The sequence below is a fragment of the Myotis nattereri genome (genome assembly GCF_964212035.1).
Source record: "Myotis nattereri genome assembly, chromosome: X".
Lineage (NCBI taxonomy): Eukaryota > Metazoa > Chordata > Mammalia > Chiroptera > Vespertilionidae > Myotis > Myotis nattereri.
This window is the reverse complement of record NC_138078.1, coordinates 131,500,537-131,644,715: the sequence shown is the minus strand read 5'-3', so window position 1 is coordinate 131,644,715 and position 144,179 is coordinate 131,500,537.

The following is a 144,179-nucleotide window of genomic DNA, read 5'->3' as shown; positions in this document are numbered from 1 at the left end:
ATATAGGACTAGAGAACTGGTGCACTAAATTTGTACACTTGGGGGGGTCCCTCAGCCCAGCCTAAGCCATCAGTCAGACATCCTTAGTGCTGCTGCAGAGGTGGGAGAGGCTCCCGCCACTACCGCTGTGCTCACCAACTGTGAGCCCAGCTCAGGGCTTCTGGCTGAGTGGTGCTCTCCCTGTTGGAGTGCACTGGTGGTCAGTGCGCATCATAGCAATCGGTCATTCTGCTGTTCAGTCGATTTGCACATTAGCCTTTTATTAAATAAGACAATGCAAAACATTTATGTCTTCTGACATATAAGCACAGATTATCTCTACACCCACACAGCACATAGAACAATAACTGGTACATTAAATGAACACAAGGATTACTTATTACTTTAATGAGATAACATAACATTTTCAGCTCTATTTGAAAACATAAAGGTTTTGTTTTTTTTACATGCATTGATACCAAACTCTGTTCAATTGTGTGACTTGCTAGTCTGTCAATCTGAGAATGGAGCTCCTGGCAAATTGTTTTGCAAAATAAAATTATAAAAAAGCTCTTTCTTGATTTCATTGGATTTGAAGCACTTGGGATCATATATAAGAATCTGTATGTTTTCTAAATTAATAATATCCTGACACCCTATGGCAGTGCTAGAGTGGGATCTCTTTTAGACTGATAAGACTATGAATGATTTAGGTAAGCTACTCCTGTGCCAGAAAATAAAAAATAGCAAATCCATTTCTAAGCAGCATGCCCTGATTTCATAGTTTAAGAAACTGAAACAAATAAGAATTTGGAATAAGAACTGAATTGTAATAAAGGAAAATGCAACAACATCTGAGGTATTGAACCATATGATTGAGAGAGATAAAATGTTTAACATCATATCCTTGAAGGCACTTACATAAATTTTAAATTTAAGTCATGCATTTTAATTACAGGTGGGGATGTGTACTAATTCTATAAAAATATCAACAAAACCCAAGCATACATAAAATGATAAAATATTGGGATTTCCTCCTTGTCTATTTATACTGATGTATATAGTTTATGTCAGAATTTCCATATGTTTTATTCCCTCTTTAGAATGCAAACCAGACTTTTGCCTTTAATAGGGAAACACAGTTGTTAACTGATACATTTAAAGAAACTTGACTCATTTTTTTTTAAATATATCAGAGTCCTGAAATCATTTGAATAGATTAACTCAGTGTGTATTTATGGAGCTATGAATCTTTGTTTTAACAATACGTAATATTTTCATAGAGTTCAAGTTGCCAAATCTCTTTCACATTTATAATTCCCTTTGAGCTTCAAAATAACCCTGTGGAAAAAGTATTATTATCCCCATTTGCCAATGAGGTTATTGAAGTTCTTCTAAGCTACTAAATGTGACTGGAAGCATCACATTGCAATTCATAGTCCTATATTATTTGTACTCAGCTCTGTTCTGCTTAGCTTCATATGTAACTTGTTCTGTGGGAGGGAAACAAAGGTTGAGAACAAAGGATACTTGCCCTTAAGTAGCTTGTATTTGTTTAAGTTAATAAAATATATTCAAATTATATAAATGAATAAATGTGGGTAGAAAGGGATGGGTTGGTAGGGTATGGAGTAAATTATACATCTAATTATAACTGACATATGTTAAATTTTCTTGGCCTGAATATGTAAAACCTAGACAATAATTTGGTTACAAAAATTGAAACAGGATGAATCAAGATGGGCTTGGCCAAAAATAAAGACTTTTTAAAAATTATGAAAGGATGTATGCAGGTTTACCCTAACCTTCTTTCTTACCTATCTCTGATCTGCATCTCTTCTTTGGCCCATCCCTATGCCTCACTTTATTCTCAAATTATTGCTGAACTTCACTTCAACTTTAGGCATCAGCCCACCCCTTATCTGATCTGCCTCTAACCATTTAGATAGAACCTGACAATAAGAGAGTTGGAATTTGTGTAGTCTATGTATTATTTGGTTATTTTGTTAGAGTTAAACAAAATAGGCTTGTCAAAATGTACCTACATAAAAATGCCTATGGCAAACTGATTGAAATAAAATATTCTTGACAGCAAGTTGGCTATGTCAAAATGGTTAGCTAAAAGAGTATATTATTTATTGCTATGTAAACAATTATCCCAAAACTTACAACTTAAATACAACAAATATTTAAGATTTACTAGTTTCTATGGGTAAGGAATTTGGGCATTGCTTAGCTGAGTGGTTCTGGCACAATATATCTTATGAGGTTGCAATCAAGCAGTCCTCTGAGATGCAGAATCATCCACAAGCTTGACTGGGGCTAGAGGCTTCATTTCCAAGGTGGGTACCTCATGTGGCTATTGGCAGAAGGCATCTGCTCCTTTCTGGTTACTGGCATGAGGCCTTTCCACGGGGCCACTTGAGTATCCTCATGATATGATAATTGCCTGCCCCCAAAGCAGGTGATCTAAGAAGGAAAGTGAAAGCAAGGTAGGTAGCACAATGTCTTTCCTCACATATCACATGCTTCTGCCACATTCTACTGATCACTCATAGCAATGCTGCTATAATGTGGGAGGGAACAACACAAAGCTATAAATACTAGGAGAAAGAATCATTGGTGCTCTCTTGGAAGCTGACTGTCACAAGGTGCTATGTACTTTCAGAAGCATAGAAACAGTAGGTCTTGTTGGGGTCCAGCCCCAGAGGGTCCAGGGGTTCCCCAAGGTGTGGACAGAATCGGAGGAGAAGGAAAAACACAGAGGCAGTGTTCAGGTGATCATCTTGGTCAGGTTCTTCTCTTTATTGTCATCTAACATCTGTATTTAACTATTTGGTCTTAATCCTATCCATTCTATTCAAAAGGTTAGGGCGTTTCTTATCTCCATTCAAAGGTTACTCTATTGTTCTATTAAGCTACAAGGAAGTAACTGAAGGAGGTTATTCTAAGTAAAGATTATGTAGCTTAAGCGTGATTGCTCGCAGTCAAAGTGATCAACCACCCTTCCCGCACTTAGTTAAAGGGTTCACTGATAAAAATCCTCACCTGGGGAAACAACCCTTCCCGGAGAGGCGACCTTGGTTAAAACACACAGCGCTTAAGAAGGGGAGCAAACATACCAAGACCAGCATGCCATATAGGCCAGGTCCCTTGAAACATCCCTGCAGGGACAGCCTCAAGCAGCCAGGGTGAATCAGCTTCCAGCAAGGTCTGACCTTAGAGACCTTAACACTCTAATATCAGGAAAGCTTGGGTGAGGAGGAATGGAAAGCCTCTTTGAGAACATCTAAACCATGTCATTCAGTTTGATGTTCAATCCTTCAATGAGCTTTGAAACTGTCAGCATAGATCAGGGGGCAACAAACTATGGCCTATGGGTCAAATTTGGTCTGCAGCTTATTTTCATCTAATAACTAAGAGTTTTGTTGTTGTTGTTTTTACAGTTTGAAAGAGCTATATAGAACAAGTATATAGACAGATAGATGATGATAGATAGATAGATAGATAGATAGATAGATAGATAGATGATAGATAGATGCACAAGGCAGAAATATATGTGGCCTATAAAAGGTAAAAATACTTATTAGTGGCTCTTCAAACATAAATTGCCAATATCGTCATAGATCATTAAAATATATATAAAGCAGCTAATAAAAAATAGAAATTTACTGCTACATTGTCTGGTAAGAGATATATACATGAAGTAGCTTTCTCCCTAGCTAGAAGGTTAGAGCATCATGGGATAATAGACCCTTCATTCTTCCACTGAAACTAATTAGAACTAAAATTAAATACCTGGAGATCTCCTTATTCTAGCATATCCCAAACCACTGAACATTAATCTCAGATGCACAAAATAAAGATTCCATGGTGAAATATGTTTCAAAAGCACCACACACTGCATCCTGTTTTTGGAGAGTCCAACTTTATTTGAATAATAAATGCTCCTAAAACTCCTCTAGTAATCATTTTTTACTACTTAACCCAGCATCTCCAAATCCAGTTTTTCATGGACCACTTTTGTTTACACATTAACATCTACTGACATACCACATGTGTAACTGATGAATACTTTCCCCACTGCTCCACTTAAGGGTAGTCTAATAGGCTTAGTTCAAACCTTGATCATCCTGGTATAGTTGTGGAAATCCCTGCCCATCAGCTTTCTAGATAGGTAGGAGTCCCTTAACTAGAGGAATTATCTTGAGATATCTCTACAGGGAAACAATAGGGACTGAGCCAAGACTCGTAACAGGCTCATCCTCCCTCTTAATAGATTGTTGAGGACACAAACTCAATATTAAGTCAAGTTTCCATTCATGTAACTGAGAGTGGATTGCAAGAGTCTTGAAAATGGGACAATAGGTTGATCAAACTTCTCATTCACCTTGGCTCCTGGACACTTGAATAATGTTGCTTTGGCAGTCTCATGTTCCCCATTTTCAGGCCATTTTCCTTTTCTTGTGGATGGAACAGGAATCTATCCTATATAATAAAAACCTAATATGCTAAGTGTCTGACCATTTGTTCCACCATTTGACCCATCGCTATGACACACACTGACCACCAGGGGGCAGACACTCCGACCGGTAGGTTAGCTTGCTGCGGGTAGTTCAGCCAATTGGGACTGGGCAAAACAGGCCAGACACGCCCTGGACAAATCCGTGCATTAGGCCGGTTTTGGCCTGATCCCCACAGGCCAGTCCGAAGGACCCTACTGGTGCATGAATCCGTGCAGTGGGCCTCTAGTATTTTAATAAAGTCTCAGCTGCTTCAGATGTAGTAAGATTAATGACCAGATGTGAAAACACATAGTTTTAAACCAGTGATGCAGACCTTATGAGCTCAGCGTGTCAGCATTTTGAAAAACCCTAACTTAACTCTGGTGCCGTGTCACATATAGAAATTTTTTGATATTTGCAACCATAGTAAAACAAAGATTTATATTTTTGATATTTATTTCATATATTTAAATGCCATTTAACAAAGAAAAATCAGCCAAAAAAATGAGTTCACGTGTCACCTCTGACACGCAGGTCATAAGTTCGTCATCACTGTTTTAAAGAAACTGCTTCATAAGAATGACAGACTTCGCTGACTTATAGCATTAAATTCAGTCCTTGGCCTTTTCTTTTTTATTCTAATACACATAGGAATGACACATGTATGGCACATTCTCTTTATAAAGGAAATAATTTCGATTGCAAGTTCATACTTGTGCTGGTATTTTAGGGTTAATCCAGAATCTATTTTAATGCATATAAAAATGGAAACCACTCTCCAAACTTGAATGCTGCAGCTATGACTAGTGCTTTTAGCAGCATGCTGGAATTGGCCTACACAACTCAGGAAAGTCAGTTGTGAGCATCTCTTCCTAATTGCATATTGAGCAACTTCACATGAGTAGCCCGAAATTAACTGTGGAAGGGGTATCAACTCCACAGAAGTAAACAAATGCTACAAGTCAGAAAACTTTTACACATTTATCAGCACACAACAATTGAGATGCCTATCAAAAGTAATTATGACACACTGGGCTTGAGGATGGTTGCTTCACTCTGTTTTTTTTTGTTTTGTTTTGTTTTGTTTTGCAATCTGAGTGCTGTACCATATCGAGTCACAACAACCTCAATACAAATCCTGCTGCTTTCACTTTCTATCTTTGTGGTGTTTTGGAATTTATTCTGAGATTTAGTTTAACAATATAAAATATGCATAATAACATATATTTCTAGGATAGATGTGTAGATAATGTGGATGGCTTATGTAAATTATATTACATAGTACCTGGCACATAGTAGGCACTTAAATACATAGTAGCTAATATTGTTATTCTCATCTTTACTCTAGGAATGGTGGTCTCAGCTCGAGCCTAAGCTGAGATTCAATACTTAGGTCTCTACTAAAATGTCCTTACAGTTTCCCTCACCTTCTTCGATCAATCCACATGTTTTTTTCTGCCATTCCCTCCTCATTTTGAATACAGGGCCTCTCTAGGACTACTAACTCAAAATACCATGTCCAGCCGTAGCCAGTTTGGCTCAGTGGACCAAAGGGTTCCAGGTTCGATTCCAGTCAAAGACATGTACCTTGGTTGCAGGGTCCTCTCCGGTCTGGGCCCTGGTCAGGGCTCGTGCACGAGGCAACCAATTGATGTGTCTCTCTCACATCGATGTTTCTCTCTGTCTTTCCCTTTCTCTTCTACTCTCCCTAAAAATCAATGGAAAAATATCCTTGGGTGAGAATTAACAATACTACTACTACTATGACTACTACTACTACTACTACTACTACTACTAATAATAATAATAATAATAATAATAAATACCATGTCCACATGTCTTCATATCATCTGGAATACAATCTGTCCCCTTGTCATCTAGAATGAGGGGTAAAGCTAAGAATGCAAGTAATTTAGGGTAATAAACTTCATTGAGTTGGTTAGTACTTCAAAATGTTATCCTGTTCTGCCACACACATACCCAAGTTCTCACAACAGAAATACAATGGCATATTTTCAAATATCTTGAAGTCTCTTTTGGGAATGGTTGGCTTACATATTTACATATTTAATCACTTCTATAAAGAAAAACAATCACAGATCTTTAAGTCATGATCTGACCTTGGACACCTTGACAATCTAGGACAGTTTTCTTTCTCTCCTATTTTCCCCTTCTTTTTAACCAAAAGCTATATCCTTGACCAACCTCTACTAGCTGACCTGCAGGTATTTGCTGTTGATTATACCAGGAATTAATTTTGCTTCATTCAATAGGCATCTACTAAGCGCCTGTGTGCATTTTTAACTTCAATTTCCTTTTCTGAAAATGCAAATAAATTATTTTAGGCTTCAGGAGGATTATTTAAAATGTAATTGTTATTTTCCAGCCTGGCTGTGCTATTTATTTTTATGTAACTATACAAACACAGGTGAGTATTTGCTGATGTTTTGCTTATTTGGATGAGAAAATAGGAATCATTTCCAAAAGCAGACTTTTACAGGCTCTTGGGGTTAGGAACTAGGTCTTAGTCATCTTTTCATTCTCTCATAACTGAGTAGAATTCCTTGTATAAGAATGTACTCAGTAAATGTTTGTTGCATTTAATCGTTCATTATACCTCTGCTATCCTTAATGAAGATTCTCCCTTTACAGTGAAACCCATCATCTAAGGTCCTAAATGCATTGTCATCATTTAAAACACAGCGAAACCTCAGATGAGGTCATTGAAAGTATTTCACAATGTTATCTGATTGCAAAATACAGTTTGATATTTTAGTCCTTTCCTGGATCCTCAAAACTGTATAGCTCTGTTATAGAAAGATAAGTTCACTATCCCCTTCATTGATCCTGACTCCTGCCCTGAGTTGCTTTAATAAAAATTGGCTCAGTGTCCATGGTCATTCTTACTTGCACCTTAAGTTTTCTACATTGACTCTTTACCTGGGTTATAACTTTACTAGAGGTCCGGTGCACAAAATTTCGTGGGGGGTGGGGGTGGGGGCGGGGGGCGGGGAGGTGTCCCTCAGCCCAGCCTGAACCCTCTCCAATCTGGGATCCCTCTCACAATCCAGGACTGCTGGCTCCCAACCGCTTGCCTGCCTGCCTGCCTGATTGCCCCTAACTGCCCTCCCCTACAGGCCTGGTCACCCCGAACTGCCCTCCCCTGCCAGCCCAATTGCCCTCAACTGTACTTCCTTGCAGGCCTAATTGCCCCAACTACCTTCCTTTTCAGGCCTGGTCCCTCCCAACTGCCCTCCCCTGCTGGCCTGATCGCCCACAACTGCCCTCCCCTGCTGGACATCTTGTGGAAGCCATCTTTGACCACATGAGGGCGGCCATCTTTTGTGTTGGAGTGATGGCCAATTTGCATATTACTCTTTTATTAGATACGATTTAGTTACACTCTCTGGATCCCTATTAATAAATTCTTCAGGGCTAGGCTTTCTTCCTTCTTAGCTTGTTTCTTAACTTCCTTCCTTCCTTCCTTCCTTTCTTCCTTCCTTCCTTCCTTCCTTCCTTCCTTCCTTCCTTCCTTCCTTCCACAGACTATTTCAGAAAACTACAGGGTTTTCTGCACCCCTATGTGCTGAGGATTTGTGTGGAATACTAGGGATTCAGTGATTTCAGTGATAAGTAACATCACCATCTTTGAGGAATAATCAGTCTAAAAGGAAAAACTAACAAAAATTAGCTGTAGTTTATCTTTTTTTTTTAACTTATTCAAGTGCTTTCTCAGGAAGGTTAATATGTTGAGCATGTATTGATATTATTACACTTTGGCACATGTATTAGTATTTGCTTTCTAAGGTTGCCAAAAAAAAAAAAGAATACCACAGACCATATTCTTTAGAAAAACTGAAAGTTATTTCCTCATATTTCTGAGAAATAGAAGTTTAAGATCAAGATGTCAGTAGGTTTTGTTTCTTCTAAGGCCTCTTTCCTTAACTTGTAGATTGCTTTCTTTTCTACTATGTTCACATGGTCTTCCCTCTCTGTCTTTCTATGTCCTCATCTCTTTTTTTAAATTGGGGTGACATTGGTCAACATGAACATATAGGTTTCATGTGTGGATTTATAAGTTACAAAGTCTGTATATAGCACCATGTGCTCATCACCCAAAGTCAAATCTTCTCCTATCAGCTCATATTAGGACCTCCTTCTCCCACCTCCCCCCGCACTTCCCTCCCTCTGGAGATTCCTCAAAAAATTAAGAATAGAATTACCATACAACCCAGCAACCCCACTCCTGGCTAACTCAAAATCATTTTTATGCAAATATATATGCACCCCTATGTTCAGTGCAGCATTATTCATGGTGGCCAAAACATGAACACAACCAAAGTGTCCTGAGATAGAGGACTGGATAAAGAAGATGTGGTATATATACACAATGGATTACTCACCTCCTCTTTTCATAAGGACACTGTTCATAATAGAGAGAGCCCACTCTACTCAGTTTCACCTAATTCCTTATTCAGAGACCCTATCTCCAGAGTCACAGTCTGAGGTACTGCAAGTAAGGTCTTCCAATGTATGAAATTTAGGTTGCACATTTCAGCCCATATCAACACACAAGGAAATTTAGCATCAAAGAAGTTATATAACATGTCAAGATATCCTAGTAAGTAGAGTAGATCTAAGATATAACCTAATTTTTATATGATTCTAAAATTCATGTTCATATTATTCCCATACCATTGTGCTGCCTTTTCAAGCTTCTGTTAAAAAACTACTGAAATTGGAACTTGCTCATTATCTCCTGACACATTTTTTTTTTTTTTGGTAGAGTGAGTTTAGGCCCAGTGTTTTCTAAGCCTGCAGCTTGATTTTTAAGCCATCAGAATTTGACTTTACCTATCTGGTTATAGCTTTACTCTTTACCAAATTTGACCTTCTTGTAATACTCTACCTCTGTTTCAATCAGATCCTGGGTCAGAGATACTTACTGTTTATAAATATACATGTACTTCTCTATATTTCCCAGATCTTTTGCAATTGGGGGTTGGGGGTGGGCTATATAGCTGGTTCTAGGCTCTGATCTATCGGTGGAAATGATAATGTGCTCATTCTGTGCGTACTAAGATTCTTTATTTGAAGCTCCTATTCTCCTCTTTTTCCCCCTGTTCTAGAGACCCCAAAGTTATATGCTGATGTGATAACATTATGACGTCTAATCTGTCTGGATCAAAGTACTTGCACTGAGATTTAAGAGAGTATGAAATACAACTCCATTATGTTAAACCAGTGAAATATTTGGATTAATTTGGTACCACAGCATAGACTTATATATCCTCACTAAAACAGGCCAGTCAGATTGGAATTGTGTTCCCTCGAATTACCTACAGACCACAGTTTCTGAGGTTGTTCTTCTTACCTATAGAGAACACTAACATGCTTTTCCTGAAGGAATTGACCTTCTGACCATACATTTTTGCTCTTTACAATTGCAATATCCTACTCATCAGATCCCTCTGATTTAATTGACTGCCAGTGGCAGTCCTGTCTTTGTTGGTTGCCGTCCAAGTTCCAGTTCTGTGGCAGGCACATTTCTAATACCTGGATGCTCTGTTTCTTGAATCATGCACCATGATAAATTTCCAATTTGCCTTTAATATCAGGCAAAAAACCACCTGGAAAGTGACAACTTCAAAAAGAATATTCCCAGTTGTTAATTTAGTGAGAGTGAAGTTATGTTAGCTCATTGAAATTTAATTGCTAATGGGTTATAAGATCTTAGAAACTATAGCCCCAGCATCTGTCTCTTTTTAGTGTCTCAATTATCACCACAATAATTTAATGGCATCCTGTTGAAGAAGCATCACTGACATGCTAATGAATGACACCCTGCTCATTTCCATGAACTTCACTTCCTTAGGTGATAATTTTAAGCTTGACATTTTAGATTTCCATCATTACATTATCAGTCACACAGACTGACTTAAAGTTGACCAAATTATATATTTAAAAAACTTGCTTAACACTAAATTATAAATGTCTTAAATGGTAGTCACTTATAATTTTATAAATATACACCAATATTGAGCCAAATTATGAGAATTCTATGTACTTTATTATCTAATTTAATTATGACATTTTGCATTTAAGTTAATCTATTTTGTTGTTTCATCACTCTTTGATAAATGGCCCCATCTGTAATATTTTCTAATTAATTGTTTATTTTCTTTATGTTTCATTATTATTTTTCAGTTTATACTAAATTATTTGCTTTATATTCATTTCATTTCATTTACTCCATATACTATTACACTATACTATGACTTTTTATTAAAAACTGAGACATAACAGCCTAGATTCCTAGCCACTTTGGAGGAGGGAATATATAAATTAAAAAATATATAAATAAATTTAATTTTTATTTTGTTCATTTAAAAACATAAAAGCAGTTGCATTTTAAGTTGAGATTTGCATTTTAAGTTGGATTAAGATGCTCAGAAGTTTAAATGTCTTTGCAAAATAGAGAATTTTGTCATCAAAGGGAAGAGAACAAAAAAACAAGCCACAACCTGGGGAAGTTAGGTTAGAAATAAAGGAGAATTTTTAAAAATATATGTTTTTATTGATTTTTAGAGAGACAGGAAAGGAGAGCGAGAGATAGAAACATTGGTGAGAGAGAAACATCATTAATCAGCTGCCTTTTGCATACCCTGCACTGGGAATCAAATCTGCAACAAAGGCATATGCCCTGAACAGGAATCAAATGGAATTGAACTGGTAATCTCTTGGTTCCTAAATCCACGCTCAAACACTGAGCCACAGCGGCCAGGCAAAAAGCATTTCTTGATAGTGAAGCTCACTTACTTCTAGCATAAGATGAAGAAGGTTTGGAAAATTCCTGTCCTGCAGACCTTGAAATAAAATATAAATACTAATTTATCTGGTAATATTTTCATCATATCATATCAGAATTTGGTCAATTATCTGATTAGATGTCTCCTTGAATTTGGTCAGTTGGGTACAATTACTGAAATGATAAATGAGAAAAAATGCTATCACTTGGGATATTTATGTCACAATCAGCAAACTGGACATGAACTATGCACGAATCATGTTTCACTGTCACATGGGTATCTTAAAGACTGTATCCTCAAAATATGACTCCTATTATTTGGAACATCCAATCTGGAGAAAATACATTTCTTCTGATTGTCTAGCAGTGGTTGGCCAACTCATTAGTCAACAGAGCCAAATATCAACAGTACGATGATTGAAATTTCTTTTGAGAGCCAAATTTTTTAAACTTAAACTATATAGGTAGGTACATTGTTATTAACTTAATTAGGGTACTCCTAAGGGTTAGGAAGAGCCACACTCAAGGGGCCAAAGAGCCGCATGTGGCTCGCGAGCCGCAGTTGGCAGACCACAGGTCTAGGGCAATATAAAGTAAGAGCTATGATATGATCTTTATTATTTCCTTCCTTCTACTCACTTTGGGTTTTATTTGTTGTTCTTTTTCAAGTTCCTTTAAATGTAAAATTAGATTGTTTATTTGAGATTTTTCTTTTTTCTTGAGATAGGACTGTCATGCTGTGAATTTCCCTCTTAGGACTGCTTTCACTGAGTCCCATAGATTTTGGATTGTTGTATTCTCATTTTCATTTGTTTCAAGGTATCTTTTGATTTCTTACTTGATCTCATTGTTAAGCCATTCACTGTGAACACACAATACAGTGTACAAATGATGTGTTGTGAAATTGTATGCCTGAAAACTGTATGATATTGTTAACCAGTGTCACTTGGGATATTTAGGTCACAATCAGTGAACTGGGTATGAACTACACTAACACCATTGAGGATAAAATTTCTTTTTCTGAAATATTGATGTATGCATATTTTATAGTTTATCCAACAAACACTGATATACTTACTGTGTGCCAGGTATAATAAGAAACCATTTACAACTAATTTGGTATTATACCTTATAACAGTGACCACATGAGGTTAGGCTTATCATCCAGATTGTACATGTGACAAACTGAGACACAGAGGTTCAATAATATGCCAAAGCTAACACAGTTAGTAAATGGTAAAGATAGGTTTCGAACTTAGGCACTTACAGCATCGTGACAAGGCCTCTTAATCATTATAGAATACTGCCTTTCCATTATCCTATATAATAAAAGGCTAATATGCAAATTGACCAAACATTGGAACGATCAGCCCTATCATGCACACTGATGACCAGGGGAAAGACACTCAACTCAGGAGCTGGCCCTGGTGGACAGTGCACTCCCACAAGGGGAGTGCCATTCAGCCAGAAGCCCTGAGTTGGGCTCACAGCTGGCGAGCACAGAGGCTGTGGTGGGAGCCTCTCCCACCTCCATGGCAACACTAAGAATGTCTGACTGATGGCTTAGGCCCCCGAGGGCTCTCAGACTGCAAGAGGGCACAGGCCGGGCTGAGGAATCCCCCACAAGTGCATGAATTTCATGCACTGGGCCTCTAATGGTTAAAATAGGGTACAAGGATAACAGAGAAGAGAGTCTGGCATTGGCAATGGCATGTATAGAGAAAAAAAAGAATTGTCACTTAAAGATCAAAAGAAGCAGGATCCTGTGGGGATAAGAAGAGAACATGGGGTACATATATCTTAATGCCAGAATGACATGTGTGAAAAGGTCATTTGAAGAATGGGATGTACATAAGGCTGGCGTCACATCTGGGAAAGAGGAATTGAGGGAATTTCTAAGAAAAACCACTAAGTAAATCCATAGAATGAAGGTTTGCCTAGCAGGTAAGACAAATGCAAATGATCTTCTAGTGCAGTGACCAAAGATGGAATTTTGGGGGACTGAGAACACCAACAATGGATATAAAAGTACTGATAAATGATTTTGATGAATAGAAGAGAGGAGTTAAATACAATTTCTATTTTAATATGTTTATATACCCCCAAGAGTGAGATCTTGCATCTTTCTAAGAAGGTCTTAGAACACCCAGATTGATAGTGAAAGCAGTGCCTAGTTCTAGGCTATTTGTCCTCAATATATACTCTTGAGATGTACAGCATCAGGATTGCTTAAGAATGTGTTATAAATGTTATTAGTTCTCACTCCACCACAAGACTTACTGAGTCAGAAATTCTTTGAGTTTTAGAGATGGGTGAGAGGCTGCTGAACGACCCATGCCAGGCCTGACTGAATCCAGGTTCTGGAAAAGGAGTATAAAAAGACTAAATGGATATAGCTGATTAGATATGAGAAATTTTTTAGTGCTGCTGACTCAAAAGAATAGCATTAAAATGTTTTTATTTCTTTTATACCAAAGGAATGTGTACTCATCATTTACATTTTATCTCACCCATGATCCTCACAAATGTCATAAATATATAGTACTAGAGGCCTGGTGCACAAAAATTTGTGCACTCGGGAGGGTCCCTCAGCCCGGCCTGTGCCCTCTAGCAGTCTGGGACCCCTTGGGGGATGACCACCTGCTGGCTTAGGACCACTCCCTGGGGAATTGAGCCTAAGCTGGCAGTCAGACATCCCTCTGGCAGCCTGGCAGCCCTTGGGGGATTTCTACTTGCCAGCAGGGATCAGGCCTAAGCTGCAGCCAGACATCCTTAGAGCTGCTGAGGAGGCAGGAGAGGCTCCCACCACCACCGCTGTACTGGCAGCCATCAACCTGGCTTGTGGCTGAGCAGAGATCCTCCTTTGGGAGCTCACTGACCACCAGGGGGCATCCCCTGCATTGAGTGTCTGTCCCCTGGTAGTCAGTGTGTGTCATAGTGACCAGTCATTCCCAGTTGTTCTGCTGTTAGGGTCAATTTGCATATCACCCTTTTATTATATAGGAGTACCTGGCTAGCCTGGGTGAGGGGCTGAGGGCCGTTTGCAGGCTGGCCAAGCCCCCCAGCGGGGACCCTCACCCCATGAGGGTGTGGCCAGCCTGAGTGAGTGGCTGATGGTTCTTTGCAGGCTGGCCACTGCCTCTTCAGGGTGGGGGTCCCCCTGGGGTGCCTGGCCAGCCTGGGTGAGAGGCTGATGGCTGTTTGCAGGCTAGCCAAGCCCCTTCAGTGTTGGAGTCCCTGCTGGGGTACCTAGCCAGCCTGGGTGAGGGACTGATGGCTGTTTGCAGTCTGGCCACAGTCCCTTCAGGGTGGGGGGTCCTGCTGGGGGGCCTGGCCAGTCTGGGTGAGGGGTTGAGGGCCATTTTAAGGCTGGCTAAGCCCCCCAGTGGGGACCCTCATCCAGTGAGGCTGTGGCCAGCCTGGGTGAGGGGCTGAGGGCCATTTGTAGGCTGGCCAAGCCCCCCAACGGGGACCCTCACCCCATGAGGGTGTGGCCAGCCTGAGTGAGTGGCTGATGGTTCTTTGCAGGCTGGCCACTGCCTCTTCAGGGTGGGGGTCCCCCTGGGGTGCCTGGCCAGCCTGGGTGAGAAGCTGATGGCTGTTTGCAGGCTAGCCAAGCCCCTTCAGTGTTGGAGTCCCTGCTGGGGTACCTAGCCAGCCTGGGTGAGGGACTGATGGCTGTTTGCAGTCTGGCCACAGTCCCTTCAGGGTGGGAGGTCCTGCTGGGGGGCCTGGCCAGTCTGGGTGAGGGGTTGAGGGCCATTTTAAGGCTGGCTAAGCCCCCCAGTGGGGACCCTCATCCAGTGAGGCTGTGGCCAGCCTGGGTGAGGGACTGATGGCTGTTTTCAGGCTGGTCAAGCCCCCAGCCACCCAAGCTCCCAGTGGAGGCTGGCTGGAAGCAGGTATCTGGGATTTATTTAGCTTCTATAATTGAAACTTTGTTGCCTTTTGTGGAGGCCACAGCCAGCTCAGAGATGGCGGGAAGCATGGCTTCCTCCCTCGCCCGGGCAACCAAGCCTCCTGCTAGCTCCAGCTTCATGGTTGCTGGCTGCCATCTTGGTTGGGCTAATTTGCATATAGTTGCTCTGATTGGCTGGTGGGCATGGCTTAGGGTGTAGCAAAGGTATGGTCAATTAGCATATTTGTCTTTTATTAGTGTAGATAATTAAAACTCAAGGATGAGATGAGAGCCAAGGACATACATTGTTCATATTACTTGATAATAAAGTGTTCTCTAAACTTTCCATAGCTATTTTGCTTCAGCCACATCAAAATATTCCCAGCATCAAAATGTTCATGTCAAATTGACCATTTCAAATCATCCTGTTTCATAAGCAAGATCTCAGAATCCAACGAATAAATAATATTCATTTCAGAAGGATGAAATTGACTCATTGCAAGAATTAAAGTAAGCATTTTTAACAGAGTTAAACCTAACCCCTTTGGCAATATAACTAAGTTTATGTTTTCTGGCGCTAGATTAAAAATAAAAGAATATCCCTAATTAATTGCTTATCACCATTCTAAACATGCCAGAATACATTATAAAAGAAATATCCAGAGGTTTTGAGATTAGAGTCTTCTCTCAGGGTCAGCAGTATAAATCTAACCCAGGTTGATTGGAGAGGAGTGAAAGTAATTACTACTGGAGGTTCTCTCTGATGGATTAATTAGCTGTGAATGAAGAGACAGCTTGCAGTAAACCATATTTTATAAGCAGTTTCTATTAGATGGATGATCAGTTGCATACAAAATTACTTCTTCAGGTATGACCAATGTCCCTTTAGAACAAGGTGACAGCATCACATGGCAGTTTCTTAAACTTTTCTACTGAAGATTCCTAAAGGCATAGAGGGATCTATGAATAGAAATTAGGGAAGTCTTGGAGTTTCTATGAACACATCAGTCTTCTATGAACAAAAATCACCTGCAAATATTTTTTATTAAAAAAATTAGGTAGAAGTTGCATTTTATTTTATAATATATCTCTATTTATTTTGATCTGAAAATAGTGACTTAATACACTAATATCAAGAAAAATGGATACTTCATGTTATTTTTTTCCTATGGCTCAAGATATACTGTTGTATTTTCCTATGGTCTCAGAAATCTAGGGTTGAATAGTAGAAAAAAAAGGGAATTTTACATGGTTCTGAGCTTTAGCATTTGTTAATGATCTGGCACAATTTACCTGATCTTTTTGTCTCAAAGTCTACATCTGAGACATCAATTATAGCTCTTGCTTAATCATTTCTAGTAACAGGGAGCTCACCACATATCAAGACAGACAGCCCATGTCAACTTTTCACAACTCTAGAAGTTAGAAAAGTTTTGTTGATTTGGGGCCATTCACTGTTATGGGATAGATTGCCCCCCCCCATTCATATGTTAAAGCCATAACCATCAGTATGTCAGAATGGGACTGTATTTGGATATAGGTGATTAAGTTAAAATGAGTTCATTGAATTTTGATGGATAACTAGCAGCCACTGACATGTGTGTTCTCTTTTAATCCATACATAACTTACTATCCAATACTAATATTATTCTCTCATAACACACAAACAGCTAAGGTGTAAAGAAGTTAGGGTACAAGTCTAAAGTTGTGTGGATACTAAATGGTTGACCAAGCAATCCAATCCATTTAACTAACTCCAGAGTCCATATACACCATTATTACCATTACTACTAACACCACTGTTATTACTACTACCTATCATTACTACTACTGCTACTACTACTACTACTACACACACAAATAAGCTCCTTGAGACCAGAGACTATGTCTTATCTGAATTTAAGTGCTTGGTATAATATTAGGCCCTAAATAGTCAATGAATGAATGGACAAATGAATATATAAATGATATTAACTCATCCAGTTAAATATCCACTTGCCTTACTGTCATTTAGTTTACATTTTCTTGGTTAAATATATATAAAACGATATTATCAAATCACTTATTCACATCAAGAAAAAAATGTATGCACACACTTTTCTCAGTGGTCGGCAATCTGCGGCTCATGAGCCACATGCGGCTCTTTGGCCCCTTGAGTGTGGCTCTTCCACAAAATACCGACTTCTGCGCACGGGCCACAAAGTTTCAATTGCACTGTACATGCGCGCCTGCATGTGGTATTTTGTGGAAGAGCCACACTCAAGGGGCCAAAGAGCCGCATGCGGCTCGTGAGCTGCAGTTTGCCGACCACTGTACGAGATTAACCATTATATTAATTTAATATCACTAACATGACTTAGTGTTATTGAACTTATACTGGCTGCTACTAATTTTTACATTGTTACTGCTATAAAGTCACCAGATTGGCAGTCTGTCTGGGATTTTTCTATGCATTGATATTAAAATCATAAATGTGGAGTTTCTGGATTTTAACATTTTTTTTATAAAGAAGAGTTAAAGATAGCCTATCTTTAGTCCTCTGTCAGTGTATGTGGGTTTATCTATTGGGTGGACCAAGGATAGAAGCCACCTAAAGGCAGAGGTAATAAAAAATATCTTAGAAAAAAAATCTACATTTTTAAAGAAAACACAGCATCACAGTGGTTACCAAGGAAAACCTCAGTATTTTGTCTTTTAAAATATATTTTATTGATTTCAGAGTGGAAGAGAGAGAGAGAGAGATAGAAATACCAATGATGAGAGAGAATCATTGATGGGCTGCCTCCTGCACAGATCCAGCCCGCAACCTGGGCATGTGCCCGGACGGGGAATTGAATGGTGACGTCCTGGCTCATAATTGATGCTCAATCACTGAGCCATGCTGGTAGGGTTTCAGTGTTTTGTATTTTCTTAGTAATTACTTTGTCCTCTAGTATTCCTTTTACTTGTATTACAAATGGAAGCAGTAGGCATCATAATCTCATCAGTGCTCAGGGTCCCTAAAAGTTTTATCAAGTCTTCTGGCACTCCTCTTATTCTACACACATTTGTAAGTATCACTGTTAAATATTTCTATTCACATTTGAAGGCTCCTTTAGGGAGTTTGATTTAATTTATTTCAATTAGGATACTTGAATATATTTCAAGTTTTCACAGAAAGCACTTGCATTCCAAGATAAACTATTTATCTCTGGAAGTGTTTTAAATTTGTGTTTGTATGACATGTATTCTAACTCATAACATTACATTGCATTTTTTTTATTGTCATTCATATATTTAATCAAACTATGTAATTCAGTCATGAAAATAATATTGTAGATATTTTTAAAGAAAATATAGAAATCTGTGATCTATTTGCTGAATGTTCTCTTAAATTCCTTCCAATAAATAATGACTTTTTCAAGCCAAGAAGAATAATGTTAAATTTATAGATACAAAGATGTTAACTAGAAAAAATAAATAGGTTTTAAAGTCTTAAAACCTACTTCTAATAAAGTCCATTATAAAGTTTACTGTTAACTTTATTTTTAACATAAATTATCAATATGGAAGAAATAGAAAGCCAACTAGCCAGTGTATATTAAATACAAATTCATCCCAAATAAAATGAAATTAAAGAAATATAAAATACAAAGGGGGCATCTGAAATATCTTCAAAAATAGAGATAAATTAAATGAAATATAAAATAATTTGAAACAATAATATCAATGCATTCTTAGTAAAAAAAAAATGACATTTGGGTTCTGTGAAAATTTGGGCTCCACTTTATTTAAATTGTTAAAATCCATGTTTAATCTTGGTTTACAGATCTATAAATGATTGATGCTGCTTTATAAAACTGTAACCTTCACAACACTGATGCAGCATCAGATATTACTTAGAAATTTTCAGAGACACATCTCGCTATTACAACTGGCATTCAAAAATATCACCTGGATATTCAAGATAAGAGTATGTGCAAAAGTGCACTGAAATTCAAGTAGCAGCATCTCTTCTGCTGACCTCAATTTATAATATTAAATTGTAAAATCCACAAATGTTGTGCTTATAAAATTCTAAGTGTTTAACAGTTTTAAAACTACTAGAATGGGGTCAAGCAAGTATTAGTAAAAATGGGATCATTGTAGCAGACTTTTTAAATGTCAGTCATTTAAAGAAATGTCATTTAAAAGATCAAGAAATATTATATTTATTTACACCACTCATTTACTTTTCTAAAGTGATCACAAAAGTTATAATAGCATTTGAAAAAGGATGAAATATCCATGAGTAAATAACATCTCCATGGAAATTTTGAAAATCACATTAAGCTCAGAAAATTCATTGTTGATAATAATTATTTAATAAAATACATATTAACGTGTACAAAAATCAGTTTGATAATGTATTCAAGTGCTACAATTTGCTAAATAAAGTGTAATAATATTTAGACTACTAATGTTTAACAGACTATAAACATTATAAGCAAGTAGTTTTCCCTTGGTTATTTGGTAGATAATCTATGATGTGGCGTAAATGATTTCACGACAGAAGTGAACTCCTGTTCTATAAGCATTCCACTTCACAGCAGGAGAGCCATCTGAACCAGAGTATCTACAAATTATAGTAATCTTAATCAAGGAAGAAGCCCTTATTTAAAATGAAACAGGATGGGTTCATTTCCTAATTTCCTTTCATTCTGTTATCATTAATCATTCAACTTTTATCTTGTCACAACAATCTCCGTGTTTTTCTTTCTTAAAATCACTGAAATGCTTATAATTTGCATTTGCACAAGAACACAAAGTATTCTACAAAGCATATCAGTGCAGTTTGAGATGACATGACCATGTTCTCAGTGATTAATGATGAATTAAAATGTGAAGGCTATTTTGATTAAGATGCAATTAACCTATAGCAGCATTCCCTCTGCTTTTCAGGTGATAGTTTAATTATTATTCATATTCACAACTGGAAAGGGAATTCCAGTCCAAATGTAACCACTATAATGGACTTTTGATTTTAGATATATGTATTCTATTTTTGCATTTTCATAGCAGGATTCTTTGTAAGAACTCAAAAGTTGAAACTTTCTAAATATGCATCAACAAAGAAAATGCATAAATCCTATCTAATAAAAGACAAAAAGGGTAATTAACTGTACCTCCGCTACGCTTCCCATTGGCTAATCAGTGAGATATGCAAATTAACTGCCAACAAAGATGGCGGCCGGCAGCCACGTAGCTGAAGCGAGCAGGAGATTTGCTTGCTTCAGTGATGAAGGAAGCCAAGGTTCCCTGCCTACCACAGCCTGCTCTAAGCTCCAAAAGCAACGGCTCCAAAAGCAACAAAGTTTCAATTATAGAAGCCAAACAAACCCCAGATACCTGCTTTCAGCCAGCTGCGGCCTCAGAGCTGGAGCGAGCAGGATGGCAACAAAGTTTCAATTACAGAAGCCAAACAAACCCCAGATACCTGCTTTCAGCCAGCCTCGGCCTCAGAGCTTGGAGCTCCAGTGACGGCAACAGAGTTTCAATTATAGAAGGTAAATAAATCCCAGAATAAAAAAAGAAAAAGAAAAAAAAGGAGAGGCTGGAACCTTCAGTCACAGGCCAGCCTGAAAATGGCCCTCAGCCCCTCACCCAGGCTGGCCAGGCACCCAAGTGGGACCCCCACCCTGATCCGGGACACCCTTCAGGGCAAACCAGCCGGCTCCCACCTGTGCACCAGGCCTCTATCCTATATAGTAAAAGGGTAATATGCAAACTGACCCTAACAGCAGAAAGACTGGGAATGAATGACTGGTCACTATGACACACACTGACCACCAGGAGGCAGACGCTCAATGCAGGAGCTGCCCTCTGGTAGTCAGTGCGCTCCCACATGGGGGAGCTCTGCTCAGCCACAAGCCAGGCTGATGGCTGCCAGTACAGCGGTGGTGGTGGGAGCCTCTCCTGCCTCCTCAGCAGCTCTAAGGATGTCTGACTGCAGCTTAGGTCTGCTCCCCGCTGGCAATTGGACATCCCCTGAGGGCTGCCGGGCTGCCAGAGGGATGTCTGATTGCCAGATTAGGCCCAATCCCCCAGGGAGCAGGCCTAAGCCATCAGGTGGTCCTCCCCCAAGGGGTCCCAGACTGCGAGAGGTCACAGGCCGGGCTGAGAGACCCCACCACCCGAGTGCACAAATTTTTGTGCACCGGCCTCTAGTATAGTATAAAGACAAACGCAATCATATACAGTAATGCAAAAACCTGTAAAAACATGTTGAGCAAAAGAATTCAGACACAAAAGTGTACATAATGTACATATTTTTTAATATCATGTCATGGTCACTGATATCCAGAGACCATTACTGGGTTAATTTGAAAATGCCATGTATCATAGGATGTCAAGTAGCTTCACAAAGATGAGGTGAACCTATCCATATTAACTCTTATTTATTAGCTTTCAGGCTGTCTCCACTCAAGCCACACTACTTCTCTTACTTTTTCTCCAAAAAAAAGTGAATCCTTTATCTGTTCCTACTTCTCAGATGCTGTTCTTTCTTCCTATAATACTTTGGCCCACAGTCGCAGAACAAGTACTCCCAGTCTACTTTAAGATAGTGCCACTGAGTTGTTTATACCCTGCTGGATCACGCCAGCATCTATCACCAAATTAATCATTAAGAGATCTAGGGAAGATAAAAGAGAAATCCTGCATGTAATGTGGATTCCACTTTTAAAGGACTAGCTCTATCTCTATAGCAATATTAGAGAGGGCCCATTTTAAACTGTGACTTCATAGACAGACATTCAGGAAGGACCTGATGTAGCTTCCAGAGGGACTAAAAGAATGACAGTTTTTCATTCATTAACAACTGCAAACATTAACTTCATCATACTCAAAGAAAACAGAAACTATGAACTTACTAAAAGCACCAATTTACACGTTTTTGTTATTTACTTGTAAGGTGTAACATAATCATTTTGAAGTTTATAATTCAGTGGTATTTAACACAGTCACAATGTCATACATCCACTACTTTTATCTAGTCCCAAATCATTTTCATCACTCCAAGAGGAAACCCTGTATTCACTAAGCAGTTATTCCCCACACATATTTTAACATAATACAATTAAATGTGATTGGTGCTTATACTATGTATGTATTTAGTAGACAAAACTCAATTGAGATTTTTATTTCACTCATATATGAGATATAAAACTGAAATTCATGAGCCCAAACAGCAGTGTGGTGGTTGCCAGATGGAAAAGTGTTGGGGGTGAAAGGAATCCTAATATATGGTGATGGAAGAAGATTTGACTTTGAGTGGTGGGCACACAGTGCGATATATGGATCTTGTAACAGAAAACCACACCTGAAACCTATATGATTATATTAATCCCAATAAATGTAATTTAAAGAATAATAAAATTAAGTGTATGATTGGTGCCTATACTATGTAGGTATATGTAAACAAAAATAGATTAACATTTTGAAATGGTTGCAACAAAATTCCTTTTACTGTTGCCATTAACCGTTACCTTATTATTAGCCCCTTTGTAGTATTTAGAGCTCAGTTTCATTTGGATAAGATAACAGAACAATGAGTAAATAAGTGAAAAATAATGACACAGTTATGCATTTAGTTTCTCACAGTGAAAACATTATGGAAAATTCAAACATTTTTTTGAGCTTTTTAGTTTGTAATGCTTTAGAAAACACTCAGAACATACAACTACCCCTACACACACACACACACACACACACACACACACACACACACACACATGTCCTGATGTCCTGTCCTCCAAAACTCTAGATGGATAGCTTCATTTCCCTGTGGAGCTAGAGAAAGGAGCCTCTATTAGCTTTAGCTAACTGGAAAAGCTTTTGATCTGGAAGTTCTGAAAATCCCACCACAGTGGGGCCTTGCACTAAACACTTTAGTAATTGGTATGCTGCTTCCCAGTTTTCCAAAGTTTGTAATGTCCTCTGGTGCTGTATGTATAACAAGAGAATGTCTTAGAAGGGATGTTTTCTTTTTGGAAACAAAGAGTGCAAAGTGGAATAAAAAACAGTTATGTTTATTTACATTCACCCCTCTCTACTAATCTCATTAGTTTGTGTAATAACACCACATGGCCAGATTCTACTCTCCTAATAGAGTCTAACGGAAGTTTTGCAGATTGTTAATTCATTATTACTCCCTCACTTATTTCCTAATTTCCCTTTCCACTTTTATTCTTCCAGTCAGTCCCAATCTAAACTGCTTCAGTTTGTAAGCAAATGCATATTTATTGTGGGGAGTATTTGGTATGGCAAATCAGTGCCTTCTGTTTTTGAGCCTTTCAGAAAAATGTCGGTAGTTTTAACCCTCCTCCCCCCAAGAGTAGGGTGCAGGGAGTTGGGACTAAAATCTCTGTTGTGCCTGAGATTTACCTTCACTCTTGGAACTTAGCTGTTCAATGCATATTCTTTATAAATAAAATACATGGTAAATGAGATTTAATGCATGTCTGAGTTTGTCAAAAGGGAGCCATTTCAGAGAATCATGGAATCTTTGGCATGCATCAAATCCAACCTTCACATTTTATTTTAGAGGAAACCAAAATGCCTAGCATGGATGGGAGTTGGTCAAACTTGTATAGCAAGTTAGTGTCAGAGCTGAACAAATACTTTCTCCTTTGGAAAATTAGAATTGCCTAGAGAATCTGAGTGGATTATTTATGGTTAGCCTAACTGACTAAAGGGTGGTATAAAAGGGTGAAGCACTTATGAGGAATCAGGCATTCTTTTAAGTATTTTTACATAAATTAAACTAATTCATCTTCACCTCAACCGACTAAAAGGAAGGTATTTTTATCATCTTCTTTTTACAGATGAGAAAATGGAAGAACATAGAGGTTAAGCATCCTGATGAAAGTGACACCGATGAAAACAACAGACTCAAGATTTCAACCCGGTTATACTAACACTATAGTCACTACAGAGAGAAAAAGAACAAGGCAATATGGAGAGAGAAGCAGAGAATATACACTATGTGACTTCAGAGGAAAAGAAGATAAAGGGGGATGTTGGAGGGAGAGAGAGAGAGAGAGAGAGAGAGAGAGAGAGAGAGAGAGAGTTATTTTCTCTTTTCTGTGAATTCTAACTTTATTTCCTGCAATAATTTCTACGAGATTTCCCTGTATCCTTATAATAACTCTGTTCTTTCTTTGATCTTCTTGGGGTAAATTTTCGTTTCTAGTTCCTTGCATTTAAATAATCCTTATGATGCATAGAAACTGAAGTTTGCTCTTTCACATTAAGGATGATTTCCATATAGGTTTGAGAAAAGTATGAGAGTAAAAACTATGCCACCCACTCTCTTTGACTCCACTCCATCCTTACTTTCCTTTTCCTTTTCCTTTTTTAATTTTATTGCTTAAAGTATTACAAAGGGTATTACATATGTGTCCATTTCCGCCCCCCCTGCCCTAGACAGTCCCCTAGCCTCCCCTATCCCCCAGTGTCTTATGTCCATTGGTTATGCTTATATGCATGCATACAAATCCTTTAGTTGATCTCTTACCCCCCTACCTCCTGCCCCCCAACCCTCCCCGGCCTTCCTGCTGCAGTTTGACAATCTGTTTGAGGCAGCTCTGCATCTGTATCTATTATTGTTCAAAAGTTTATAATGGTCTCTATTATCCATGAATGAGTGAGATCATGTGCTATTTTTCCTTCATTGACTGGCTTATTTCACTTAGCATAATGCTCTCCAGTTCCATCCATGACGTTGCAAATGGTAAGAGTTCCTTCCTTTTTACAGCAGCATAGTATTCCATCGTGTAGATGTACCAGTTTTCTAATCCATTCATCTACTGATGGGCACTTAGGCTATTTCCAGATCTTAGCTATGGTGAATTGTGCTGCTATGAACATAGGGGTGCATATATCCTTTCTGATTGGTGTTTCTGGTTTCTTGGGATATATTCCTAGAAGTGAGATCACAGGGTCAAATGGGAGTTCCATTTTCAGTTTTTTGAGGAAACTCCATACTGTCTTCCATAGTGGCTGCACCAGTCTGCATTCCCACAAGCAGTGCACAAGTGTTCCTTTTTCTCCACATCCTCTCCAGCACTTGTCGTTTGTTGATTTGTTGATGATAGCCATTCTGACAGGTGTGAGATGGTACCTCATTGTTGTTTTGATTTGCATCTCTCGGATGATTAGTGACTTTGAGCATGTTTTCATATGTCTCTTGGCTTTCTGAATGTCCTCTTTTGAAAGGTGTCTATTTAGGTCCTTTGCCCATTTTTTGATTGGATTGTTTATCTTCCTTTTGTTAAGTTGTATGAGTTCCCTATAAATTTTGGAGATTAGGCCCTAATCAGATATGACATTGGCAAATATATTTCCCCACACAGTGGGTTTTCTCATTGTTTTGCTGATGGTTTCTTTTGCTTGCAGAAGCTTTTTATTTTGATGTAGTCCCATTTGTTCATTTTCTCTTTAGTTTCAAATGCCCTAGGAGCTGTATCAGTGAAGAAATTGTTTCGGCATATGTCTGAGATTTTGTTGCCTTTGGATTCTTCTAGAATTTTTATGGTTCCCCGTCGTACATTTAAGTCCTTTATCCATTTTGAGTTTATTTTTGTGTATGGTGTAAGTTGGTGGTCTAGTTTCATTTTCTTGCATATATCTGTCCAATTTTCCCAACACCATTTATTGAAGAGACTATCTTGGCTCCATTGTATGTTCTTGCCTCCTTTGTCAAATATTAATTGAGCATATTGGTTCGGGCCGATTTCTGGGCTCTCTATTCTATTCCATTGATCTATATGCCTATTCTTGTGCCAGTACCAGGCAGTTTTGAGAACAGTGGCTTTGTAATACATCTTGATATCTGGTATTGAGATCCCACCTACTTTGTTCTTTTTCAGGATTGCTGCAGCTATTCGAGGTCTTTTTTTATTCCAGATGAATTTTTGGAGAGTTCATTCTAGATCTCTGAAGTATGCCGTTGGTATTTTAATGGGAAGTGCGTTGAATTTATAGATTGCTTTGGGTAGTATGGACATTTTAATGATGTTGAGTCTACCAATCCATGAACACGGTATGTTCTTCCATCTATTTATGTCTTACTCTATATCTTTTTTCAACGTCCTGTAGTTTTCTGAGTAGACGTCTTTTACCTCTTTATTTAAGTTTATTCCTAGGTAGCTTAATTTTTTTGGTGCGATGGTAAACGGGGTTGTTTTCATAATCTCTCTTTCTGAAAGTTCACTATTGGTGTATAGAAATGCCTCAGATTTCTTGGGGTTAATTTTGTATCCTGCTACATTGCCAAATTCATGTATTAAGTCTAGTAGCTTTTTGATGGAGTCTCTAGGGTTTTGTATGTATAATATCATGTCGTCTGCAAATAAGGACAGTTTTACTTCCTCTTTTCCAATTTGGATGCCTTTTATTTCTTCTTCTTGCCGAATTGCAATGCCTAACACTTCCAGTACTATGTTGAACAGGAGTGGTGAGAGGGGGCATCCCTGTCTTGTTCCTGTTCTTAGGGGAAATGGTGTTAGTTTTTGTCCATTGAGTATGATGCTGGTTGTGGGCCTGCCATATATGGCTTTTATTATGTTGAGGTATGATCCTTCTACTCCCACCTTGCTGAGAGTTTTTGTCAAAAATGGGTGTTGAATTTTGTCAAATGCTTTTTCTGCATCAATTGATATGACCATGTGGTTTTTTTCTTTCAATTTTTTATGTGATGTATCACGCTTACTGATATGCGGATATTGTACCATCCTTGCATCCCTGGGATAAATCCTACTTGGTCATGGTGTATGATCTTTCTGATGTACTGCTGGATCCGATTTGCTAAGATTTTGTTGAGGATTTTGGCATCTATGTTCATGAGGGATATTGGCCTGTAATTCTCTTTCATTGTGTTGTCTTTATCTGATTTTGGTATTAGGGTGATGCTGGCTTCATAGAATGAGCTTGGAAGTGTTACTTCCTCATGAATTTTTTGTAGTAGTCTGAGGAGGATAGGTTTTAGTTCTTCCTTGAATGTGTGGTAAGACTCCCCTGTGAAGCCGTCTGGTCCTGGGCTTTTGTTGGCTGGAAGCTTTTTGATGACTGCTTCAATTTCTTCCATAGTTATTAGCCTGTTGAGATTTTTAGATTCTTCCTGATTGAGTTTTGGAATGTTGTATTTTTCTAGGAATTTGTCCACTTCCTCCAGGTTTTCTAGTTTGTGGGAGTAGAGCTGTCCATAGTATTTTTTAAAATCATTTGTATTTCTGTGGGGTCTGTTGTTATTTCGCCTCTATCATTTCTGATTTTGTTTATTTGGGTCCTCTCTCTTTGCTTCTTGGTGAGTCTGGCTAGAGGTTTGTCAATCTTTTTATCCGTTCAAAGAACCAGATTTTTGGTTTCATTGATTTTCTGTAATGTTTTTTTGGTCTCTATGTCATTTATTTCTGCTATAATCTTTTTTTTTTTAATTAAATCTTTATTGTTCAGATTATTACATTTGTTCCTCTTTTTTCCCCCCATAACTCCCCTCCTCCCAGTTCCCGCCCCACCCTTCACCCTCACTCCCCACCCACTGTCCTCATCCATAGGTGCACGATTTTTGTCCAGTCTCTTCCCGCATCTCCCACACCCCTTTCCCCCCCAAGAATAGTTAGTCCATTCCCTTTCTATGTCCCTGATTCTATTATAATCACCAGTTCATTCTGTTTATCAGATTATTTATTCACTTGATTCTTAGATTCACTTGTTGATAGATGCATATTTGTTGTTCATAATTTGTATCTTTACCTTTTTCTTCCTCTTCCTCTTCTTAAAGGATACCTTTCAGCATTTCATATAATCCTGGTTTGGTGGTGATGAACTCCTTTAGCTTTTCCTTATCTGTGAAGCTCTTTATCTGACCTTCAATTCTGAATGATAGCTTTGCTAGATAAAGTAATCTTGGTTGTAGGTTCTTGGTATTCATCACTTTGAATATTTCTTGCCACTCCCTTCTGGCCTGCAAAGTTTCTGTTGAGAAATCAGCTGACAGTCGTATGGATATTCCCTTGTAGGTAACTGAGTTTCTTTCTCTTGCTGCTTTTAAGATTCTCTCTTTGTCTTTTGCTCTTGGCATTTTAATTATGATGTGTCTTGGTGTGGTCCTCTTTGGATTCCTTTTGTTTGGGGTTCTCTGAGCTTCTTGGACCTGTAAGTCCATTTCTTTCACCAGGTGGGGGAAGTTTTCTGTCATTATTTCTTCAAATAGGTTTTCAATATCTTGGTCTCTCTCATCTTCTGGCACCCCTATAATTCTGATGTTGGTACGCTTGAAGCTGTCCCAGAGGCTCCTTACACTATCCTCGCATTTTTGGATTCTTTTTTCATTTTGCTTTTCCAGTTGGGTGTTTTTTGCTTCCTCGCATTTCAAATCATTGACTTGATTCTTGCGCTCCTCTGGTCTGCTGTCGGGAGTCTGTATAATATTCGTTATTTCAGTCCGTGTATGCTTAATTTCTAGTTGGTTCCCCAATATAAGATCGAGGGTCTCATTAGTTTTCTTGTAGATCTCATTAAGTTTATCGGCGGCTTCTAAACAGTTCTTGAGAGACCTTAAAAGTGTGGTTCTGAACTCTATATCTTCCATTGACAATTTTGTCCTGTTTCTTTGTCTCCGCATTTTGTTATGCTTCCTTGGTGCACCCCCTAGTAGACTTTGTTCACAGTCTTATAGTTAAATCTTGATTGTTGTAGCTAATTCCAGGGAGGGTTTGACCTCCAGGCCAAGTGGCTATGAGAATCAGCTGTGTCAGCAGTGAGAGAACTTCTGTCCTCTAGGGAGGTGCTAATCTAGCCTTTGCCTGAGGCTATCCGGCAAATGCCTCTGTGCAGGGCTTGGGCGGGGCGGGTCCCACAGGATCAACAGGGTTGGCTGGAGAGAGTAGTTATGGTGGCTCTCAGTCCTGTCCCCAGGGGCTCTGCCTCTCTGAGTCCCAGCACCAGCTGCAAACCTCAGAGAGAAAGCTGCACTCGCTCTGACCTAAGCCAGACAGTCCCACTTCTCCCGTTTGAGTCTGGGTCCCTAAAGACTCGCCTGTATGTGGAGCTCAGAGTCTGCGACTCCCTCCCAATTGAAAACAACAACCACACCCTCCGCCGCCAGCCAGCTCCACGCACTCCGCACCTCAGAATTTGACTTCAGCACTGCGCCTCCTCTGAGTGTCCGTATGCGTTTCTCTTTCCTCCTAGTTGTAGGACTTCCACTCAGCCAGCGTTCCTGTGGTTCTGAGTGATGTCCCTTCCGTCTTTTAGTTTCACTTCTGAAGTAGTTGTTCAAAGCAGAAAACTCCGGAGTTAACCTATGCCGCCATCTTGGTTCTCCTATTTCTGCTCTAATCTTTATTATCTCCTTCCTTCTGCTCACTCTGGGCTTTTCTTGTTGCTCTCTTTCTAATTCTTTGAGTTGTAGAGTTAGATGATTTACTACCATTTTTTCTTGTTTTTTGAGATGGGCGTGTAGAGCTATAAACTTCCCTCTCAGGACTGCTTTCATTGTGTCCCATATGTTTCGGATTGTTGTGCTTTCATTGTCATTAGTTTCAAGGATGTTTTTAATTTCTTCTTTGATCTCATTGGTAACCCAATCAATATTTAATAGCATGCTATTCAGCTTCCTGGTGTTTGAGTATTTTGGGTTGTTTTTATTGTAGTTTATTTCTAGTATTATGCCATCGTGGTCTGCGAAGATGCTTTTTATGATTTCAATCTTCTTGAATTTGGGGATACTTTGCTTGTGACCCAATATATGGTCTATTTTTGAATATGTCTTATGAGCATTTGAGTAGAATGTATATTCCCTGGCTTTGGGGTGAAGTGTTCTGAAGATGTCTATTAAGTCCATCTGATCTAGTGAGTCATTTAGGATTGCTGTATCTTTGCTGATTGTTTGTCTAGAGGGCTTATCCAGTGCTGTCAGTGGTGTATTAAAGTCCCCTACTATGATTGTATTGTTGTCGATCTCTCCTTTGATATCTTCCAGGAGTTTTTTTATGAATTTGGGTGCTCCTGCATTGGGTGCATATATGTTTACCAGGGTTATATCTTCTTGTTGCATTGATCCATTTAGTATTATGAAGTGGCCTTCCTTATCTCTTGTTATGGCCTTCACTTTGAGGTCTATTTTGTCCGATATAAGTATTGCTACCCCAGCTTTCTTTTCCTTTCCATTTGCCTGAAAGATATTTTTCCATCCTTTCACTTTCAGTCTGTGTGAGTCCCTTCTAATGAGGTGGGTTTCTTGTAGACAGCAGATGTATGGGTCAAGTTTTTTTATCCATTCAGCCACTCGATATCTTTTGTTTGGAGCATTTAGTCTGTTTACGTTTAAAGTTATTATTGAAAGGTACTTGTTTGTAGCCATTTCTTTTTTTTTTGTGGCTGTTTTCTTTCTGAGCTCTTTATTTCTTCTTTTTATACCAGACCCTTTAGCATTCCTTGCATTGCTGGCTTGGTGGTGATAAACTTCCTTAGCCTTTTTTTGTCTGTGAAGCTTCTTATTACCCCTTCAAGTTTGAATGATACCCTTGCTGGATAGAGTATTCTTGGATTCAGTCCTTTGCTTTGCATCACTTTGTAAATTTCCATCCATTCTTTTCTGGCCTGATGTGTTTCTGTTGAGAAATCATTTGATAAACTAATGGGAGATCCCTTGTATGTAACTTTCCGTCTCTCTCTTGCAGCCTGTAAGATTCTCTCTTTGTCATGAACATTTGCCATGGTAATTATGGTGTGTCTTGGTGTGGGTCTTTTTGGGTTCACCTTGTTTGGGACTCTCTGTGCTTGTGTGACTTTTTTATTCCCCACCTCAGGGAAGTTTTCTGATATTATTTCTTCGAATAGGTTTTCTAATCCTTGTTCATCTTTCTTTTGTTCTGGTACCCCTATTATTCGTATGTTGTTTCGTTTCATGTTGTCCCAAAGCTCCCTTAGGCTCTCCTCCTGTCTTTTAATTTTTTTTCTCCAATTGCAGTACATTTTGTGTGTGTTTTGCTTCCTTGTCTTCTAATTCACTAATTCGGTCCTCCGCTTCTCCTAGTCTACTGTTGATACTTTCAATGGTGTTTTTCATTCAAGCTATATCACTCTTCATTTCTTCTTGGGTCTTACTTAAGTTGTTGATTTTTTTCATCTGTTTCTTCTAGCTTCTTCCATATGTTATTGATTTTTTCATCTGTTTCTTCTTGCTTCTTGCAGAGGTTGTCGATTTTTTCCTCCATCCAGTTTATGCACTCTAGAACCCTTATTCTGAACTCTTTTTCTTTCATGTTGCATGCCTCTGTATTACTTAGCTGCTTTTCTGGAGAGTCCTCCTTCTCTTTCCTTTGGGGGTTTCTTTGTCTACCCATGTTTGATCTCACTGACATTTCTAGACGTTGAGCCATTCAGTGGCTGCTCCCTGGGTGGCAGTGACTCCTTGGTCTGTGGTTGTTCTTTGGGCGGTTGCGGTAGCAGCTGCTCTTCAGTTGGCAGCAGCACCTCTGGTGGGTGCTGTTCACAGCTGTGGTGGCTCTTCTGGCTGGTGGGGCTAGGTTTCACGTACAGCTGCTGTTCCTCATCAGAGGGTGTGTTGCTCAGGAGGCTGCTGTTGCTTGGATCTGCTGCGTTGATTTAAAGGCACAAAATACAACACAACAAGGTACCACGTACCAGGCACTAAACACAAATATATTCACGATATTAATAACCCCAAATAAAGGTTACCGCCCGAATTAAGAGAAGTAGGGGATAAGGAAGAAGGAAGATAAAAGAGAAAAAAGAAAAGAAAAGTAGGGACCAAAAAAAGGAGTGCAAAAATGAAATTGGGAAAAAGGAAGGGGGAAAATAAAAGCGAGAAAAGAAAAGAAAAGAAAAAAAAAGAGCGAAAAGAGAGAATGAAGTGGAAGAGGGGAGGAGACTTATTTTATATGAGGAGAATACTCCTATAGAACCGCCACTAATCCCAACGAATTCCAGCAACAGCTCCCTGGAGATGGATGCAAACTATAAACAACCAATAATATAACGATGAAAATAGAATGGAGAACACTAATCCCAAAATAAAATAAAGAGAAAATAAAATGGCACTTTAAAAAATGGTAAAATGGTAGCAGTAATAATACTGGTTAAAAATAAGAAGGTAGTAATTAAAAGGGTAAAATCAGGTGATGGAAAAAGAAGAAGAAAGAAAGAAAAAAAAGTAAAAAGAAGAAAAAAATGAAAAAAAATTGGTTTCTTAGTTCAAAGGTGAAAAAAGGAAAAAAAAAACGTTGCAGTAGTGAAGGTCCTTCAGTTTTACTATTCTTCAGTCTGGCTCGCCTTTAGTCCTGCCAGGTATTCAGGAGAGTGTTGAGTTTCCCTGCGATACACTGTTCCTCTGTGTTGTAAACCACAGTCCTTATTTTAAAGCAGGCCGTATTTGTTTCCCAAACTGCCTTATTTTGTGTTTAGCAAAGAGTCAGTTTGTGGGTCAGCCTCTGGGTGGCAGTGTTCTGGGGTTGGCCTCTGAGGCTATACGGCATCTCTATCACACTTAAAACTGATTTGGAGAGGTCAACTATCCAGAGCTGGTTCCTTAATAGTTACCCGCTCTGTGTTGTTGCTGGGATTGAAAATCCCTCTATAGGCCAGACCCTGTTAACTCCCAGGGACTGATCAGATTATTTTAATCCTTGATCTCATTCAAGGTGGAATCTGAGTGTGGCTGCGCTCCTTGTCTGGGGGCTGGGGGGAGGAGTCTCACTCTCTGGAGAGAATGGCTGCCCCAGTCCTGGTCTCAGGAGTGTCTCAGCACTCAATTCGCTGCCACCTCTCCCGGCCCCCCTTCTCTCCTCAGTCTCTCCCCAGAATCCACTCCTCCACACACTCTCCCTCTCTTCAGCACAGGTGAGTGTCTATATCCGAAATGTCCCATGAACAGGATTCAGTGAGAACAAACAAACAAACGCCGTCCGTGGAGATGGGGAAGGCTTGGTTCCTGTAAGCTTCTCTTACCGGCACTGCATGGTCTGGTCAGCTCTTCAGGCTGCCCCCTTTAGGCTCAGTCCTCCGTGATCACAGAACCCAGCTCTCAAATCCCCCGGCGATGCCAGGAATCCTGCAGATCTCCTTTCCCCAGTCAGGGGTTGTGCCTGTCCCAAGGGACGCGGCTGTCTGCTACGCGGTCTCCCTCCGACCCTCTGGGCTCAGAAGTCTGGCAAACTTTCCTGCCCAAATCCCTGTTTGTTTGTGTGTTGTTTTTTTTTACCTTTCCAGGGAAGTTCTGCCCTTCCCGGCTGCAAACTGTCTCATCAGCTGAGCAATTTCGCCAATTCGGGGTGGGTGTTATTAGTTTCAGCTGCTCACTCCATTTGCTCCGGGACATGACCTGGGACGCGTCTGCGTATATCGCCGCCATCTTCTCTCCTCCTTTTCCTTTGAGTTCTCTTGAACACTCCTGCTTTGATGTCACCCTCATGAATTCAAAGCCTCATGCTTGTCAGAGCAGCCCTCTTTTAGACCTCAATGTGACTCCCTCTCAAACCCCTTTATTATTCTCTCACCCTCATTCTCCAAGTCTTTATGTCTCCCTTAGCTTTTGCCTATTTCAATATTGCCAAATACTTCAAATGAAACTGTCAAAATGACCATTTATGGAGAAAATATTTCCTATATCAATACATTAGTTTCAATGCCATGCATTTTTTGTAAAGGGTCCCATGCTAACACTTGTATATGTGTGTAGCAATTTAGAATTCATAAAACAGTTTCATATAAGTCGTTTCATTAAAATTTCACAATACGTTGATGAAGTAGGTAGGGAAAGGTCTTTAAGGTTTAGGAAGTTTGGAATTTTATCTACCTAACTGAAAGCACTTTATGGAAAGGGGCTATTTTTTTTTTTCAAAATTTTATGATCCCCCAAAAGATATAGTGAGCATTTCATGTTTTTTCTTAAAAAAAAATGGATGCTAAGTTATTAAATGAATGAGTAAAGAAAGAATAAATGACTGAAAATTAATAGCATTATTGTTTATCCACATTTTCTTGATATTACAAGGCCAAACCAATGCTGTAACCAAGGTTTCTGAGTCCTAGCATAGACCTTTTATCTATTATACCAGCCTGCCAACACTCAGCATTAATTCTGCTTATACACCTCTAACAAGTAGAAATTTTAATACTATCTTAACTCCATTAATATGAAAAGACTGTCTCCAACCTCATATTTCAAAAACATTTTCTCCAATACTACATATATCTTAAGGAGAACATGCAGATAGCCATTACGAAGATATACAAGAGCATAGAGGAGGCATGAATAAAAATAATTCCACATTTTAAAAGCAAACAAGTCAGAATTTATACATCTAAATGAGAGCTGTATTTCTAAGTAGCCCCCCCCCACCCCCCCGGGAGAATACACACACATTCCAGTGATGGTGCCATTGCTCAAAATTCCTTCAGAACTGTTGTATGGGCAGTGACTTCTAAGACATATTGAAAAAAAAAAAACACACAAGCAATTCCGTTTTATTAGTTTATATTCAAACTTTACATAAAACAAATCTTTTTAGACTACCCTACAGTATATTAGGTAAAATTCTAATTATATACACTTACTAACTTCTCTTAACACACTACAAATTTTCTCTTAATAATAAAAATAGGCTGTAAAATGAATATCTTTCATAGGCTGTGACCATTGTCAGGGCTAATAAATATTACCTAAATTAAAAGTATTCATCTTAGAGACAAGTTGAATTTTTCATATTTTAAATATATTTTTATTGATTTCAGAGAGGAAGAAAGCAGGAGAGAGAGAGAAAGATCAATAATGAGAGAGAATCATTGATTGACTGCCTCCTGCATGCCCCTTACTAGGGATTGAACCTGCAATCTGGGCACGTGCCCTGACCAGGAATTGAACCATGACCTCCTGGTTCATGTGTCAATGCTCAATTACTGAACCACGCTGCTGGGCAAGTTAAATTTTTTATGCTCTTCAACTGGTGGGTCCTGTAAATGTATCTTCCTTGTGATGAGAACACAAGAACACTAGTTGGAGAACCCCGTGCCTTTACGAAGGCTTTGTAGAAATTAAGTGAGTCTGATGTGTTCTTTCAATCTGTTAAGAAGAGTTGCTTTTGGATGCTGTGGTTTTAAGATGAGAATAGATGAGATAAATATCAAGAATTTTGATATTGACTGGACATTCTAAAATGGATTTTATTGGCATTTATATTGGAAATACACCTGGTGCTATATTCCTTTATATATTTGGTTCAGTATTTTTTAATCCATTCATTTATTCCAGATTTTTCCTGGCATCTTTCTAAGACTTAGAAAATCCTTACTATTAGGAAGTTCCAACAATTAAAATTTTCCTGTGAGATATGGTAATAGCCAATTGAAATATGTACACTTAGGGGCAGCTGTCATATAGTGAAAATAATATTTAGAACTAGGCAAGCAGACTGTTACATGTTTGCTTGCTATGAGACCTTGGGCCAACAATTTTCTTTTTTGAATATGCTTTTAATTTATGGAATGAGAATATTGACCTGGAAGATTTTGTTTTGTAAAGTGTTTAGCACAATGCCTACACTATTATGTGGTCCACAAACAGTAGCTGCTGCTGTTGTCATTATTACAATTTAAAGGTTCTGTTTTATCTAGGATATGCTGAAATTAAAAAATAGGTCCCTTCCCCAAATATCAGTGACTTAAAACAGATGCATTTCTCACAATACAGTCCAAAGGTTTACTTCCAATAAGTGAGTCAGAGATCTTGGTTAAAACCGTTTAGAGCTACTGATATCACTGAGAATTTTGTTCCCATTAGAGCTACTGATATCACTGAGAATTTTGTTCCCATTTTCACATGAACTCGTGAAAGAGAAAACTTAGAGAAGACACATTTACTCTTATATGCATCACAATAGAAGTATCACTGTCACTTCTGCTTTCATTTCCACTAGCCAGAACTCAGTAGCAGGATCCCCACATAACTATATGAAGACAGGCCAACTGTGTTCTTCCTGCATGTCTAGGAAGAGGAAATGGAGTCTTAAAACATTACTTTTTTATTATAAATAGTTTCTTTATATTTGTAATAAAATAAATATCTATACAACAGCAACAACAATCAGTTGATTTACTCTGTGATTCCAGGTGACAATCTTACCTCATTTCCCTTCTTTATGGGATCATTGGCTAAAATCTCACAAATGTATTTCCCTATGAATATCCCTTAAACCTCTTAAACTGATTTTTGTCTGAAAATGAAATGACTTTGCTCTGTAGGATATCTTTAAGAATACCTTTCCAATCAGCAACCCAACCTGGATGAATGAAGCTTTGTGCACTAAAAGTATTCACTTTGGTGCTACAGCTGCTCAGTGTTACAGCACCTGAGTGTATGATTCTGCCCAATGGACAATCAGACCTGAGTTGCTGGGGTATCTCCAAAGCATTTTCCAGAGCAGATGACAAGTTCATCTGAGCGTGTTTGTTTTCCAACTGGGGCTGCTTCTATCAGGATAAATTTCCAAGAGATGTAGTTAGCATTTCTGAACTGGAGATAATTAGTAACAGGTCAGTTTGTCATAATTAGAAAGAATCAGTGTCACAGCAACAGCTGATACCAGGGAAGAATAATTATCAGAGTAATTTATTAGGACCATTTCCATTCAAAGAAACAATTTATTAAGTACTCCCACCAAAAAAAAAAGTGAATCCTGTCATATTAGCAATTACTATAAAAAGCACTCTGCTCAAATGGAAGCTGAAGCTCACTTTGAATTTGACTGCATATAAATGACCAGGATTGACAGACTACATCTATTCAAATATAACTGCAATGTTCAATAGGAATATTCTAAGTAATATTCTTTTGTTTTATGAATGACTGTTTTAAAATCAGTAGTTACTCACCACTGTGCATAAATAAGTATATTAATCTTACAAACCTACAGTTTATATAGCTCATTCATTCTCTCAGATTTATCCTCTTTAAGTTAGCTAATCAGCAAATGCATCTGCAATTTGGTGTGATACTACCAGTGTATATTGAGGGACATATAAGAGACAGTACTATAAATGTTAAGCTGTGCTGACTCTTAATATCATCTCCTACATGTCCTTTAATTCTGGTCAATTTTTTCAGTCTCTACTGCCACTGACCCAGCTACCATCATCTTGTACCTGGGCAACAGCAACAGCTGTATGATTCAGTTCACCCAGCTCCCCTATAACCTATTTTGACTAGAGCATAAAGGTAATCCAGTGTTTTCCACTCCTCTGCTTAAAAATTGCCAATAGCTTCCCTTATATTTAGAACTAGAGGCCTGGTGCATGAAATTCGTGCGGGGGGCGGGGGAGGTACCTCAGCCCAGTGTGCACTCTCTCCAATCTGGGACCCCTGGGGAATGTCTGACTGCCTCTCACAATTTGGGACCACTGGCTCCTAATTGCTCACCTGGCTGCCTACCTGCCTGCCTGCTTGCCTCTAACCACGTCTGCCTGTCTGATCTCCCCAACCACCTCTGCCTGTCTGCCTGATTGCCCCTAACTGCTCCCCTGCTGGCCTGATCACCCCTAACTTCCTCTGCCTTGCTCTGCACCCAGGACCCGGGCTTCCCTCCTTCTGGCTGGCCTCAGGCAACCAGGACCCAGGCGGGCTTCACCCAGGCCACAGCCACAGGCACCCAGCCAGGACTATGGGGCAGGTGGCTTGTTCCTCTCCTGGGCCACAGCCTGGTTGGTCACCATTCCTTTCTCATGAGCTCATTTGTGCCTGGCTGGTCCCCATTCCTCTCTCCCCAATGTTGAGTGTCTGAGCCATTATGGCGTGACAGCGTGAGGGCAGGTGTGATGACCATTTGCATATTAGCACTTAATTATATAGGATGAGTATAAACTCCCTACCATTTCTCAAAATTCTGTGGGATTTGGCTCCTTCTGATCTTCCCAATATGATCTACTACTTGGACAAAACCACCAAACTCAAGTGTATCTATATATATAAAAGACAAGTGATCGGACCTATGGAACAGAAGGACCAGAATGACCAGAATGACTGGCTGCTATGATGCAAACTGTGGTGGCCAACCAGCCCAATTGGGGCCCCGATTGGCCCCACTCGACTGCCCATGGGCCTTCCCCCTGGCTGACCCAGCCCCCATTCGGCCCCCCACACTCCAATCAGGGTCAGGGCTGTCTGCCAACTGCCTGCGGCCCCTCTCCCTGGTCAGCCCCACTCCTTATCATCCCCCCTGCCCATCCCAATCAGGTCTGGGGCTGGCCGGCCAACCTCCCACACCCCCGCCCCCCCCACTGGCCTGACCAGATGGCCCCCATCAGGGCGGGCCAGCAAGACCCCACCCATACATGAATTCCTGTACCAGGCCTCTAGTTTTGATTATAAAGGAATAAGATTAATTGTTTAACAGACCTATCAGAATGTATCCATACAAATGTGTGTTCTGCCTGTGAAGGTCCCATTAGACCAAAATCCCTGGCCATATACAAAAACACAAGTTTCATTATTTTATTGTCATCATTTTGAGTTCTAAAGTATTGATAATTAGCTTACCTGATTAATTCATCAAAACAGACTCCAAGTATATTTTGGCTACCGCAAACAATCTAAAAACTAGTTAAGAATGATATATGACTGACATGGAGAATGTTCAATAGAACATAAGTCAATTTCCAAAAAAGATTCCAGAAATGACCTGTGCACTGCCAACATTAGTGGTAGAAGTCTAAAATTCCAAAAGATCGGTTTTTTGGAAAGGAAATACCTCACTCTGGCATAAAATTACTTATATTTTTTGACAGACACTCTGTATTATTACCTTACCACCTCGCCTCCTATGTCACTGTCAACTTTGGACTTCCTCAGGAGTTTGGAGACAAAGTCGTAAAGAGCGTTGGAGTCATAGTTATGCCTTTCAAATATTCTGTAGTAATCCCTCAGCATTGGCGAGGTCATGGGTCTTAAACTCCTACTTTGAAAAATGCAAATAGAGGCAGGAAATCTGAGTTTCTATGTTCTCATAAAAACTGGTGCCTATATCCCATCTCTCTAGTGAAGAAATAGTGTGCCATGGAAACCTTGGAGTGCAATGGCTTTCTACTAAACACTTTTCAGATCACAGAGAAAACACAACCCCTGCTCACTCATATCTAGTAGAATGTTTCTTTAGCTTTAATGTTGGCAGCCCTTAGAGAACCCAAGCTGCTTATCAAAGACTCCCCAAGAGTATTATTAACTAGATCATTCACAGCTGTTCTAATATCAAGACAGCAAAATGCTCTGCACACTTACCAATCTGTCTTTGACAGCTCCCAAACAAATCTTCACAGCATCCTCTCTGTGACTTCTGGGCTGTTAACAAGCTCTTCTGCTATGTTCATCTACTTAGCTTCCAGCTCTGCTAGTTTCTCAGTCAGAGTCAGCAGTCATGTGTCTTGCCTATTCATTATGGTATCACATTCCCCAAAGAATAGCATGGGCCTAGAAAAGAAAGACACATTGGACAAGCAGCAGTTTAAGGGTTACTTCCTTGGATAAGAATACATGCTACCATGTCAGAACAAGCAATGAGCATCTCTGAAGTAACATCTGCTGATTTTTGCACACTGGGTTAATAGCTCCCCTCAAAAGCTATGGCAGTAGTATGTAGTCAGAAACCATTAGGATTAATGAAGTGACTCAGCAAGAAAATAAAAACAGTAAGTGTTGCCTTAAAGGGAACTTATGATATCCAAGAAGCAGCTGGGTAATAAGGCTTATGAAAAGTCAAAGATTGACTTGTATATTAAAGTGTCACAGAGAACTCCAGCTCAGCTCCCTTTGAGGAGTATCTGTCTTAATCTTCTTAGTTCCTATAATAAAATACCCTGGACTGCTTGGCTTAAAAAATATAAATTTATTTTCTCACAGTTCTAGAGGATAGAGGTCTGAGATCAGGATGTCAGCATAGTTGGTTTCTGGTGAGAGCTCTCATCCTGGTATATAGATGGCCACCATTTTGCTCTGTGTTCCCCTGGCCATTTCTTGGTGGGTGCACAGGGAAAGAGAATGAGGTCTTTCCTGCCTCGTCTCTTCTTAAAAGTGCTATTGGATCAGGTCCCACCCTTAGGACTTCATTTAACCTTAATTATCTCCATATAGGGCCCATTCCAAATGCAGTCACATTGGGGGTTAGGGCTACAACATATTACCATTAGGGGCACACAATTCAGTTCATAGCAGTGTCTTTAAGTATACTCTGGGTGAATTGGACTAGGTAACTCTTTTTGAACACAAAATTAACTAGGTTTTATTATTACAGTGAAAACAACTTCATTGGCATCACCTATTAAGGTAAGAAATGAGGAAGAAGAATCCAGGTACAAAAAAGGTAAAAAGTAGATAATGCTTATCCTGCAGAAGGAAGCCTACTCTTATTTCTCATACCATCTGAAAAGGGAGATAAAAGTCTGTAAAGTCCCACCACAGCTTTAACCTGGGCCATTCTAATTTTCTTTTATTAGGTATTAGAATTCCAGAAAATATGGATAAACAAAAGTTCTATTACTTAAAAAACAATTTGAAATTGTACTGAGTAGCTCAGTTGGTCAGTGTTGTCCCTATATGCCAAAGTTGACCTTTCCCTGGTCAAGGCATATACAACAATCAACCAATGAATGCGTAAATAAGGGAACAACAAATCCATGCTTCTCTCTCTCCCTCTCCCTCTCTCTCTAAAAAATAATTTGAAATCCATGGGCTCCAGTTAGGAGTTGGCAAAATGTAGCTTATTTTCTTTCTTTGTCTTCAAGGGCTATCAGGCCTGACTAAATAGATCATAAAGTTTTTCTATGTGTCAGAGTAAACAAAGAAGGATATGGCATAGAGGAAGCATAGAATTGTAAGGGAAAAAGGAAAGAATAGAGTTTGAACAAAATTAGTCATCAGGGTCTTGCCCCACATATTCAGTGATACATATGGGATGGAAAGGATGTGATTCAGAAATATCTTGATGATTTGAAAGTAATACCAAAATCAGATGAGTTTAGATACATGTTCTTCTCTGAAAAATGTTGTGGTGTAGTATGGTTAGGAAATACGGTTCCATGTGATGTAGAAGACACATAGAACTTCTCAATTTTTCTGTAGAATATCAAAGATATAAATAAGGGTGCTTCCTAGAGAGTTTTCAAGAGAAGGCCATAAAGGTGGAGGTGAAGTGGTCCTAAAGCTGAGCGCTGCAGGACATATCAACAGGTCCAGAGTGCCAACCCCAACTCAAGGGTCTGAGTCATCTGTATAAACAGAGATGTGTACAAGTTACTAAGGTAGAAATGGTCACTGAGAACCAAAATACTAGGTCACAATACCTAGATTTTAGAATTTGGGGATAGCAAGGTGCTATATGGTCAGGGAAACAAAGAACATGGTTGAGGGTAAATAAAGCTTACCTCTTCTTTGCAATTCCCTAATCATGTAAGATTCCCTTCCCCATATATCTAAAACTCATCTTGAAAAAAAGCATGGAATGGAAGAATAAACTTGAATACCAGTCTAAACCATTTAAATGGTAACTGTTATTTAAAGAGATACTTCCATGCCTTTTACTAGGGAGATAATATGGTGGTGGTGGTGGTGGTGATAGTGTGTTTAGGGGGATGCTCATTAGGAAAGTCAGAAAAGTTATCTATGGAGAAGAGACATTTTTTTTTTCTACCAAGGCATGACAATTTTGTGATTCCCTCTACATATAATTGTCTTTTTGTGGAGATTGGGGAAATGGACTGTAGTCATTCTGAATATCTTTTGAACAGAAGAAACACATGAAGATGCTACTTTCTACATTTATTTATCCAAAGAAAAGGCAAGAAAGAAAGATCATGGGAAATGGAATCATGATAAGAATGCAAAGGCTTACAGGACCCATTGCTTCAGGAAATATAGAAAGATTTCTTTTTTATATGTTGCTTGTATTTATTTCAGAGAGGAAGGTTGAGAAAGAAAGAGTCAGAAACGTCAATGATGAGAGAGAATCATTGATCGGCTGCCTCCTGCATGCCCTACACTGGGGATTGAGCTCACAATGTAGGCATATGCCCTGACCAGAAATCAAACCGTGACCTCCTGGTTCATAGGTCGCTGCTCAACCACTGAGCAACACCAGCTGGGCTAGAAAGATTTCTTATCTCTATAATTTGCTTTGGGGTTTGATAAGTGCTATGCAAGAGGCCTTACAATAAAGACTCTAAGAACATAGCCAAACATTTGTTGACATCACTTAGTCATTTGACATAGGAAGTCAGGGTTCTGACATAAAAGTGCTGCTCCCTGAATCAGCTTATCTTGTTCTCTAGCTTCCTGATTTTATTTTATATTATCCCTCTCCCTTGTTCTTCTATTTCACACCCCCCTCCAACTCAGTGGGTCAGTTTCCCTGACCCAATAAGCCTGGTGAGTGGTGACTACTTATATTATGTGATACATATCATGTTGAGATCTACTAACACAAAGGCACTGGTATCACAATATTAAACAAAGAGAAAAAGAGAATTCTTGCTGAGAAAGAGTAATGGACTGGATAGAGTGCCAAAGTAGCTGAGATCAGAGTGACAGGGTGGGCAGAAGAGAAAAGAAAAAAAGATAGCAAGGCAAAGAGAAATTCCACATCTACTAAGACTGGAAGTGTTCAAGAGAAGATTTAATAACTAGTACCAGAAGGTAGCAAACATTTAAATGCCCATTCACCTCCTTTGATGCTACTCTGCATGTGCTCACATGTCAGTATCACCTGTGCTGTTTCCCCCCCCCCTGATTTTAAAGCCTTTTCATTGTCCCTTGCCAGTACTAAACCAATGCCTCTTCTTTAGTCTGCTGCCCATATCCCTTGCTGCAACCCGTAGATCCCAATAGCCTCAATTACAGCTTTTTTTTCCTTGTCCTCAAATCCTAGCCTCTATCCAAAGGTCAGCTAATTAGTTTTAGCTTTGCTGGGTAGGTATACTCCTGAGAATAAGATGCACACATTGCTTCCAGACTGTTTTTATCGTCAGGCAAGGCAAATCATTCATATGGTCATCAAGAACGTGATATACTCTAATTTTCCTCAGTAATTATGAGAGAGTTCAGAGTCAGATTACATATCAACCCAACCCTAGGAAAAGATCAATAAATATTGACTGTCTATGTGCAAAGGATAAAACCATAGGCTAGTTCCAATGCAGAAACAAAGAGAACAAATGCAAACCCTCTACTTTCAGAGAACTGTCCTTTTAATTAGACTCACAGATATGTAAACAGATACTTTCAGTACAATGTAGAAATTACAATGATGGAGAAAACTACAAAGTGTTGGGAGGGGAGCATTAAAATGTAGAGGGTTTCATTTAACCTAATCTGGTTCAGAAGGTCAGAGAAAACTTCCTGAAGAAAGTGATGCTTTGGCTAAGTTTTAAATAATGCGTAGGGTAGCCCTATCTGGTTTGGCTAGGTGGATAGAGCATTGGCCTGGGGACTGAAGGGTTTTGAGTTCAATTTTGGTCAAGGGCACATGCCTGGGTTGTGGGCTCAATCCTCAGTGGGGGGTATGCAGGAAGCAGCCAATCAATGATTCTCTCTCATCACTGATGTTTCTATCTCTCCCTCTCCTTTCCTCTCTGAAATCAATAAATATATATTTTAAAACTGTGAGGTGGCCCAGAGAAGTAGCGAAGAGAACAGAGAACCCAGTGAATCAGAAAGAAAAAGGAGAAGTTTATTTGCCTTATCAGGCGAGACCCACTGACCCAAAAGGTGGGCCCAGTGAATTTCACGCCTCGAGGGAGGGAGGGGAATCTTTTTATTCAGGTGTTTGGTGAGGGCGGGGGCCTGAACTGAGGAAGTCTCCACACCGCAGGGATCAACTGAGGAAATCTCAGCTGCAGGCGGTGGGCGGGATCTTCAAGAAGTCCTTATCTGTGTGGGGGTATGTGGATTCAGGGAGAAGAAGCTGGTATCTGTGTCTGGCACATTGATCTGTGAGAAATTCCAGGGGAAGTCCATTGTCTCATCACATGTCTGCATGTATCCGAACCTGGGCTCTCTCCTACCTAACAAAAACCACAAGCATGGAAACATGGAACAGACTGATGAATCTCAGAGGGAAAGAGGGAGGGGGCGGGCAGGAAGAGATTAACAGAAGATCTTATATGCCTACTAGAGGCTGGGTGCACAGATTCATGCACCAGTGGGGTCCCTTGGACTGGTATGTGGGCATCAGGCCAAAACCAGCTCTCTGACATCCCCAAGGGGTCATGGATTGCAAGAGGGTGCAGGCCAGGCTGAGGGACCCCACTGGTGCATGAATCTGTGCACAGGGCCTCTAGTATAGTTGTAATTGGTTAAATCATTGGCCATTGGTTATTGATGCAATCTCCAGTCCTCTCCTCCTTGGAGATCAGGGAGTAGGGCTGAAAATTCCATCCCTCTTATCATGCCTCCATCCTTCTGAAGACCAGCCCTTATCCTAAAGCTATCTAGGATTCCCCTAGCCATCAGATGTCTCATTAGCATATGAAAGAAATTCCAAAGGTTTTAGCAGCTCTGTGTCAGAAACTGGAGACAAAGGCCAGATATTTATTTTCATTATATTGTTAGGGGCAAAAATAGAATATTGGGGACCAGCTATAATTGTAAGAAATATTAATCATGCTCTGTTAACTGTGATTGTTTTTTTTCTGATTAAAGAAGGCGTATTCTAACCTGGCTGGGAGTTGCACTTCGGACCTGGGAGATCACCTGGAAATGCAGCCTATCCTCTCCCTCCTGGAGCTGCCTATTACCATGGAAAGATTAACAACCTTGTTGCAGAAGCCAGAGCCTCCAGCCCTTTGCTTATTGCCAGCACTTTTAAGACCCCAAGCCTTTGCATACCTGCAGGCCTTTGCAAATATTCAGCCAGCATTATCTGTAAACTGCTCTTTGGCAAACCCTTTTGCCAACTTCCCCATGTAATCTTTGTCCTTCTACCCAATATAAGCAGCTGGTTTATGGTGGAGGGCAGAGCAGATTTTTGTGGATGACCTGCTACTCTCCCCTACTGACTCATATATGAGTCAACCCTGTCTCTGATTAATTGGCTCAAGTAGTGACAGGGTGCCCAGACCCACTGATTATTCAGTTAGAATATCACAGAATGGATGAAGTAAAACCATCTCTATTTTAGTATGGCACAATATTACATTTAGAAAATACTTGGAATCCACAGAAAGCTACTAGAACTAATGAATATGTTTACCAAAGTTATGGGATATAACTCAATGTACATAAAATTGTCATTTCTATAACTGGCAATGAACAATCCAAAAGTAAAATTACCCATTCTGACAGTTGTGAGATGGTACCTCATTGTTGTTTTGATTTGCATCTCTCAGATTATTAGTGACTTTGAGCATGTTTTCATATGTCTCCTGGCCTTCTGTTTGTCCTCTTTTGAAAAGTGTCTATTTAAGTCCTTTGCCCATTTTTGATTTGATAGTTTATCTTCCTTTTGTTAAGTTGTATGAGTTCCCTATAAATTTTGGAGATCAAACCCTTTTTGGAGATAACATTGGCAAATATGTTCTACCATGCAGTGGGCTTTTGTGTTGCTTTGTTAATGGTTTATTTTGCTGTGCAGAAGATTTTTATTTTGAGGTAGTTCCATTTGTTTATTTTCTCCTTAGTTTCCATTGCCCTAGGAGCTCTATCAGTAAAGATATTGCTATGACAAATGTCTGCTATTTTGCTGCCTATGGCTTCTTCTAAGATTTTTATGGTTTTCTGCCTTACATTTAAGTCCTTTATCCATTTTGCATTTATGTTTGTGTATGGTGTAAGTTGTTGGTCTGGTTTCATTTTTTTGCATGTATCTGTCCAATTTTCCCAACACCATTTATTGAAGAGACTGTCTTGACTCTATTGTGTGCTCTTGCCTCCCTTGTCAAATATTAATTGAGCATAATGGCTTGGGTAGATTACTGGGTTCTCTGTTCCGTTCCATTGGTCCATATGTCTGTTCCTGTGCCAGTACCAGGCAATTCAACAAATGACAAGTGCTGGCTAGGATGTGGAGAAAAAAGGAACCCTCTTGTACTGCTGGTGGGAATGCAGACTGGTGCAGCCATTTTGGAAAACAGTATGAAGTTTCCTCAAAAAATTAAAAACGGAACTTCCATTTGACCCAGTAATCCCACTTCCAGGAATATACCCCAAGAAAACAGAAACACCAATCAGAAAAGATAGATGCACCCCTATGTTCATAGAAGCACAATTTACAATAGCTAATATTTAGAAACAGCCTAAGTGCCCATCAGCAGATGAGTAGATTAGAAAACTGTGGTACATCTACACAATGGAATACTATGCTGCTGTAAAAAAGAAGGAATTCTTACCATTTGCAACAGCATGGATGGAAATGGAGAGAATTATGCTAAGGAAATAAGCCAGTCAGAGAAAGATAAATATCACATCATCTCACTCATTTGTGGAATGTAATGAAAAACACAAACTGATGAACAAAAACATAACCAGAGACATAAAAGCATCAAATAGACTGTCCAACCAATGAGGGAAGGTGGGGGGGGGCAGGGTGAGGGGGTAAGAGATCAATCAAAGGACTTGTATGCATGCATATGAGCATAATCAATGGACACAGACAGAGGGGAGGTTGAGGGCATGTCCTGGGGGTGGGAGTGGACAGGGAGAGGTCAATGGGGGAAAAAGGAGACTGATGTACTACATTAAACAATAACGAACTTAAATTTTAGAAAATTAAAATAAATTAATACAATGAGAAAATAAGTAAAATTAATCCAATTTTTTACAAAAGTACCCAAACAATAATATACTTTGTAATAAAATTTTTAAAAAGAGATCTGAAACTTGTACTCTGAAAATCACAAAATATTGCTAAAAAATTAAAGAATATCTAATTTAATGAAAATTTATCCCATATTCATGGATTATAATACAGTATTATTAATAAAAAAAATGCTTCCAAATGTATCTATAGATTCAATGCAATTTAACCAATTTATTTTGCAGATATTGACAAGCTTGTCTTAAAACTCGTATGCAAATTCATGGGACCCAGAGAAGCCAAAATGACCCTCAAAAAGAAAGCACACTGATACCTCAATGGTCAACTGAATTTAGACAGTAGTGCCAAGGGTATTCAAAATCATAATTTCAACAAATAGTTGAAATGATTAAATAGTTTGAAAATTGGGTATTTACATGCAAATGAAGTTAAAACCTAGAGTATACTTGGCTACACTCTTTGTACAAAGTGTCAGTCTTAGGTAGAACACAATAACTTGACTGAATGTACATCTACTCACAAGCCCAATCTTATATCTTATGTGAAAACTAGAAAAGAAACTAAAAAAGAAAATGTTAACAAGCACAGTACAATCAGATAGCATTATTGCATATGAGCTCTCCAATAACTTCTTTAAAAAGTAGTAAGTTTCCCATAACTGGTGTTCAAGAAGATTCTAGATGGCTTTTGGTAAAGTTAAGGGAATCCCTTCACTAGGTCATACGGAAAGAAAAGTCAGGGAAATGCAGTAGACATAAATTGCCAAGCTAGAAATGTGTCTTTTGATCCAAGGGCAAATCATTAAATTTTTTGTTTGTTTGTATGTTTGTTTATGGGTCATCTCCTAAAATCACCTTGTTCTTATTTAGCATGCTGATTCCTGGGTTTCATCTTATCCTATATAATAAAGAGCTAATATGCAAATGGTCATCACACCCTCACACTGTCATGCTGTCATGCCCTAAAACCATCACAATCCATCACCAGGAGGCTGTGTGGACAGCAGTCATGTGTGGGTGGGTGGGGACTTGACGCTTTGTGTGGAGCGCATAGGCGGGTCCCAGCAGCTCCACACAGTGACAACAGGGGTCCCAGCAGCTCCACGTAGTGAGGCCTGGGGGTCCTGTGGCTCCACGTGGTGCAGAGGTGGGACCCCCGGCTCCAGCCTACCTCTTTGGGGCAATCCAATCAAGGAGTCCCAGATCGGGGGGCTGGGGCTTACCTCTTTGAGGTGATTGATTATGGGGCTCCCGCACTGTGAGAGGGCACAGGCCAGGCTAGCCCCCCCTCCCCGAGTGCACAAATTTTGTTCACTGGGCCTCTAGTCCTATATAATAAAAAGCTAATATGCAAATAGTTGTCATGCCCTCACGCAGTCACGCCATAATAGCTCAAACACTCAACACTAGGGAGAGAGGAATGGGGACCAGCCAGGCACAAATGAGCTTGTGAGAGAGAAATGGGGACCAGTCAGGCTCTGGCCCAGGAGAGCCAATGGCTGTTCCTGCACCTGTAACCCGGAAGAAGGACAAGCCACCCGCCCATGGTCCCTTGTGGCTGCGGCCAGCCTGGGTGAAGCCAGCCTGGGTCCTGGGTGCCTGCAGCTAGCCAGAGGGAGGGAAGCCTGGGTCCTGGGTGTGCGGCGAAGCAAATGTGGTTAGGGGCAATCAGGCCAACAGGGGAGCAGTTAGGGGCAATCAGGCCAGTAGGGGAGAAGTTAGGGGTGATCAGGCAGGCAGGCAGAGGTGGTTAGGGGTGATCAGGCAGGCAGGCAGCGAGCAGTTAGGAGCCAGCAGTCCTGGATTGTGAGAGGCAGTTGGACATACCCCGAGGGGTCCTGGATTGGAGAGGGTGCAGGCCAGGCTGAGGAACCCCCCTTCAGTGCATGGATTTCATGCACCACCGGGCCTCTAGTATCTAATATATCAGAATATCTAGGAGGAGGCCAAAGATTCTGAGTTCCTGTAACCTGTCCCTCAGGTGTTGGTTATAAAGATGAAAAATTTAAAAACCCTGCTTTATAAGAAAGTGAATGGTGCATTTCAGTTATGAGTCAATTTTTCAAGTGTCAAGTCTATTTTAAAGTGCAATTGTGGGAACCATGGGGGTTTTGTGCTTAAGGTGTTAAAGCAGTGCCTTTTTCCAGGACCTCTAGTAAATCATCTCTTGTAGTTCTTCATGCACTAAACTTGTCCTTGACCATGCATTTCAGTTTTGTATGCCCTTGAATCCTCCCACATCAAGTAGCATTACATATTAGGTGTCATCTGTTCAAAATTCTGTTTAAAATTTTTATTTTTCTAGAACTTTTCTAAAGTTCATTTCTAAGATTCTGGGTTCATACTATAGTAAATATAATAGGTACTGTTTGTCTAACAAGCAGGTTTTACCATCCTTCTATGTCTGGTTCCTTTGAGAATCTGATCTCTGTATCTATATGGTACACGTAGGGCTTTTAATATGTATTCTAACTCCAGTCACAGAGGATGTCATCACCCAGGTTGGAACAATGATAGTACTGCTACCGCTGGCTATTGTTCAGTAACAAGTATATATTCCAAACTTGGAAAATTCAAGTCTACACCAGCACTTTTCTTCTAGAAAAAGCTATATATATATATATATATATATATATATATATATATATATATATATATATATATATGTATTCTCTTTCAGCTGAGGACACTAAACTTTGGAAGAATGAGTCTGAGGCTTTAGTGACATTCAAGCTTCTGCTTGAATGGTAGGAGTGCTTGCCCCTCACTTCAAGTCTATGGAAAGGAGTTTCAAGATAACCATATGGATGTCTTAATTTGTATACCTTATAATCTGGACTAATTCTCATCACACCAGAGAAATCTAAAGGGCATAGGACAAGTAAGCGACCTGTTGGCGAGCCAAAATAAAGACATTTTTATAGCGCTGTTTATAGTTCCTGAGTTTGTTGTGAGGCTGCACAAGAGTTTCTTATAGACTTGAAGAGCCATGTCCATGTTATTGTCCGTTCTAACCAAGAGGGACATCTGTAGTAGTAACAGACTTTCACAGAGAGAAATTGTAAATATTAGAAGATTCCTAGGGGCTGAAAACCATTAGAAAGGAATCCAAAGAAAGGTTAATCTGCCATTGTTTTTGGCTCCCATTCACCTGCTCTTCAATATTCTCTCTCTACCCTTCTGCATCTACTCCTTGCCCTGAAAGGCTGACCTTGATACACTATCATAAGGTTCCTTTACCCTTTGGCTTCCAGTAAAGTTTTTCAATGGAGATCCACAGCAGAAGATCTGAGGGAAGGGGAAGATTAGGTCAGATTATTTCTTTCTTGGCTCTTTTCCTCAAATTCCCCTGAGCCTGTCATATCCTGTTCTGTTCCTTCATGACTGTCTCTTTCTGGGTACTAGTAGCTACTCCCTCATCCATTCAGGCCTAGAGGTAGTAATTCTCACTGTCCCCCGGTTACTTCACTTTCCCTTATGGTCTGCCTATGCTGCACCTATAATTTTGTAAATAGTCCCTTTTAAAGTAAACCTTCAAATTTTCCAGGTCTGAGTGTGCCATCTGTATCTTGGAGACTCTGATGGTACAGACCTCATCAGAGAAACTGCTGATGAGAATCTCCAGAAATGACACATGTCTGAGAAAGTCATGGAATCAACCTACCAGAAAGGTAGGCTCAAGTACAAAGAATTGAAGACTTAGATCACCTAGTCAATATTAACCATGCAGACATATTTTTACTCCATTACCTCTCCTCCCTCCCTTTGCTCCAACTCTACTTAGAATATAAACCTTAAATAACAAGTTCAGGGAAGAGAAATAGAAAAACAAGGGGGGGAAGGAATGTATCCCTTTCACTGACTACAGTGGGGGGAGAGAAGAGTTTTAACTTTATATCAAATTTAGGGTTTTAATTATTACATAGGACTGGATATTTTAATTTGTTCTCAGAGGATCACTATTACATAAGAAAGATAAAATAATCTCCATGAGGCCTACATTTTTTTTTGCAATGTTAAAGGGAGTACTAACCAAATTAAATAAATATAAAGGCTCAATGAAAATAAAAATAAGAATAAAAATAAATTGCCCTGATTCCTCATATTTCAAATCATTGACTTGATTCTTGGGATCCATTAGTCTACTGTTGAATCCCTGTATATTATTCTTTATTTCAGTCATTGTATGCTTAATTTCTGACTGGTCCTTTTCCTTTTTTTTTTTTTTTTGCATTCTCACTAAGATCCTTGAAGGTCTCACTAAGTTCCTCAGAGATTTCTACAAGATTCTTTAGTAACCTTATGCCTGTGGTTTTGAACTCTATATCCAGTAGTTTGCTTTCTTCCATTTCTTTCATTTGTGACATATTTCTTTGTCTCCACAATTTGGCTGCTTCCCTGTGTTTGTTTCTATGTGTTGGGGTAGCTGCTAAGTCTCCTTGAGTTGATAGACTGGCCTTGTGTGGTAGGTGTCCTATAGGGCCCAGTGGCTCAGCCTCCCCAACCACCTGTGGTGGACACTCTTGGTGCACCCCTTCGTGGGCTGTGTGCATAGTCTTATTGTAGTTGAGCCTTGATTGCTGTTAGTATCACTGGGAAGAATTGACCTCCAGGCCAATTGACTGTGGGGACCATCTGTGACTACAGTGGGAGAGCTGCTATGCAGGAGACTTGCTTCAGTGGGGCTTTGGTGCTCACTGAGTCTGCCTCTTGAGTGTGTCACTTATGGATGTGAAGAGTTGTAATATGGTATGGTCTCATACTGACCACTGGGTACACTGGCTCTAGGATCTCCAACTAGGTGCAAAGTCAGCCACTGCCTGGGGTCATTCAGCAGGAGCTACAGAGAGATCTGTACATTTCTCTTCTTTGTATCAAGTTTGGAAGTATCCAGACGAGGCTAAGCTGTGAAGCAAGGTAGGCTGGTGCTAGTGCTGGTTTGGGGGCCTTTTATTGATGGGTTTGGGGCTCTCTGACTCAGCTGCAGCTTGTTTAGCAGACATTTAGCCTGAGAAAGGACAAGCTTAAGAATAAACAGATGCTTCATTATATACAGGTATGCACTGCTAAGATCTTTGCTGTGTGGTTATAGTTAATACTAGAGGCCCAGTGCATGACATTGTACACTTGGGTCGGCGGTCTCTCGGCGGTCTCTCAGTCCAGGAGTCCACAAGGATGTCCTGCAGAGAGCGGACCTAAGCCATAAGTCGGACATCCTTAGCGCTGCTGTGGAGGTGGGAGGGGCTCCCACCACCATGGCTGCATTTGCCAGCTGTCAGTCTGGCTTGTGGCTGAGTGGCGCTCCCCCTGTGGGAGCACACTGACCACCAGGGGGCAGCTCCTGCATTGAGCATCTTCCCCCTGGTGGTCAGTGAGTATCATAGCAACCGGTCATTCTGCCATTCATTTGATTTGCACATTAACCTTTTATTATATAGGCTAGTTGGTTAATAAGATGTAGCTAAAGTGAAGCAAAATCATTCTATGCACATGTGTGGGTACATCTTCAAAGGCTTTCAACCTAATTTGTATTTTTCTTCGTTGATATTTGAATATATTTGCTGCATGGTTCTTCTATGGTTTTGAATTATTTTATTTTCTCTGTATCCCTAGCTCTGGCAACCATTGATTGACCATTTTTGGTCAATTGACTATTTGTGTTGCTGCTGCTCATCCTTTGTTGATTTCATATAGAATATGCATTTGAATTTACTGATATTTTAATTATCCATTTTGAAATCATGTAACTTCTTTATATAGCATGACCTTTGGACAACTAGAGCTGCTCTCAAGGTAGTCACTCAAGCATGCATGCAGTAATCAGCCAGTCATTCAACAAACAGGCTTATGCAAACTCCCTTATTCTTTTGTAAATATGTATTTCAAACTGAAAAATGTGATATTATAATTAATAGTACTAATTTCAATGGAATTTGTTTTGCAGTTTAATTATTAGCAGCTATTATATCCACTGGTACATGAAGAAGGGGGCTACACATCTGATATTTATCTTTATTGTATTTATTGAATTTTAAGTATACATACATATATAAAGCACATGTACATAAATATAAAGTTATAAGTGTACATGAAGTACATGCATCTATATAAAGTACATATAAATAGATACATATATAAGTTTTTCATCAAGTATATTTTAATCAGTTTCATTTAGGTATAATTTTCAGAAAATGAATCTACTAATTTTAGCTGTACAATTTTATGAGTTCTGAAAAAAAAAAAACATACAGTAATTTGACCACCACTACAATAAAGATACCTATTTCCATTATTTTCCAAAATTCCCTCCTGACATTTTATAGTCATTCTCCTCTTCCCATTTCAGTACCCGGTAACCATAGATCTTCCATAACTATAATTTTGCCTTTTCTACAATTTCATATAAATTAAATCATACAGTAGTTAGAGTTTTATGTTTGACTTCTTTCACTTATCATAATGCTTTTGAAATTCATTCACATGGCTACATATATCAGTAGTTCATTCTATATCTGAATTGTATTCTATCATATGAAATACACAACTATTTATTAATTGCGATAACATTTGAGTTATCCCCAGTCTGTGATTTACCTATTTATTTTTAACAGTTTCTTTTAAATAAAAAACGTTTTAATTTGTATGAAGTTCAAAGTATCAATTTTGATGTTTGTTTATATATACTTTCTAAAAAATGTTTGCCCTATCTAAAGTCATGAACATTTTATCTTACATTTTCCCTAGAAGGTTTACAGCTACAATTCTTATTTTTTTGGTCAGTGATACAATCAATTTAATTTCTGTATATGGCTTGAGATATACATACATACATATTATATATGTATCTATATATATAGATACATCTATATTTATTTACATAAACACACATATATATGTATAATTATTTGCCTACAGATATCTAATTTTTCCAAGTACATTTTTTAAAAAAAACCTTTCCTAATTAATTATCTTAGCATCTCTATCAAAAATAGGTTGACCATATATGTGTGATCCTATATCTAAAACCTCTCTTCTGTTCCATTGATCTGTACATCTATCTTTATGCCAATACTACACTATTACTGTAAGTTGTAAAATCAAACAACATGAGTTCTCTAATTTTTTCCTTATTTTACAAAACATTTGGTTATTCTAGATCTTTTGTGTTTCAACAATCACTTTCTGATTAGCTTATCAAATTCTAAGCAAAACCAAAAAGAAGAAAAAATACAATAAAAAAAATTCTAAACAAAACCAAAAAAAGCCAACTGGGATTCTTTTTGGTCTGTTTGAATGTATGCATCAATATAGAGACAATTTGATATTAGAAACAAATTCTGAATGATGTAACAGAAACAGTGAATCCCAGGTAGTTGCAAAGGAATATGAGAATAAAGTAGATTTTAGAATGTAGAGAGTTATATGTGGAACCACATCTGGATGATAATGCATGCCCTAGGATAAATGTTCTTATTAAAAGACCTAAATGGTGATGCAGGGCATGGCTAGTTTACTTTTTAAAAATTTTATCTTTATTGTTGAAAGTATTACAGGTGTCCTCCCTTTTTCTCCCATTGACTCCCAGTCCCCTATCCCTCCCAAACCTTCACCATATTTTTGTCTGTGTCCATGGGCTATGCATACATGCATATAAATTCCCCAGTTAATCTCTCCTCACCCACCCCCACCCCTACCTTCCCTCTGAGGTTCCTCAGTCTGTTCCACGCTCCTATGTCTCTGGATCTAGTTTACTCTTGATGCTCTTCTAATCTGAGGTGAATATTCAGTGCTAATAGAAGTCTCCTTCCCTCAGGAAATCAGAAATGGTAAGGTAGGTGAATACATTTTATAGTAATGTTACAAATGTGGGTTAGAGTGTAAGTCATACCTATAGTACAGATAGTTCCATGGGCCTTACTTAAATTCTGCCTTTTTTTTTTTTTTTTAAATAAGAAACCTAACACCATGGTAAGAGGAAAGGAAATGTTGTTCTAAAGCTTGGTTTGCAATCACTGTGAAATAGACTGTGGCAAAAGAAAAAACATCATATTTCTTACTCTGTTGCTCTATCTTGGAATGGTTCATATGATACTGTAAATATTCTTGGGTCTGCAGCTGTTGGAAGTCAGTCATAGACTGCCTTTTCTTAAATACATGTACACAGAAGAGAAGGACATCATGCTGTAACATAGAACACAGCTAAAGCTCTATCCAGCTGAGGTATAGAAGTTGAAATTAGGGGATAATATATACCCATTACACACATTCTTCTAAATTAAAAATAAATAAATAAAGATGAAGCAAATGGTCAAGTCTTTATTGTTGGCTATGTCCTGATGAGCCATGCTTGGAACCAACCAAGACCAACCAAGAATGGGGCTCAAATAATATTTTACACAGGCTTCTTTGGCCTAATTATTACAATTTTCATGGTAGAACTTTGGTTTTATGAAGGATACAGGTTGTGGAATGTAATGGAACTTTAAAACAAATGAACCTCTACCAGCACATTTGGTATTTCTTAAGTGTTTTAGTCCTATAGTGGTTTTTTAGAGTGAAGGGTTTTGCGTACACTTAAACAGGGAATCTAAATCCCTCCAGGTAGAGCTTCTAGATTTTTAACTTGCCCTTGGAGATTAAGAGTACCTTTTTAAAAAAATACATATATGGCCCTTATCATATATATAAGTACATACAAGCTTGTGAAAAAAGGTCTCTGTAAGGAGGGTCTAGGTTGATTCTACAATGGGCTGAATCATATCAGCTTGCACCACAGCAATTTGGTTAATGGATTGCTGGGGAACCAGGTGGAAAGTTGAAACATATTGCTTTTGACTCTCAAAGACATTCTAGGTCATAGATTTTCACCAGAAGGACTTAACTTATCAATATACAGGGAGTCAAAAGCTGCAAATTAAGACCATATGACAAACAACTCCTAACATTATTATGATTTATAACCAACAGGAAGTATGGAATTCTTTGGCATAATCACATACAAATTAGAGTTTGATTTCAATCATACTGCACTATAAGGAGAAATTGTTCCTTGATATGTGCTGGCCATCATTACAGATAGGTAAATGATTGGAGTGCCACATGCTGCACCTCCAGTATATGATTTAGGCCTACTTGGCATTATCGGCAGGGCATTCTGGGACAGAACAGTCAACCAATCTGAACTCTTTTTTATCATTAAAATTTTTAAGAAAAAAAACATTTGGAAATATTCTGCAATCTAATATAAATATCCAGACTTTTGCTAGCTATTGACATTCTAAATGTCTATCAGTGGAGCCCTTTCAGTGCAATGAATCCATGTTGTTCAAAACTTCAAAGTACAAAAGAAACAATGTTGGGTTGTACACATTTTAAAAATAACATTTCTCAAATCTCATGTCTTACTTAGTCTATTCGGACTGCTATAACCAAACAGTGCAGACTTGGTAGCTTATAAACAACAGAAATTTATTTTTTATGGTTCTATATGCTGGGAAGTCTAAGATCAAGGCACTAGCATGGTTATGTTCTAGTGAGGGTCCTTTCCTAGTTCTTAGCAGATGCCTTCTCTCTCTATCCTCCTATGGTAGAAGGAGGCTTTAGACCTCTGTGGGGTCTCCTTTATACGAATACCAATCCCATTCAGGAGAGCTCCATCCTTATGACCTAACCACTTTCCAAAAGTCCTACATTCTCCAAACACTACATTGGACATTAGGATTTCAACATATGAATTTTAGGGGGAAACATTGAGACCATTGACCCCCTCTAGCTCTCCCCTGCACCCACCCAAGGCCTTCACCACCCTATTGTCTGTGCCCATGGGTTATGCATATATGTATACAAGTTCTTTGGTTGATCTCTTCCCACCCTACCCCACTCCCCACCTTCCTTCTGAGATTCATCAGTCTGTTACATGTTTCTTCTCTGGATCTATTTTTTTCATCAGTTTATTTTGTTCATTAGATTCCACATATGAATGAGATCATGTGATATGTGTCTTTCTCTGGTTAGCTTATTTCACTTAGCATACTACCCTCCAGGTCCCACCATGCTGTCTCAAAGGGTAAGAGATCCTTCTTTTTTAAAAAAAAAAAAAATTATTGATTTCAGAGAGGAAGGGAGAGAGATAGAAAGAAACATCAATGATGAGAGAGAATCATTGATTGGCTGCCTCCTGCATGCCCCACACTGGGGATCGAACCCACAACCCGGACATGTGCCCTGACCAAGAATCTAACCATGACTTCTTGGTTCATAGGTCAATGCTCAGCCACACTGGCCTGGCAAGATCCTTCTTTTTTTTTACTGCTGCATTTTATAGCAAACAGTACAATTCTCTATTTCATATTTTTAGAACTTGGTATCAGCTACTACTTGAGAAACTATTTGTTCATTCTTACTCAAGCACCTCCCTTGTCCTTTTAGTGACATTTCATAAGCTTCCTGGTAACTGAGCCTAAGATAGGCAGGAAAATGTGTGAATCCATGATAAATCTGCTTGCAGGAGGATGGTAATAATAAGCCCCATTCCTTTAAATGCCCATCTCCAGTATCAGTGGACAGAAATGCATCAGAGAACACATATCTGTTTTGTTGCTGCTACAACTAAGCTATTATGCTTAGAAAATTCAATCTGGCAGTCCAAACCTGCAGCTGATTTTTGTATGGTGTCCTAAGATATACTTATCTAGAAATTAGCTTTTGTACTACTTCCTGCAGCTTGCCAGGTATGATTTCAGTAGAGGACAAATGGAGGACGTTGGCACCGGCATTCTTCATTAAACTGCCTATTAAGACAAATAGAGACATAATTCCAGTGCACAATGCTTACTGAAATATTTAACAGCAAGGGAATGCCAGATAAAATATAGTGAATGTCAAAGTTGTGAATGCCATGCTAGGAAGATCTCTCATAAAAGGAAACACACACACACACACACACACACACACACACTTCAGATTTTGGACAATACACACTACTAATTTTTACATATGTAATTTTTTTTTTACCATTCATCTCTATGCCTCCACATACCACTCCACTTGGTATTTCCTTAAGTTTAGGTACTTAGCTAACTTTTGTCAAATGAGTAGCTTGTTAATGAAAAAGTTTCAATAAAGCACCTATAGTGTGAGCTGACAGAGTCTAGCATGTAGTAAGTAGGCATTTGATAGACCTTTAACCATCTGAGGAGCAGTGATGCACAGGGTTCTTATCAGGGGAAGCAGCTTCAGAAGCATGCCTCAGTAGTACCCAAAAATGGTGCTCTCTAACTGGAATGCCCACATTAACCTAGATCATAGACAGTGAGGTCTAAACCAGGATGCTGACTTTAATTCCATTGTCCTGTAATATGACATTATTAAGGGACCAAAGCTCTCCTATCTTTTAGTTAAGACATATTTTATTTATTTTTTTAATCCTCACCCAAGGATATTTTTATATTGGATTTTAGAGAGAGTGGAAGAGAGAGGGAAAGAAAGAGAGAAATATCCATATGAGAGAAACACATTGATTGGTTGCCTCCTGCACATGCCCTGAAGAAGGCCTGGACCAGGGTGGAACCTGCAACCTAGGTAAGTGCCCTGGACCAGAATCGAACCTGGGACTTTTCAGTCCTCAGATCAACACTCTATCCACTGAGCTAAACCAGCTAAGGCAAGGCATATTTTAGATCAGGGGTGGGCAAACTTTTTGACTTGAGGGCCACAATGGGTCTTAAACTGGACCGGAGGGCCGGAACAAAAGCATGGATGGAGTGTTTGTGTGAACTAATATAAATTCAAAGTAAACATCATTACATAAAAGGGTACGGTCTTTTTTTTTTTTTTAGTTTTATTCATTTCAAATGGGCTGGATCCGGCCCACAGGCTGTACTTTGCCCATGGCTGTTTTAGATACATCTAAAGTAGAAGAAGAAGTCAAATCAAATTCAGAAGTGTGCATGGTTAGTATGGAATCAGAAGGGGTGTAGCTAAATAGCTACACTGGGTATGAGCTTATCCCTGTAATAAAAACACAGCTAACACTGGTAGCCTTCTTAGACCAGGGTAGTGTCCCTCCTGGACAGTGTTTGAAGGAACACACATAATTTTTCTTTGCTGTTTTGGCTACCCATTGCTGCATAACAAACTGCACAACTTAATAGCTTAAAATAACACATCATTATTATTCCTAGTTTCCATGAGTCAGGAGTCAGGGCATGGCTTCACTAGGTCCTTCTGTACCTACAAACAATGTGTTGGCTGAGCTGGAACTTAGAGTCCTCTTCCAACTCCCATGATTGTAGCAAATCAGTTTCCTGATTTGTAGGCATAAGTTCTTCTTTTCTTAGTGGTTGTCAGCAGACTGTTCTCAGCTCCTAAAAGCCTCCTACAATTTGTTACCACATGGCCCTGACATGATATAACTGTTTGCTTCTTCAAGGTTAACAGAATAATCCTCAAATTTGCTAAAACAGAATCTTATATAAAGTAACAAACACAAGAAAGATTGTCCCATCATCACTGACATGTAATTTAATCTTCATGCTCTACCCTATCATGCTCACAGCCCTCTCTACCACAAAAGGGAAGAGACCATACAGTGAGAATCTTGAGAACCAATTTAGTAGTCTTCTAACCACAGTGACTTTCCTTTTTCTATGCTATATAGCCTAGTGCTGTAGTTCTTTCTTCTGACTGGAGAGGAGACTCTCCTTGAAGACGTTTACATGTATAGGTGCTCAGACTCCATCCTTAGAATTCATATCCAGTACACATGAGGCAGAACAGAGGCCTTTGTATTTTCAAGCTCCATAGGTGATCTGATGAGCAGGCAGATGGCAAACCACTTGAGTTCCGGTTCAAGTTCTGAAATCTGATTCACATGTATCTGAATACTGATTTTGACTTCATAATCTACTACCATTGTGACCTTGGAAAGTCATTTCATTACTCTAAACCTTGGCTGCCTTATCTGTAAAATGGGGGCGATAGCCCTAGACAGTTTCACTCAGTGGAAGAGCATCGGTCTGTGGACTGAAGGGTCCCGGGTTAGATTCTGGTCAGGGCACATGCCTACGTTGCGGGCTTGATCCCCAGTAGGGGACTGCTGATCTTTCCTGTCAGAGTTCTTTTAGATTTCTACAGTTTAACACAGAGAAACCTATATAATAAAAGAGAAACATGGTAATTAGTGTACGACCGCTACCCTTCCCATTGGCTAATCAAGGCAATATGCAAATTAACTGACAGCCAAGATGGCGGCCGGCAGCCAGGCAGCTTAAAGCGAACACGAGGCTTGCTTGCTTCAGTGACGGAGGACTCCAATGTTACCCGCCTGCTGCTGCAGGCCTCTGAGCTGCAACTCTAAGCAACTATGTTACAAGAATAGAAGCTAAACAAAACCCCAGAAACCTGCTTTAGTCGCCGGGCTTCAGCCAGCAGGATCGCAACATTGTTTCAAATACAGAAGGTAAAAAAAGGCCAGAAACCTGCTTTCAGCAGTGGAAGCCTAAGAGCTGGAGCCAAGCCTGAGAGCTAAAGCTGGCCCAGAATAAAAAAAAAAAAGAAAAAAAGGAGCAGTTGGGAGCTTCAGTCACCCGCCAGTCTGAAAACAGCCCTCAGCCCCTCACCCAGACTGGCCAGGCACCCCAGTGGGGACCCCTACCCTGAAGGGTGTGTGACCAGCTGCAAACAGCCATCATCCCCTCACCCAGGCTGGCCAGGCACCCCAGTGGGGACCCCCATCCTGATCCGGGATACCCTTCGGGGCAAACCAGCTGGCCCCTACCCATGCACCAGGCCTCTATGCTATATAGTAAAAGGGTAATATGCCTCCCGGCACCGGGATCAGCATGACAGGGGTGAGCGCCCAAACCCCCTGATTGCCCTGTGACTCTGTGTGTGACAGGGTGCGGCACCTCAACCGCCCCCCCCCCACGGGCCCTGCTCTGTGTGTGATGGGGTAGAGCCATAACCTCCCCATCGGCCCTGCCCTGAGTGTGAGAGTGGCGGCGCCCCAACCCCCTGATCGGCCCTGCTCTGTGTGTGACAGGGGGCGGTGCCCCAACTCCCCTATTGGCCCTACTCTGTGCATGACAGGGAGGAGCTCCCCAGCCCCCTGATGGGCCCTGCTCTGTGCGTGACAGGGGGCAGCGCCTCAACCCCCTGATGGGCCCTGCTCTGTGTGTGACAGGGGGTGGTGCCGCAACCTGCCCATCGGCCCTGCCTTGAGTGTGACAGGGGGCGGTGCCCCAACCCCCCAATCGGCCCTATCCTGAGCGTGACTGAAGGTGGCATCGCAACCTCCCAATCCAATCCGCCCTGCTCTGTGCATGACAGGGGCGGCGCCCCAACTCCCCAATCAGCCCTGCTCTGAGCCCGACCAGGGGCTGCACCTAGGGATTGGGCCTGCCCTCTGCCACCTGGGAGCAGGCCTAAGCCAGCAGGGCGTTATCTCCCGAGGGGTCCCAGACTGCGAGAGGGCACAGGCCGGGCTGAGGGACCCCCTCCTTCCCCCCGAGTGCACAAATTTTTGTGCACCGGGCCTCTTGTGTAATATAAGATCCAAGTCCTGGTCATAAAGGGAAAGAGAAGGCAATTCATTTTTGCCTTCAAGACATGTGCACCTTGTGATCTGCCATCTTAATGGCATTGCCAATACCTGGCAACCCAGGGGTATTATAGTCAGGCAAGGATGACAGCTTCTAGCTGTTTTCACCTATTTGTTCACAACATGACTTTTTAAGTATTGATTTTTATAGAGAGGGGAAAGGAGAGGTAGAGAGAAAGAGAGAAAGAGTGATGTGAGAGGGAAACCTAGATTAGCTGCCTCCTGCATGCACCCTGACCAGGGACTGAACCCGCAACCTGGGTATGTGCCCTGACCAGGAATCAAACTGGTGACCTTTGGGTGCATAGAACAATGCCCAACCTACTGAGCCACACAGGCCAGGGCCACAACGTGACTTCTTATTTTTATCTCAGCCTAGTGTAAGTGTAATGATAATTTGTGTGGACAGTGGAAGAAATTTCCTCCCAGCGTATTAATTGATTTTTTTTTTCTATTGTCACTGTCTTCAGGTCAGGCCAAATGCAAAACTTGCCTGACTTATCAACAAAGTGAAATTTTGCTGTATTGAAATCATTCAAAAAGCTGTTGTACTCAGATCAATATTCTGCTCACATGTATGGCAGAAGTTTTTCACCTCGTGAAAGTGAATTTTCAAACACTTAACAAATTATAAATTCCTTCTGAAGGCATTGCATAGCAGTGTTATTCCTTTTGTGGGTGCTCAATAAATTGAGTGACAAGAGTTTTTGACTGTTTGATGAAGCTCAGACTGAAAAAAAAATCTATTTCAATACCTATATTCTAGAGTTCCTTCTTGTCTATATCTAACGTAGAATTCTATACATATGCTGTTAAATGTGAGAGGTAAATCACCATGATGGGAAGGGCACCATACTAAATTCCCAGTATCTAGGTTCTAATTTGAGTGTGGTTCCCTCCTAGCTGGGTCAAATTAGGCAAGATTTCTTAACCTCTCAGAACTTCAGTTTTTGTTCTTTAAATGAGAGAAATGCTTCCTGCACCATTGTCAGAAAATTATTGTGAAACTTAAATGACATCAAGTCTGTGAAGCTTGTGGATTATAAAATAATATATCTTAGTACATGCACTAAGCTGCTGAAGACGAAGATGATGGAAGAGAACCACAGAAATCATCATTTTAGGAAGCTTACATTAAATGATATAAATGCCCTACAGCTGATTCTTCTCTAGTAAGCCAAAATGATGATAGAGGTAGCCAAGATCACTTCAACCATGCACACGGCACATAAACATATGCTCTTGTTGTTCAAGCATGTTTAACTCTAAAAATGGGAATTTGTCATCATGTGGGAGGGACTGGTAGGGGATATATTTAGGGCATGTAGAACCCTTGATAGGCCTCTTCTGTGGCAGAGAGAATGCTATGTGCTTCACCAAATTTTTATTTTCTTCTTTACAACACAGGAAGACAAAACTATCCAGAATCAGAATGCCCTCCCCTCCTCCCTTGCTCTAATGTGACTGAGCTTTGGTAATAAAATATATGTAGCACCATTTCTATTTCTGGCTCTAAAATCCTCTGTTCAATCTTCCACACTCTTGCTTGCCACCTCCTCTCTCTCCTTGTGACTACAATTGGAGAATGACATGGCAGAGCTATGAGTTATTACATGAAGAAGAACTGCCCACTAAAAACAGCCTTGGACCTGTACTGAGGTAAAGATAAATAATTATGCCAAGACACTTAGGTTTTTAGAATGTTAAGCCTGCTACATTTATTGCTCTGATTAATATAAATCCTTAAACTTCATAGTCTGTGCTACAAGTTTGTTGCCCTATCTTTGACAATAATCAAATAGATACGTTGTTAATAAATTTTCCTCTATAAAAATCCCAAGGTTAATATTGAGCTTCTGAAAAAATATAGTTCATATTATCTATTAATGTGTTCAATCAGGTCATGGCTTCAGAGTGCAGAAAACCATAGAACTACAGGCATGAACATTTATAGTAGCCTAATAATTTATCCCCATCAAAACACACACTAATTTGGGGCTATAGCTGCCACTATGAGGCCAAGGAGAAGAAAAAGACTGCTTAAGAAATAATAGAGTCCTAGCCGGTTTGGCTCAGTGGCTAGAGCAGTGATGGTGAGCCTATGACACGCGTGTCAGAGGTGACACACGAACTCATTTTTTTTTGGTTGATTTTTCTTTGTTAAATGGCATTTAAATATATAAAATAAATATCAAAAATATAAGTCTTTGTTTTACTATGGTTGCAAATATCAAAAAATTTCTATATGTGACACAGCACCAGAGTTAAGTTAGGGTTTTTCAAAATGCTGACACGCCGAGCTCAAAAGGTTCGCCATCACTGGGCTAGAGGGTCGACCTGTGGACTGAAAGGTCTGGGGTTTGATTCCCGTCAAGGGCACATGCCTGTGTTGCAGGCTCGATCCCCACTAGGGGGCATGCAAGAGGCAGCCAATCAATGATTCTCTCTCATCATTGATCTTTCTATCTCTCTCTCCCTCTCCCTTCTTCTCTGAAATCAATAAAAATATTTTTTTAAAAAGAAATAGCAGAAAAAAGTTTTCATTGAGACACTAAGTTTCATAATCAACATCTACTCAATTTGTGGAGAGGCCAATTTCATCTATTGTATGACCTTAAAGAAAAATCTCTCAGATTCTCTGGGCCTCAGGGATGCATTTTTAAAATAAGTGTACTATTCTTTCACATGTGTTTATGAGAAATAAATGAGATAATATACATGAGAAAATTATAAATGCAAATGATTTTAATTATTAACCAATAGTTGCCTTTATGTGATATAATGTAAATTTGTTTCTTTAGTTTCATAGTCAAGAATAGTGTTAATTCTGTATTTGGTGCAGATACAATCATATAATAAATCACCCCATTTTATTCATTGGAATTTGCACAAATCAATCAAGAATAAAATATCCAAAGGCAAAACAAGCAAAATTATATAGTACAGTGGATGCAAACACTTGTTACTTATTGTGTAACATTAGATAAGTTATTTCACCTGTCTGTACCAGAGTTTCCTCACATGCAGCAAAGTGCATATAATAGGCCAATCTCATAGGGCTACTGTGAGGATCAAATTTGTTGAAATATGTCAACTGCTTAGAATATTGTCTAGTGTGTATTATATATAATACTAGTGGCCCAGTGCATGAAATTCAAGCATGGGGGGGGGGTTTCCCTCAGCCCAGCCTTCACCCTCTCCAATCGGGGACCCCTTGGGGGATGCCTAACCACCAGTCAGACATCCCTCTTGCAATCTGGGACTGCTGACTTCTAACTGCTCTCCCCTGCCAGCCTGATCTCTTTCCCAACTGCCCTCCCTTTCCGGCCTGATTGTCCCTAACTGCCTCTGTCTTGGCCCCCACCACCATGGCTTTGTCCAGAAGGAAATCAGATGTCTGGAAGATGGCTGGTTGACCCGATCTAATTATAATATTACCCTTTTATTAGCATGGATAGATTATATAGGATAGGATTGCTTAAATGGGGGAGGGGAAGCCTTTTTCAGCAGGAAGAGATGCTCTTGGCAGACAAAAATACATTACCCCTATATCTGGACTGATAGCCAGCCATATGCACTATACTGCCAAAGCAGTCATTAAAAAATTGAACTGCTTTCTTACACCTTACACCAAACAGCTGTTGCCCTTAAACCCCTCCTCAGCACCCACCTTAGGTTCTGCCTTTGTAATTCACCCAGATTAGGTTTTGATTGGTCAGTTTCTATGCCAGTCAGCGTCAAAAGCTCCTCCTCCTAGGCAGCCATTGGCTACTGGCAGTTCACCTAGATTTGGTTCTGATTGGTCAGTTTGTATGCCAGTCAATGTCTCCAGGCCTATCCCTGGGCCTGAGCAAAGTGGCGGGGCTGATTGGCAGCTCTGCAGAGGCCCAGAGAGAAACAGAGGCACAGCTGCTGGTGAAACCCGGAGAGAAAGAGAGAGGCAACAGCTGATCAATAGCTACTGCTGAGGCTGCAGATAAGTCTCTGCCTCTATCTCTGCAAGCCTCTCTCTGGGCCTGATCCGCAGCCCCCTCGGCAGTCCGTGCTGGGTCGCTGCCCTGGCACCAGCTGCAGTCAGTGCTGGGTCATTATACATATACATAATATATACTATTACAATATATATAGTATAATATTATAATGCATATTATACTATCTAATAAAGGGGGAATATGCTAAATGACCCTCATGTCATTGCAAAGATGGTGGTGCCCAGAGCCAATAAGGAGGGAATATGCTAATTGACTGCCCCACCCTCAAAGAATGTGGTGCCCACAGCCAATAAGGAGGGAATACACTAATTGACAGCTATGCCCTCAAAGATGGCGGTGCCCAGTCCCCTCAGCCCCCCAACCTCCCAGGCCTGGCCCGAGGCACAGGCAAGCCTTAATTGGTGGCTGCCTAGCTGCCCAGGGCCAGCCCAAGGTGCAAGCAAGCCTCAGATGTTGGCTGCCTAGCCACCTAGGGCTGGCCTGAGGGATGACCAAATGACTGAACAAGCAGGCTGTGTGAGGCAACCAAGCCGGCAGGGGGCTTAGTGAGGGATGACCAAATGGCTGAGCAGCAGGCTGTGTGGGGTGACTAGGTTGGCGGGGGGGGGGGGAGTCAGTTGGGAGCAACCAGGCCAGCAGGGGGGGATTGGGGGCAACCAGGCCTGCGGGGGGGCAGTTGGGGGCAGCCAGGCTGGTGGGGGAGTTCAACTGGGGGGCAAGCAGGCTGACAGAGAGAGCAGTTGGGAGCAATTCAGCTGGCAGGGGGGGCAGTGAGGGGTGACTAGGCCAGCGTGGGGGGTCAGTTGGGGGTTACCAAGCTGGCAGAGAGGGGTAGTTGGGGGCAACCAAGCTTATGGGGGGAAGTTAGGGGTAACCAGGTCGGCGGGGGAGGGCAGTTAGGGGTGATCAGGCCCGCATGCAGAGGCAGTGGGGGGGCAATCAGGTCAGCGGGGGGGTGGGGGGGCAGTTAGGCACAACCAGGCAGGCAGGCAGGTGAGCGATTAGGATCCAGCAGTCCAGGATTGTGAGAGGGATGTCTGACTGCCAGTTTAGGCCCGATCATGGGGGTCGGGCCTAAACCAGCAGTCAGACCCTGAGGGGGTCCCAGATTGGAAAATTTGCAGGCTGGGCTGAGGGGACCCCCATGCACGAATTTCATGCGCCGGGCCTCTAGTATAAATATAAATATATAATATATATTATACATGTATAATGTGATAGCACTGCATAGTATATATTATATTTGGGTAGGGTTTACTGTTTTGATCCATCTTCCAAATTTTGGACTAAAAAGTGTCTTCCATATTTCTGGGTACAAAATTTGGTTTTCTTATCATAATGTGAGGAGCTCCTCCTTACCTTACTATTTAATATTTATTGACATTATAGGAAAAGCCACAATTCAATACAGCCCTTCAAATCATGCTATGATATTCATTGACCTCTAGAATGTATCCTAATCAATTGGGATGCCTTCACACTGCAAAGGAATTCTGAAGGATGGCTGCAATACCCTTTAATATTGCAATTATTAACATTGACCTGAGTACATTTCAGGAAAGCACTGCTTTCCCAGTGTTAATACCTGCTGTCACCTGCAGAGCATTCATGTTTGAGTCAAACAAAACATGTGTTCCTGCCGCTTCTGCACCTGGCACACACTGAGCTCCCTCCTCTTTCTTTTCAGACATATGCATTCAGGTATATGAGACTTCATGGAGGCAAAGATGTCATAAATACAGACAGATGTCTCTGAATGTTCTCTTTTAAACAGGCCTATAACAATGAAGATAGTAGAGGTTACTTATATTCCTAGCATGAGGAAAGTCACTGGGGAAAAGGGTAGATATTTAAAAATATTACATTACAACAGAAAAACAATTTCCAAGTATGCATTTTTAATTCTGAATTTAGATGTCTATCTTGAACTTACTAGGTGTGTTTGACTGAATAATGGTGTCTCAAGGCTGTTCATGCCCTAATTCCCCGTCTGTGAATGTCACCTTGTGCAGTAAAAGGTTCTTTACAGATATGATTAGTTAAGAATCTTGGGCCAAGACCGATTTGGCTCAGTGGATAGAGTGTCGGCCTGGGGACTGGAAGGTCCCAGGTTCGATTCCAGTCAAGGGCATGTACCTGGGTTGCGGGCACATCCCCAGTAGGAGATGTGCAGGAGGCAGCTGATCGATGTTTCTCTCTCATCGATGTTTATAGCTCTCTATCTCTCTCCCTTCCTCTCTGTAAAAAATCAATAAAATATGTTAAAAAAAAAAAAGAATCTTGGGATGTGAAGATTATCTGGGTGGGCTCAATTTAATCACAAGTTTCCTTATAAAAGGAACCCAGGAAGAAAGACAGAGAAAGAAATGTGGTGAGGGAAGCAGATATGGAGTGATGTAGCCACAAGCCAAGGAATGCTGGAAGCACCAGGAAGACACAAGGAACATAATTTCTCTCCTGGAGCCCTTAGAAGGAACCAGTTGCTTCTACATCTTGATTTTAGGCCTATAAGTCTAATTTCAGACCTCTGATCTCCAAAAATGTAAGAAAATAAATTGCTCTTGTTTAATACACTAAAGGTGTGGTCATTTGTTACAATAGCAATAGGAAATTCTTACATTGGGTACCATCTGAATGAAAGGAAAACATTATGTAAAAATAAAGGAATACACCAAGATGTGTCTACAAAATTGTCTTAATTCTTCATTCCTAAATTCTCTATTTCTATTCTCTGGGTCCTATTCTTACCTTCAGAGCATTCATGTTTGAATAAAAAGCAACAACAACAACGACAAAAAACACATGCTGCAGCTGCCTCTGCACTTGGCACATACTGAGCTCACTTCTCTCTTTTCAAACGTGTTACATGCAGGCATCTTCAGTCAGACTCACCCAAACTAGCTCTTATCAAAGTAGGCAGTAATGTCTATCTTTCCATTACCAACAATCCCTTTTTCAGCTTCATCTTACTCAATTCCTTAGCAAGATTTTATATATTTTTATATATTTAACTAGTGGCCCAGTGCACGAAATTCGTGCATGGGGGGGGGGGGCGGGAGGGGGTGGTTCCCTCAGCCCAGTCTGAACCCTCTCTGATTAGGGAACTCTTCAGATATCCTTCTCACAATATGGGACCGCTGGCTCCTAATTGCTCACCTGCCTGCCTGCCTGGTGGCCCCTAACTGCCCCTAACCCCCTGCTGTCCTGATCTTACCCTCAACTGCCCTCTCCTGCCAGCCTGATATCGCCCCCAACTGTTCTCCCCTGCTGGCCTGATCTCACCCCCAACTGCCCTCCCCTGCCGGCCTGATCACCCCTAACTGCCTCTACCTCAACCCCCACCACCATGGTTTTGTCCAGAAGGAAGTCAGATGTTCGGAAGATGGCCAGTTGACCAGGTCTAATTAGCATATTACCCTTTTATTAGTATTGATACATTATATAGGATAGGATTGCTTAAATGGGCGGGGGGGGGGGTAAGCTTTTTTCAGCAAGAGGAGATGCTCTTGGCAGACAAAAATACGTAATCACTATATCTGGACTGATAGTCAGCCACATGCACTATACTGCCAAACCAGTCATTAAAAAATTGAACCGCTTTCTTACACCTTTACACCAAATAGCTGTTGCCCTTAAAATCCCCTCCTCAGTCCCCACCTTAGGTTCTGCCTTCACAGCTCACCCAGAATAGGTTCTGATTGGTCAGTTTCTATGCCAGTCAGCATCAAAAGCTCCACCTCCTAGGCAGCCATTGGCTCTTGGCAGTTCACCCAGATTTGGTTCTGATTGGTCAGTTTCTATGCTAGTCAGTGTCAAAAGCTCCTCCTCCTAGGCAGCTATTGGCTCCTTGCAGTTCACCCAGATTTGGTTCTGATTGGTTGGTTTCTATGCCAGTCAGCATCTCCCGGCCTATCTCCAGGCCTGATCAGAGAGGCGGGATGATCAACAGCTGACCCAGGCTGCTGGCGAGCAGGCTGAACTGGTGACCTCTCAGAGAGAGAGAGAGAGGTGCGGCCACTGGTGAGGCTGCAGATCAGACCCTGCTTCTCTCTCCGGACCTCGCCACCAGCCGTGGCAGCTGCTGATCAGCCTCGCCTCTCTCTATCTCCAAGAGGTCAGCAGTTCAGCCCACTCACCAGTCCCCACCCACTTGAGCCTGCTGTGTGTGCAGCCTGGCATTTGGTGATTCCCTTCAGTCGTTTTGGACATAACGGACCCTGGCTCTTATATATATATATATATATATATATATATATATATATATATATATATATATATAGAGAGAGAGAGAGAGAGAGAGAGAGAGAGAGAGAGAGATAACTCAATGACTCTTACTCTAAACATCTCCTTGGCTTGGCTTCCAAGACATTTTTCTTCCTTCCTTCCTTCCTTCCTTCCTTCCTTCCTTCCTTCCTTCCTTCCTTTCTTTCTTTCTTTCTTTCTTTCTTTCTTTCTTTCTTTCTTTCTTCCTTTCTTTTCTCTCTTCCTTTCTTCCTTTCTTTCCTTTTCATTATTTGCTGCTTTCCCTTTATCTCTCTGATCTGTATGTATTGGAGTTCTCAGAACTCAGTATTTAGATGGATTTTTTCTATTCATACTAATTCCCTACTTATTTAAATATATTTTTTGTTAAAGAATTCCTATTGTATATCTCTGGCAACACTATTACCATGAACTCCAAACTCCCACATTGATCTGCCTTTTCAAAAATCTCCACTTGAATGTTGAAACAGATTACACTTTACAAAAAATGGTTACAAGCAGTATTTCAAATCTCACATACTCTTACAGAACCATGCCACTCCCCTATCCAGAGGTCCTGTCTATTTCTTCTCTGCTTGAATCTGAATAGGTCTTTGTCATTGCCTCCATGATAGAATGTGGCCTAATTGAAATTGTGTAACTTCCAAGGCTAGGTCATAAAAGGCAAATCATAACAGCTAGTAAAAATTATCAGACATGTGAGTAAGAAGTTTTAGATCATTCCAGCTCTTAATTTTGATGCACCTTAGTTAACAATGGAACAAAGCTGAGCTGTCTCTATCAAACAATAAGAAATAGCAGACTTTTGAACAAAATAAACATGGTTGTTGTTGTTGTTGTTCTAAGCCACTAAGTGATGGAGTCATTTGTTGCCCAAAAGTAGATAACTGGAACAAACATCTTACTCATGTCAAAGCTAACTTTTTCAAAGTGAATTCCTATTCTGCCTTGTACCCCATACATGTGGTTTTCCAAAACATTCCCATTTTAGTGGTGACTCCATCCTTGTAGCTACTCAGGCCAAAATTATTGGGTCACCTTTAGTTCCACTTTCTTTTACATCAAAACTGTAAGCAAAACTTGTTAGCACTACCTTATTAATATATCCAATATTCAATCTCTTCTCCTTACTTCCACTGATATGAACTTGTCCAAATCATCATTATCTCTCATCTAGTCTCAGGTTCACAACTGCTTTCACTTTGTCCTTCTATAATTTCTTCTCAACACAGCAGAGTAATCATTTAAAAAGTTAAGTGAGATCCTGTCACTGCTCTGTTCAAGACTCTCCAATGGCTCCACACTTCACTGACAGTAACAACCACTGTCCTTCCTGTAATAAGCAAGATACTGCATGGTCTACAATTCCCTTACTCTCATATGCTATTCTGATCTCGTCTCTAACTATGCTTCCCCTTGGTCACTCTACCTTACCATATAGATCGGTCTGATGTTCTTTGAACACTCTGGGAATTCTCTCCCCCCAATCTCAGATCCTTTGTATATACTCTTTCATCTATCTGGAAAACTCTTCATTTATTTAAAGTCTCTGCTCATTTATCATTGTATCAGTGACAACCATATAAAAAAGAACAATTTCCTATTCCCACCAAAGTATCTCTGGCTTTACTGTACTTTGCTTTAGGTTTCTCTGCAGTATTTAAAATAAACATATAATATATCTTATTCATTCATTTTCACACCTCCTTCCTCACTAGAATATAAGGTCCATATAGGAATAATTTTGCATTTTTTGCTGCTATATCCCTAGAGTTTTGGATTATGCTCATCATGGTTGTAGGTACTCAAGAAATATTCGCTAAATGCATAAAAAGAGAAATGCACGATGCATTTTTGCATGTGAAAGTGGTTTTTAAAATTACTAATAATAACGCTATCAACGAGATGATGTTATTGACATTTACAGAAGTAAAAATCCAAGGGGAAAAAATGAGCAGTGGAAAAAAATAGTAGAGTGAAGAGTGCCTAGAAAAAGCATCCAGATGGCATGAGTGATAGTCTTGGCTCCATCAATCACCACCTATGTGATGCTTGCCAAGTGAAATTAACCTTTTAGAACCTGTAACCCCACTTGTCTGACCATAAAACCTTTCCTGACTGCATAGTGTTTTGTGAGGAATAAATTAAATAATAGATGCTATAACATTTTGCCAATTTGAATGACAGTGTGTAAATGCATATATCCATTATTATTCTCAAAACATAAAATATATCTTTATATTTTATGAACCCTTACCATTTGTGCACTTCTCCCACTTCTTTTTTTTTTTTTTTGCTCTTGTCCAGGCTGCTTCTGAAACATGGTGTTCACTATCTGTCACTGCCTACTTGTTCTCTTATAAACCAAAGTGTAAATCCCTCCTTCAAGCACAATTTTTAATGGAGTCCTCCCTGACCATCAATTTCCGTACCCTCTGAATGAAAAGTCTGTGCTCTACAGGACATGGGTAATTAAAATGACACCAGTTGCTGTAACCGGTTTGGCTCAGTGGATAGAGCGCTGGCCTGCGGACTGAAAGGTCCCAGGTTCAATTCTGGTCAAGGGCATGTACCTTGGTTGCGGGCACATCCCCAGTAGGGGTTGTGCAGGAGGCAGCTGATGGATGTTTCTCTCACATCCATGTTTCTAACTCTCTATCCCTTTCCCTTCCTCTCTGTAAAAAATCAATAAAATATATTTAAAAAATAATAAAATAAAATGATGCCAGTTGCCAAATATATCTCCCCAGTGGAAGTCACCCATCATCACCTAATGATTTGTAATGTAATCAGCTTTTCTTACATCAGTGAGATTTTTTTTTCAACTCCTTATTTCAGGAAAGGTCCTAGGACACTTTTTGCAATTTAATAAAAAATAAATAATAATAAGACTCTTCCTGATGTAAATAGGATTAGGTAAAGAGCTCAATATACTTTTTTGAAAAACACGGAAAAATATATAACTGTTAGCAGTGAAATGGCAACAGGTTTTATTGGTGGAGTTAGATTGAAAGGGTGAGGACTACACCCTCCACCTTGCCCCAGGGTAAGGGCTACGCCCTCCACCTTGCCCCAGGGTAAGGGCTATGCCCTCCATCTTACCTTAGCCATGTGCTCAGCAAGGCTTCTTCCCGGAAGCCAAGCCGCTGATGGCCATGCCCAGGATTTCTCTGGACTGGCCAATGATAGTCAAGGGAAGTGCACGCCATCACTATGACCACATCCTGTGTAATGAGACACCGACTCACGCCTGGCCCAAAGGCAGGTCCCACAGTCCTTTCTCCTCCCCTTACCCCAACCCCCTATAAAACCTCTCTCCACACAGAGTTTTCTCTCTCTCTGCCACTTGCTGCTGTGCCAGTAAGGGCGGGCAGGGGAGCCAAACCTAGGTTTGAAATGAAGGACTCTTTGCTTTTGCATCGGACTCACTGGCTCCCTGATGGGCTTTTTGGGAACCTTGAAATCTGGGCACAACAAGATCAGACCTCATTTCAGCAACCTAGGTACTTGAGTTTGGCAAAGAAATAATTTAGAGCCAAGGAACTCAAATTATAAGAGAAAATTTATTTAGAAAGTTAAAGATGTGAAAAAGGTGAACCAGCTTGGCTGCATGGGCTCAGAAAAAGAGTTACAGAGGCAAAAGAAGGGCTTTGGAACTTAGAAGAAAAAAGTCAGAGAGAACACACCCAGAGGAAGGAGAGAAGGAAAGGTGTGAGATGCTAAAGAGAAAGAGAGCAAGCTGGATTCTTTATCTTAAGTGCTTTTATCCGGAGTTCTCAGAGGAGGATCTCAATAGAATAGTCATCAGATTTCCAGGTGTGTCTCCTAAGAGTCCTGGTCTCCACTGATTGGTTGGCTCTAGGGCAGGGGGTAATTAGTCATCACAGCTGGTCCTGATGTCAGCTATGGTAGAGCCCTGCTGATCTTGCTGCTTTTCTGGACCTGCAGTTGAAACACAAGTGAGGACTAGACGTTATCTCTAGTTTGACAAAATGTGTCTTTGTGGTCAACATCCTATGGCTTTGTTACTAAGATTATTTGATTTGGTCAGAATCTCATTGTCCTGAGGGCTTAATGCTTAAGGGCCGGGGTCCTCAAACTATGGCCCGCGGGCCACATGCAAATACAAATATTGTTTTTGTTCCCGTTTTGTTTTTTTACTTCAAAATAGGATATGTGCAGTGTACATAAGAATTTGTTCATAGTTTTTTTTTTAAACTATAGTCCGGCCCTCCAACCGTCTGAGGGACAGTGAACTGGCCCCCTGTTTAAAAAGTTTGAGGACCCCTGCTTAAGGGAGTGGTAATGCAAGGGTTTGTAGGGGAGTCTTTTGAGGTTATTCTTTGGTCCCCTAGTTCCTCCTCTAAGGAGATCTAGCACATTACTATCAATGTGCTATTTGGGGAGAGGTCACCCTGGGGGCAAGGTCCCACCTACAATTGTTCATGGCTAGGCACCTGGGGACTTTCCTCCCAGTGACCTTCTGTACCTGGCCTATTATTCCTGCTCTGCTCATGCCTAACTGCCTACTATGTAACCCCTGATTTGAAAAACTAGTAGGGTTTGTGTGAGGTTTAAGGAGCTAATGCAGATGAAATTATTTTGAAACCTTCATAAGTGACCTAAATGTAAATGAAGGTAATTAATTAAAACAATAGTAATAGTTAAACATGTACATAATCATTACATATTTATGTCTAACCAGGAAAGGATAAGTGACTATCAAAAATGTTAAATAATTTTGTTTTCCTTTCAGGGAAATTGTTCTTTTGATGTGTCTTGAAACACATCTATGTTTCAGCTGCTACCCCTAAACTGATGACTCTGCTAGAAACCACAGTTTATTTCATGATTTTTTAAACTGAGATAGCCTGAGGGATATTACAGGGTGTTAATAGATACACTTTTTTCATTTTTGATGGAATAAAGAATCTGCTTGATATAAAACTTCAATCACAAAACCTTCAGGCTAGAATAGCCCTCTAGAGACAATTCGGTCCATTACCCTACTTGGCAGGAGAATTTTACTTCAGGTTGTGCCTAAATAAAGAACAATTGGATGGTATGGACAATTGGGGGGAAAAAAAACATGTCTTATATAATTATGTGATAAATCAGAATATGTCAATGGCATAGTAGAGAAATGCACTGGAAGTGGTTCACTCAATGCTTAAACATCATTAGAGTTAAGGCCATCTTAACTACCTTTAGAATTCTCTCATAAACTCTTATGTGAATTGTCACTCTCAGGAAGCTATCTTTTAGAATTTGGACTCTAGAGTTAGACTTCCTAGATTAAAATCATGACTATTTTACTTAAACTTCTCTGCACCTCATTTTCTCCACCCTTAAAATGATGATTTAATGTATTTACCTCATAGGATTCTTGCAAGGGTATAATGAGTTAATATATTTGAAGTGCTTAGCAGATATCTAGTAGGTAATCAGTGAATAAATGAATGCAATCTGTGTTGTTTCCATTGTGTTTTTTATTTGCTTTCCTATTGAAAATGATCTGATATGAGCTTTCTTATATTTGTTACCTAGTGCTAGTGTTTATCTAGGGCATATACCTAGAAGTGGAATTATGGGGTTATACGATATGTTTATCTATTTTTTACCAGACATACCAAAATATTTTCCAAAGTTGTTACTGTAACAGGATAGCAAGAAGCTAAGAAAATTCCTAAGCAAGTGGAATAGGGAAACAGACAAGAAAATTAAATAAGGCTAAACATTTTGGGCAGCTTACAGCCAGTTTGCCACAAGATCTTATCTTTTCCAGTCAAGGACACTTGAGAACAAATGGTTAATACCTCTCCTCCCTAACCAAAGAAAGCAGGGAGAAGCTGGTGTTCATTTCACCCACTAAACAAAGAAGTCAGCCATTTTGGGGGGAGAAGGAGGAGTTTTTAATCTCACTCCTTAAACAAAGAAGCCCAGCAGTCTTGGGACTTGTCAAGATAAAATTGCCAGATGCTTCTCATAAATTCTGGGAAAGCCATAAAAAAGTAAAAGGAGACCTTGAGATCTTGTCTGTACCAAGCTATCCGGCAGAGGAATTTTAAAACCTGCAGACAGAAGAGTATAAAATGCTAAACCTCTACCAGGCAGGCTTCTCAGATTAACTGAGAAGCCCACCTGTGATTTAAGCCAGATGTGTTTTCATAGATTTGCTTGCCTTGCTTCTTTGATAAATTCACTTGCTTTACTGCTTTAATAAATTCACTTTACTGCAACACTGCTGTCTACTGTCACTTGTTTGAAACCTATCCTAAGAGACTGACAAGAACTTAGGAGGGGACAGCCCTCTCCCTTCAACTCAGGGGGCTGTCTGATAACACTTTATCTGGTATTTCCGGTGCCTGTAACATACCAGTCTAAACCCCTATCAGTACTGTGTTAGCTGGTTTGTATCACATCTTGACTAATCATTTTTTGTTGTAATTTAAAATAAATTTTCGCTTTGAAAAGGTATCTTGTGGTGGTTTTCAATTTGTGTTTTTTGATAGCAAATGATGTTGAACACTTTATAAAAATAATTACTGACTTTTATGAAATAACTATGTGTGTTTTCTGCACATTAAAAAATATATAAGAAATAATTTTAATTGTATTTGATATTTAATATTCTTTAAATTTCAACAGTGGTCTCTATTTTTTCTTGTTGATACTGTAGTAAGAAAAAAAAACAGACATAATACCTTCCTTCTGGAGCTCACATTCATATGTGGGGGAAAGATAATGATATTAATAAGTAAAAGATAATTACCCTAAAATAGATAAGTATATAGCATATTTATGCAATTAAATATTGTACAGCAGTGAAAATAGCTATATACATCAATAAGAATCTTTAAAATAATATTTAGTGAAAAATTACAATCTAGAGGAGTATATACAACTCTATTTTATTTAAATAACTAAAAATAGGTAAAAATACATATTGGAATAGGTAATACATACATGCTCATACCACAAAGTTAGCAAGGGGGTGCTTAGCACAAACATAGGTCATTGGTTACTTCTGGATTGGATGAAGAGGGTGCAAATGAGTGGGGACATACAAGGTTTTCAAATATGCTGTTAATGTTCTATTTCTTTTTTTTCTTTTAATTTTATTTTATTGCTTAAACTATTGCAAAGAGTAGTACATATGTCTCCTTTTTTTTCCCCATTGACCTTCCCCCCGCCTCCCTTACCCCTAAGGTTCTATTTCTTAACCTGAATAGTGGTTATATAAATCTCCATGTATTCAAATGATTTTAATAGGTATGCTATACATACCTATTATGTCTTTGATATAATTTATAAATAAAAATAAAATTCTTCAACTTATAGTTAAGAATCGATCACTAAAAAGCAGTAAAAATTGCCTTGTTCTAATAAAAAGTGGTGTTGGGATGTTGACTGCATATTAAAACAAAATAATCATATATCTTTAGCTCATACAAAACAGACGGGTTATGATTTGGAAGATAAGATAGAAATAAACACCCAATTAGAGCAGCAAATAGAAAAAAGAATTAAAAAGCAGGACAGCTTAAGGGAGCTCTGGGACAACAGGAAACATAACAGCAAACTTATGTTTGACCCAGAAATCCCATTTCTAGGAATATAACCTAAAAATTGTGAAATACCAATCAGAAAGAATATATGCACCCCTATGTTCATAGCAGCATAATTTACAATAGCTAAGATCTGGAAACAGCCCAAGTGTCCATCAGTGGATGAATGGATAAAAGAGCTATGGGACATTTACACAATGGAATACTATGCAGCTATAAAAAAGAAGGATCTCTTACACACTAGGACAATATAAATGGACATGGAGATTATTATGCTAAGTGAAGTAAGCCAATCTGAGAAAGACAAATATCACATGATCTCACTTATTTGTGGTATCTAAGGAACAAAACTAACTGACTAACAAAATAAGACTTGAAACATGGAGGCATGAAACAGACTGACATGCCTACATGTGGGAATGGGGAAAGGAAGAGAGATAAAATGCATTGCACACTTGAAGAAGGCATATACAGTACAGCTGAACTGCTTTAGGCACTAAGTTTCTTCTTCATGAAGTACGACTTCATTAAGTGTGCACTCTGCTATGGTTCATCTTTTCTTACCACCCAAATAGAATAAATGAAAGATAGCTATTCAAAGTGACTATGGATTTTTGTCTTCACCAGACAAAAAATAATAAATAATACCTCTATTTGGTTGTTTTTTTTAAAACATTTATCCTTAAGGAATTGTGAGCTTTCATGCAACTAGATAGAATAACTTATCAATTTAAGGTAGCAGAAGGAAATTTAGATAAGTGTGGGTGTAATTATCCTAGTTAGAATATGTTAAAATATGGAACTTTAAGGTGTAGCATCCGTTATATGTAACATTACTATGAATTATACACTTACATTGAGAGCAACATATAATTCTTATCCTGGCTCTTTTTAAAATGGGAATGTATTATAGATTTACTAGAGGCCTGGTGCATGAAAATTAATGCACTGGGGGGTATTCCCTCAGCCCAGCCTGCCCCCTCTCACAGTCTGGGAGCCCTCAGGGAATGTCCTACTGATGGCTTAGGCCATGGGGAGCGGGCCTAAGCCACAGTCTGGCCTCCCTTTGAGGGAGGCAACTAGCTGATGAGGGGAAGGTGCCGCCCCCATCACCCCACTGATGCTGCCACTGCTGGCTGCAGCAACTGCAAGCCACCAGGGCTCAAGGCTGCCATGAGCCTCAGGCCTTGCAGACACTGGGGCTCAAGGCTGCCTGAGCCCTGGGCCTCGCAGCCGCTGTGGTTTTGTCTGGGTGGACGTCTGGATGGATGTCCAGAAGACGTCCATCCTAATTAGCATATTACCCTTGTATTAGTATAGATACTTTTGTATGGCTCAGTATAAAGAAAATATTTTCCTAGAGTTGAAGCAAGAGGCAGGACCTGAAGTAATAGGAAAACTGAACTTAAGAAAATACAGGTTAATTATGGATATGACATGTCATATGCTCATAACTGTTATCTTCTATTAAAACAACTATTCTTTAGTAATTCTTTACATTTTCTATAAGTCTTCTTATTAATCTAGAAATTTTAAAATTATTTTTAAAGTCAGTATTGGACTGTATTTATCAAATGCAATCCAAGTTTGAAATGTTCCCTCATGGGCTCATTAAATTGATCTGCAACTGCTTTCTGAATCTTTCTGTTGAACTATATACACCATTTTAAAGTAAAGTAAAGCTAGCAGAAATAGCAAAGTATAGAGTAGTAGTGAAGTCCGGTTTTCTATAATTCAATGAAGGTCAAGAAACCTTGGTTTCTTTCAAGAAAAGTTTGTGAATTTATAAATGTGATGATGTAACACAAGACAAGCAATCACTGCAGAAATATCCAGCTGCAGGGTTTCCAGGTAGGCATTGAGCAGTTTCTTCATTAAAATTTCTGAAAAGAGGAGTTTCAGAATGTCAATATAGAATGTTGTGTATTTTGGGTGGTGATTACTTGAAGTGGTAAAATTATTAACACTGTTGTAAGAATGGAAAATGTTTAATTCTCTAATTTCACACAAGATTATATTCTGTGGAATGATATGAAACATAGTATGAGCTAAATAAAAAGTCAATAAATTTTTTCTGTAAAGATCCAGATAATAAAGATAGTTAGTGTGAGCCATAATGTCTCTGTCACAACTCCTCAATTCTGTCAGTATAGCACAAAAGGAGTCATAGAAAATATGGAAATGATGGATGTGGATGTGGCTAAAAAAACCCACCTGTATTTAGTAAAACTAGTGACAAGCCAGACTTGGCCCATGTTCCCTAGTGTGTCAACCCTTGGACTAAACCATAAGAGTAGAATAAATACAAACTCTGAGTCTCTAGACTCAGAAGGTAGAAGGTAATTAAAATGACAGCAACAAAAATCATTGATTGTGGTCAGGTATCATGAGGGGGAAAGAAGAATTTTTAAAGATCTGCACAATTCCCACTCTTACATATGGAATTCAAGCACCTAACTAAGTACAATATTTAACAATTTATAATCTAGCCGGGCTGGCGTGGCTCAGTGGTTGAGAGTCGACCTATGAACCAGGAGGTCATGGTTCCATTCCTGGTCAGGTCACACGCCCAGGTTGCAGGCTCAATCCCCTGTAGGGGGCATGCAGGAGGCAGCTGAGCAATGATTCTCTCTCACCATTGATGTTTCTATCTCTACCTCTCTCTTCCTCTCTGAAATCAATAAATATATATTTTTGAAAAATTATAATCTATTATTTCTGATGCACACTAAAAGGAAAATATGCTCTAATATACTGAGTCCAGGCTTGGCAGCCATATGAATATGTATTCTCTCTTACTAAGTGTTCATAATAAAAAGCTGCAGAGATTGAGAGGGCACCAGTCAAAACAAAGAATAGAAAAGACTGAGGCTAATTAAATCATAAAGAAAAGTAAAATTATGCACTCATTATGTTGTAGTAAATACATTCCACTAAAATATAGAAAAAAAATTCCAACACATGGATGGCTCATACTTTATAATAAGCTCTACTTAGGGAGATAAACTATGATCCTTATAATATCCTTTGTTATTTGTGAAAAGATCACATTTCAAAGCACAGAAGGGGACCTCAAAGGGTGTATTGTTCAGCCTTTTATCTGCAGGCAGGATTAATTAGGGTAATAGCTAGGATGTATCTAGTGCCTACTGTGTGCCTGACATTTTCCACATAATATCTCTAATCCTCAAAACCTTTGAATCACAACTCGGCTACTTACTACTTTTGTAACCCTAAGCAATGAACTCATTTTGTCTGGACTGCAATTTCTGAAGGGGGTACTTTGGAGTCAGCAAGTCCCCATGTCATAGAAGTTTGGGAAAAAAGAGGCTAAAGAAAAACATATCATTCCTTTTGAAAGGTTTCTTTCAGGGACTTAGAAATCATATGAAATATGTAAGAATAAAATATAAAAGGAAATATGTGGCAGCTAGAAAACCTGTTGAAATGCTGTACAAATGTGGACACTAAAAAATACCTCTCTTGGAATGTTATGTGATCTAGGGCCAGTTTTGGAGACCTTACTTCTCTTGCCTACAATAGCTACCAGAGAATGTGGGGGGAAAGTGGAAAGAAGATACATTGTATTTTCTTCCTCCTCTGCTTGACATAACAGACTGTAGAGTGCAATGGCCATTTTATTTCACTTAACCTTTACAATTTTTCACTTTCCTTAATTCTTAAGTGCTCAGGATGTGTTAATAAGTGTCATTCAATGACTCAGCTCCTTCAATATCTCTTTTTTAACGTCATACAAGTATCACCTTTGCTTTATATTCACCTGTCCTCTCACCCAAGGATGTGTTAATAAGTGTCATTCAAAGACTCAGCTCCTGCAATATCTCTTTTTTAACGTCATACAAGTATCACCTTTGTTTCATATGCACCTGTCCTCTCACCTATAATTAAGAGTGTGTGAACTGAACCACAGCAGCTGGCTTATGATGATTTACTACTTAGATATTTGCTCTAGTTTTATGTCCCTGACATTAAATTGCCACAAGGCAGGGATGATGCCCTCTGCTTTTTCTGGGTTCCTAGTGCTTAACATTCTGCTTGGCAAAAAATTGTCATGCAAGTGAAGCTTTCATTATGTCTTTCATATATTCTATGCCAAACATTGCATTAGGTACTAGGAAAACAGTGTGGTACAAAAAGAGACATAATTCTTGCCATCATGGATAGCCCTTACATTCCAGTATGGATATGGACATTACTTAAATAATCACAGAGATTAATTAATTCTGTGTAATAAGCAATATGAGGTAGGGATGTTGAGGATGAAAAATAATATGTCTATGACCTTCAGGAGCATCTATGGCAAGTCTGCAGACAATTATGAGACACAATAAGTGCAGGGATGAGGAAAGCATGGGGTGCTATAGAATCCCAGAGGGAAGGCACTAAACCCTCTGGTTATCAAAGGAGGTTATCAGAAGAATATGCTTCAACTGACCTTTTCAATTTTAATTTAAATTCTTTATTGTTTAAAGTATTACATATGTCTCCTTTTCCCCCATTGACCTCAACTGACTTTTGAACATATGAGCAGAAATGAACTAGACGGAGTTGGAGAAAGGATTCCAGGCAGAGAGGAGAGCATGGACAAAGTGTGAAGATCAGAAAACACATGACACACCTGGGGAATTACAATAATTTCTAGTGAATTACCCAGGAGGATGGAGCTGAGAGAAAATGATGTTGGGGAAAAGTCAGAGACTAGATCTTGAAGGGCTCCCTCTATGTCATGATGTTTTAGAGAAAGGGGAAATAAAGGCTTTTAAGCAAAGGAATGATGTGGTTGGCCTTGACTTTTTAGATAAATTATGATGACAGCTTTATAAAATTTGAATTAAAAATAAGAGATGCTTAAAGTTGAAATCTCTTTGAAGAAGCAGTTGCAGTGTTCCAAAAAAAAGATGAAGAGGGCTGCTTAAGTGGCACAAGTAGTAGAAATATAGAGGCTGGGCAATATGACAATAAAAACTATTAAAAGAGGTCAAATTTACAGGATTTGTGACTGATTGCTTGGGTAACACATGGGGAGGAGGGAGAGAGAGAGAGAGAGAGAGAGAGAGAGAGAGAGAGAGAGAGAGAAAAGAAGAAGAAGAAGAAGAAGAAGAAGAAGAAGAAGAAGAAGAAGAAGAAGAAGAAGAAGAGAGGGGGAGGAGGAGGAGGAGGAGGAGGAGGAGGAGGAGGAGGAAGAGGAAGAGGAGAGGAGAGGAGAGGAGAGGAGAGGAGAAAAAGGAGGAGGAGGAAAAAGAAGCAAGAAGGAAGAATAAGAAGGGAGAGGAGGAGAGAGAAGGAGAATGAAAGAGAGAGGGTAGGGGTAATGGTAAGTAAGAGGAAGAGTTCAAGAATAAGAGGACAGACAGCAGTGTCTCTGAGAAAGAAAATACTCGATGAAGTTTCAAAAGAGGTATAAGGTAGAAGATATAAACTCAGACTTTGGAAAGAGAACACCTTGACTTGCAGCCAAACTTGGCCAATTATTTTTTTGTGAGAACCTGGAAAAGACATTTAGTGTTTTTGTTTTTTGTTTTGTTTTGTTGTTTGCTTGTTGTTTTTTTTTGTCTCAGTTTCCTCATCTTTAAAAGAGATAAAATAGTATCTGTCTCTGGGGTTTGCTATTGAGATTAAATAAATTCATGAATATAAAATTATCAGAACAGTGTCTCTCAATAACTACTCTATAAATGTTAACTGTTATTATTCCTTTAGGATAGGGGTGGGGAACATGAAATCATTTGGTCTGGCCCTGCCAAGGCATTAGGGGTGAGTTAATTAAATGTTTGACTAAATATACCAGGCTAATTTTTAACTTCATAATTGTGTATGGCCCCCAAATGATGTTATAAATATCCAAATGGCCATTGGCAGAAAAAAAGATTCCCCACCCCTGCTTTAGGAGAAAAAAATGCATTTGTTCAGGTTTGAGTATGCTGAGATTTAGAAGCTTGTGTAATATCTATGTGACAATGATTGCATCTGCTTTTGTTCACCACTATATTAAGATATATAATTTCAGACACATAGATGCATGATTGAATACATAAGGTATATAGCAGACAATTAGATATACATACCACACCCATGAAGAAGCTAGGAAAGGAGATAATAAATGTGGTACTGTGGGCAATGGGACTGGCTAAGACTTCCAAGGAAATTTCTGTAGGTACCACAAAACAGGTGACTTATATAAAACAGAAATTTAGATCTCACAGTTCTGGTGAGGGCCTTCTTCCAGGTTGCAGACTGTCCACCTCACATTATCTTCATATGAGCAAGAGAGCTCTTTTATAAGGGCACCAATCTCATTCATGAGGGCTCCACCCTCATGAACTTACCACCTTCCAAAGACCTCACGTCCTAATTGAGGGTAGTATAATTTCAACATATAAAATTTTGGGAGGACACAAACTTTCAGTCCATTATACTAGAGACAGTAGCATTTAAAGATCAGAGTTAGCAGGAGAAAAGGAGAATAGAGAGGGGACCAATAAAGATCAGCTAAGAACCAGGTCAATATGGTATCCAGAAGCTAAAAGTAAGTTTCTATGATAGAGATCCACAATGTCAAATGCTGCAATACCTTTCAACACATTAGACTAAATTTTCAAGTCCTGGTTTGCCTCCCACTCGGAAGATGTGATCCCAACCTCTTCTATTTTACCTCTACATATCGCATATTTACTTACTTCTTTCCTTTAAATGTGTGTCTAACTTCTTTCACTAGATGTTGAGCCACTTAAAGGATAATTGTTTGTATTCTTGAGAGCTTGTTTGGAGGTTCTAGCAGGGGAGCGCAGCTACCCTTGACCAAAGACTGGTCCTCTCCTCTAGGGGGAAGGTCATACTCTTCGACCGAGCACGCAGCTTCGGGAGGGATGCACATGGATCCGTGAGGGAGGAGGGGGACACCTGCCTAGCCAGCCAGATCAACCCTGGCGATCAATGGGGTGACAGAGGTCGCAGCCAGATCGCCCTCACATCCTGTTTGTGTTCTTTATCTGCATGACCCTGGTATCAAGTACAGAGCTTGGACTGTAATAAAGGGCTAGTTGAATGCATCTTAAATGAACTATGTTTATTTTATATCAATAGACTGTATTATATCAGGGACATGACTTTCTAAAGGAAAAAATAAAGGCATATCCTAATTCCTATAAAACTGAATGGGTGAGAGGAGTCCAATAATAAAGGGACATATGCTAAGTTATATATTGACATTTGTTCTCACATGTACATCCTACTGGGCTTTGAGGGAAACACTGTAATGATATAAATAAATCTCAGAAAGGTTCAGTTAATAAATCATTAACCTGGTGAAAACTATCATGTGAGCTTATTTGAATTTGACTGACACTCAATGAAGAAGCATTTAATAGGTATGTTCACCAGTGCCCTTTGAGAGTAAAGAAGTGACAAAATTATACCCCAAGAATAGCTTTTCCACTGGTAGTTTCTGTTCATATCACTATTTTATGCTCTTTATTAGATTTTTATATCTCTCTGGTCAGGATCTGTAATTTGTTCATCTCTATATTCCCACCACCTAACACAGCAACTGACAGCTAGTAGGTTCATGGTAAATTTTTATTAAATTAATTATTAGCTTTAAACCAGTTATTATGTATGTGAATTCAATGCAAGGTAATAAGTAGTGCAATTTTAAATGTCAGTCTTAGTTTAGAATACCCTTTCCTCAGTAGTGTTGAGGAGAACAAAGCTGTGAAGTTGTTCACTTCAACTTTATAAAAAAAAGTTCACTCAAGAGCTTGTGTGGGCTCATAACAAAATGGAAGAAACAAAAGAACTTGTAAGAATGTGTAATAAAAAACATATATGTTGAAATATCTATGCAAAATTCTTTGAGGGGATCTTATGACTAATCCCCCCTGGTCAATAACTCTTGCTTGAGGCTGCATGGTAGAGGTGTGGGAGATGTTGAAATGATTAAGTTTTTGAAAGAAAGCTTACATAATTGGTTGTTGTTTTTTTTTAATCCATCAAAATGAATGTAAGTAATAATTGCCTGAATGGATCCTACATTAGTTTAGGTAATTTTAGCTGAATTTATAAAAAAATTCAGCCCTGTAATAAGTGGCATTTAAATATAAATGGCACTGGTTGAATGAGGAAGACTAATAACTCACTTTTAACATTTTATTTTTAAATTACTCTAATATAAAATATATTTTACATACAGTTTTTTGGATTTTAACACATCTATAGATTTGTGTAACCACCACCATAATCAAATACAGAACAGTTCCCTCACCTCCAAAACTCCCTTGTGCTCCCCCTTTGCAGTTACATCCTCTTTTTACTCTAACTCCTATTAACCATTGATCTATTCTCCATCACATTAGCTTTATATATCTACACTAATAAAAGAGAAACATGCAAATTGGTGTCACTCTGCTACGCCCACCAGCCAATCAGAGCGACTATGAAAATTAACCCAACAAAGATGACGGTTAATTTGCATACCCAGGCGTGGAGCAAAGACTGAAGGCTCCGGCCAGAGTGAAGACTGAAGACTGAAGACTGAAGACTGAAGATTGAAGAGGCTTGGCTTCTCCGCTGCGGCTGGACCAAAGGCCTGGGTTCCAGGTGCCAGAGGAAAACCGGTGCCAGCAGCCAGGGGAAGGAAGGCCTACTGTGAGAATCTTCGTGCAATGGGCTTCTAGTCTTCAATAATGCTATATAGTTAAAATTATATGTGTTTCCTTTTGAGATTGGCTGCCTTCGCTCAGCATTATTCATTTGATATTTATCCAAATTGTTGTATGTGTTGTGAAGGTGTGTCAATAGTTTCTTTTGTGCTGCTGTGTAGTATTCCAGTGTGTAGATATATTGCAATTTGTTTATCCATCTATCCTTTAAAGATAATTTGGAATATTTTCAGTACTTAGAGATTATAAATACAGTTTCTATAAATATTTGTGAACAATAATTTATATGAACATATTTTTTGTTCCTTTAGGGTAAATACTTTGCAGTGGAATTCCTGGATTATATTATAAATTCATGTTCAACTTTATATAAGCTTCCAGATGTTTTTCTTAATGGGTGTGCCATTTTGCATTCCCACCAGCAATAAATAAAAGATCTAGTTTCCCTGCATTTCCACCAACATTCGGTATTGTCATAATTATTAATTTTATATATTGTAATATGTGTGTAGGACTATATCATCATGATTTTAATTTGCATTTACCTAATTATTAATAATGTAGAACATATTTTTATGTGCTTATGTGTCAGTTATATTTTCTCTTTGGTGAATTGTCCCTTTAAGTGTTTTGCCCATTTGTTAATTTGTTGTTTTGTTTTCTAATTGCTGATGTAGTGAGTTCTTTATATATTCTGGGTACAAGTCCTTTGTTTCATGTGTGGTACATCTTTCTGTGGCTTGCCTTTCCATTTTTTAACAGTGTCATTCTCAGAGACAAAGTTTTTAATTTTAATGAAGTTCATTTTAGCAATTTTTTCTTTTGATTGTGCTTATGGTGTCATGCTTAAAAACTCTTTGCCTAACCTTATGTAACAAATATTTTCTCTAGTGTTTTCTTTTAGAGATTTTATAGTTTTACATTTTATATTTAGATCTATGACTTAATTTTTATGAAAAGTGTAGGGTTCATTGTTTGCATATGAATGTTCAATATTTCCAACACCATTTTTAAACATATTTTCCATTTGAAAAGTTTTGTATCATTATAGAAAATCAATTGTCATATCTCTGTATAGGTAGCTACAGAGTTCTATGCATTCACCAACTGTATTTTCATTTTAAAAGTATTTTGGATTCTTCTACTTCCCTTGTCTTTCATATAATGCTATTGTTAGGAATTCAGCTGAGCTAGAGAAAGAAATTAACAAGTGTTGGAGTCATTGATTAATGCAATAACCAAAACTAAAGTATCAATCCAATTTTTAATCACTTGATGTGATAGGATAAGCCAGAAGCTAAAGCAGAGAAAGCACTGACTTCCCATGTTCTATTTTCCCCTATGGAATGGTGTGCCAGGTTGAGGGTCAGGTGGATTAGCACAGACATGGGGTTCATCTCACTGTTGAGAGAGAGGTAATAAAAATGAATGAATATGAATGAATGGCAACAGAAATAAGATCTTTGAGAAATCAAGAGGGGATGGAATCCAGTGCACAAGCGGTGAGGATGAGGCTTGATGCCAATAAAAACTCTCCATTGTAGCAGAAAAGAGGGAAGGTAGACAAAATGGGCACAGAAAGCAGAGGTAACTTGATAGGTTTGATTATGGACTGGTACAATCTCATCCATGGGCTTCCATTTTCTCAATAAAATATCAAGTCAAGTTATTAGCTCAGTGAAGTGTTATAAGATACTTGAGAAGAGACAGTGTCAGAAGTCAATTTGAAGATTAATAAAATAAACCCATAAGGGAAATGTAGTAGGATGGTCAGCCAGTGTTGGGTTCCCATTTGAGTTATATGCATATACTGCCAAACATATTCTACCCATAAAATGAATATCAATTCTTTACCAATACTAGTACATATAGGCTCATATTAGACATACTCCTTGCAATTTATTTTTTAATTTAATATATTTTAGACATTTCCCCCAAGATATTACATATAAATTTACCACATTGTATTCTCTTGAATGAACATATTATAATTTATTTAGGCAATACCCATTTTGTGGAGGCAGATAAGGTGGGAAATATTTGAGGATGCAAGTATTACTCTGGGAATGTAATTCATTTGGGAATAAAAAATAATTAATTCATTCAATATTTCAAACATTCTTTTATTTTAGTAAACTATTTGATGAGTGTCACTGGGTCATAAGCTGGCTCCTGAATGTGAAATAATTGTTTATTATCTAATTGTGGCCAGGTTTGTTGCCTACTGAATAGACTCTCATCATATTTTTCCCCTTCTTAAATGATGTGCCTTTTTGCTTTTCTTCGTAGTTCCTGGAGATGTTTAAGGAACACTCCAGTGGTGATGGGCAAAGATGCACTCGAGTCAACATTCTGAAAACTTACATCTGTGTCTTTTTTGTATAGCCATCCATTTTATGCTTGTCTGCTGGGTAGTAGCAACTATGGTGTGAAGAGAAGTGTGGCCTGCTGGCCGTCTTGCTTGCCTCCTGGTCTGCATTTTCCTATATAGCTTGAGCTTTTCCTTCTTCCACAAAGCTCCTTGCACCCTTCCCCCCACACAAGGAATATTACAGTTCATTAATTTTGTCTCTTTGTCCACCTCTTTAGTTCTTTTTCTCTTTATTAATCTCTTCTTGTTTCTCTTGTCTCTAAAACACGTCTCCCTTTGAGTGATAGGCAGAATAATAACTCAATATCTTTAGCAGCACCGTCCTTCTTATACCAGAAAATAAAAAGCCAATGTCTAAATAAAGAGTTGAAATGAGGAAGTATGATTACCAATTCTTGAGTCACAATATCATTTGCTTGCTGTGGGACCGCAGGGGACTTCTTGACCTCTCAGTTTCCTTTGGTTCAATGAAGGCAATAATTCTTGCCTTGCCTTCCAGATGTAGATGAGTAATTAATGGTTGTGGAGTCCTTTGAAACTAAAAAAAGAAGCTGCAAAAGCTAATTACTCACAGTATTCACCTAAGTTTTCTTTAAGTAATTTACACAGGAAAATAAATAGTTTGGATGTGGAATAGGAAACCACGAAAGTTAACACAAATTTATCCACAAAATCACAAGAAGATCCTAAAAAAGACAAAGAGGTAATTACTTTTGCTTTTTCCCCCTTTTCCTTTCTAGAATATTTGTTTGTGCACTCCTTACAAGGCTCCCTCATAGGCACGGTACATAAGCTATTGATTAGTGAGATGCACTTGAAGAGGAATAGGGCTTTGGAGCCTGAGAGAACTAGTTACACATCTAATTCCACCACTTTCCAGCCATGAGAACTAGGGCAAATAATTCTTTACAAGTTTCACCTTCCTGTGCCTCAGTTTCCTTATTATGTACAATGGTAATAACTTTTAGTACACAGAAATATCAGTGTGCATATATGTGTTGATACTAGGGCAGGGATGGCGAACCTATGACACGCGTGTCAGAGGTGACACATGAACTCACTTTTTTGGTTGATTTTTCTTTGTTAAATGGCATTTAAATATATAAAATAAATATCAAAACATATAAGTCTTTGTTTTACTATGGTTGCAAATATCAAAAGATTTCTATATGTGGCACGGCACCAGAGTTAAGTTAGGGTTTTTCAAAATACTGACACGCCTAGCTCAAAAGGTTCACCATCACTGTACTAGGGTATCAGGAGTTTCAAGGACTGTTCATTCCCTTCTACTTTTTAGAAAAGGGATAGAAGGAGAGGTCATGTGGCAAAGCTGCATGTCAGCTGCTCTGGTGACAGACAGCCACAACACACTTCAGTGCCAGGGAGAGCAGGTCAGACTTAGTGCAAGCCTTGGATCCGTGTTCCAATATGACTTTCAGACACTCAAGAAGTGTCTTACACCAGGCCAAATCCCCTATTCTGCACCCAGAAACAATATCAATTATGTACTAAACAAAGGAGAGCATTGTGTATCCTCTAAAATGTAGATGTCCTTTGTGGAGCTCCAGAAACTAAAACAATACATGTGAGGATCCCCTGGAGGACAGAATATCAGAGAAGTACATGGTTTCTGAGACTACTTTTCTCAGGATAGAAAAGTAGACAACAGTTTTTAAGATACCAAAGCCACGCAAGATGATGATGTGCACATTTTAAAGACTGTTTAAAGTATAGAATCCTCAAGATGATTAATTATCCCTCAGAATATGATCTGAATCTTCTGAGAGAAGGAAGCGATTAACTGAGCCTCTGTAATGCTGCTCTGTTCTCAGATAAGGGCTGCACCCAGGGGATTAGTTTTGATAATGTGATGTATAGCAGAGAAACATTTCATCATCACCTAAGAAAACAAATACATAATATCAATGAAAAAAAAAAAGAAAGGGTTCCTTCAGTCATTTGTAAGGGAATAAAAATATGGCAACTTTTATGCATAGTTCATTCATAACTTTTAAAAATTATGATAACAATATTCTTTACTACAAACAATATCTAAAAATGTCAAATCCTGGGATCCAATGGTAAGGCTTATTTTAGTGTTATATTGTAGATAGCTGGTATCAACATCACCACCAGAGTGGTATATTTGTTACAACTGATGAACCTACATTGACATTTCATTAGCACCCAAACTACCTAGTTTACATTAGGGTTCTGTGGGTTTAGATAAATGTATAAGGAAATGTATCCACCATTATAATTAGTATCACACGGAATCTTTTCACTATCCTAAATATCCTCGGTGTGTACTCACCTATTGATGCCTCCCCGCTATTCTGACCCCTGCCAACCACTAATTTTGTATTGTGTCCATCATTTTGCCTTTCTCAGAATGTCACATAGTTGAAATCATACAGTATGTAGCCTTTTCAGACTGGCTTCTTTCACTTAGTAATAAGCATTTAAGGTTTGTCTATGCATTTTCATGGTTTGATAGCTCATTTCTTATCAGGGCTGAATAATATTCTATTGTCTGCATGTATTACAGTAGACAATTCCCCTATTTAAGTACATCTTGGTTGCTTCCAAGTTTGGGCAATTATGAATAAAGCTGCTATAAACATCCATGCACATGTTTTTGCATAGATATATGCTCAACTCCTTTGGACAGATACCAGGGAGTATAATTGTTGGATCATATGGCAAGAATATATTTAGTTTATAGAAACAACACCACTAAACTGTTTTCCAAAGTGGCTGTACCATTTTGCCTTCCCTTCAGCAATGAATGAGAGTTCCTGATGGTCTACATTTTTGCCAGCATTTAGTATTGTCAGGGTTCTGGATTTTGGCCATAGGCGTGTAGTGGTATATTTTTTTGTTGTTTATGCTTGTATTTCCCTGATGACATGTGAAATGGACAACTTTTCATATGCTTTTGTATATTTGTCATCTGTATATCTTCTTTGTTGAGGTGTCTGCTAAAGTCTTCAGCCCATTTTTTTTTAAATCAGTTGTTTCCTTATCGCTGAATTTTAAGTATTCTTCATAGATTTTGGAAAACAGTCATTTATCAGATGTGTATTTTGCACGGACACATATTTTCTCCATCTGTGGATTGTCTTTTAATTCTCTTAACATTATTTTTAACAGGGAATATTTTAATTTTAATGAAGTCCAGTTTATTAATTATTTATTTTGTGGATCATGTCTTTTGTGTTATATTTTAAAATTCATTGCTACACTCAAGGTCATTTAGGTATTCTCCTATGTTATCTTCTAGGAGTTCTATAGTTTTGTATTTTAAATTTAGGCCTATGATTTATGTAGAGTAAATTTGTGCTAAGGGTGTAAAATCTGTCTGTATTTAATGTCTGGATTTAACAAATTGTTCTTCAAATTTCTGACTTTTGACCAAATCCCTGCTGCTATAGTTTCAATATTGGCCTTATTGCCCATCTGTAATTATTATTCTACTAGAGGCCCGGTGCACAAAAATTTGTGCACTCGGCGGGGGGGGGGGGGGAGGGGGGCGGGGGGGGGGCGTTCCTCAGCCTGGCCTGTGCCCTCTCACAGTCTGGGACCCCTCGGGAGATAACGACCTGCTGGCTTAGGCCTGCTCCCGGGTGGCAGAGGGCAGGCCTAATCCCTAGGTGCAGCCCCTGGTCGGGCTCAGAGCAGGGCCGATTGGGATTGGGGAATTGGGGCACCACCCCCTGTCATGCACAGAGCAGGGCGGATTGGGTGGTTGCGATGCCACCCTCAGTCACGCTCAGGGTAGGGCCGATTGGGGGGTTGGGGCACCGCCCCCTGTCACACTCAAGGCAGGGTCGATGGGGAGGTTGCGGTGCCACCCCCTGTCACGCACAGAGCAGGGCCCATCAGGGGGTTGGGGAGCTCCCCCCTGTCATGCACCAAGCAGAGTGGATCAGGGGGTTGGGGCGCTGCCACTCTCACACTCAGGGCAGGGCCGATGGGGAGGTTATGGCTCTACCCCCTCACACACAGAGCAGGGCCCGTGGGTTGGGGGTGGGGGGTTTGGGCGCTGCACCCTGTCACACACAGAGCCACAGGGCAATCAGGAGGTTGGGGAGCTCCCCCCTATCAGGCACAGAGCAGGGCCGATCAGGGGGTTGGGGCACCTTCCCCTGTCAGAAACAGAGCAGGACCGATAAGGAGGTTGTGGCCCCGCCCCCTGTCACACACAGAGCCGCAGGGTGATCAGGGGGTTTGGGCGCTGCCCCCTGTCATGCTGATCCCGGTGCTGGGAGGCATATTACCCTTTTACTATATAGAATAGAGGCCTGGTGCATGGGTGGGGGCTGGCTGGTTTGCCCTGAAGGGTGTCCCGGATCAGGGTGGGGGTCCCCACTGGGGTGCCTGGCCAGTCTGGGTGAGGGGCTGAGGGCTGTTTTCAGGCTGGGACTGAAGCTCCAAACTGCTCATTTTTTTCTTTCTTTCTTTTTTTTTTTTTATTCTGAGCCAGCTTTAGCTCTGAGGCTCCAGCTCTTAGGCCTCCGCTCCTGAAAGCAGGTACCTGGTTTGTTTAGGTTCTACAATCAAAACTCTGTATCAACTCCAGCTCTGAGATCCTGGGCTCGCTGAAAGCTGGTTTCTGGGGTTTTGTTTAGCTTCTATTTTTGTAACTATGTTTCAAACTGCCAGCTCAGAGGCCTGCAGTGGCAGGCGGCGAACGTTGGAGTCCTCCATCACTGAAGCAAGCAAGCTTCATGTTAGTTTCAAGCTGCCTGGCTGCCGGCCGCCATCTTGGCTGGCAGTTAATTTGCATATCGCCCTGATTAGCCAATGGGAAGGGTAGCGGTCGTATGCCAATTACCATGTTTCTCTTTTATTAGATAGGATTTGACTTACTTACATGACTTATTCTTACCTGATACTTATCTCTTTACACTCTTATAACCCCTAGCTTGATATGATATTCATGAACAGCTGTAATTTATGTTTGATATTTTCATTATTTCATTAGTGGTTAACAGTGGTGCTGGAGACACCAAGATAAGAAAGACATATTTGCTGTTACTAGAACAGCCGTGGGCAAACTACAGACTGCGGGCCGGATCTGGCCCGTTTGAAATGAATAAAACTAAAAAAAAAAGGCTGTACCCTTTTATGTAATGATGTTTACTTTGAATTTATATTAGTTCACACAAACACTCCATCCACGCTTTTGTTCTGGCCCTCCAGTCCAGTTTAAGAACCCATTGTGGCCCTCGAGTCAAAAAGTTTGCCCACCCCTGTACTAGAACAATCTACTTATATAAAAACCATGGGTGGTGTTCATCACATCCAGAACCTTGGAGACCAAGCGGAAGGAAGTCAATCCTGCAGGGGTTGTCTTGGCAACAGCTGCGCCCTCCCCCCAAGTTGTTTCCCAGAGTTGTTTCCTGTAAGGGCTGGGTTTGAGGCAGGAAACCTCCCTGGGAGCTTGGAGGCAGATCTTTCTAAAGTGTGCTGAGCCAGCAAGGCCAGGGGTGAACCTGAGTGGGGGCGGCTGAAAGGCTTAGAAAAGACAGACAAGAGAATGAAAGCCAGGTCTCGGTGGGATGCTGCTTCTTTGAAAGACAGCGACCATGCCCACAGCCATGCCTTTATTTTATAGCAGATGCTATGAGGCAAAGGGCGTGACCAAGATGTTTACAACATTCTCCTGGGTTTCAATCCTACTCAACTACATGCACCTGAACTCTATCAAGCTTACATCACTCAGGCACGTGGGGACAAATGTTCGGACCATAGGTTCAAGCTTATAACTACAGCTGTTGGCTATAATTGTGCTGGGAGGGCCCTGCCCTCCAAGCTGGGACTTGCATGTGGCATTGAGAGGACTGTGCCCTCTCATCAGTCCAAGGCTTGAACCTGTCCAAAACACTGTAGCAACTCCCCACAATAAAGTTTTAATTCCGTTTCTTTGTTACTGATGTTGTGGCCCCACCCCATAACAAAGAAACAATTTCCGGAGGATGAGGCCCAGGAATCAGGATTTTAAAAAGATTCCCAGGTGATTCTAATGTGCAGCCAGGTTGAGAACCACTGCTATAGATAATATTAAAAATATATCTAAATGTTAAATTCTTTGTCCAAAAAATGAGCATGTTCAAAGATTAAATGAAGAAAATTTGGATATACTCAATGGAGATATTCACACATATTTGAGTGATGATTCCATTGATTCCACAGATGATGCTGAAAAGGAAAATTTTCCCATCGAATTTCTTAAAGTATTACTCCTTCAGGAATGCCGTGTCATAAATTAAAATTGAAGGTGGGTGCAATCATCATGCTATTGAGAAATCTCAATAGTAAATGGGGTCTTTGAAATGGTACCAGATTTATTATCAAAAGATTACGACCTAACATTATCAAAGCTGAAGTATTATCAGGATCTGCAGAGGGAGAGGCTGTTCTGATTCCAAGAATCAATTTGTCCCCATCTGACACTGGCCTCCCATTTAAATTGTTTCAACGACGGTTTCCCGTGATGCCAGCATTTGTGATGACTATTAACAAATCATAAGGACAAACTCTAGACAAAGTAGGCATATTCCTACCTGAACCCGTTTTTGCACATGGTCAGTTACATGTTGCTTTCTCTCGAGTTTGAAGAGCATGTGATGTTACAGTTAAAGTTCTAAGTACTTCCTCACAAGGGAAATTAGTCAAGCACTCTGAAAGTGTTTTCACTCTTAATGTGGTGTACAGGGAGATATTAGAATAAGTTTAATCACTTTATCAGTCATTGTTTGCATCACTGTTGTTTTTATATCATGTTTTTGTTGTTTTCATATCATGTTTTTGTCGTTTTTATATCATGCCTCTGTTGTTATATCCTTTTGTTACTGTTTATTTATTAATAAATTTATATATTATTTTCATATACATTTTATTAATTTCCTTTCATCTCTCACACTTCTATTATAGAGAAAGGGCAAATAGCAATATTAAAATATCTCTGCTAATTAATTCCCTTTTGTGAAAAAAAATATATTTTATTGATTTTTTACAGAGAGGAAGGGAGAGGGATATAGCGTTAGAAACATCGATGAGAGAGAAACATCGATCAGCTGCCTCCTGCACACTCCCCACTGGGGATGTGCCTGCAACCAAGGTACATGCCCTTGACCGGAATCGAAACTGGGACCCTTGAGTCCACAGGCCCATGCTCTATCCATTGAACCAAGCAAGTTAGGGCAATTAATTCCCTTTTAATGTGCACTAATTTTGTGCACCGGGCTACTAGTAAATACATATAATTATAATTTCAGCTATTTATAAGAGCCACTGTAGAGAAGTATGCATCATGTGTTAGAACACAAAATTGTTCACATAACTTTCTAGGGCAATCATGGGGTAAACAGCTGAGTGGGAGTCATTTCAAGCAAAAGGAAGAGCATATGCATATGCATTGGGATATCAGTGGAGAAGAGAGTGAATCTCTGTGTGGATGGACCTTAGAGATTTTGGCAAATATTGAGGTAAGAAAGTAGGTTGGGAGATATGGGACAAAAACTTTTTAGGCCAATACTAATGAGATTTGATTCTATCTTATGGGATATATTTGTGGTAATAATATTGGAACAGGGGGCAGAGGCAAAGGGATTGAGTTACTTAAGCAAGTAGTGGCATAATTAGATATGTGTTTTTGAAAAATGAATGAATGCCCTGGCCAGTGTGGCTTGGCTAGATGGGTGTTTTTCCATGCACCAAAAGGCTGCAGGTTCAATTCCAGGGCAGGGTACATACCCAGGTTGGGGGCTCAATCCCCAGTCAGGGGCATACAGGAAGCAACATATCAAAGTTTTCTTCTCACATCACTGTTTCCCTCTTCCTATCCCTTACTCTCTCTCTCTAAAAATCAATTTTAAACTCTTTAAAAAATGAATGAACGAATAAACTAACAAAAACAATTCCAGCCCTATATCCTTGCAGAATATTATATAGATTAGGGCACGATCATTTTTTTATTACTCTCCATTTTTGCCATACCGTAACCTGTATATTAGGTCAAACTCTTGGAACTGTGTGTCATTTGTGTCATTGACAGTTACCACAGATGTGGAAAAGTGTGTCATGTATTAGGGTTCAACAAAAACTGCCCAGATGTGGCTTTTTTGATGTAAAGAACAGATATTGTATACAGCAACAAGTCTATTGAAAGCAAATGATGGCAATTTTAAGAAATTAAATTTCAAGGAAAGTGTGAGCCTCAGATGGCCTTCATTGTGAAGTTCTGTAGAGGGACCCAGCTGGAATCCCTTTACAAAAAGATGCAACATATTATTACCAACAGCTTCTCAGGCTTTGGCTTGGATGATTGCTGACTACTGATCTTTTTTGAAAACGAAGCTAGACTGAATCTGGGAATTGTAGATTAGGCATCTGACTTTGATATCAATGAGAGTAGATAAGGAAAATCTCTAAAGAGCACATTATTGAGTATAAATTTCAAGATCTGCCACTACCTTTTCTACTAGAGAAAATTATGTCTAACACAAAAGAGCACTTGAAACAAAATAAAGCTACACCCAAAAGAAACAGTCAAGGAGTATTTTGTCTATAAAGCATTATAAAACTTTTGAAAATGCATTTTAAAAAGCTTTCAAAAATGTGGCAATTATATGTCTTTCTATGGTTCCCTTGTTATTTACATGGCAAATCACTGTGAGAGGCAAAGTACTGCACTTTATCTTAGAACAATTAAAATTTAGAAAATGATCCAAAATAGGAATATTAAATTCCTAAAGCAGTATTGCTTATAGGCTTCCAAACCCTCATATTACAGATAATGTTGTGAAGGCCCAAAGTGGAGAAATGATTTTCACACTGCCATATATTGCCAGGGACAATTCTCAATATCATATGCCATATACTAAATCTTGACTCTTTTTCAAGCACGGTACCAAGATACTTTAAGGTATATTATCTCATTGTTAACTCCATTACACATAGGGAACGAAGACCCAAAGAGGCTTACATTGCTCAAGGTAATACAGTTGTGGTTTTGTGGGGTTTTTTTTGGAGATGTAGGCTTACGACACAAACTTAGGTTTGTCTAATTCCAGGGCCTCTGCTTTTATCTATAATGATATATCTATTGTCTAGACCAGATTATTATTATTCCCTCTGTTATACTCTTTCCCATGTTACCATTAACTGATTTTAGTTATTGAATTATGACAGAGTAACTAAATGAGTTTATATATTTAATCCCCAAAAAAATCATATATAGAGTATGTAAAGGGAGTAACAAAAACCTACAGGCTGTACTGGAATAAAAGTATGCACACGTGTTTTGAGTGTTTCAGGAGGGCTTGATAAGCTAGGAATTTCAAGACTCCTACAGAGTTTATCTGTTAATACTAGGTACCTTGCATAGAATCACTCCACTAATATACACATGGAAGTCAGAAACCTGCTGAGCGCTTATCCACTATCTCTTGGTAGCTGTCTTCCTGAGAGAACACAGTTTAAATTGTGTATGCCATTATAGGTATTGATTAAGGTACAGGTTTGCTTCCTCCTTTGCTTAACTTCATTCCATTTCAGGATTGGAGTGTCATTCCCCAGTTTGCTTGTTGGATTTGTTCTGTCATGAAAGATCAGAAAGATAGTTTCAAATATCAATAGTTTAAAATATTTTATTTCAGCAAGATTTCTGCCCCCGTCCCCCTTCTTAACAATCAAAATATGAGCTTTGCAAAATCTAACTATTTGGCTGTGTGTTGAAAGCATATGAACTTCAGTGGGCTCTTACACTCTTATTGACCAGAGTTTGGTAGATCAGGCTATAGAAGAATTAATGAAAGAAATGAGAGAGCTGCTAGGAAAACAACTGCACATTGTGCACTTATGACTGGTGATATTGTGGGTGTGAAAAGATAGTTAGGGTTTATTGTAATTTAAGGCATACCTTTGCCAACTACTGGGATAATTAATACATCTGAGACCCTTTTTCCAAGATTCAGAGCCTTCATCTTTAATATTCACACCCATCCTAATGCTTGATAGATAAGGAAATGCATGTTTGTACCTATTCCCTGCTAAGACCTGTTTTATTTATTTCCCCTTGACATATATACTATTGCAAGGAGATACTTATTAACTGGCAACTCTATTTTTGCCATTGCCAACTTAAAAACCACATATTTTCCTATAAAATGGGTTTGAAGATAAAGTTGTAAAGCATGATTTCCTGTCATTTCCTGTCACTCCTCTGCAATATACTAAAAAAATAAAATCCTTTCCTCATTTTCATTTTAGTTAAGACAGTTGATATTCTTTAATTATTAGTATTCTGGCCAGATGATTTATTTTAGCTGTCATTTAAAAATGCATAAGGCTAAATTAAATATTGTGAGATGCTATTAAAAACTTAATCATGCCAAAACCGGTTTGGCTCAGTGTATAGAGCATTGGTCTGCGGACTGAAAGGTCCCAGGTTCGATTCCGGTCAAGGGCATGTACCTTGGTTGCAGGCATATCCCCAGTAGGAGATGTGCAGGAGGTAGCTGATCGATGTTTCTCTCTCATCGATGTTTCTAACTCTCTATCTCTCTCCCTTCTTCTCTGTAAAAAAATCAATAAAATATATTTTTTAAAAAAACAACAAAAAAACAAAACTTAATTATGCCCTGGCCAGTGTGTCTAACTGGTTAGAGTGCCGTGGGTTCGATTCTGGGCAAGGGCATGTACCTGGGTTACAGGTTCGCTCCTTGCCCCTGGTTGGGGCTCATGTAGGAGGCGACCAGATGGAATGTCTCTCTCACATTGATGTTTCTCTTTCTCTTTCCCCTTCTCCCTCCCTCCTTTCACTCTATCTCTGAAAAAGCAATGGGAAAAATATCATCAGGTAAGGATTAACAAAACAAAACAAACAACAACAAAAAAATTAATCAATATGCAAGCATATAGACCTAACCAATGGACACAGACAACAGGGGGATGAGGGCATGAGTGGGGAGGATGTGGGGGGGGGGTAATGTGGGGATAAGAACACATATGTAATAACTTAATCAATAAAGAAATTTAAAAAACTTAATTATAATTGATATATTTTTATCAATATATTTTTAAATATTTTTATTGATTTCAGAAAGGAAGGGAGAGGGAGAAAGAGATAGAAACATCAGTGATGAGAGAGAATCATTCATTGGCTGACTCCCCTACTGGGGACTGAGCCTGCAACCCTAGCACTTGACCAGAATCAAACCTGGGACCCTTCAGTCGACAGGCCAATGCTCCGTCCACTGAGCCAAGTAGAAAAGTGGTATCTACACCAATAGTTATGGTCTTCTTTTTAAAAAACTAACACTGATTTTGTTATTTTTGGCAGATACAATCTATATCTTGAAATACTTAACTAAACATATTACATTAATTCATTAATTATGTCTTGATCAGGAGAAAAAAAAGAAAAACAAATAGATCAAACTCCTAGTTAATTGTCAATAAACACTTCTGATTAGCACAAAGTAGCTTGTTAAGCATCTTTCATGATAGAAGAGTAACAGTAGTTGTGCAGTGGAAAGAGCCCAGGTTTCAGGATCAGAGAGCCCTGGATTCATTTCTTTGTTCTTACACACACAAACACAAATGTGTGATCTTAGGCAGAGCGCTTCAGTTTTGAGCCTCAGTTCCTTTATCTGTAAGCTGACAATAGCAATTTATTTGTTTCAGGTGTCTTATGATAATTACATTTAGCTTGAGACCTGGCACAGAGCACTAAATGACTGAAAACCATTATCTTTATTATTGATCTAAGGAAGTATTTAGTTTCTCTGAATATCATTTTATTCTCTTATAATATTTAATTAATAACATCCCCTTGCTGGGTAGTTAGGAAAATTAGTAATGCTTATGAAAATAATCTACTTTAGCCTAGCCAGTGTGGCTCAGTGGTTGAGTGTCAACCTATGAACCAGTAGGTCATGGTTCGATTCCTGGTCAGGGCACATGCCTGGGTTACAGGCTTGATCGCCAGTGGGGAGCATGCAGGAGGCAGCCAACCAATGATTCTCTCTCATCATTGTTGTTTCTCTCTCTCCCTCTCTCTTCCTCTCTGAAATCAATAAAAATATATATTTAAAAAGGTAATAATCTACTTTACACTTGGCACACATTAGGTAAATATGTGCCATAAATAATAACACCTGTATTGTTTACTACCAGTATTTTAGTTGAAATTCATTTATTTAATATCTGCTCCATGTTGTGATTTAGGTGCTGATGGTAACATGGTGAAAAAGCCACACCAAATCTCCTCCTTAAGGAGATTAGAACCAAATCAGGAACATACATTGAACAACTGAGCGTAAATGGGATAAAGGTTGTTGCTGTGAAATCTAATTTATTTGGAAGAGGATCCAGGAAAGCTTTCCTGAGATGACATTTCCTGAGATGACATTTGTGTTGAGTCTCAAAAGATAAGTGGAATTAGCTAGGAAAATAAGTAGTATAAAAAGCTTTATTGCGGAAACCGGTTTGGCTCAGTGGATAGAGCGTCGGCCTGCGGACTGAAAGGTCCCAGGTTCGATTCCGGTCAAGGGCATGTACCTGGGTTGCGGGCACATCCCCAGCAGGAGATGTGCAGGAGGCAGCTGATCGATGTTTCTCTCTCATCGATGTTTCTAAACTCTCTATCTCTCTCCCTTCCTCTCTGTAAAAAATCAATAAAATATATTTTTTTTTAAAAAAAGCTTTATGAATGCACAACAATGGAAACTTAAATAAGGCTGAGGTGGCCAGGGAGGGCTTTCTTGAATGAATCAAATGTAAACTTAGAACTGAAGTATATGACTAAGAGTTGGCAGCATGAAAAGGGGACTTGATGGCATTTGGAAAAGAGGAAGAATATGAGGCCCGTATTTTTGAAATGGCTTGTAAAGGCCCTACTGACCTAGTCAGCCTCTCCTTCCATCACTCTTCCCTCACCTCCAGTGCTGGAGCCACAGTGAACCATAGGATAGCAGTTACAATGCACGTTTGGGAGCCTGACTACCTAGGTTAAGATCCCGGTTCTGCCATTCACTAGCAGCACAATTTAGGCAAATCGTCTAACTTCTCTGTGCCCAGCTTATTGATCTATAAATGGAGAGGTAAAGTAATATTTATCTCATATGGTTGAATAAGTAATTTAATACATTGAAACATATAGAATAGTGCCTAGTACATAGTAAGTATTCAATAAATGTTAATGCTGTTATGATTAATTTATTTCCTCAAATAGGTCTTGCTGTCTTCATATGCTGTTCCTTCTTGAGATGTTCTTCCTTCCCCCTCTTAACCTACCTATTTGTTACCCACACTTGGAATCTTAGCTGCACATTGAAGCCTCGGGAGTGTCTGATATGACTTAGTGAGACTTTGAAGAGTGAGAAAAGAAGGGAGTTAAGACAGAGAATTGAGAAATCCCAACATTTGAAGATCTGGGTAAGGAAGAAAATCACTTAAAGAGCCTGAAATGAAGTATTGGAGAGGCTGGAAGAAAATCAAAAGAGAATAGTATCATGGAAAACACTAAGAGAAAGACTTGAAGGAGGATGTTACCCGTGTCCACTGCTGCTCAGACGCCAAGTTATATAAAATAAAAATTAGGGTCACCCACTGGCTTTAGGCACTGGGAAATTATTGCTGACCTTAATAAGAGCAGCTTCAGTGCCATAGTGGTGATGGAAGAGATACTACAGTAAATTAAATAATGATTGAAAGCTGAGAAGAGAAAACAGAATAATGCTATACCAGGAGCATTGAAGATAATTGCACTTCTGATCTTAAAATTTCGCTACTGCTATCAATGTATTTTAAGAAAATCATTAGAGATTCTTATAAAGATTTATATTCAGGTATGATTAAAATATCACTTCTTTAACAATATAAAAGTAAAAGCTATCTTTCTAACTATATGGCAATAAGAAAGTAATGCTAGATCTCTATAATAGAAATGAAGCCATAAATATCATAATTTCTGTAAATATTACATGATATGGGTAAATGTTAATGGTATAATTTCAGTAAAAAAATTCTGAATCCATTCACATAGAGCATTTTTTAAGTCTTCATAAATGAGTAGGTAGGTAAATAAGATAGATTAAAGGCTGGAATAAAATTAACAAAATTATTAACACAAAAATCTTTATGAAATAGTATAGTTTTAGGTAGTGCTAGGTTCCATAATTACCCTTTGATTTTAAGATAATTTTTCTGAATTGAGAAAGTCAGGCCCATGTTCAGATGTTTCACTTCCCACTATTCACTCCCAAATCCCAAGCAACAATCCTATCTCCCTTTCTTATAATGAAAGGCAAACATCAGGAAAATGTGATTTGCTTGCCTTTTTATTTATTCTGCAGTGGGTGGTATAAGGAACAAAACTACAGCCAGCCTTCACTAGGTGCTTTTAATCCCACACCTCCTGGTTCTTTGGGAGATTTAAAAAATATTTCATTTTTTTAAACTCTTGTTTATTAAAGGTTAACAAACTACTGGTGTTTATGATCATTCAATCTTCCCTTTCCAGGTTTTCTTCTAGTTGGAAAAAAAAAATGATAAACATTGTGGGACTTTTTTCCTCTTCTGCCTCTGATAAAAATACCTGTGCAGTTGAATTTTGGCCAAAGTGAAAGGCATCACTGAGTAATTTATTTTTCCTTCAAGAGCTGTTCCAATATTTAAAAAAATATTAAATTTATTCGGGTTAACATTGGTTAATATAATTATATAGGTTTCAAGTGCACAATTCAATAATACAACATCTGTATATTGTATTGTCTATGACTATGAGTTTTTGTATGTTTTTTTGGTTTTGCTTGTTCATGTGTTGCTTTCAGTTTTATATCCCACATTAGTGAAATCATATGGTTCTTGACTTTTTCCATCTGACTTATCTGGTTTAGCATCTTCTCAAGATTCATCCATGTTGTTTCAAATGGGAGTATTTCATCTTTTCTGATGGTTGAGTAGTATATCATTGTACATATTTACACCATTTTCTTTATCTAATCATGTTAAATCTTCTTTAATATTGGGTAGAATTCTTCTGTATAATCAACAGGGACTGGATATCTCTTTTTTTGACTAATGTTAAATTAGAAATTTAATATCCTTCAAATTTATAGGACTATTTAAGTTATCTATTTCATTTTTTATGAATTGTGGTAGTGTAAAGATTTTGTAGAATTAATCCATTTCACATAAGTTGTCAAATGTATGTTTAAATATTCTTTTATTATATCTTTGATATTTTTCATTGTGTAATGATGTCACTTGTCTTCTTTTTGTTTGTAATTTGTGTCTGGTGAATACTATCACTGGGTATAGGATTCTGGGTTAGCAATTCTTTTTTCTCATCACTTGAATAATTTTATTTAATATCTTTGCAGCCTTCATGATTTCTGATGGAAATTCAAATTATTTTTCCTTTAAGCTTATGTTATTATTTTTCTCTGGTTGCTTTTAAAATTTATTCTTTGTATTACATTTTCAGAAGTATAATGTGTCCTGTTGTGGATTTATCTGTGTTTATACTGCTTAGAGTTTGCTCAGATTTTTTTATTCTGTAGGCTTATTTATTTCTCTTGCTAAATTTGGGGACTTCTCCAGCTGTCATTTTCTTCTCTCCTTTTAGGTCTCTGATGACATAAATGCTATATCTTTTTTTTTTTTTTTTTTTGGTATTTTCTGAGGTTCTGTTGATTTTATCTTGTTTTCAAGTCTATTTTTCCTCTATTTATATTGAGTAATTTGTCTTATTTTATATTAATGTTAATTGATTTATTTTCCCTCTGCCCCCTCCACTTTGCTATTGAGCCCATCCATTGAATTTTTTATTTGGTTATTGTATTTTTCAGTTTTAAAATTTCTGTTTGATTTTTCTTTAGATCCTTAATTTTTTCACTGAGACTTTTAATATTTTCATTTGCTTCAAGTGTGCATGTAAATTTCTGTTGAAGCTTTTTTATGATAGCTTCTTTAAAATATTTGGCAGATAATTCTAGCATTTCTGTATCTTAGTGATGACATCCATTGATTTTATTTTTTCCATTCAAGTTGAGATTCTCCTAGGTCTTCATATGATGAGTTGTTGTTTTTCATGGAATCATTGGTCTCTTGTGTATTATGTTGTGATATTTTGAATCTTATTTAAACCTCCATTTTAGTTGGGCTTCTCTGACACAGCTCTGGCTGACGGGGCAGCATTGCCTCCTTATTACCAGGTGTGCGTAAGCATCTAGATTGCCTACTCGGCCTCCATGGCCACCTGAGGAGGAGAGATATTCTTTTGGGGTGAGAGTAGGTCTTTCAATTTGCCACTAGGTCTCTACTGATATTTCCCTGGCTTAGGAAGTAGAGTGCCTCATCACTGCTCCTCAGGTGACCCCCACTAACAACACTGAAGGGGGTGGTAGTCTCATTCACCCTGGGTTTTGGTAAAATTCCTGACACTCCAGAAGTCATCTTCTAAAAGCACCCTTGCAAGGAGTTGTTGGGCATCTTGTTATTGCCAAGTGGAAATATAAGGCCATGCTTTCAATATATTTTCAACTGATACTTCTAGGGCTGAAGCTCATCAAACACTTATTAAAGGTGAAAATTCTAACTGACTCCTTGAACTTTTCTGACACCATACTTGCCCACATGTTAGGGCAACTTGTTATAGGTTGGAAGCCTAGCATCCCCACTTGGTGGAATGGGTGGTATAGAGACGTTTTTTATGGGGTGGTGGTTTGCTGCAGCAAAGTATTTATTTTATAAAAGTTGTCTCTCTTCCTAAGCTACATCATTTCTGGTCCTTTGATTATAGAGAGCAGGGTTTTGTTTGGGCTCTTTTGTCTGTGCCTGTTGGCATTTCCAAGTTGCTAGCTTCTTTAGTTGGACATCTAGGATATATAATGAATGTAAAAAAAAAAAAAAAAGAAAGAAAGAAACCTGGGAAACTTGTTCCTTAGCTCTTGAGTCCCTAGCCAGTCTGACTTTTTCTCTTTACCTTTCAAAGTATTCTTATGTTTATTTAATATATAATACCCAACATTTTTAGTTAAAGTTGATAGGAGAAAAAGGCAAAATTATATCTACTCTGTCTTCCAGAGAAGAGAGTGATTTTCATATACATTTAAAATTTTATTTTGACAACTTCTTGAAGTTAACAATGAAAATCATTTAGATGAGAAAACTGAGATGCAGAGCATTTAAGTCAGTTAGTTTCAATTGTTGTATCACTGTCATTTACATAGACATTTTTGCCAAGACCCTTATCATTCTTATGTTTTATGGTTTTAATTTCTACAATGTATTTACTTTGCATCCGTTTCTTCAGATTAAGACTCTGTATCAGATTTCTGATAGTTCTCACACCTTGCTTAGTGGCTTATGTATATGTGAAGTATTTAATAACTACTTGCTGAATAAAACAGAACAGTGAATGCCTTCTCTTACCCTTATTATTATTTTTGGTAAATTTTATTAATTATTTTATCTGGAATATTGGTAAGCCTTTCCTTTATCCTTTAGTTTTATAGCTTGTACATAGCCTAATGCTAATATATGATTTAGGAGTCTATACCAGGGCACCCATGGGCCCCACCTGGGAAAAATACCTATTTTAAAACTGGGTACCTATGAAATTCAGAGTCCCTTTGAAATTTGTAGATCAGAAAATCAGTATATGCCTGAAATGGTACTTTTGGAAGGAGATATTTGTGAGCCTTTTCTTGGTTCACAGCAACTTGATTCAACTTCACCCATCACCTTGAAGTCAGCCCGCCAACAATCACAGGCACTAATAGCATTTTCTTCCTTTCATTGATTTTTCAAACTGAATGCACAGCCTTCCTCTCACTGGCACATGCTATTGTGCCCTGCTGCAGTTCCTTCTAGCCCTCTCTATTAGCCTGTGTGATGCTGCTCAAATCCCTAATTACCCTTCTGAGTACTGCAATGGCATCTAATAAAAAGATTTTGCAGACTCAGACTGCCTTGACTCTTCTGCAGCTACATGTTCTTCTACTGTTGTTATGTCAGTTTCAACATATGTTTACTGCTACACCTGTTGTTTCTAGTGCCAGTATCTTTCATTTTTCTCCATTATGCTTTACAGTGTTTTAGTTGAACTTACTAGTATATCAGAATGGGAATTGAATCAATGTGACATTAACATGGCTTAAGCACAAAAACATTTTGATCTTACACATACAAGTGCACCTCAATTCAGATTGAACATGTATGCTCTATTTTCTTAAACCATGAAAAAACAGGTCCATTATTGTTTTGTTAGTTAAATGGAACAAACTCTATAGAATCATACAATTATGTTGACAGTGGTGGAGAACAATAATATGTGGTTTTGACCTATCATGACAGTTGTTCCTGGCAGTGGCCTAAACTTGATATCCTGAATATACAACCACATTTGATTTTTCCCAGTCCATTTAATCATCTCTTCCTGATTTTCCTGTGTTCATTAAGGCCACTACCAGCTTCCTAATCACACAGATTTTAAAATTAAGACACATCCTTGTTTCCTCTTTTTCTCAATCATCTTTTTTCTACTCTTCCATCAAAATTCATCCTTCCTTCCTTCCAAATATCCAATATGTCAGCCATGTTCTTAGCTTTTCTACTACTAGCCCCCAGTTCAGACCTTTTTTACTTTTTGTCTGGATCCCCCCTTTCTTAGTAGAATGCCTGTCTCTAACACTTCTCCCTTTCTGAACCTGTAGCAGAATTGATATAGATCTAGTCCAATCCTAAAAGCCTTAGAACCAGGGAAGCCAAAGACTGAGAACCAGTTCGAGTCCAAGTTTGAAAGTCTAAAAAACAGGAGCAGTGATGTCTGAGGGCAGTTTTAATAGAAAGAGCAAATTTCTCTCTCTCTTTTTTTGTTCTGTTTGGGTCCTTTAAGGATGGGATGATGCCTCTCCATATTGATGAGGAAAATATTCTTTACTCATTCTCCTGATTCAAATGCCAATCTATTTCTGACACACCCATAAATAATGTTTAACTGGCTCTCTGGGCATATCTTAGCCTAGTCGAGTTGCCACATGATATTAACCATCACCATTGCTTTTACTGGAACAGGTTCCTAATATTGAAGCTTTTTGTTCTTGAAGATTTAGCACTAAGTGCAACTTCCTCCAAATGTTCTTCACCTCATCATCCTTGGCATAATGTTGTTTCTGCATGCTACCTTCTTATGGCTCTTTATCAACATCTTTAATACATGTGCTCCTTCATTTTGTGGTTGATGTTCTTTTTCTTCCTAATGACATGTTAATTGAGGGTAGAAACATAAATATGCTAGGTGATAATGCATAATTGTAAATGTATTTTTTAAATTGACTGAATGGGCCTTGTTTTATCCTATATAATAAAGAGGTAATATGAAAATTGACCATCACACCCTCACACAAGATGGCCTCCCCCATGTGGTCAAATATGGCCACCCCCATGTGGTCACAAGATGGCCACCACAAGATGGCCTGGAGGGGAGGGCAGTTGGAGGTAATCAGGCCAGCAGGGGAGCAGTTAGGTGCTGATCAGGCTGGCAGGGGAGTGGTTAGGGGGTGATCAGGCTGGCAGGCAGAAGTGGTTAGGGGCAATCAGGCAGGCAGGCAGGCAGGTGAGCAGTGGGGAGCCAGCAATCCCAGATTGTGAGAGGGATGTCTGAATACTGGTTTAGGCTCAATCCCACAGAGGTCGGGCTTAAATTGGCAGTCAGACATCCCCTGTGGGGTCCCAAATTGGAGAGGGTACAGGCTGGGCTGAGGGACACCCTCCCCTTGCACAAATTTCATGCATCAGGCCTCTAGTTTACTGATATTTAGGGAAATTCTGAGTTTATATTTCTACCCAAGATTAAAGGGACTCATAGAATATTAGAGCTGTCATTAAAGTTCACATATTAAAGATTTCCCATATATTACAGGTGAGAAAACTGATGCCCAGAGAGCTTAAGTGACCTATACTAGGTCACTCAATAAGTTAGTAAGTTACCTCACTTTATCCCAAAGAGTACTATGAATTACAAGTGAATTGCAATCCAGTAAGGTTTACTTTCAATTAAAGCAATGGTAATACAAAAATAATGTTCTTACTTATTACTCTAAACATTCATCTACACTAATAAAAGACAAACATGCAAATTGACCATACCTTCGCTAAGCCTTAAGCCACGTCTACCAGCCAATCGGAGCGACTATATGCAAATTAACCCAACCAAGATGGCGGCCGTCGGCCACAGAGGTGGAGCAAGCAGGAGGCTTGGTTGCCCCAATGATGGAGGAAGCCAAGCTTCCTGCTTGCTGTGTCAGGCTCTGAGCTCCACTCAAAGCAACAAAGTTTCAATTATAGAAGGCAAATAAACCCCAGATACCTGCTTTCAGCCAGCCGTGGCCATGGAGCTGGAGTGAGCAGGAGGCTTCCCTCCTGCCCAGCCTGGCTGGCTCTGAGCTCCTCTCAAGGCGACAAAGTTTCAATTATAGAAGGTAAATAAATCCCAGAACAAAAAAGAAAAAAAGGAGAGGCTGGGAGCTTCCATCACCGTGGGGCTTGGCCAGCTTGAAAAAGGCCCTCAGCCCCTCACCCAGACTGGCCAGGCACCCCAGTGGGGACCCCCCACCCTAAAGGGGTTGTGGCCAGCCTGAAAACAGCCATCAGCTCCTCACTCAGGCTGTCCAAACCTCCATGGGGTGAGGGTCCACAATGGGGGGGCTTGACTATCCTGCAAACAGCCCTTAGCCCCTCATCCAAGCTAGCCAGGCATCCCTGTGGGGACCCCCACCCTGAAGGGGGTGTGACCAGCCTTCAAACACCCATAAGCCCCTCACCCAGGCTGGCCAGGCACCCCAGCGGGACCTCCACCTTGATCTGGGACACCTTTCAGGGCAAACCAGCCGGCCCCCACCCATGCACCAGGCTTCTATCTTATATAATAAAAGGCTAATATGCAAACTGACCTTAACAGCAGAACGACTGATAATGACTGGTCACTATGACACACACTGACCACCAGGGGGCAGATGCTCAATGCAGGAGCTGCCCCCTGGTGGTCAGTGCACTCCCACAGGGGGAGCTCTGCTCAGCCACAAGCCAGGCTGATGGCTGCCAATACAGCAGTGGTGGTGGGAGCCTCTCCCACTTCCTCAGCGGTGTTAAGGATGTCTGATTACAGCTTAGGCCTGCTCCCCGCTGGCAAGTGGACATCCCCCAAGGGCTGCTGAGCTGCCAGAAGGATGTCTGACTGCCAGCTTGGGCCTGATCCCCCAGGGAGTGGGTCTAAGCCAGCAGGTGGACATCCACTGAGGTGTCCCAGACTGCAAGAGGGCATAGGCCGGGCTGAGGGACACCCCTGAGTGTACAAATTTTTGTGCACCGGGCCTCTAGTTTTATAATAGTCCTCATTCAGAATCAATTTATATTAACCGTTTCATATCTGTAATTGATAATATATTCCATTTGAATTTGTGTTTAGATGAGGAAAGTTTATATTGTATTATGAAGAGAAATATTCTGCTGAATGTTAAATGATAAAAGGTAAATACAAAAAACAAAAAATCACCATGGCATTAATTGGTAAACTATACATTTGGAGATATATATATATATATATATATATATATCAAATTAGGCTGGGACACTGTAATGGGTCACGACCAGACAGGAGGAGGTTGTGCACGCAGGTGAGGCCCGGAGCGGAGATGGAGACAGGGACAGGGGGGCCTGCCCAAGCCAGTGTGGCAGCTCCGGCAGCCCAGAGCAGACACAGGCAGGGAGGGCCTGGGGCGGAAGTCAGGCATGGGTCTTGGCTGCCTGCAGCGCTGGTCTGGCCTGACTCCAGTGGTGTCCCAGAGCTGCGCAAGTCAGGCACAGGTCCCGGCTGCCCTTGGGGTGCCTCCTCACATGGCGGGAGGTGGGGCGCCTCCTCATGCAATTTCAATCGTGAGCTGGGCCTCTAGTATTTAATATGTTGGGGAAAGATATTTTCACTTGATGAGATTTCATACACTATTATGCAAATTTATTTTATAGCATCCGTGGGGAAATATAATTCAGAAACAATATGTTGTATTGTGAAAAAAATAGTAAAAATAAACAAATCTACCACTAACCGAAGGACATGAATCATATGAAATATTTATAAATCACATTTTGTAACCTTTAATAATATCAAACCAAGTCCAGTGGTTTTAAATTAGATTTCAGTCCGGTGCTCTGCTTTTCAAGCAATGCTTGATATAGCCAGCCTTCACTATCAAGTGTACTTTTAAATAACTGTGCTCCTCATAAAATGTCTTCTTCAGGGAGAAACCTTGTTTCTCGTTGTCTATAATAAACAAGATGAACTGCCATGCTATTTTCTTCCTCTTACCTATATCATCAGAGTGTTTTGATTTATATTTCTCTCATAAAATATTATCAAGCAAAATAAACACAAAACCCTTGTTCTTGTACAAGCAAGAGGGAGTCTAGCTTTTAGGCTGTGGTTGGTTGAATAGTTTGACTTATTTTTCCTTCTGTTTTTCTTTCTTTTTTTCCCCCTTTGAATATTAGGAATTTTTTGAAATATGCATTCAATCTGCCCCTTTTTAGGTGTTCTCTTGCCTTGACATTCTAAAACAGGTTATGCTGTATGCTGAGTTATTACACAATTTCCAAAGAGAATTCACTCCTATGGAGGGTCTTCAATAGCCTGGCTCTTTCTTTTCAATAAAAATAAAAACAAAAATTATAGGATGATCTCCCAGGACAAAATCATTATACACATTCTGAGCTATCTTTTGGATTTGAAGTCCAAACATATTCCTGAACTCCTCTGTATTTAATTTTATTTAAGTACTTGCAATTTTAGATAAATACATTGGCAAAGAGAATGGGCCAACAAAGAAACAGTTTCTTCCCTTAGTAGTTAGTAACAAATTATTAATTCTTATAGAAAATTGCCTCTTTTACCTGCTTTAAGATATGCACCCTTTGTTTATAACACATTTTGTCTTTAATGCTGTGCAGCACCATATATGTTATTCGTTTGCTTTACTTCACATTGATTCCAAAACACAGCAACCAAGGTTACATTAAAGGGAATGTCCTTACATTAGAATATTCTCTATTTACTCATAGGCTCAAATTAACATATATGCCTTAGATAAGACACGCCTGTATTACTGAGTACAATTGCTTTTTATTTTATGTTATTTACTTTCTTTATTTCTATTTTAGCAGATTCAATACATATTATGTTTCATGGAAATAAAGCTATATAGAGCCAAATAAATGTATCTATATCAGATATATATATATATATATATATATATATATATATATCCTATCTAATAAAGAGGGAATATGCAAATTGTCACAAAGATGGTGGTGTCCATAGCCACAAGATGGCAGCACCCAGTCCCCTCAGCACAACCCGGGGAGTGGCAGGCAGGTGGTGCAACTGGACCCCCCCCCAGGATTCCTTCAGTCCTTTCAGTCCCGCAGGTGGTGAGCCAGCAAGTGGGCCCCGCAGACAGCAGGGTCTGCTTGCCAGTCGCTGCAGCATTGAGCAGGCAGGCCCTGCAGAGAGCAGAGAACCATGGGGAGTGGGCCTAAGACGTCAGTAGGACATCCCCTGAGGGCTCCCAGATTAGAAAGGGTGCAGGTTGGGCTGAGGGACCCCCCCCGCTTTGTGCACAAATTTTTGCACCAGGCCTCTAATATATATTGATAGATAGATAGATAGATAGATAGATAGATAGTTACAGTGATCATGGCCAGAGGAGAGCAACTAAATACAGAGCCTACTGGAAATCATATCTCAAGACAGGTAGTTAAAGTGACTGAGGACCACATGTCATGATCAGTAGCTTTAAAATCTCAAGAGCTTGCATGGTTAAGAAAACCCAAAAGGAAAGATGGCGGCATGGGTAAACACCTGTACTTACTGCCTCCCACAACCACATCAAAATTATAACTAAAATACAGAACAACCATAATTCAGAACCACCTGAAATCTGGCTGAATGGAAGTCCTACAACTAGAGAAGTAAAGAAGAAAGCACATTGAGAATGGTAGGAGGGTTGGAGGCACAGAACGGGCTGGCCGAACACACATGTGGTGTTTTTTTAATCTAGAGGGATATCTCAGCTGTAGAGGCCTTCTGTGAGGAGCAAGGAATCCAAGCCCCACACCAGACCCCTCAGCACAGGTTTCCAGAGCTGGAAAGAGGAGCCCTTGAACTTTGAACTGCAAAAACCAGTGAAGATTGTGCCTGAGTGACACAGAGGCTGCTGGAGTCCCAGGTGTTCATCATAAAGGGCCCATGCATGAAATTACCTGGTCCTGCTCCCTCTGAGCTCCAGCGCTGGGGCAGCGGCTTCGGGAAATCCAGTGAAAATATGGGGAGTAACTGGATTGTCTGGCACTGGGGCAAGAACTCAGGGGCAGCTTTCTTCCAAACAGGGGTGCTTGCAGGGGTCATTGTTCTTATGCTGAGAACCCCCCTATCTCAGAGTAGACTGGCAGCCATCTCTGTGTTTCCATCACACTGGATTTAATCAAGTTACTTTAATAAACAATCAGTTTTGTATTCTCTTACCCATTTTAAAGATTAGAAAAAAATACAATTTGGTAAGGTTAGTGGCATCCCTAATTCACACAGAGATGTTCAGTTGCCTATGGATTACACCAGGGGTCCTCAAACTTTTTAAACAGGGGGCCAGTTCACTGTCCCTCAGACCGTTGGAGGGCCGGACTATAGTTTAAAAAAAAAAACTATGAACAAATTCCTATGCACAATGCACATATCTTATTTTGAAGTAAAAAAAACCAAAACTTCAAAAAAAGGGCTCTCCTAACTTCAAAAAGAAAGGCCCTACTAATTGCAAAAAAAAGAAAAAAAAATAGACCTCCTAACTTCAAAAAAAAAAAAAATAAATCCTAACTTGTTCTTACCTCGGTCCTCAGGCAGCAGCAGGCTCTGCACAGGCAAGCTCATGACTTGTCCAATCACACTGGAGACTGAGAGGAGGAGTCGAGAGACAGAGAGAAGGAGGGGAGTCGGAGAGTGCGGCGCACATTCCACACATGCGCACTGCGGGCCTGGAGGAGTCAGCTGCTAAGCAACAGGCAGTGGCGGCAAAAACACCCAGCGGGCGGGATAAATGTTTTTGGCAGGCCACATGTTGACCATGGGCCCTAGTTTGAGGACCCCTGGATTACACACTTGGCTGTAGGTATTCTTGGAGCCAAATAGAGGAGTAATGTTAGGAGACAAATTCTTTCTTATGCAGGCTTTAACTTAATTTTACTGTTTTCAGTTCTGTGCCTCTTTCTTTCTGCACTTTATCAGAGCTTGATGAATACTAGATTATTAAACCAGGAGGTGCATTGCTGCCAGAACACAGAGAAATTTGCTCTTGGGCCTTTAATTTATTTAGAGAAAATCCTCACTTTTTCTTTTCTTTTTCTTTTTCTCTTTCTCCCCCCCCCCCCCCCCAGTGGTAAGTGCTTGGAAGCTGTGAATATAATAGTTTAAGGAAAATGTAAGAGAATGTTTCATTGATCAAGAGGCATGTTTACTATTAATTCCAACCCTTGATATTTGAGCTATCACCTTCTCTGTGGTTCTGTGGAATGTGATCTTCATGAAAATGAGTTTCTATGTTTTATCTTCTCTTTCTCTGTTTCACCAGACCTTATCCCCAAAGCTTTCCAACTGTAATGAATGTGTTAGTATCTTTTGCTTACTAATATGTTTAAATTTCTATCATCATTTTAATGTGGTCATTATTAGGAAATGCAATAAAGATGTTTTGTCATTCTGTCATCTTTAACCATCCACGGATTGGTGACATTGAATTCAAAGGGTTTTAAACCACTGTGCTCAACCTTTGCTCAAGCTATTCATCCTTCCTCTTATGCCTTCCCTGATTTATTCAAGCAATATTTATTTTCTTTAAAATCCATATTTAATTCAATGCTCTTTGAAAGTATGTCAATTATCACTGTGAAGACCTAATATCTCTATTCTTCTGAATCCCACAGCATGTTTTCTTAATCTCAATTACAACATTCACAATCATTGGCTTTATTACTGAAATCATTTATATATCTCTGATTCCCCAATTAGGCTCCAAGCTCCAGGATACAGGGGTCCATGCCTTTTTAATCTTTATATTCCCAATGGTATTTTGCCTAGAGGAGATAAGTGTTTATTCAATTGAATTAAATTACTTTATTCTAATTGTTATTCTTTATTTCACTTATTTATGCCTAATAAGTCCTTTAATTTGTTTGTTTTATAATTATAAACACTAATGTAATCTTTCTTAAGGGATGTTGGTTTTTCAAATCTAATATTCTATGCCTAAACTCATATGTCTGTTAAATTACCTGAATAAGTAAAATAAAAACACATTATGGCAGAAAGGAAAATAAAGGAAACAGTACATAATTCAGCAAAGACATTGGAATCAGACAGACCTAATCTGACTCCACCTCTTACTTGCTGTGTCACCTAGGGCAAATCGTTAAAACTTCTCTGAACTTCAGTTTCTTCATCAGTAAAATGAGGATAATAAGGCCTACTGTTTATGTTTTTCAAGATTAAATGATTTTGTTAATTATACTAATTTTTTAAGTACTAAACAAATTCAATCATAGTATATTTCCTGTTCTCAACTCCAGGTATAGGGCATACCTCATAGTAGGTACATACTATATATTTGCCACATAGCAGCTAAATATATATAATAGGCACTCACTACATATTTGAAGAACAAAGACATGTGGAAGAAGGAGAAAAGGAAACGGGGGCGGGAAGAGGGGAAGAACTAAATTATATGACACATGTTTCCAGATCGGCAACAAATGGAAATTCTTCTATCTATATGAAGGCACATTCTAAAATATTATCATGTTTAGAAGTAATTCTCTTCTTGTCATAGTAAAAATGCATGTCTTTCCTAGTATATTTGTTCATATTCATTAAAGAATAGGAACAATTTTTACAATATACATCAAGTACACAAAGTAGAATGAGTATTCCTTGTGTTCCTTAAGACATATAGATTAATGTGGAAGATAAAAATGAAGGTGTATTTTTTCTACTTTCATAACAACACTAGGGAAAATATACAAGATAATTTGAATCCCACCCTGTGTTCTATTTCAGTGCTGTGCTATAACTACTTTACTTAACTACACTTTTAAAGACCTACTAAGTCATGGCATGATAGTCAGATGAAGGGAAATCCAATTTAGAAAGGCTCACTTGGTGGGTAAGAAGCAGACTCTGGAGAAATGCATGGTGTGACTGTAATTCCTCTATTTCTGGTTCAATGATATCCAAATAAACAGGACTTGAGAGCAGAGAAAACTAAATAAAACACTACTAGTAGGAACTTAAAGACATTTTGGAGTTGTGCATCCAAACAGCTTGGGGAGTCAGATTCTGCTGCTAACTATATGAGTGTCTTTGGAGAGGCTGATTCAAAATGTAAATTCCTCAGTTTCCTCCTCTAATAAAATGGCTGATATTCCTTACTTTTTGGGATTTTTATGGGAGCGATTGTCTGGTGTATACATTTTCCCTCTTTCATAGTTGAAAGAACCTTAGGAAAGAAATTAATGGCTGCATTTGAGTCTATAAGCAAGTAAGATCTTGTAAGTTAGATTCTAGAGGAAGAAAGTTATGCTTCTGGAAGTTTTTATGAATATAAGAAGATTCAAGTGTGTTAGAAAGAACCCTCCTACTCATGTTTTTATAAAATCAGTTTTAAAATAAGCTATAATTAGTTCAGTCATTCAGTAATATTTGGGGATATAAAGCTCAAGTCTAAATTTAAACTTGAACCAGTTTTCTGTATTTGAACATGAAGTGCTAAATCATGATTCATTAACAAGAAGTAGAGAGAAATGTATAATACTTGCCATATGAATTCTTTCCTTTAAGATATGCCTGAAGTGTGTAGCATCTTTTGGGATATGATGATTCTTAATGCATTATGCATAACTATTAAGAAAAAAGAATTATCAACCTAAAAAATGAATTAGTTATTACTAAAAAAGCATGCAGTTGATCATGCCTATGACGGAAATCTGGGTCTGTAGCCCACAAGTTCCTGAGCAGACCTGGTGGAAGCATACTGAAAATGCAAGCAAATCACTTTAATTTCTGAGTTTGCAATCAGAACCACAAAGCTAAGACCAGTAAGAAGCCTCACAAACATCATCAACAATGTGGGAAAAGCAAACTGACTACATGTGTGAAAGAACCTCAGATTATTTATAGCATTTGATCGGATAATTCAATGTCAAAAAGGCTATCCTAAAGAAATAATCAGGAACATAAAGAATAATGAATCTATCAAAAATCTTTACCACTACATTATTAATAATAAATTTGGAAGTTAGTTATTCAACAGAAGAATTGTTAAAGAACCTGTGATATCCATATTATGGTTTTTTACATAGTCATCACAATGTTACTTAGAATTTCCAATGACCTGGAAAATATTCGTTATATAATTATAGGCTAAACACAGCAGGCTATGAAATTTTAATAAAATATAAATGTTGTGCATTTGTAGGTATATGCATGCATGTTCATAACTCTGTGTATACATTATAAGAAGACTAGAAATAAATGCTCCAAAATATTATTGAGCTTAACAACTAAATTTTATTTGTTAGTATAAGTATATTTATATTTTCAATTTCATAATAACCATGTATTACTATTGTATTCAGAAAAACACAAAATTGTTATGGCAATATTTTTATGAAGCTCTCCTACAGTAACCTAATTTAAATGTATATGTGAGATATAAACTTGGAATAAATTAAAACTGAAATATTGTTATTCTATGCCCACAGTGAGGTGACTTACCTTATAGTTATCTACTACTTGGAAACTGCCTCACAAATAATAATTTTCCTCTTGATGAATCCTCTCCAGTCTGGTGCAGTTCAGTAATTCTTGTCATGTGTCCTATTTGCCAGCTGCTTCTCTCCCTCATGCAACCTAGGTTACTAACACTCATGCTTCTATGGTACAGCATAAACAGGAAAGAATACTATATGCCTGTGTTACAATTTTAACCCAAAACTAACACAAACAGACAACAATGACGACAACAAAAAAATGACAAAATAAGATATGCATCATACTTGACAAAGCAGTGTTTTCTTATTTTAAACACATGATGTCTGAAATGAGTATTATTGTGACTGAGATCACTCTTTTTAATGAAAAATGTTAACAGCTTTTAAAAGGTTGTTACAGTTTGGGAAGAATTGGGATAAGTCCAGTATGAATTTGGGGAAATTGTTTCTGTTTGTGATGCAGAATAGCTATACATTCTTAGAATGTCACTTCTCTTGGAGCTGGTTTCCCTATTTCCCTAACTGGAAAAATTGGGGTTAGTGGACATGAATACATTAGCTCTCCTCCAAAACTGTGATTCCTCTGGATACTAAAATTTTTTCAAAGCTCAGAAATTTGAGAACACAGAATATAATGTTTTCAGTGTCATAAAAGTTTGAAAAACTAAAATTGTCATTACTCTTAAAAATAGGCTTATTTCTGTATAAATCAAGTGTCAAAATGTGTTGTGAACAAGGCGCTTGACTCAGTGGCGCTTCATCTGCCACTGCCACTTATACAAGGTCACAGAGGTTACTTATCTAAAATGAACCCCTGTCTAGATTTAATCCTTGGACTATTTGTATACAGAGATACTAAATCATTTTCCACTTTCTAGAATTACAATTTATTTATTATTGCATGAAAATACCAGTCAAGACTAGTGAAACATTTCTAAAATGCAACTAAAAGTAGCTATTATTAAATTGATTAGAGTAAAAATTCCTCTCATAATTTTATATAAAAATGGAAATGATGTACTATGAATACTTTCCCTACATTAAATATTTAAGCATTAATTTATCTATTCATTTCACAAAATTATCAAGTATCTACCATGCTAATTTCTGAGGGAATAAAATGATGATAAAAAATGAAATAAAAACAAGCAATGTGCTGCCCTTGTGAAGGTTATATTTTAATTTGTAATGTGTGTGTCAGTGTTTGTCACTGTCTATTCATATGTCTATGGTTACACACTTGTATCCTATCTAATAAAAGGGTAATATAAAAATTAACCATCACTCTGTCAAAAAGATGGTGGCACCCACAGCCACAAGATGGCGGTGTCCAGTCGCCTCAGCCCCGCCACTGGAGTCCCCAGTCTTGTCAGCCCCACCTCTGGAGTCCCTGGTCCTGTCAGCCATGCTGGGAGGGACAGCAGACGAGCATCGTGTGCTGGAGTACCCCGTCCTGTCAGCCCTGCCAGAGGGGGGAGGGGGTGGCTGGAGTCTCTAGTTCTTTCGGGTTCTGCGGCCTCTGGACCAAAAGCAGAAGCCAAGAACACGGGGAGCACCAAGAATGCTGGGAATAGTGGTTTTGGTGGTGGGCACATTGCAAGATCTCCCAGACACTTGAGCGAAGTGAGCCTGGAGCAAGTTACTGATGCTGGTAGGGGATGGAGGAAAAGCAAAGGTGAGAGACATAAGTAAAGTCAGAGTGTGGAGGAAAAATTAAAAGGAAGATATCCTGCAACTTCTATGAAATCTCCACCAATGGAGCAAAGGAAAAAAAAAAAAAAGACCTCTATTATTCTGTGAGCACCAAACCAGACTGGGCTGGGGTCTCACACAATTTGCTCATATGATTGCAAAGACAGACAGAAACTTCACTCTTTCATGTACCCAGGCAGATACAATGCATGTTTTCACAGAAGAGGACTTAACAGCACCATTTGCTATACACCCGTTGGTAAGTCACCTTTTAGGTGGCCATCTGTGTTAGTTAATTGCCATAATCAAGAGTAAAAATTAAAACTTTTCTCTCTCTAATGACAAGCAGGTCCTTACAACTTGGAGCAAGGCAACTATCTACACTAATAAAAGACAAAAATGCTAATTGACCATACCTTCCCTATGCCCTGAGCCACACCCATCAGCCAATCAGAGCGACTATATGCAAATTAACCCAACAAAGATGGTGGCCGTCAGCCACAGAGCTGGAGCAAGCAGGAGGCTTGGTTGCCTGGGCGATGGAGGCAGCCAAGCTTCCCGCCTGCCCAAAGGCAGATGTGGCCTCTGCTCATGGCAACAAAGTTACAATTATAGAAGACAAATAAATCCCAGTTACCTGCTTCCAGCCAGCCTCCACTGGGAGCTTGGGTGGCTGGGGGTTGTGGCCAGCCTGCAAACAGCCATCAGCCCCACACTCAGACAGGCCAGGCACCCCAGCAGGACCCCCCACCCTGAAGGGGCTGTGGCCAACCTGAAAATGGCCTTCAGCCCCTCACTCAGGCTGGCCAGGCACCCCAGGGACAACCCTCACCCTAAAGGGTCTGTGGCCAGCCTGCAAACAGCCATGAGCCCCTCACACAGGCTGGCCAGGCACTCCTATATAATAAAAGGGTAATATGCAAATTGACCCTAACAGCAGAACAACTTGGAATGACTGGTCACTATGACACACACTGACCACCAGGCAGATGCTCAATGCAGGAGCTGCCCCCTGGTGGTCAGTGAGCTCCCACAAGGCGAGCTCTGCTCAGCCACAAGCCAGGCTGATGGCTGCCAGTACAGCGGTGGTGGTGGGAGCCTCTCCCGCCTCCTCAGCAGCACTAAGGATGTCCGACTGCAGCTTAGGCCTGCTCCCACTGGCAAGTAGACATCCCCCAAAGGCTCCCGGGCTGCCAGAGGGCTGTCTGACTGCCAGCTTAGGCCCAATCCCCCAGTGAGTGGGCCTAAGCCAGCAGGTGGTCATCCCCCGATGGGTCCCAGACTGTGAGAAGGCACAGGCCAGGATGAGGGATGCCCCCCCCCCCCCAGTGCACAGATTTTTGTGCACCAGGCCTCTAGTCTATAATAATAAAAGTGTGATATGAGGGGCAATCAGGCGGGCAGGCAGAGGGGTTAGGGGCAATCAGGCAGGCAGGTGATCAGTTGGGGCTATCAGGCAGGCAGAGTGGTTAGGGGTGATCAGGCAGGCAGAGGCAGTTAGGGACAATGAGGCAGGTGAGCAGAGTGGTTAGGGGCAATCAAGCAGGCCAGCAGGCAAGCGGTTAGGAGCCCGGGGTCCCAGATTGTTAGAGTGTGAAGGCAGGGCTGAAGGACCACTCCCCCACACCTCATGCACAAATTTTGTGCACCAAGAATCTAAGTATATATTTGAAACATAAAAATTTGGGAGCCAGGAAAATCTGTCATGAGACACTAGTTTCAGTGTTGGCACTTATAACACATTTTATTTCCTAAAGAAGGCCCCCATATTTTCTTTTCTACAATTTTACTTTGACACACTCCAATCAAGAGGTGGAATCTAATTCTCCTCCCTTTCAAACTGTGTAGGTGATATGAATTGCTTGTAATTACTAGAAATGTAGCAGAATGATGCTCTGTGAATTCCAAGGCTAGGTCAGAAAAGGTCAAACACCTTCTGCCTGGTTCTCTTCAGATACTTTTTCTGGGGGAACTCAATTACAGTATGGGAAGTGAGCTTCCTAAGATGACCATATTGGAGGTGCTACATGTAGACACTTTGGTCAAAAGTCCCAGCTGAGCCAAGACTTCTTTCATTCACCCTTTCTAAGGTGTCACACATGAGTAAAGCAGACTTGGACCCTAGAGACCATCCTTTCCACCAGGTGAGCACCACTAAGTTACCGTGGACAATGGTCATGAGGAGTAGAAGAATCATCCAACTGAGACGTGCCCAAATCCCTTAATTACAGAACATGTAAAGTGTAATAAAAGAGTGGTTTGCTTCACAAAAAATAGTAACTGGGATAGAAATACAAGTTAATAGCTATGTAACTATTGAAAAGTTACTTTCTCTGAACTTTGTTTTTCTCATTTGCAAAATGAAGTTACCAAAATATTTACTATGTCCTTCCTACCCAACATAAAATAACAAAGATCATAGAGGATAAGAGCTGTGAAAGTGCATTGTTTATAGGGCAAAGCATTCTATCTATCATCTATCTATCTATCTATCTATCTATCTATCTATCTATCATCTATCTATCAATCTATTTGTCATCTGTCTATCACCTATATATCTAATTGAAAAGTCAGTAGGGTGTTTCTAAGATTCAAAACCCTCTAATCTTCTACATTATGTGGAGATGGCTGATGACTTTAAAGCATGTAGTGTATTGTATAAGATAATAACTCAGTCACAATTGGAAGCTACATTTTGCAAATGCTCCTTCTTCAGAACAAATATATGAATTATCTCCATAGTTCAGGTGATTCTGGTTTCTGAGTCACATGGCCTGAGCACTGAAATCTTCTTTATGTGAATACTTTCTAATAAGGTACAATTCAAGGTGTCATTTTAGCACTGATTTTCCTCAAACCCACAATTTCCCTCAGAAATTTTTATTCTCTCAGCAATTAAATACCAAGCTAGTCTTGTTTCTTCACCCAATACTTTTTTGGGTCAAGAAAGTTAAATTGCAATTGAGGTCAGAATGCAGTGCTGTCAAGTTTCATTCTCAGAGCTAATTGGTGACTCTAATGTAGCTTGAGCTGCATTGCCTCTAGGTTTTAATCTGCCAGAGTTTCAGAAACTTCATTTTGGATATTTTCCTAAACCTTCTTTTCCATAGTGACTCTCAGGGAAAAATTAGGCATGTTTTCAAAATGATTTTCCAAGCAGAATTTGAGGCAAATTATGAGGTTCTTTTGCCTGAGTTCTTCTAGTATGAAAATGTCAAAATTAATATTTCCATTACAAGAAAAAACTGAACACATATTATGCCATGTCTCCTAACCTGTGTTTTATCCTGCCAAATGTTATCGATATACTAGTGGCCTGGTGCACAAAATTCATGCAGGGGGAAGGGGGTGCGGTTCCCTTAGCCCAGCCTGCATCCTCTCCAATCAGGGACTCCATGGGGGATGTCCAACTGCCAGTTTAGACCCAATCCCACAGCTGGCTCCTAACTCTTTAGTTTGATGCAGCCCTATTTGTTTATTTTTTATTTTATTTCCCTTGCCTGAGCAGACTTATCAGAAAAAAAACAAACATTGCTTTGAGAAATTTTTGAGATTTTACTAATGGTTTCACAATTTAATTTGATGAAAAACACTGCTTATGAAATTCTAGATAAAACATTATGAGTCTAAAATAGTTATTTTACTTTTTAAAGATACATTGTATTATATTTGATGGGTATAAACATATATTATAGTGGATTGTATCAAATAAAAGTTTCAGCAAGATCTTAAGACAGATCTTGTTCTCCCAAAGTTGTCAAATAAATTTTTTCATTATTATACTACATCTATTTACATATCATCAAATTGCATTTCAGCAGGATGAAAGTGACAAGGTTTAGATTTCATGAGACCTCAATATTTCAATGTAGAAACAGCTCAGTTTATTTTGAAATTTTGGGGCTAATTCTTTCACTTCCTTGTGAGTATTTTATTATTGTTTAAAGTATTACAAATAGTAGTACATATGTCTCCTTTTTTTTCTCCCAATTGACCTTCCACAAGCCTCTCCTACCCCCCAGCACATGCCCTCACACCCCTCCCAGTGTTTTGCGTCCATTGGTTATGCTTATATGCATGCATAGAAGACCTTTGATTAATCCCTTACCTACCCCCGCCCCCCAACCCTCCTCAGCCTTCCCGCTGTCTTTGGCAGTCTGTTCAATGCTTCTCTGCCTCTGTATCTATTTTTGTTCAACAGTTTATAATGTTATTTATTATCCATATCTGAGTGAGATCATGTGGTGTTTTTCTTTCACTGACTTATTTCACTTTGCATAATGCTTTCCAGTTCCATCCATGCTGTTGCAAATGGTAAGAATTCCTTCTTTTTTATAGCAGCGTAGTATTACATTGTGTAGATGTACCACAGTTTATTAATCCATTCATCTACTGATGGGCACTTAGGCTGTTTCCAAATCTTAGCTATTGTAAATTGTGCTGCTATGAATGAACATAGGGGTGAATATATCCTTTCTGATTGGTGTTTCTGTTTTCTTGGGATATATTCCTAGAAGTGGTATTACTAGGTCAAATGGCAGTTCCATTTTTAATTTTTAGAGGAAACGCCATACTGTTTTCCACAGTGGCTGCACCAGTCTGCATTCCCACCAGCAGTGAAGGAGGGTTCCTTTTTCTCCACATCCTCGCCAGCACTTGTCGTTTGTTGATTTGTTGATGATAGCCATTTTGACAGGTGTGTGGTAGTACCTCATTGTTTTGATTTGCATCTCTCAGATGATTAGTAACTTTGAGCATGTTTTCATATGTCTCTTGGCATTCTGATTGTCCTTTCTCAAAAACTGTCTATTCAGGTCCTTTGCCCATTTTTTGATTGGATTGTTTATCTTCCTTTTGTTAAGTTGTATTATTTCCATGTAAATGTTGGAGATTAAACCCTTATCAGAGATAACATTGACAAATATGTTCCCCCATGCCTTGGGCTTCTTTGTTATTTTGTTGATGGTTTCTTTGGCTGTGCAGAAGCTTTTTATTTTGATGAAGTCCCATTTGTTTATTTTCTATTGAGTTTCCATTGCCCTAGGAGCTGTTTCTGTAAAGATATTGCTGCAACAAATGTCTGTTATTTTGCTGCCGATGGCTTCTTCTAAGATTTTGATGGTTTCCCACATTATGTTTATGTCCTTTATCCATTTTGAGTTTATTTTTGTGTATGGTGTAAGTTGGTGGTCTAGTTTCATTTTTTTTTTTTTTTTGCAAGTGTCTGTCTAGTTTTCCCAACACCAATTATTGAAGAGACTGTCTTGGCTCCATTGTATGGTCTTGCTTCCTTTGTCAAATATTAATTGCACAAAATTGCAGCTTGTTTCGATTTCTGGGTTCTCTGTTCTATTCCACTGGTCTATATATCTGTTCTTGTGCCAGTAACAGGCAGTTTTGATAACAATGGCTTTGTAGTATAGCTTGATATCTGGTATTATGATATCTCCAACATTGTTCTTCTTCCTCAAGATTGCTGCAGCTATTTGGGTCTTTTTTTATTCCAGATGAATTTTTGGAGAATTTGTTCTAGGTCTTTGAAGTATGTCATTGGTATTTTAATGGGGGTTGCATTGCATTCACAGATTGCTTTGGGTAGTATGGACATTTTAATGATATTGATTCTACCAATCCATATTGGTATATTGGTATATTCTTCTATTTGTTCATGTCTCCCTTTATCTCTTTTTTCAGCGTTTTGAAATTGTCTGAGTACAGGTCCTTTATCTCCTTCATTAAATTTATTCTTAGGTATCTTAATTTTTTTGTTGTTGCAATGAATGGTAAATGGGATTGCTTTTTAAATTTTTCTTTCTGTGAGTTCATGATTGGTGTATAGAAAAGCCATAAACTGCTGGGTGTTAATTTTGTATCCTGCTACATAGCTGAATTCATTTATTAAGTCTAGTAGTTTTTTGAAGGAGTCTTTGGGGTTTCCTATGTACAGTGTCATGTCATCTTCAAATAAGGACAGTTTTACTTCTTCTTTTCCAATTTTGATGCCTTTTATTTCTTCTTCTTGTCAGATCACAATGGCTAGTACTTCCAGTACTATGTTAAATAGGAGTGGTGAGAGTGGGCATCCCTGTCTTGTTCCTGTTCTTAGGTGAAATGGTTTTAGTTTTTGCCCATTGAGTATGATGTTGACTGTAGGTTTGTCATATAAGGCTTTTATTATGTTGTTGAGGTATGATCCTTCTATTCCCACCTTGTTGAGGGTTTTTATCAAGAAAGGGTGTTGGATTTTGTCAAATGCTTTTTCTGCATCAATGGATATGATTATATGGTTGTTTTTTTTTTTATCTCTCAGTTTGTTTATATGGTGTATCACATTTATTGATTTGCAGATATTGTACCATCCTTGCATCCCCAGGATAAATCCCACTTGGTCATGGTGTATGATCTTTCTAAAGTATTGCTGGATTCAATTTGCTAGAATTTTGTTGAGGATTATGGCATCTATGTTCATGAGGGATATTGGCCTGTAATTCTCTTTCTTTGTGTTGTCTCTATCTGGTTTTTGGATTAGGGTAATGCTGGTTTCATAGAAAGAGCATAGAAGTGCTCCTTCCTTTTGATTTTTTTGGAATAGTCTGAGGAAGATAGGTTTTATTTCTTCTTTGAATGTTTTATAAAACTCCCCTATGAAGCCATCTGGTCCAGGTCTTTTGTTTGTTGGAAGGTTTTTTATTACTGCTTCAATTTTCTCCATAGTTATCAGCCTATTCAGATTTTTTTATTCCTCCTGGCTGAGTTTTGGAAGGTCTTATTTTTTTTAGGAATATGTCCATTTCTTCTAGGTTGACCAGTTTGTTGAAGTAGAGTTGCTCATAGTACTGTTTTAAAATTCTTCATATTTCTGTGGGGTCTGTTGTTATTTCACTCTTTCGTTTCTGATTTTGTTTATTTGGGTCCTCTCTCTTTGCTTCTGGATGAGCCAGGCTAGAAGTTCATCATATTGTTTGTCCTTTCAAAGAACCTGCTCTTGGTTTCATTGATCTTTTGTATTGTTTTTGTTTGTTTGTTTGTTTGTTTTTTAGTCTCTGTCATTTATTTCTGCTCTGATCTTTATTATTGCCTTCCTTCTGCACACTCTGGGCTTTTCTTGTTGTTCTCTTTCTAATTATTCAAGTTGCAGAGTTAGATGGTTTATTATCAGTTTTTCTTGGTTTTCTTTTTTGTGTTTTTTAAAAAAATATATTTTATTGATTTTTTACAGAGAGGAAGGGAGAGGGATAGAGAGTTAGAAACATTGATGAGAGAGATCAATCAGCTGCCTCCTGAATGCCCCCCATTGGGGATGTGCCCACAACCTGGGTACATCCCCTTGACTGGAATCGAACCCGGGACCCTTGAGTCCACAGGCCGACGCTCTATCCACTGAGCCAAACCAGTTCAGCAGTTTTTCTTGTTTTTTGAGGTAGGCCTTTAATGCTATGAACTTCTCTCTCAGTACTGCTTTCATTGTGTCCTAAAGATTTTGGAATGTTGTGTTTTCAATCTTGTTTGTTTGCAGGATGTGTTTTATTTCTTCTTTGATCTCTTTGGTAACCCACTCATTGTTTAATAGTATGTTATTCAGCCTCCAAGTGTTTGAATTTTTGTGATTTTTTTTTTACTGTAGTTGATTTCTAATTTTATGCCATTGTGATCTGAGAAGATGCTTGATATGATTTCAATCCTCTTGAATTTGGAGAGATTTTGCCTGTGTACCAATATGTGATCTATCTTTGAAAATGTCCCATGTGTGCTTGAAAAGAATGTATATTCTCTATTTTTGGGGTGGAATGTTCTAAAGATGTTGATTAAGTCCTTCTGATCTAGTGAGTCATTTAGGATTGAAGTTTCTTTTCTAATTTTTTTGTCTAGAGGATTTATCCAGTGATGTTAATGGGTTATTAAAGTTTCCTACTATGATTGTGTTGCTGTCAATCTCACCCCTGATATCTTCCAGAAGTATTTTTTATGTATTTGGGTGCTCCTGCATTGGGTGCATGTTCACCAGAGTTACATCCTCTTCTTGTATAGATCCCTCTAGAATTATAAAGTGGCCTTTCTTGTCTCTTGTTATGGTCTTAACTTTGAGGTCTACTTTGTCAGATATGAGTATTGCCACCCCATCTTTTTTTTTCATTTCCATTTGCTTGATAGGTATTTTTCCATCCTTTCACTTTCAGTCTGTGTGAGTCCCTTGTTCTGAGGTGGGTCTCCTGTAGACAGCATATAGATGGGTCATGTTTTCTTATCCATTCATTCACTCGATGTCTTTTGATTGGAGCATTTAATCCATTTACATTTAGTGTTATTATGATAGATACTTTTATGTACCCATTTCTGTACCTTATGCCTGCGGTCCTTCTTCCCTTTCTATTTCTTCTTTTTACAGCATTCCCTTTAGCAGTTCTTGCATTGCTGGCTTGGTAGTGACAAACTCCCTTAGCCTTTTTTTTTTCTCTGCAAAGTTCCTGATTTCCCCTTTGATTTTGATTGATAGTCTTGATGGATAGAGTATTCTTGGATTCAGTCCTTTGCTTTGCATCACTTTATATACCTCCTTCCATTCCCTTCTAGCTTGATGTGTTTCTGTTGAGAAATCATTTGATAACCTGATGGGGTATCCTTTGTAGATAACTCTGTCTCTCTCTTGCAGCCTTTAAGATTCTCTCTTTGTTGTTAACATTTGCCATTGTCATTATGAAGTGTCTTGGTATGGGTCTTTTGGGATTCAGCTTGTTTGGGACTCTCTGTTCTTGTGTAACTTATTTCTTCCCCATGTCAGGGAAGTTTTCTGTCATTATTTCTTCAAACAGATTTTCTAATCCTTGCTGCTCCTCTTGCCCTTCTGGTAGCCCTATTATATGTATGTTAGGGTTACTTCATTTTGCATTTTCCCAAAGCTCCCTTAGGCTCTCCTGCTTTTTAATTTTTTTCTACAGTTGTTGTTCAGATTGGGCTTGTTTCTGTACCTTATCTTCTAACTCACTAATTCGGTCCTCTGCTTCTTCTAGTCTACTGTTGAAACCTTTAATGGTGTTTTTGATTGTAGCTATATCACTTTTGATTTCTTCCTGGTTTTTGCATAGGTTGTTCATTTTCTCATCCATCTGGTGTATAAACTGTACAACCATTACTCTGAATTCTTTTTCTGTCATGATGCATGCTTCCGTTTCACTTATTTCTTTTCTTGGTGATTTCTCATTTTCTTTCCTCTGGGGTTATTTTGTTGTTGCCCCATTCTATCATCAGAAGATTCAAAAATGTCAGGTTGCACGGGCCTGGGCCGTGTGCTTGTGAGTTATTTATCTGAGAGTTTTACTTGCCTTCACTAAATTCCTATACATTAGAAATTAACATTCTTGTGTGTTGTGATTGTTTTTCTTTCACATTTTTCTGAGATCTATCAACAATTGAACCTAGTTTTACAACTATGCAAAGAAAACAATGAACTAAAACACTTTTCTAGCTCAGATGCCTCTTTTATTTTTTTTACTCATCTAGAATTACTTTTAAGTGAATTTTCTTGAGCATATGTATTGACTTCATAAATATTTTCTTTTTTTTAATCCTCACACAAGGAAATGCTTGTTGATTTAAGAAAGAGAGAGAGAGAGAGAGAGAGAGAGAGAGAGAGAGAGAGACCCATGTCAGCTACCAGTTGCCTCCTGTACTTGCTCCAACCTGGGATCCAACTCAAAACCTAGGTATGTGCCCTGACTAAAAAAACAATACAAAGGGGAGATCCAAGATGGTGGCCAACAGGATGGCAGTGAGGGAGAGAATGTGAGTGAGTGAGGGAGCGAAAGGGGAGAATCTGGATGTGTGGGACATGTGTGTGTGTGAGTGGGGGACAATTATATCCCACAGGACTGTTGGGGGCTGGCGGACCAGGATCCCCTGGGCAGGCAGTCTCTGCTACCACTTCAACCTCTCCTAGGGAAGTCGGCTCTGCTGCAGAGACCATGTCATCTTGAAGCCCAGCCTCACCTCCACGTGGGCAGCCCTTGGACACCACCCAGGCAGCCCTTGAACACCACCTGGGGGCCTACAGTCACACTGGCCAGGGACCTGCTGCCTTGACTGTGAACCCACAAACACCGAGACTCCAGCCTCCCGAGCTGCAGGCTTCTAAAAATTTTGTCCAGGTGGAGACAAGCTGGTGGCCAAATAAATTGATGGGTCCTGGGCCTTCTCACAGAGCAGATAAAAGGAACAGCTGAATTGAATAACATCCACCTTGAATTGGCAAATTAAACACAGATGGAGAGACAATCCACAGCCTGAAAGGACAGAAGACTCCTAGAGAACAGTAGCATTGGGGCTCTGGGCTGGAGGGAGAAACACGTGCAGCTGGGACTAGAGTCTCAGAAGGAGACTGTGGTGCACCAAGTCCACATCCCTTGGGCACAGTGTAGTGCCTGACTGTGGAATGGGGTCCACAGGGCTGCTGGCAGCGGGGGGACTCTAGATCTAAGTCCACAGTCATGGGAAGCTGTGCCCAGAAAGGCAGCCTGAAGCTCTGCACCAGCTGCATTTGGGGGCCGGGAGCAGGGGGAGACACAGAGTGGCATAGTTTCTCTGTCTTTATAATTCCTTTGCTTTTATTCTCTAAACCCAGTGCATAGGATCTTTCATCTTTCGATTACAAACACTCACCAAGGCTGCTGTGCAGGGGAAGGTGGCTTTGTGGAAGCAGGGGCCAGCTCTGGGACAGTCCAGCCCTTCTAATCCAGAACAGACATTTTTCTCCTGAAGACCAGGCCCCTCCTAGCAGCACAGCCGCACCCAGCCTTGAGCTTGGGAGGGAAACAAGGATTCTGAATACCCCCAGGGAGCCCCTGGGAACTGGGTTGAGGGGCCATTTAGACCCAGAAACTAATACAGAACACCACCACCTAGAAGCCGTGTCAGAAATAGACACTTGTGTAAATATGACTGAAAGCAGGCAGAAAAACAGCGGGCAGATTGGTCTCACCTGGCTGAAACAAAGGTTGTGGAGTCTGACACAGAGGAGTGGTGGATTTCTGGGAGCTTCAACATGGTGCTGATTATCTAGCAAGAAGCTGAGATGTGGCTGATAGAACACTAGAGAGGGGTCTTAAACCAGCTCCCATGGGACATTAAACTCAGCTGAAGTGAACTTCACTACTTCACTTTTTTTATTTTTTATCTTTTACTTAAGAAACTAAACTTTTTCTCTTTCCTTTATTTTATTATTTTTTATTTTATTTATTATTATTTTATTTTTATGTTTTGGATTAGTGTTCTACATTCTCTTTTTATTTATTTATTTTTTTATCATTCGTTTACTCTGTCTCATTGTTTCCTTTATGCCAACCCTTTCTTCCTCACTTTCTTCCTCAGCAGATGAGTGGATAAGAAAACTGTGGTACATCTACACAATGGAATACTATGCTATAAAAAGGAAGGGACTTTTACCATTTGCAACAGCATGGATGGAACTGGAGAGCATTATGCTAAGCGAAATAAGCCAGTCGGAGAAAGTTAAATATCACATGATTTTACTCATATGTGGGATATAATGATCAACATAAACTGATGAACAAAAACAGATACAGAGACAAGGTAGCACTGAACAGACCATCCAACCTCAGAGACAAGGCAGGGGAGGGGGGTTAGAGATCAACCAAAGGACTTGTATGCATGCATATTAGTATAACCAATGGACACAGACACTGGGGTAGTGGGGGCTTGCCCTTGGGGGTGGGAGTGACCAGAGGGGGGTCAAATTGGGAAAAAGGAGACATATGTAATACTTAAAATACTTAAAACAATAACAAACAAACAAACAAAAAAAACAATACAAAAGATCAATGAAACCAAGAGCTGGTTCTTTGAAAAGGTAAACACAATTGATGAGCCTTTAGCCAGACTCATCAAGAAACAAAGAGAGCCTGGCTGGTGTTGTTCAGTGGAAGAGTGTTCACCTATGAACCAGGTGGTCACAGTTCAATTCCTGGTTGGGGCACATGCCCAGGTTGTGGGCTCAATCCCCAGTGTGGGGTGTTCAGGAGTCAATCGATCAATGATTCTCATCCTTGATGTTTCTATCACTCTCTCCCCCGCCTTTCCTCTCTGAAATCAATAAAAAAAAATTTTTTAGAAGAAACAAAGAGAGAGGACCCAAATAAATAAAGTCAGAAGCAAAAGAGGTGAAGTAACAACTGACACCGCAGAAATGCAAAGGATTATAAGAAAATACTATGAACAACTATATGCCAACAAACTGGACAACCTGGATGAAATGGATAAATTCATAGAAAAGTATAGTCTTCCAAAACTGAATCAGGAAGAATCAGAACATCTGAATAGGCCAATTAAAAAATGGTGAAATAGAAGCAGTAATAAAAAAAAATCTCATCAAACAAAAGCCCTGGTCTGGATCGATTCACAGGGGAGTTTTACCAAACATTCAAAGAACTAACACCGATACTCCTCAAACTATTCCAAAAAACCCAAGAGGAAGGAACACATCCAAGCTCCTTTTATGATGCCATCATTATCCTAATTCCAAAACCAGGTAAAGACACTACAAAGAAAGGGAATTACAGGCCAATATCCCTGATGAACCTAGATGAGATAATAGTTCTTATCAGAGGATCTATTGGCTACGTGTTAGCATTATTAGAACAGTAAGCCTTCTTCCCATTTTAAATACAATATATTCCTGAGAACATATGCTTTTCTTTATTGAAATAAATGACTTTACCTGAATTTTACAATTTTCCTACTTTACTCTGGTTTTCACTCTATCTGCTGGTGATGACCTTATCCATATTTGGAAGAGCTCTTTTAAATTTTTTTTTTCAGGATCATACTTAAGGCAGACTAACATTTTCAAAGCAAGTTACATGTACTTCAATATTCTTTTCAGAGAGCATTGTAGGAAAGAATATGTGAGACTAATTGTAAGGGTAAATGTAGTTTCCCATTTTTCTCTTACTTGTATATATCATTAGTGTCCCCAAATTTAGATTAGGAATGGGAAATAAAAAAAGGGTGAAAGAACATTCTAATGGATAATATTAGTGTATTTACAAGTAATTAACACCATATAAGAAGTAGAAGTAATGTTAACCTACAAAATATTTAGCTTATAAAACTTCATGGAGCCACCTTAAAATTTGGAGCCCACAGTAAAATTTAATTTGGGTTGCTATTCAGCATTGGCTTTGACAGGTTCCTTTTTTATGCTTCCTTAATCTAAAGTGGTTTTGTGAATTGAATTTAAATGCTGCTACTAGGTTGATAATACACAGTACATTTTAAAACACGAGTTCTCTATTGGCTGCAACATTCAAGTTTCACTTGCTAGAGAGATAGCGTATTTCTATTAGCACTAGACTTATTTATGGTTCTGAGGGCTAGTAAGCACCACAGATGATAAAATTTAGTTTGCCATGGTAAAGATCAAGCATGCAGCATTCTCTTTTGAGTCTTACTTTTCAAAATGAGTTGGAGCCCGGCCGGCATGTCTCAGTGGTTGTTGAATTGACCTAGGTCAGTGTTTGACTCCCAGTCAGGGCATATGCCCCGGTTGCTGGCTCAAACCCCAGTGAGGGGTGTGCAGGAGGCAGCTGATCAATGATTCCCTCTCATCATTGATGTTTCTATCTCTCTCTCCCTCTCCCTTTATCTCTGAAATCAGTAAAAATATATTACCAAAAAAAAGTGAGTTGGATCCAGCTGTGCTGAATTGCCTGCACTCATTAAAGTTCTCCTTTTCTCTTCTCCTTGTTAATAAGAAGTAATCATTAAAAAATATTCCTCTGCATAAAAGTACTATTATCTTCTTTCTAGATTATTTCCTAAGCTAATATCCTCCATACATAGGAGATTCCATGGTCACATATTACTATATTCTTTAATATAAAATTTTTTTAAGATTCATTTATTTATTCATTATTTATTCATTTATTTATTCATTCATTTATTCATTTATTCATTATTTTTTTAAGATTTATTTATTCCTTCAGAGAAAAAAAATGCCTTCCTTTGTGGAAATTATATTTGAAGAACAGAGGGGAACACAATACAAAACAAAAAAGTGCCGAAACTGGTTTGGCTCAGTGGATAGAGCGTCGGCCTGCGGACTGAGGGGTCCCAGGTTCGATTCCGGTCGGGGGCATGTACCTGGGTTGCGGGCACATCCCCAGTGGGAGATGTGCAGGAGGCAGCTGATCGATGTTTCTCTCTCATCGATGTTTCTAGCTCTCTGTCTCTCTCCCTTCCTCTCTGTGAAAAATCAATAAAATATATTTTTAAAAAAAAGTTATATAGCATGTCTAATGGTAATGAATTAAAAAAAGGGAGGGAGGGTAATAATAAGAATAGACTTCATGCCCTAGCCGATTGGCTCAGTGGATAGAGCATCGGCCTGCAGACGGAAAGGTTCCAAGTTTGATTCTGGTTAAGGGCACATGCCTAGGTTGTGGGCTCAAGCCCCAGTGGGGGACGTGCAAGAGGCAGCCAATCAGTGATTCCCTCTCATCATTGATGTTTCTATCTTTCTCCCTCTCCCTCTCTGAAATCAATTAAAAAATTATATGTATATATATATATATATAAAAATAGACTTCATTGGCAAAGAGACTTTGGAAAAGAGACTTGATAAAAAGGAAGAGAGTGACTTATGTAGACAAAGGGAACAGCCAAGTGCAAAGAATGTGAAGCAGGGGTGTGCCTAGAGTGTTGGAAGAATTGAAGGGCAATGAAGCCAAGCAGCCTAAGTGTGTACAAGGAAGAAAGTAGTAGTGGAAGATAGAGAAGTGCAGATGTAAAACTAACAAAGAGGCAGGAAATGTTGATATCAAGGCTGGGATAGGTTTACTATATATAAATCCAATTAACCATGGGCAATTTGTGCAGTTAATGGGATTAGCTAATTTGACTGTCATTATTGATCTAAATAACCTGTTATTTAATATTTTATTCTATAGATAAAGCTTAAGATTTCAAGTTAGTACTGATATAATAAATTAGAAACATATTACATGGTGTAATTCTGTTAGAAGAGTTACGCTAAGAGGGTGGGTAGAAGAGTAGTGTCTACATTTTTTTAAAATTTATGACAAAAAAAAAAATGAAGGCTTATTCAACAAAACACCAACATGACTTGTTGAACAATGAAAGAATTAAACTGTCAAACTGTTACATGTCTTCATGTACATGAGACATATGCCCTGTGTTTAAATTCAATTATTTAAAATGAATATGTTAAGCAATATATATCTATGTAGATATATTTGTAGATAATCAAACTTTTCAAACACCAGTTTCAAGAAATTAGAGTGGTATTCTTTTACCTCTTTATTTTTGAGTGTAGTAATTAATTTTTGTATACTAGAAAGAATTTGGAAGTATGCTACAGAACCCTGAATATGGGCCCTAATACTGTTTACACTTATTTTACTCATTTTTGCTCTAGTTTATACAATATCTCCAATTAGCTAAAGGGTGTCCCAAAATTCACACAAGAAGTAATTTTGACAGAAAACACAGGTTTATAATTAAAAATTGTAATTTTTTATTGATTCATAAAGTATATAGTATAGGGTTATGTATAGAATAGCATATCGGGTAAACTGGATTATCATGTTGCGATAGCAAGCACCATCAACTGTTATTGCCTGAGCAGCCTCATTTTCGAAGAAGAAATATCCGATGATGCCTCCAGCCCAAAATCCGCACCAAACAGTGACACGTTGTAGATACATGAATCAGGAGGTTATGGTTTGATTCCCGATCAGGGCACATGCTCTATCCCTGGTGGGGGGCATGCAGGAGGCAGCCGATCATTGATTCTCTTTCATCATTGATGTTTCTATCTCTCCCTCTCCCTTCCTCTTTTGAAATCAATAAAAATATATTTAAAAGAAAAAAATAAAATAAAATAAAAAAGTAAAATAAGAAGTTGTACTAGATCAGTGACTTGAAAACTGTTTTCCAGTAGACAAAGACACATTAAGGGCTACTGATGGAGTTAGAGTGGGGAGAAATGAAAAAAGTGTGCACAGCTATTCCAAGCACAACCCTTTGATACATTGAGATAACATATAAGATTTCAGTTGAAGGATGTTTTTCACTGTGAAAAGTATTCGATGATTGCTGTATTGGAACAGTATTCATCCGACTACTTTTGCTTTCATAGTTCATAAAAAAAAAAACTTTCTCCTCACAAACTTATAAATTAAAAGCTAAAAATGTTCACTATATGTTTAAAAGGCCACAAAGAGTATACTTTAGAGAATGTTATAAATATTTAATTTTTAAAATAAAAATATTTCATCATTCTTTCAAATTCATCCAATAGTATCTATATAATAAAACAATTGGATACACACCATTATACATTAAAAAGTGTATGAACAATCTGTATTATAACTGTCAGAAATTTAACATTGTTCCTTTTGTCTTGTAACCAATATAGCCATTTCCACAATATTTTATACTAGTGTAATATATTTTGTGCTTAAGCCTTCCATGGAGCATCAGATCATGGAACATCAGATCATATTTATTTGGAATATATATATATATATATATGCCAAATATATATACAAGTAAAAATATTCATTTAAACATTTCCTATGACAATAAATTTCTATGAATTAAAAAAAATCAGGATCAAGTTATCATTACATTATTTAGTAGTATACAATTGATCAAAATAAAACATTACACATTTGAATAAAATATTAAAAACATAAAAATTAATATTTATTAGAAATATATTTCTTGGAGGGAAAGGGTTGAGAATAGTGGCATAGGAAGATTCTGAACTCACTACCTCCCACATATACCCCAAATCTACAGATATATATAGAACACAGTTATATGTCAATTATTGATATATAAAGAGCTAGGGGCCGTCACATCTGAAACAACCGAACAAATGACAGAACAGGCTATGTGAGGCGACCAAGCCAGCAGGGGGGTTAGTGAGGGATGACCAAACGACTGAACAGCAGGCTATGTGGGACGATCTGGCCCGGCAGGGGCGGCAGTTGGTGGTAACCAGGCTGACAGGAGGGGCAGTGAGGGGTTGGGCCTAAACCCGCAGTCGGACATCCCCTGAGTGGTCCCGGATTGGAGAGGGTGCAGGCTGGGCTGAGGGGACCCCCGCCCCCTGTGCATGAATTTTAAGCACTGGGCCTCTAGTCCTGTATAATAAAACCCTAATATGCAAATCGACTGAATGGCAGAACGACTGGTTGTTATGATGTGCACTGACCATCAGGGGGCAGACACTCAATGCAGGAGCTGCCCCCTGATGGTCAGTGCACTTCTATAGTGGGAGCGCTGCTCAGCCAGAAGCCTGGCTCACAACTGGTGAGTGCAGTAGCAATGGCAGGAGCCTCTCCCTGCCTCCATGGAAGCGGTAAGGACCCCTCACACTTAAGCCAGCAGGCAGACATCCTCCAAGGGGTCCTGAACTGTGAGAGGGTGCAGGCCAGGCTGAGGGACCCCTCCAGTCCACAAATGTCGTTCACCGGGCCTCTAGTTTCTCAATAAAACTGTAAAAACTACTCATGGAGCATCATGACAGAGTGAAGTGAAGTTAATGTAAAATAAAATGCAAATGATATCCAACCCCATACATTATCTGAGTCTCACAACCAATGACGTATTTTTAATCCTTAAAATACTATGTAAAATTTGGTAAGAGGTTACATACAATTGGTCTAATTTCAAATGATATTAATTTTATTAATTTTACAGCACTGACAATAATTATAACACTTCTAATTAACTCAGAAATCATAGTTAATATTTTTCTTTACATTTTCATAGTGAAATCATAAATATTCTCATTGTATCTATTGCCTCAATTATTAAATTTGTAAAGTAAATTATTACATCTTGGACCATATTGGGAATAAATACGTCCTTTTTGTTCTCCCACTTGTTCATGAACCATTTCATTATATTTCAAAATATTTGTTATTTTAACTCCAATTGTAGTTTTAGTCAGAGTTTTTTCAATGATTAAGATGCTTCTGTTACCCAAATTTGTGTTTTCCTCCAAGCCACAACACTGAGCTTACAAATTATATTTTAACTGTTAAAACATTAATTTGATGAATTAAAATGAAGTAATAAAACAAAAATTTAAAAAAGAAATGTATTTCTTAAATGCATTGGATAAGAATAATTTTTCAATGAGTTTCTATGCCCTTACATAAATAAAATATTACTTTGTCCTATAATTAACTCAATTCATCAAAAACTTTTTGGTGTCTGTGTGTTTGTATATATGTTAGGACTACAAATTTATTTTTGTAAATTATAAGATGGAAAAGGAGTAATGTCTCACATTCATTTGAGCCCTGACACATGTCAAATATATATTAGTTGTTAACTGGTTTAGGTCTTCCTTCAATGTGGTTGAAAGAAAAGAATTGGAAACCATATGAACTGCAAATAATGTGTCACCCAGTGATAGTTTGATTCCCATTACAACAGTGTTTGAAATTCATCCTGTGTCTGGTGCCTTGGAGGTTTTTCTCTTCCAGAGAAATAACCCATGCTGTGATGTTAAGGGCAGCTTGAGTACACTGACTTTCTTTTGTAAATGGGAGGAGGAAGATAGTGAAAAGCAAAATGAAAAGGGAGAACTTGCTTGGGCCCTCATTCAAGCTGCTTTCAGGCAGATCAATTTTAGAAAGATGACATGTGGAAGTGAGGGAATGGAAAATACGTTATCTTAGAACTAGCCACATTCATATACACCTTAAAAAATTTTCATGGACCTCTATATGCAGATATTCACATCCTGATTTAAAAACCACTGCCCTGGAGGATCTCTTGGATCTCTTGGCATTTTATAATTCCATGATAACTTGTAGGTTATTGTGTTATAAATTATAACCCTAAAATCCCATTATAACGGAGAAGCAAGAAGGGAACGCATAGATTATGCAAAATATGCACCACACTTTTTAACATTTTTCTTTTGTATTTATATCAGATTAAACCTCTGTAAATAATGGTATTCCCCAAATTAGTATTGTTCTTCCCATGTGTATCTGATTGAAGACTGAACTTGAAAATTGAGTTTTACAGTTTACTTGTAAGTAGAGCCAGAGCAAATCAGCCCTGTTTCATGCCTCTTGCCAACTGATAAATTGAATTGACTTGAGCAGAAACACATTAAAATGTAACATGAGAAGAATATAGGAAAAGAGGAGAAGTGGTGTGATGATTACCACAGAAACATTATATCAACCCTACTATTAGTTTTTTATGTCACTAGCAACACTGAGAAGCAAGCTCATTAGAGTAAATATAAAGACTTACTTTTATGTATTACAATTATATAGTTTTCGCTTAGAAGAAAAGCATGGCACAGCTACATGGATTCTGTGTAGAGCTCGTTAGGTAATTAACTCCAGCAGTGACACACTATTTTCAGATAACAAAGAACATACAATTTTCACCTGAGGGCTCCAAACATTTAGCTTCCACAAATTAAGACTACAGTGATGAGGACTAGTTAATCCATGAATGCAGCATGGCTCACTTAGCTGTCTTTCCTAAATCTCTTGAGCAGCATGAAGAGACTTTCACTCTCCATATAAATATATAATAACATCACCATGAAATGTGGTGGCTGACTTCCACTGTCAGACTTGGATGCTTACTAGATAATGCATACAGGCAGAATGGCTGCCTAATGTTCTTGGGTCCTAGTGTTTCTGGGAAGATTTAATGGATATTTATGGAAAAAAGAAAAGAAAGAAGGAAGGAAAGGAGGAAGGAAGAAAAGCATTTTATATATATTTATTATATAATATAAATTACATATGAGTATATGTATACGTATAGAAACCTAGTAGTACATCTTACCTAATAATAGACAAACATGTAAATTTACCATCCCTCTGCTATGGTCACCAGCCAATCAGGAGAGTATGCAAACTAACCCAACAAAGATGGTGGTTAATTTGCATATGCAGGCACAGAGAGAAGACTGAAGGCTCCCACCAGAGCAGCGAAGACTGAAGGCTCGGAGCAGCAAAGACTGAAGGCTCCGGCCAAAGCAGCGAAGACTGAAGGCGAGTGAAGGCCTGGGTCCTGGGTGCTGGAGGAAAACTGGTACCGGCAGCCAGGGGAAGGAAGGCCTATTGTACGAATCTCTTCATGAAATGGGCTTTTAGTCCTATACAATAAAGAGGTAATATGCAAATTAACCATCACACCATCAAGGGATAGCTGCCTATGAGCATGCTGGCAGGGGGGTTAGTGAGGGATGAATAATTGACTAAACAAATAGGCTGTATGGGGCGACCAGGCCAGCAGGGGGGTTAGTGAGGGATAACCAAACGACTGAGCAGCAGGCTGCATGGGGCAACCAGGCCAGCAGGGGGGGTAGTGAGGAATGACCAGGCCAGCAGGGGGGGAAGTTAGGGACAACCAGGCAGGCAGGCAGGTGAGCGATTAGGAGCCAGTGGTACAGGATTGTGAGAGGGATCAGGCCTAAACCAGCAGTTGGACATCCTCTGCGGGGTCCTGGATTGGAAAGGGTGCAGGCTGGGCTGAGGGGACTCCCCTCTTTGCACAAATTTTGTGCACTGGGCCTCTAGTATAGATATAAATGAGTGGAATAATTTATAATAGAGACCACTCAAAGATTTTTGTAACTCATATTTTTGTGTGTATATTTATGTTTGCATGTGTGTATATATACACACTATATATGTGAGCATATAATGTGAATACACATACAATATTCACAAATCATAGATATATATACATATATATGTGTATATATATGTGTATATATATATATATATATATATATATATAATGCAATACAAAAAATAAAATCAAATAAGGAGCTGCAGATAATGAGAACATATGTGTGGGTGCAATTTAAAGTTGTAAAGATCATTGAGAGGATGGCATATTGAGGGCATATCTAGTTCTTGATTTCTTGAAAGAGACACAGGAATACAACTATCCCAGAAATTGTAGTCAAAGGCAATAGAGCATTTGGTTAAAGGTGGTCATAAGTGTGGTACCCAGAATTAGACAGAACTAAGTTAGAATCCCAGCTGTGAGACCCTAAATTCTATGTGCTCAGTCATTTCATTTGTACAAAATAGCATAATAAAAATTTTTAAAGCATTGGGCTGTTAAAAAGTACAGGCTACAGTGCATGTACAAGATTTCTTAGTACAGATTTATGGGTGTGACAATATAGGTTAATGTTTATTCAATTAACATTTACCAAAAAGATCTTTAAAGAAGACAAGAATTGCCCCAATTGTTCAGGTTGCAAATCTCTCTGGTAATAAAGATAATATGAGTTTTGTAGTATGATAAATCTGGGTTGATTTTCTTAATCTGATATGTAAAATCTATGTGACTTGGAGTAAGTTACTTAAGCCATAAGATTCTCAGACTTCTCTCTGTAAAATCTATACTAATAAAAGGGTAATATGCTAATTAGACCCAGAGACCTTTTGGACAAAGCCATGGTGGCAGGGCCAAGGCAGAGGCAGTTAGGGGAAATCAGGCCAGGAGGGGAGGGCAGTTGGGGGTGAGCAGGCCAGCAGTGGAGAGCAGTTGGGGGCAAGCAGGCAAGCAGGGGGGGGGGGAGTTAGGAGCAAGCAGGCCAGCGAGGGGGGGGGTTGGGGGTGAGCAGGCCAGTGGGGGGGGGGCAGTTGGGGGCCATAAGGCTGTCCAGGAAGGGCAGTTGGTAGCCATAAGACTGGCCAGGGAGGGCAGTTGGGGGTCATTATGCTGGCCAGGGAGGGAAGTTGGGTGCCACGAGGCTGGCCGAGGATGGCAGGTGGGGGTGAACAGACTGGTGGGGGGCAGTTTGGGGTCATCAGGCCAGAAGGGGGGCAGTTGGGGGCAATCAGGCTGGCAGCACAGTGATTAGGGTCTTTCAGGCAGGCAGGCAGGCAGGTAAGGAGTTAGGAGCCAACAGTCCCAGATTGCAAGAAGGTGTCTGACTGCCGGATCAGGCCTAAACCGGCAGTTGGACATCCCCCGATGGCTACCATATTGGAGAGGGTGCAGGCCGGGCTGAGGGACACCATCCCCCCCCCCTGTGCACAAATTTCATGCACCAGGCCACTAGTAGTATATAATAAAAGCCTAATATGCTAAGTGTCCAACTGTTAGTTTGACTATTCAAACAGTCACTATGCTGCACACTGACCACCAGGGGGAAGACACTCCAACTGGTAGGTTAGCTTGCTGCTGGGGTCCGGCCAATCATGACTGGGAGAGACAAGCCAGACACTCCCTGGAACCCTCCCATAGTCCCTCCCCAGTCCCGATCATGCACTGGTGGGGTCCCTTAAGCTGGCCTGTGCCCTCTTGCAATCCAGGAGGCAATCTGTGCACCAGTGGGGTCCCTCCTCCTAGCCTGTGGGGATCAGGCAGAAACCTGCTCTCTAATATTCCCTGAGGTGATCCCCACAGGCCAGGCTGAGGGACCCCACTTGTGCATGAATCCATGTACCGGGCCTCTAGTATGCATATAAGATCTTTGGTTAATCTCTTCCCACTCTCACCCTCCTCCCTTCCCTCTGAGATTCATCAGTCTGCTCCATGTTTCCATGCTTGTGCATTGAATGTCTGCCCCCTGCTGGTCAGTGCACATCACAGTTACCAGTTGAATGGTTGAAAGGTCAAATGGTTGCTTGAACTTTTATATATAGAGATAGTAGCTAGTTAAATTTAGTAGTGACAATATGCCAGACTCTGTTCTAAGAGCTTTACATGTATTTGCTCGCTTAATCTTCACAGCAACCCAGCGGAATACATATAGTATTGTTACTCCTAGCTAGTACATTTAAGTTGTTGTCATTACCCTCATCTCACAATTGAAGAATAACTTCAGAGAGATTTCATGAATGGTTCTAGATTTTCAACTTTTTCAACTTGTATCCTGTGTAAGGTACCAACAATTCTTTGGCACCTATGAAGATTAGGTGAACTAAGTCATGAAGATAACTAACACAAATTAAGCCTATAAACTTGACAATGGCTTGAGTATAGCTTGAATATTTTTTTGTATTTATATACTTATATATTTATTTATTATGTTTTTAAACTTATCTTTATTATTGAAAGTATTACAGATGCCCTCTATGTTTGTTTGTTTTTCTCCATTGGGCCCCTCTACCACACACCCACCCCTCCCAGGTCTTCACCACTCTATTGTCTATGTCCATGGGTTCTGTATATATGCATATATGTTTCCCAGTTAATCACTTCCCTCCCTGCTGCCTTCCCTTTGAGATTCCACAGTCTGTTCTATGCTTCTATATCTCTGGGATCTATTTTGTTCATCAATTTATTTTGTTCATTAGATTCCACATATGACTGCAATCATGGTGATATTTATCTTTCTCTTACTGGCTTATTTCGCTTAGCATAATACTCTCCAGGTCCGTCTATGCTGTTGCAAATGGTAAGAGTTCTTTCTTTTTTACAGCTTTGTAGTATTCCATGGTGTGAATGTACCAGTTAGCTTGAATATTTTAATAACACCTTTGAAAACTGAGAGATCCTGAGAATGAGTATGGGGTGAGGTGTGTGGGGGCACAGACTCATCAGACTAACAGTTGAAGACACAATCCTTTTAAAAGGGACTGAGTGATTCCACATGTAGCTTTTTGCAGGAGAATAAATTGAGCCATTTGAAATCTATGGAAAGTATTCTGCCAAGTACCCTAAAAATTTGACTGCTAGAATTTCAGGTTTTAGATGCTTTCTTTCTCAAAAAAATAAAAGCCTATTGACATTTAGTTATTAGACTTACAAGGCTAAAAAGACACCTTAAAGCTGTCAAGTCCGGCTGGCATGGCTCAGTGATTGTCAACCTATGAACCAGAAGGTCATGGTTTGATTTCTGGTCAGAACACATGCTCAGATTGTGGGCTCGATCCCCGGTGGGGGGACATTCAGGAAATAGCCAATCACTGATTTTCTCTTATCATTGATGTTTCTATCTCTCCCTTCCTTTCTAAAATCAATATATATATATAAAAGCTGACAATATTCTTAAGTTTGATTGACTTTTCCTTATTAGGGAAATATAAGGAAAGAGATTTACACTACTCCATACAAAATATATGAACAACTAGAGGCCCGGTGCATGGAATTTGTACACAGCAGGGGGGTCCCCTCAGCCCAGCCTGCACCCTCTCCAATTCAGGACACCTTGAGGGACATCGCTCTCACAATACCACTGGCTCTTAATCGCTCATCTGCCTGCCTGCCCGGTCACCCCTAACTGCCTCCCCTGCAGGCCTGGTCTCCCCCAAGTGGCCCCATCTATGACCTGGTTGCCCATCACTGCCCCCACCTCTGCCAACCTGGTTGCCCCAACTGCCCCCCCCCAATGGCCAAGTCATCCCTCACTGCCCCCCCCGCCAGCCTAATCGCCCTCAACTGCCCCACCCCCACTGGCCTGGTTGCCTCTTACTGCCTCCCCCTGCTGACCTGGTTGCCCCAGCTTCCCCCCTCTTCCAGCCTGGTCACCCCTAACTGACCCCCTGCTGACCTATTTGCCCCCAACTGCCCCCCCCCTCACTGGCCTGGTTGCCCCATGCAGCCTGCTTGTTCAGTCATTTGGTTGTCCCTCACTAACCCCCCTGCCAGCCTGGTTGTAGACAGTCATCTTATGAGGGCATGAGGGTTAATTTGCATATTACCTCTTTATTATATAGGATGTATATGGTATGGTGGAAGTTTTAATCTACCTTTTTACTATTTGTCATCAAAGCACCAGGTGAAAATAATGTATTTGTCTGGATTGGATATTAGAAATAGGTGTGTCTGATTTTAATACCAGTTGGCTTTTTTCTTGCTAGATGATTCATATAAGTTTATGCTAATCCATATAATTTAACATATATTTTCAAGAACTGTCTGAGTGGTTCAAATATAATATTGTTATGTCTGTTGCTGTTTTTATTTCATTCATTCCTAGATTTTGGAAGAAGTTAAGCCTATAGAAAGATTATATCTACTTATTAAGATATAATCTATCCAGTGAGATGAGAACTATATGCATAGAAAGGTAACATAAAACAAGTTTCCCTGTTCAATGGGACTAAATTTAATTACC